General features: G+C 38.2%; 3 protein-coding genes across 6 annotated transcripts; 1 reads left to right on the plus strand and 2 right to left on the minus strand.

The window, feature by feature from the left end:
• Nucleotides 1-48,495: 48,495 nt before the first annotated feature.
• LOC121878501 lies at nt 48,496-55,367 on the plus strand. The gene is made up of 6 exons (XM_042384759.1): nt 48,496-48,603; nt 50,365-50,454; nt 50,798-50,849; nt 51,053-51,138; nt 52,025-52,252; nt 54,186-55,367. Exons 2-6 carry the CDS (start codon nt 50,365-50,367, stop codon nt 54,333-54,335), a joined length of 606 nt encoding a protein of 201 aa, XP_042240693.1. The 5' UTR covers nt 48,496-48,603; the 3' UTR covers nt 54,336-55,367.
• A 2,478-nt stretch (nt 55,368-57,845) lies between these two features.
• LOC121878500 (histidine-rich glycoprotein-like) lies at nt 57,846-68,029 on the minus strand. 3 transcript variants are annotated; one of them, XM_042384757.1, is made up of 3 exons: nt 65,812-68,029; nt 65,574-65,603; nt 57,846-65,397 (listed from the first exon to the last, which is right to left on the minus strand). In XM_042384757.1, the coding sequence occupies exons 1-3, from the start codon at nt 66,275-66,277 to the stop codon at nt 64,982-64,984; spliced, it is 912 nt and encodes a 303-aa protein (XP_042240691.1). In that variant the 5' UTR covers nt 66,278-68,029; the 3' UTR covers nt 57,846-64,981. The 3 variants fall into 3 exon arrangements, 1 of the variants encoding a protein (XP_042240691.1); XR_006091171.1 differs by lacking the exon at nt 65,574-65,603 and having other exon boundaries at nt 65,932-68,029; XR_006091170.1 differs by lacking the exon at nt 65,574-65,603 and having other exon boundaries at nt 65,902-68,029.
• A 1,055-nt stretch (nt 68,030-69,084) lies between these two features.
• On the minus strand, nt 69,085-107,608 carry LOC121878357 (potassium voltage-gated channel protein Shal-like). 2 transcript variants are annotated; one of them, XM_042384544.1, is made up of 5 exons: nt 107,451-107,608; nt 100,647-100,835; nt 91,748-91,903; nt 89,061-89,102; nt 69,085-70,366 (listed from the first exon to the last, which is right to left on the minus strand). In XM_042384544.1, the coding sequence occupies exons 1-5, from the start codon at nt 107,601-107,603 to the stop codon at nt 69,998-70,000; spliced, it is 909 nt and encodes a 302-aa protein (XP_042240478.1). In that variant the 5' UTR covers nt 107,604-107,608; the 3' UTR covers nt 69,085-69,997. The 2 variants fall into 2 exon arrangements, with proteins under 2 accessions (XP_042240478.1, XP_042240479.1); XM_042384545.1 differs by lacking the exon at nt 89,061-89,102.
• Between the last annotated feature and the right edge of the window lie 36,571 nt (nt 107,609-144,179).

Consider the following 144,179-nt stretch of genomic DNA (forward strand, 5'->3'; position numbering starts at 1 on the left):
AAGACAATAGAACAAAAAGCCAACAAGTTCCACAAAGACACTTGATTACTCTCCAGTAAAACTCCCGGCCGGCAACTCCTGAGGCAGCTTCCTCACACCATCAAAAATTCCTGTTTCTCCTCAACTTGGTGGCTCTCGTCCCAGGGGATGCTTGCTGGGCGGTGCTCGGAGGCGAAACTGGATTATGCAGCTGTATAATGTCTTTTAATGTTACCGCTGCATTAAATTATGTACCTCCCTCCAAGAAACTGAGTAAGATGGCAAAATTTTGGAGAAGAAAATTACTGATGACAGAATAACTAATGTCAAACGGACGGTGATTTCCTCGTGTAGCTTCTTTAGAGTGTAAAAGTACGGGAGAGTAATAAAGTACATGAAAATCAAAACAGGATTCCCAAGTAACAGGATCGACAGAACAGGATTTATTAAGTAAGAGAGGCGTATCATACTAAAAAAAAAATTACTTCCTATGATATTGTATGCATTGGATGAGTCCCAAGTGTGTTGATAGCTCGGAGGAGGAAGACAAACACCACGCTTGGGAGACTCTCGGGTACGACAGAGAAGATGCTGTCAGGGGTCGCTGGTGGAGCAGATCCGAGGTACCACGATACATGAGCATTAAACTCTTAAATAAGTAACACTTACATATATCAGGAGGGTTAAGTCGTGCCTAAGAACAACCCACACTATCATGTAAACCAACTTCTATAAGATTATAATAGTAAGTCTTAAAAGAAATGAACACAAATGCAAAAACCTCTCAAGTGAAATATAATGTCTCTCTCTGGTACGCTTTATAATACAAATGTGTGCATGTGGACGTATGCAAACTAGTTGCGGAATTCTACACAAATTTTTAGCATGGGGCAGAATTATTCGAAGTGGGTCTTGCCCGCTTCATCATCGTCTATTGTCACCTCACTGAGATATTCTCGTTGCACTCAGTGAACCACTTGTGTCTCGCAGGGCCGAGGAATGTTTGTCAGCTCACCAGGTGGCGTCCTGTCATCTAGCTTTCTAGCCCCCCAGAGTCTCAGAAGTGAGGCCAGATGGAAAGCGTTGAGACAATCTCCTGCCTCTATGGAATCTCACTTTACTACACACTAATTGAACAGACACAAAGCACGTCCCCACAACAATAACATCACACTATGTACATGCAGACAACATAAAACCAGAACAAAAAACACACACACAAAACGTCCTATAACAACAATACAATGAGGACACACACACACACACACACACACACACACACACACACACACACACACACAGAGCACAATTCATATGGCCTCAGATACAAGCACAAAGTAACAAGAAAACGATGTATAATGGCATAGATGAGATAGTAACATAAACCTGGAGCTAAAACAAAACAATAACTACACCACGAACATAACACAACAATAACACCAGCAACAACATTAACAAGTACAGACATTATAACAACAACAACAACAAATAACATAAACAACAAGAAAGACAAGTCATAACAACAACAAAATTAGTACGCAGATCAACACAAGAGACAGAAGAACGAAAAAAGAAAACAAAAAGGTTGACACAGCAAAATACAACAACAACAACAACAACGATACTAATAAGATAAAGGACTGATGCTAAAAAACAACTACTACTTAAACAAAGAGTAAAACAACAACAACAACAAAAATATATACAAAGCCACAACAAAATCACGAACAAGAAGAAATCAACAAAAACAGCAAGTGCATCAACAAAAAGGAGACACACACAACAACAACATGTACAAGGAGGCAAATAAAAAATAACAACAATTGACCAAGGGAAGGATGTGCTGAGTAGGTGACGGTGGTGACAGAAACACATGGTCGGTGGTGACAGAAACACATGGTCGGTGGTGACAGAAACACATGGTCGGTGGTGACAGAAACACATGGTCAGTGGTGACAGAAACCAAAACACATGGTCGGTGGTGACAGAAACACATGGTCGTCAGTGGTGACAGAAACACATGGTCGGTGGTGACAGAAACACATGGTCGGTGGTGACAGAAACACATGGTCGGTGGTGACAGAAACACATGGTCGGTGGTGACAGAAACGCATGGTCGGTGGTGACAGAAACACATGGTCGGTGGTGACAGAAACACATGGTCGGTGGTGACAGAAACACATGGTCGGTGGTGACAGAAACAAGGTCGGTGGTGAGCAGAAACACATGGTCGGTGGTGACAGAAACACAGAAACACATGGTCGGTGGTGACAGAAACACATGATCGGTGGTGACAGAAACACATGGTCGGTGGTGACAGACACACATGGTCGGTGGTGACAGAAACGCATGGTCGGTGGTGACAGAAACGCATGGTCAGTGGTCAGTCGGTGGTGACAGAAACACATGGTCGGTGGTGACAGAAACACATGGTCGGTGGTGACAGAAACACATAGTCGGTGGTGACAGAAACACATAGTCGGTGGTGACAGAAACACATAGTCGGTGGTGACAGAAACGCATGGTCGGTGGTGGTCGGTGGTGACAGAAACGCATGGTCGGTGGTGACAGAAACACATGGTCGGTGGTGACAGAAACACATGGTCGGTGGTGACAGAAACACATGGTCAGGTCAGAAACACATGGTCGGTGGTGACAGAAACACATGGTCAGTGGTGACAGAAACACATGGTCGGTGGTGACAGAAACACATGGTCGGTGGTGAAAGAAACACATGGTCGGTGGTGACAGAAACACATGGTCAGTGGTGACAGAAACACGGTGGTGACAGAAACACATGGTCGGTGGTGACAGAAACACATGGTCGGTGGTGACACAGTGGTGGTCGGTGGTGACAGAAACACATGGTCGGTGGTGACAGAAACACATGGTCGGTGGTGACAGAAACACATGGTCAGTGGTGACAGAAACACATGGTCGGTGGTGACAGAAACACATGGTCGGTGGTGACAGAAACACATGATCGGTGGTGACAGAAACACATGGTCGGTGGTGACAGAAACACATGGTCAGTGGTCATGGTCGGTGGTGACAAAACATGGTCGGTGGTGACAGAAACACATGGTCGGTGGTGACAGAAACACATGGTCGGTGGTGACAGAAACACATGGTCGGTGGTGACAGAAACACATGGTCGGTGGTGACAGAAACACATGGTCGGTGGTGACAGAAACACATGGTCGGTGGTGACAGAAACACATGGTCGGTGGTGACAGAAACACATGGTCGGTGGTGACAGAAACACATGGTCGGTGGTGACAAACACATGGTCGGTGGTGACAGAAACACATGGTCGGTGGTGACAGAAACACATGGTCGGTGGTGACAGAAACACATGGTCGGTGGTGACAGAAACACATGGTCGGTGGTGACAGAAACACATGGTCGGTGGTGACAGAAACACATGGTCGGTGGTGACAGAAACACATGGTCGGTGGTGACAGAAACACATGGTCGGTGGTGAAAGAAACACATGGTCGGTGGTGACAGAAACACATGATCGGTGGTGACAGAAACACATGGTCGGTGGTGACAGAAACACATGGTCGGTGGTGACAGAAACACATGGTCGGTGGTGACAGAAACACATGGTCGGTGGTGACAGAAACACATGGTCGGTGGTGACAGAAACACATGGTCGGTGGTGACAGAAACACATCGGTGGTGACAGAAACACATGGTCGGTGGTGACAGAAACACATGGTCGGTGGTGACAGAAACACATGGTCGGTGGTGACAGAAACACATGGTCGGTGGTGACAGAAACACATGGTCGGTGGTGACAGAAACACATGGTCGGTGGTGACAAACACATCACAATAAAATGCAGGAACGAGACAAAAACATCAAATTGCTCAAAGATGTATTGGGATATGCGGGTAAAACAGGTCGAGGCAGAGAATGGGTGAACCGTGAAATATCAAAATAAATAATGAATTGTTATTGTAAGGGCAGATAATGTTCAGTGGGTAGGTCTAGTTACAAGAACAAACCAACTATATATCAAAGGAATCCTCGGCTATAGATCACACGACCATAGAGCAGACCCAGGATGCGACCGATCACCAGATAACTAGAACACGTTAGGAAGTCTGGAGAGGCTCAATTTGGCAGGGAAGATTATGACAAAAGCTGTGGATGTATATGGAGAAGTCTTTGAGTGAAGGGGGAAGGTAATGCTACTGATCTATTGAATGCTATAAAGATTTAGCCTATTCGTTAGACAATCGATTATATTATCCATTCATCCTATCGAGCATTAATGCAGTTGAAGTCATCATTACTCATCAGTGTTGGTGATCTTGGCAGTATCAAAGTCTGTGTTGATGAGGCTGACAATATTACAGCTATTGATTTTGTCAGTGCGCTGATGCACCTGATGAAGTCAAGCTATCGTTCACAGTGTTTTGTTGATGTTGACATCAGTCAGAGTACCGTTGATGTTGATTATAGCTATCGTCTCTGTTAAGTGTTACTGTTACTGACAATATTACAGCTATCATCTTTGTCAGCTTGTTTGTGGTGTTAACGATATCCGTGTTATTGTCTGTGTCGAAGAGATGATTATCTGACAATAAATATCCGGCTATCACTACGATCAGTTTGCTGCTGAAATTACTACATCTGGTTCCTCCACCAGGCTGCTCTCATTGCTGATTCGACCACGGCTGCCGTCTCCGTGTTGTATAATTCAAACCATGTGTAAACGGATCGAGTCCCTTTTCTCCAACATCCGCGTGATATAAAGACCACTGTCATCATTGGGTAATACTCCCTCTTTGATTTAGAGCCGCTATAGAGAAGGACGGTAACCAGATCTCGGCAAGGATTATGAAATGACGCGTACAGTTGCCTCCATTTATAACGGGTACAGTGACTGGCGTATTTTAGGTGAGTGCCACACCGCCCATCAGACAACATTTAATAGCTAATGACTTTCTACTTGGTAGTCTACAATATATTAAAACTATAACCAAGCAGAAAACGCGCACATTCACAGATAGAGGGAGGGGGGGGAGGGGGGGGAGGGGGACTGTTTATTTAGCATCCTTGGTCTGGTTACTATAGCAAGGGTAGTTCTGTCAATTCTGCGAGTTTTACTTCGATGTAAGCCACATCTCACAAAACACTCCAGCCACTGTACCCGATATAAATGGAGGCAACTGTATGTTGTTAAGTTTCCTCCTTCCTGGACTCTTGCCGACTTACTACAGCTACCGCGTGACTAAAATTACAATGAAAGTGTAGTATTAGACCACCTCCCGGCAATAAATACAATATATTCTTAAAGATTAGAACATAAAATTTAAGTTAAACAGGAAACATAAACCATATTCCCTTAATTTAATGGAACCACATTGCTGGTATTACTGACACACGAGCTGCTGGCCATAGTGAACATATGGGGGTGTCATGGTCACGTTGACTGCTAGTCTGTTTTAACTCTGTTGATTTTTATTATACTACTCCACGACCGCAAAACATGAGATGAAAACTTACAAGAAATCATATAAAAGGTACAATAACTCCTATGTAACGTTATGTTTATGCTGAAGTTGTGTTTTAGGTGTTCTATACATCACAGTGACGAAGTTATGGGTTTAGGAATTATCCGATATATTACAACTTTACTTTAGTATGCTAAACAGATGAACCTGATGCTGTAAACTATTGGCTGTCTGTGTGTTTATCATCCCGGCTCAGGAAACTAGTTACGCGCTTGAATATACTTTATCAGTGCTCCTCCCACATCCACCCACCTCAGCAAGACCGCAGTCGCACACCCTCAAAGTGGATATCAAGACTTAACCACACACCCTGAACCCGATCTTTGGTTATCACAAGAAACACAGAAAAAAATGAGTCATGTAAAATAATTTAAAATATCTTGCAATAAATGGCATAAAGGAATTCAAAGTTCCGGAAGTTGATTGAATTAATAATATACGCATGTCACTATCTAGAAAATCGCTAGGTAAAGAAAATTTACTGGGTGACTTTATATAATAAATATGATCGTAATCTTCAACACGATAGGTAATGGCGACTTATCAGCTAGCAGAAATGCAAAACTCCTAATCAAGTAGAAAAGTAATAATAACTGGTATATAAAACTGACTTGGACATACCTGATGTGCCATGTGTTACGGTCCCTCGAGGAATTGTTAACTTTCAACTACCTGAAAAAAAAAGATCAGATTAACCTTCCATCCCGCTTTTTATACCATGATTTATACTGGAAGGATGGCAAGGATATGTATGTTTTAAAATATTAATGTGTAGTAAGTGGGAGAGGACTAAATAATGACTATGAAATTGTCTGTCACAATGAGTGGTTTAGACCAACATCCTTCCTTGTGGAGTCTTGATGGCAAGATCATAAAGTTCTGAAGGAAAACTGTATATATTTCACACTCCTTTTTTTGTTTTTTGTTTTTCTGCTATTAGATAAGAATCTATGTATAACAACAAACATATCCACAAAGATTCCGCACCACCCTTAAAAAAAATGATGGCCACCTCTCCTTAACCTTTACTAACAACTGCTCGCTACAACTAAACAATCTCGGGAATTTATAGTTGCAATCAGTGTTTTGACAATTCGACGACATTTTTCTTCAATGGCATTTCTGGTGGAAATTACGAGATATTTAACTTTTTATTAAGTACCTTCATACGTGGTGGTACATACCCAGAACATCGAACGACTGTGGTGCTTCCCCAGTTAGGTTAGGTTCGGTTCAAAACTGTTTCCCGATTGTTTTCAATGACGGTCAAATTCGTTTATAACACAACAAAAACCATAGTGAAAACATAGTTTCGACTTTGATTTCGTATAGTGGCAACAAGTGAAAATTTACCCCTAACCTAACCCAAGATGAATACCTTAATTAGCAGTGGAGGGTCCAGGAACTGGCTCGAGAGGTTGAAGTAAAAAACTTATTGGTTGAAAATGCAACGATACCAGTCTTTTGTGTGTAGGGGAATAAGGTAATGTTATATAGCACTTGGCTGTGTTATGGGTTGAGTCAGCTCTGCCCCACAACAACTACGGCATCACTGCACATCCTCATATTTAACACATTAACCTTCACAAATATAACCCATATTGACCATCACTTACCTCTTATTTTATATTCCTTCACAATCGATGACACTTTATAACACTTCACTGTGGTAGTTCTTAACACGAAAACAGCAGCAACTAAACTCAATGTCGAGGTTCATGACACTTTTTACTATTATCCTCTTCGCCACTGACAGACTTGTTAGCCGCATGGCCGGTCGGTCACCTTTCTGTCACACACTGTTGGCAAGTGCTAGGTGTGTACTAGCTCCAGAATATATCTGTAGCTGCGCCAGTGTTCGTCAAATCTGGTCTTGAAAAAACCCACAGGAGTCACAGTGACCTCACACCCGGTGCCGTCACAACACTCTACTCTCTAACTGATTCACAAAGGATCATAAAGCAGGTGTCGGAGCTTCATGGTACTGAATGACTGTCTCATTACTTTTAGAAGACGTCGATTGTATCTTTTTGAATTTACGAAATACCTGATTCGCTGATCTAAAACCTTTGTAATTACTTTATATTTTTCTACATGAATTATTATTTTTACACGTGATTCCTAATATACATATACATTAAAAACAAACTTGTTGAAATAAGTGTGACGTCGTTACAATGCATATATGCATAGAATAATAATATTTCAGTAATTTCGCGAAATTCTTAAATACTTTAGAAATTTCGTGAAATTCCTAAATACTTTAGTAATTTCGTGAAACAGTAATTACACGGAATTTCACGAAATAACTGGTCTCACAGTCGTACTGTAACATCTAAGTTTAGGATAGATGAACGTTCTTGATCGCTGATTTCGTTACAAAGTATATTATATGAAATAATGAAATGCTATATGTTTTCTAATTAACAATACCTAAGTTCTATCCAGCTCCCAGCCACAATGTGACCTCCAAACATCTGAGGTAAACATCTGAGGTTCCAACAACGAAGCAGCAGAAGGAAGTGCCTTTTTTAATCAACAGATGTCGCACCGGAATATCAGGGAGGCAGAGGGAGAGGGTGAACACTCCGGTTGGGTCAAAAAGGAACTTCCTTCTGCTGCTTCGGTGTTCGAACCTCAGATGATTTCTAAGTCACATTGTGATTGGGAGCAGGACAGAACTTTTGTCCCGACTCTACATATCACACTTTAGACTGCACTGATCAGTGGCGGCTCGTGAAAAATAAAATGGAGGGACTGCAAGCCTCACACAACAGTAGGATACACAAATTTGACCTACCTCAGGTATGAGTTGTAGTTAATGTCAGCTGGGAAAAGTTGATGTTTTGCAAATACTTCACTCGATTTTCCATCGTCAAAGGGTAATTAAAGAAAGCACGATTTAACCACACCGTCCACACGCAAAGTAAACACGTTGTACGAGACTGAGCTGCTTCAAGTGCGGCGGCGGCGGCGCCAATTAATAACAGACATGAATCGTACAGCATTGACAGCAACTATGAAAGTAACTTAAATTTTGGTCTGATTTTAATGAAAATTCACTTAGCAACGTATTGAAAATAATTAAATAACATTTAAAATGATATATTTGTTGGTAGTGTATTATTCAGCTGTCTCTCTAAAGGAATCATACGCCTGGCAGTGAGTGTCTGGGGGGACTGCAGCCCTATGCACGAGCCGACACTGGCACTGATTCATATCCAATTAAACTTGTCGGAGCAAAGCATATGTTTTACAGAGTATTAGCTAAATTGTACAGAAATTATACTATTATTAATGATCATAAAAACATAACAATATTAGACATAATAATACAGGTAGAAATTACTTTAATAATAATTATTATGTTAATAGTAATATGAAGAACAACACTAAAAAAGGAAATATAAGAGTGGTAATAATAATAATGATAAACTTATCCATACTAATAATGATATTGATAATAACAACAATAACAAATCTCTGAAATAAGCCTACATATAATGGTTTTGTTCGATCCCAAGGCACACCAAGCGGGTTCCCGCGACAGCCTCAGTCAAATGGTAACAAATCTAGGTTAGTGTAACTGTAACCCAACACCAAACTGACAGGCAATTGGCAAATTAGACGAGCCCGTCCATCTGACAGGGAGTTGATACACTATGTCAGTTTATTAGTGGCCTCTGGAAACTCCCCTAAAGAGAGAAGCAAGACCCCATCTACTTGCACAGACTCCATATGTGCTACTTATAAGAGTAATGTCTACGTGCTGTCAGGTAAACACACAGCAGGAAAAAAGTTTGTAATTTATACCCTCGGCCAGTTGTGCTGCATTGTCTCTTATTGTGATATTTTGAATTACATTGTGTGATACTTTATTGTAATGCACTGGGTTGTGTTTATATTCTAGTGTTGTGATTCACTGTGTTTTGTGATGCGTTACTGTGGTGTGTTTTCCTTTCGAGTGTTGCATTATATAATATTCTGTTGTGTTGAATATGGCCGTGTTGTGATACCCTTGTGATAATTAACGTATCTAGTGATTTACCCCATGTAGTGGTGACATGGCCTTGTTACTGAGTCACGTCCTGTGGTCGCTTGCAGAGAGACACAAGGAGAACTTTTCTGATGAGGTTTTCAATTCATGTAATGAAAAACAAGCTCTGTAAGAATGGATGGTAGGTAGTAAGTGTACGATTTTCAGCAGGACTTTTCTAGTTCTGGGTTCGAGTTAAGAGGCACTGAACTATGTTCAGTTCAGCCACAATCCCTTTGGTTGGTACAATCAATAAGATTTCAGTTCAATTTCTAGAGGTGTGTGTGTGTTGTGAAGTGAAAGATTATTATTCCTTTAGCTATTTAACTAATATTGTTCCATATACAGTAATTACTCTATGTATTATTGTCTCTGTATACCTGGTCACCTGTCTTAAGTGTTTTGCAGTGTTTTATGTGAGGGCGATGACCGTGTGAGAGAGCATGACCGCCAGCCTCTATTGTTGTGTCAGTAATGGTCGTGTCCTGACCTCGTAACCTGACCTTGGTGTACAAGGTTAGTGTGTTTAAGAGTCTATCTTTCTCATAGTAGCTCTCGTTCTTAAGGTAGCCTCATCCTTACAGTAGCTGTCATCCTTACAGTAGCTGCCATTCTTACAGTAGGCTCCCATCCTTAGAGTAGCTGCCATCCTTAGAGTAGCTGCCATCCTTACAGTAGCTGCCATTCTTACAGTAGGCTCCCATCCTTACAGTAGTTCCCATCCTTAGAGTAGCTGCCATCCTTACAGTAGCTGCCTCCTGACAATAGCGCCCCCTTTACACTAGCTGCCGTCCTTACAGTAGCTGCCATCCTTAGTAGCTCTGGTTTCTGAGTGATTAATTTGTCTTTCCTATAGTAACTTAGAGCTAATCTTACTATTTATGGAAGAGTTTAACATTATTTTCAAGGAATCGTAATTTTTTTTTGAGAACTAAACACCGGATTAACTTAATATTTACCGTGAAAATATAGTTTGTGATTAATTGTAGGTGTTTCATCCAGTTTTTAAGTATTATTAAAATCAGTGACATTAACGTGTGTGATTAGTGGTAAGGTGGTTACAGGAAGCAGTGGTTATGAAACACACAAAAAAAAAACATATATTGTATTCTGCGTTGTTTTCGTTGTGGTAAAACATAAGCAGAGCAATCTGTTAAGTGATTTGATGATTTATTTGATAACCTGTGCAGTTAATTATTAAATTGGAGGATAATTTTATGTCCATTGGGTGGGCTTACCTTGTTTATAGGAATATTCATTGGTTTTATCCTTTTCATGGCGAATTATTAATAGCTTTAGGTGGCACTAGACTCTGTTATGATCAGAAAGGTCATGAATGTTCCAACCGCCCAACATTAACTTTTATATACTTTTTAATGTATTTTCAAAGCACTGATACAAGTGATGAGTTTCTTGTCTCCCTTGAACCAACCATCTCCCCGTGCTGGTTATCTAACACGTCATCTGAACCTTCGAAATGTCAATCTAGCTTCAGTCTACATTGAGTGACTGAAATTTCCTTTGAGATCGACAAGCTGCATGGATCTGGCCACTAGAACTTTAATACAACCGAGTGAGTTTTCGTAGCAGCGGACCGTCACCTTACACCGGTCTGTTATAGGTCCTGTCCTACACCTCAACCCAAGCTATAAGAAACTGGGGAAGCTTCACAGGTTTAGTATTAACTGGCTGATGTTTATGTCCAACCGGTGTTTGATTCCTCCTCTTCATTTAACACCGATGACAACAAAGTTTGATGTTGCAGTGTACAGTACTGTGTTTGTTGCGTTAAGTTAGGATCTGCTGATTATAAAGTAAAGGAATTACTATATTTTAATTAGGCTCCTGTGAGGTTTGTGTGAAGCAGCATCGACCCAAATGAGATAAAACAGCACATCCGTACCAGACGACAATGAAGGTATATGTTCGGAGACTGATTCCCATGATAGAGTTTCACTTCTTCTCACGAACTTTTGATCCTGACCTTATGTAACACTGACAAACTTCTCACAGGTAAAAAAAAAAGAAAAAATGCAAGACTCTGTGTAGATAATGAGACAAGCTGCCCATATAAACGTTAATGGTGGTGTTGCTAACTGAAACGCGGCTTCCTGTAGTGGTGTCGGAATTTTTTCTTCTGAAATTCTCCAGAATGAGGTTAGAGTGAAAAGGATGACGGAGAGGAAAACCAGTCATCCCATCTGCCCCCCACACACCTACATGCCAACCTCCTCGTCTGCTGCCGCTGCCCCCAAAAGACCCCTTGTGTGTGTGTGTGTGTGTGTGTGTGTGTGTGTGTGTGTGGAGACTCACGAATTCCCGCCAGTTCTCCAATAAATCACTCCCATTGGTTCCGGCAACATGGTCCCTGATGATGCAACTTACGTAAAATCAAATGACTGTTAATTAAGGGCTCAATCTAAACACACGGTGCACACGTTCACCTGATATAAACAAATTCAGGGGACACGTTCAAACGACCAGTGGAAAATTCAGAATTAATAAAATGTCTATATTAAATAATGATTAGTTAATTATTTATGGCCTATGGGACCCACTTTAATTTTCATGTATACCCCTGATGATTCATTAAAATATTAGAGGCTGTAAATAATAACGAAAAATAATCAGGTTACATGGATGGAAGAAAATTTCAAAGTATTTTCACAAAACTCAGAATAAACTGGCCGAGAAACTCCATTTTGTAGTTTTGCAAAATTTCACGTCAAGGTTGGCGAAATTTAGCAAATTTAGTGGAAGTGTGTACTGGCGCGTTGTAAACATTATGTGTAAATGTGTCAGTGGCTGGAGTTTATGTAGAAATGGTTACATAGTTGTAGTGTACTGTGTCGTGTTGTCGTGTTGTGTTCCGTGGTATTGTGTTGCAGTATGTTGTGTTTTGTAATATGCTGTGTTGTGTTGTGGAGCGTTATGTTACGTTATGCCGTATTACGTTGTGTTGTAAAACGTTATGCTCTCTTGTGCTACGTAATTTTGTGTTGCGCATTGCTATGTTCTTTTATTTTATGCTGTGCTATGATGACATTATGATATGTTGTGCTGCGTTATGTTGCGTTGTCCTGTGTTATGTTGTGTTGTGCCGTATTATGTTGTGTTGCAATTCGTTACATAGTGTTGCATTTTTGACGCGTTATGTTGCAGTTTGTTATGTTGCTCTGCCATAAAGTGTGTTGTATCATAATTATTGTCTTATGTGTTTTGTATTGATGCATTGTGTGGTTCTATGTATGGTGTTTTTGCATTGAACTGATGAATATTTACTTTCCTTCATGTTGGTATGTTTTATTTTGATATAATGTTTACCGGTGTGTTTTGGTGTTTTAAGATGCACTGGGTTTTATCTTTGGTTGCTGTGTTGTGTTCTCCTGGTTTATCTTACTGTAGTGTGTTGTTTTAGTATTCCTTCGTCTGTGTTGTGTTCTTTGATACTCCTGTTATTGGTGTCTAATTTTTTGCCAATATATTTCTGACAGTGGCATAGTAAAATAGACATCGATCTTTCCATAGTATCTAATATTTTTTTTTAATTGAATATATATCTATAATTCAGTAGATATTATTTTTTCCTTCTTTACAAAAACGCTAACATTTTCTTGGGTATTAGAGTGAACAGGATGGAACCATTTACTGTGAATGGCTGACATCACACCGGCAGTTCTCTAACTGAAACTGTCAGCGGCTTATGGTATATACCCTGACAGAAATATATTAAGGTCTGACAGCTGGGGAGCTAACAGGTAACACTGACGGAAATGCTGGTGAAGAACTCGACTGTCTACCTTCTCTTTATTCAATCTATGGAAAACACGCACGAAATTCTATCACTTTGTTTACTCAGGCAACAAAAACAAACAAACTTTCCAGAGACTTGGGCTTCAAGATAGAGTAATATTTATACAGACTATACCACTGTCAACAACGGTTTATATATCATACTAGAGCTCTCTGAACCCTCTGGTAACTAAGAGTAATATCACCTACCGTCTCCTCCGCTGGGATATTCCTTGCCAAGTGACCAAAGTATGCATGCGAATTCTTTTAAATTTATATGCTAATTTTTTCTCTCTAATGTGGGTAACAGGATGCCATTGAATCTTAATAGTTTCTCAATATACTCCTGCCCAGTATCTGTCTGTCGTTGTTTGTGGACGATATTCATATACATTCTAAATATCACTAGTTAAGAGAAAAAATATATCGTTTGGTTATTTGAGAATGAGTGGCCAGAGTAGCGGTGCCTTGAGTATACCATGTAATATTTTAGATGATAAAAGTGTAATTTCTCGGAGATTTTATGCGGCGGCAAGAGAGAGTAGGTCCAATTTCTCCAGCGATACATCCTGAGCTTTATAGCGGCGGAGAGGCAGATACCGGCAAGCAGGACATGGATCCTTGAAGTTTCGTAAGTCGAGGCACTCTGTTACCAAATTTTACCCCTCTTGGTTTAAAACTGTGGAAATGCATAAGGAACAGACCGCGCGCGCGTGTGTGTGTGTGTGTGTGTGTCCGCGGCGTTAGGTACTGATAACCTCAAAACTCAAATGGTGTTTTTGCCACAAGGGTCTAGTTTTTAGTATAGGTGTAATTTATAGGAAACAGTGTAGCTCACATGTGGTGAAAATTTTATTTATTCATTCAAGGCGCCGTTTGGTATCATTAAAACAACTCAACTTTATTTAAATTTGGTTTGGGTAGGTTAACTTCGGCTTGATACGTAAGTTCTGAAGTTGGTCACGAGTGAGGTTGTGAAATATTTTATTTTCTACAACTGATTTCCAAGTTTCGAGAATAAAAAGGTCAGAAACGTATTAACATTATTACTATAGCACAATTATTGCTAAAATGCATGATGTATGCATGTATATAGAGAGAGAGGAAGAGAAGGGAGAGAATGTGGAAACTCGTTAGCAGAATTTACCTGTGTTAATATTGCGCAGGATTCCAATTTCCTCCTAGTAACGATGTTGCAGTATAATTAACACCAGAGTAGATTGTCCTCCTCATAGCAGCCACGTTTCCTCACCTTCTTTCTCTCTCCTCTTTCCTTTCTCTTGTGTTCTTTCTCTGTTTTCCTTATTCTTTTCTTTTTTCTTTCCCCTTCCATCATCTTTCGCTTTTTCTCTTTGCCTTCCTTTCTTCTCCTTCCTGTCCTTCTCCCTTCTTATACTTTTCTCCTTAGTTTTCAGTTTCTCTTTTCTCTCTCCTTCTCCTCTTTATTTTTCTTTATCTTTCCGTCTTCCTCTATTTTGTGTCTTTCTCCTCCTATTTATTTTTCCTTTTTCTCTCCATCTCCTAAGGCTTCTTTTACAAACATCTTTAAAGGCACTCATAGAAGTAATTCGCTTTTATTTAATTCTTAAATAAAAAAATACCCAGAAAATTGACTCTCTGTAATGTATTGGCGAAAATCAACCTCCAATAACACAATGAATCTCAGAACAGCAAAACGCAGCGGTAAGCAACACAGCAAAACAAATTATAACGCAAGGCATCATAAAACAGCAATACACAGCGGTAAACATTATGGTAAATTAAAACAACACCATACAGAGAACCACACAATGCAACAATACAAAACACACAAGACAATAATTATGATACAACAAACTTTATGGAGGCGCCATGGATATTTGCTACTCTCTTTAGTGGAGTTTCCAGAGGCCATTGTTACGCTGAGATAGTTGTCAATTACCAACCTGCCTCCTCGGTGTACAGTACTTCCTTTTATCGCTCAGTGAATGAATGACAATAAATGAAAGTTGAGTTCGTGTTTGTTCTAAATTTGCTATAAAGGCATGGAAGAAAGAAGTATAAAGCGCTGTTATTATTTGTGTAGAGTGTGTCATGTATCTTCCCCCTGTCAGGTGGACGGGCTCATCTAGTTTGCCACTTGCCTGTCAGTCTGGTGTTGGGTTACACTAACCTAGGTTCGTTACCATTTGATCGAGGCTATCGTGGGAACCCGATTGGTGTGCTTTAGGATCGTTCAAAACCTTTTTTTTCAATATCCTGATCATTATAGGTAGGCCTATTTCATAAATTTGTTATTATTGTTATTATCAAAATCATTATTACTAATTCAGCATTATTATTACCACTAATATTTCCTTCTTTAGTGTTCTTCATATTATCATTATTAGAACAATTTCTACCTGTGTTGTTATATCTAATATTGTTATGTTGTTATTATCATCAATAATATTATAATCTCTGTACAATTTAACTAATACTCAGTAAAACATATGTTTCGCCCCGACAAGTTTAATTGAATATGAATCAGAACAGTCTAAAGTGTGATATACCTGTATATATGATCTCGTTAGGTATTGTTAATTAGAAAACATATCGCGCCCAGGAACGTTCATTTATCCAAATCTAGACCCATTTCCACCTTTAGGTACTACAGTAAGATTGTGAAATCAGTAATTTCGTGATATTCCTGGAAGTTTCAGTAATTTCATGTAATTACTGCTTCACTCATGGACTTCACTAAATTACAAATATATTTAGGAATTTCACGAAATTACTCAAATATTGTCATTATTTTGACGCGATCTTATTGAATGGATTTAAACAATTTGATGAGAGTACCATATCATTCATGCTATGGTTCGTAATACACGTATACAAGAAACTCCAAGTTGTTGAAACAAATGTGAATTGTCGTTACAATAAATTCATTCACATGGGATAATTGTAACAGAATTTTGAATTGTAACAGTTTATTTAGCCAGAAAAATACAGATACAGAGTGGATAATAATAACAATATTAACATGGCTGAGCCAGTTGAAAAAATAAAGGTTTCTTATGTGCACTAATTAATTTTTGTTAAAAGTAAAAAGTATTCCGTAAATTAAAAAGGAGAGATACAATCGACGTCTTCTCACAGTAACGAAACAGGTTCACTCAGTCTTATGAAGCTCCGACACCTGCTTTGAAATGGTTTATAAGAGTCATGAACAGCAACTGTCAGACATTGTTTACTTGCCACGGTTGTCGTGTTGAGAAGTGTTTCAGTGAAGTGTTATAAAGTGTTACAGAAAAGAGTTATAAAGTGTCACAGTGAAGTGTTGTAAAGTGTCAAAATGAAGTGCTTATAAAGTGTCACAGTGAAGTATCATAAAGTGCCACATCAAAGTGTTGTGAAATATCATAGTGAAGTGTTATAAAGTGCCACAGGAAGTGTTATAAAGTGTCATCGATCGTGAGAGAATATATACTCAAGAGGTCAACACGGGTTTTATTTGTTGAGGTTAATATGCTAAATATGTGGATGAAGGAGTTGCTGTGGGCCGGAGCTAACTCAACCCACAACTTAACCAAAGGAAAAGATTCGGAAAAGGTTAACCAGGGAATTCTGTGTTGATTTGTATATAGGGAGGTAAAGCAAAAATTAAAAAAAAATAATTTCAAGTGTTTCCGTCGAAAATTTATATTTTTTCGAGTTTTTCATTTTTCAATTTCAATTAAAAAAGCGTAATTTTGTTTACACAAAGTGGGTAGGGCTTTGAAATACAGGGAATTGCCTTGGGATCTTTTCCGTTTGGGAGCTAGCAGAGGATTTGAATGAAAATTGGTACATTAGCACAGTTTCTTACCTAACCGAACCTAACCAATAACAGAAAACTTTAGAGATCATTATATTTAAGTACAGGTGCCTGGGTTAAGGAGCCGAGTTAGGAAAATTTTCAATATAAGAAAATTCAGTTTATTAAGAACATCCCAAAAATATTGAAGGAAATAAATTTTTGCAATACAGAAAAATCATAAAAAACCTAACTTAATGACTCAGATATCAGTATACATGTCTAACCTAACCTAACCAGAAAGACCAGAACGATCTGACTTAACCTCCTATTCAGGGGGACAGAGCACCCCTAACCTAACCTAACAAGACAAAGAAACCTAAGGAACGAAACCTGAAATAAAAGTAAAAAACTCGAAATATATAAATTTCTGGTGAAAATGCTATAGAAACAAGTATATTTTGTTTGTTTATCTAAGCTCTACTTCGTGTTTCTCCTTCCTTGTGGTTATCAGCATATACCTGGATCACGCGCAACTACAGTGATTTACTTGCATATATATATATATATATATATATATATATATATATATATATATATATATATATATATATATATATATATATATATATATATATATATATATATATATATATATATATATATATATATATATATATATATATATATATATATATATATATATACATATATTTCTGAATCTTAACCTAAATATCTTCCTGAGTTTGTTCTCCATCGCATTTTGAACACTTGCACCTCCTGCCAACTAGTCCATGTCAACAGATGAACTCTTAGAGACAGTTGTCATCCTCTACAAGCACAGATAATTTGTGATAATACAAAGAAAAAACCTACAGGATGGCAATACTACTTAGTTGAAATACAAGATTGCAAGGTTGTAAAACTTAACACAAGATGGGAGATGCCAAGGCTTCTTCTACCACCAGGGCAAGGTGAGCATTACTTCTTCTTCTGTTCTTATTATGATGTGATGGACAAGTATATACATATACAGTATATTTATTTATTTTTTATTTTTTCTGTTGACACTCTTGAACTCTTGAACTAGCTGGTTAATTCAAAGTTAACCAGGCTGGTACATTTATATTATATTTGGCTTTAGTAACGAAAACCAAATTGTAGTTTCTGCTTTTATTAAAAAAAGTATTGTTTATATAATTCCTGAGTGTATATCAACCGTAACTTCCACTATTTATGAGCGTGAAGGAAGAGGACGGCGGCTATGTAAATAGACCGTTTAATCACATCCGTTCAATGTAAGATTGTGAGTGTGACTGCCTGTGGTTGCTGGCTTGCCCGAGCTGATCCATGTGCTGACATATAGTCAACTGGGCCGCACCCTAAGGAGGCTACCAATCACGTGATATGAGCATGACAACTCATAGCTAGTGGAAAATTACAGGGGATGAATTAGTATATAATTCAAATGTAAAGAACCCATTTATATAATACTTCTGTTGATGAGACAGGGGTCTACACTCTTAGCATCGTGGTTTTCCGGATAGTGAAGTGTACAATTGTTGATAAAAATTGAGAGGGTCACCACCTTATTAATATAATTTTTTTTATTTGTGGGGGGGAGGGGGGGGGGCAGAATTTTTTTGTACACTTATATGTAATACATTGATGCTTATCTAATAGGAGGGAAAAAGAAATGTAGGAATGTAAAATATATAGTTTTCCTTCAGAATTTTATGATCTTGTTATCAAAACTCCCTCGGGAAGGTTGAAGGTCTAAGCCACTATTTATTTTAGACAGCACGAACCAAGAAAACCAAACTTAATGATGTTACATATCTAGTGATCTGGTTAGGTTAGTTTGATTTATGTTGTCAATCATCAAAGCCCTACGAACTGTTGTCATTTTATAAGAACACTTCTAAAGGTATTACTGCACTGTAGGTCCATAGACATTATTTAATACTCTCACCTAATAAGCATTTTTACTATAAAACAAGCACAACTTTGAAAGCCTTCAAATATATAACGCTGTATAAGTGGTGACTTTTCCCTTAACATTTGCGAAAATTTGTAGAGTTAATCTGGATGGAAGGATAATCTATTGTCATGTTCTTTTCAGGTAGGTGAAAGTTAACAGCTCCTCGAGGGACCGTAACACACCATAACATGAAACACTTCAGGTACGTCAAAATATTTTTTTTTTTATCGGTTATCATTGTTTTTGTATTTACTCGGGAGTCTTTCATCTCCGCTAACTGAGTAAGTCGTTGTTACCTCCCGCCATTATTATATACAAGATCTTTTAAGTAATTTTCCATTGCATCATAATATATTCTCTTAGAACTGGCATGTTTTCCAGTGTTTCTTGTGATTACCATAGGTTGGGGCTAGGTTCTTGATATCATCCACTCGAGGTTGTGAGGCTGGGGTTCTCGTATCATCCATTTCGGGGTGCGTGGCTGGGATGAGGGAATGTAGGAGGATCACTGATAAAATAAATACGAGAATGCAACTACTTTCCTGAGCGGGGGTGATAAACACACAATAGTTTTAGCACCAGATTCATCTGTTTAGCACACTAAATTAAATTTGCAATATATCGGATAATTCTTCAACCCATAACCTCCACACTGTGATCTATAGGGGTCCAGACTGTCAGAGTTACAGGAGTCCAGACTGTCAGAGCTGCAGAAATCCAGACTACCTTTGTACAGATATAAGGGCCCTCGCATGGAGGGGTTTTACGGTCTTCATATAGGAGAGGCAGAAAGGCTCTTGTATGTGTTTTTACTGGATGGCTAAAAGGTCTTGTCAGTATGGAGGAGTTACAGAGGTAAAAGCCTGCAACAGCTGTAAAAATATACACCTGTTAAGTATTACGGTAAAGGATTATTGTGGGCGTCTAGTGTAAAAGGACAAGATGTGCTCCGTGACGTGATATGTGAGACACTCCGAGAGAGAGAGACCTTTTAACGCGTCGACTTGTACCCGAAATATCTATCTACAGAGGAAGATTCTCGGAGGGGTAAGACTCAGTGTATTCCTCCAGCCTTGCTAATCAATAGTGTATTCACGGCGGTATTGGAGAACTATTGTCTGCGGCCGGAAGAGGTAGTCGTCATATTTTATGGCTGATAATAGTCAATCAAATAAAAACAGAGTACTCTTCTGCATCTACAGTAATATTATCAAAACTACTCATTATGCAATGTAGTTAGTAAATATACTGTACTTCAGCTGAGTCTATTTCTAAGTCTGACAGTCTTAGAGGGAACCGGTACTCGATAAGGCTTCATGCCTAGCTGCCCTAACGAATCTAATAAGAAAAATATATAATTAATCAAAAATAGAGAAGGAACAACGATAGCTTATTTAATTTAAAGTTTATTTATATCTTTTCAACAAAAAACTGTGAAGCTCTAGAAAATAGCATCATTTTGGGAAGATGGTGTGCCAGTCAGCGGGGCATGACTACTCTGCCTCACGCCACCTGAATCTCCAAAACACATCGTGATCCCTGAGCACGACACGGGTATGTGGCAGGCGGGGAAAACTGTTTCTCCTCCTCTCTCACAACGCACTGAAAACACATTCAATTTTCATACCAGGTTCGTTTTTCTTTATGCCTATGTGAGTTGAGCTGAAGGAGGATGATATGAATAATAACGTACAAGGGTATGTTGTAAACTGTATAGAAATTTCTTCCTATACTTTATACTGTATATAAATTGCGCTGAATAAGGATATTTACAACAGCGATATTTTCTACTCATTTTTCTTTTATTTAATCTTCTAACTAGCCATAGGCTATCAGGTACAGTCAGCCACAAAAGTCCTGTCGCCTCTCCTACTGAACCACGAACCCCGAGATTCAGACTTGTGAACCCAAAACATTAGATACTGATGTATTCTGTCCATATATGCAGTGAATTCATGAGTCTGAATCTCGGGGTTCGTGGTTCAGTAGGAGAGGCGGCAGGACTTTTGTGGCTGACTGTACATTCACGAGCCATAATAACGAGGACACCGTGCTTGAACGGGAGGTGAGGTTAGGTGGCCCTTCTGGACACAGCTCACTGCGATGGTTACACACACCAACACAAACGGTTCAACAGACTAACCTATAGTTTGACAAATATTTCCAGGAGTTCCATCTCGGCACAGAGCTAGGGAAGCTAGTAACATTCGATAGGAATATTAGACTGATAATATTAATATTGGCAGTGAATTGCCAATTCAGTATTCCCATTAATGTCTCAAGAAAATTATAAAACGAAGGTAAACTAAGTAAAACGTTTGAAGTAATATCACAATGTAGCGATTCAGTTTCATGGAAAACAAAAGACTTTTCAGCTCACTAAAACATCCTCAGCCTTAGTGTGCGAGTCCCATATAGCATAAACTTCTGACCTGAAAAATAATATCTGTACACTTATGCACTGATAAGCAGTGTGTAAAACACAGACTGGTAGGCAAGTGCACACTAACTGGAGGTGGATTAAAAAGCGAACAGAAAAACAAACAAACATACATACATGCATACATACGTACATACATACATACATACTAATTAATTATGTTCAACAAATATGTGCAGCACTTATGTTGGGAGTAAATTTCTTCGGTCACGTTCTGCACTGCACTAAACTTTTAAAAATTCGCATGCTGTGTGGTCTAGACTGAACAAACAGGTCAGGCGATCAGTGCCGGCTAATGCGGTGTCGTTCATGAAGCCATGAGAATAACTTGTTTCGGTCGCTGCCATCAAGCTTGCTCCTACCCTCCAGCACCTCTACAAACCCGTCCCCTCCTTCTCCCCTTGACATCGTTATTCCTCCGAATGGATGTATAACAATATGGTAGACAAATATATTGCTACAGCAGAAAATATGCCAATCTTAATGCATACAACAATCCGTGACGTGACCTGCATGAACATGAAAATTGCAAACATGAATGTAATACTCCGACCCCCAGCTGATTTTTTTTTTCAGATTCAGATTCAATATCATTATTATTAAAGTCCTGATACCTTCCGTCGACGCAAAACGGACGGGACTATTCTCAACCTCCCAGGATGGGTGAGGGAGGGGTGGGGGGATCGGAGAGGGGATTCAACACCTTTCCCAGTCTTTTTTTTTTTTTTTTTGAGAAAGTAGGGGTGAAAGATGATTAGAGCTGGAGGAAGGAAGTTACAGTTTGGAAGTTGAAGAAATTTATGAGGAGGCAGGAGTATTTGTCTGTCGATACAGGCACTAGACAGCCTACCCTAATCCCATATATGAGCGTTTTGTGGGTCTTATTTCGCATTTCGCCCTAATTGGCAAAAGCGTCAGTTATGTTTTAGAAGTTAATCGACAGTTTCCTTATTTAGCTAAATATATACGATTGTTTGTTTGGTTGTCTGTCTGCGGTTACAGTTTTAAAGATAGAGAGCTGAAATTTGATAAGGAAATACGCATGAGAATTGTAGCTAACTATAAGTACATAAAAAAGAGAACAATTGTTATTATAGATATCACTTTTTTCTCTTAATTATAAATTTGACTTAAAATAATAAGAGAAAAAAAAATAATTAGTTAGACGCGAAGACATAGAGCCAGTACAGGCCCAGCTGTATCCTAATTATTTTCTTGAAGATTAATGTTACATAATTATAAAAAGCAAGACAAGTTCAACCTTTGTTTGTGTCTTTGTCGAGTAGGCTGAGTATTCATTAGTAAAGGCGGTGACTTCTAAAAATGCCCCTTAATGGCTCCTCCTGGGAAACATCAGAGGGAGACACATACCCTACTGTGCCGTATAATAGAATATTCATATATGTAAATTCACCTTTGAGGAAGCGACCATAGTGTCCACCAAGGCTCTCTCTTCATGAAGGCAGCGCTCCCGGGACCCCATACAGACTACCTGCAACCTTAGAGGATCGTACGTTTATTTGTCCAAGTAACTAGAGATGAAAAAAATAAGCTATAAGAATACCAGTGAGAATTTAATGTCATAAGAAAACGCCATCTTTGTGTCATAGTATAAGTGAACTTGTTAGATACATGTTCATACCTCCACGGATGAAATAATTACCGTACAGATGAGATTTTAGGCCTATATTGTTAAGATGTTAAATTCCGCCTTCGAGGAACTCGTTCTGTAGTTAGTCATTGAGTATTATTAGGGATATTTATCATTTTATACCGGAGTAAATACTAGAGCCCCTCTAGAGTACTAAATATTAATATCTCACCTCTAATTTACTCTTCTCCATCACTCTACACTCTATTCTACTCCTCTCCATCACTATACACTCTATTCTAATCTTCTCCATCACTCTACACTCTATTCTACACCTCCCCATCACTCTACACTCTATTCTACACCTCTCCATTACTCGACACTCTATTCTACTCCTCTCCATCTCTCGACACTGCACTCTCTTCTTCAATCGACTTCACTAAACATATTGGACTTCAGACAATTAGTGAGGGAAGAAATTGGTCGATTTCATTCATTACCGATTTATTTTTGTGTTTGTCTTTTATTTCATGATTATTAATATGAAAATACAGGCATCATTTATAATGTTAAATAAATGTATAATGGCGTAATGAGAAAAAAATACTCTATTTGTAAAGGAAAATTGGGTGGTTGTGAACTGACCTTCCTCCCATTAAGTCATGGTATACAAAAAAATGAAAGTATTATATTTTCCTTTGCTTCAGCATCTCGTGGACATTAAAAAGTTTGCATCAGGTGTGTTCAGTAATATACAAATGTAAAGTTTAAGAATGAAGAATCAACATATTTTTTTTGTAAAAGAGGAAGAGAGAGGAGGAAAGAGTGTGTCAACAGTGGAAGACCAGCGGCTGCACTCTCGGCTAACTAACTGGGGTGCCCTGAGTCCCAAAAGTGACATTTACTTTGAGCTTTTGAGTGCTCTGTAGTTTCATCTTTACCTGTGTTGGCGACGTATTAGCCAACAGGACCATTGCTGCGTCTTCAGGTAAATAAGCGTACAGAATTCTTTAGCCTCAGTGTTAGTGATTCACAAAACAAGACAAACAAAAATGTGTTGGTACTGTGTCAACGAAGGATCCCTCGGCCTGCTGTCACATGGCTCTCTCCTGCTGATACTGCTACTTTTTACCTGGCTCCTGCTTCTGCTTCTTACCTTGCTCCTGCTTATGTTGCTTATGCTCCTGCTCTTCTTATTTCTCATCCTTCTCTTCCTCCTCTATTCATCCTCACAAAGCCACGTGTAAGAAGTTTATTTACCTGTGCTGGTATAGAGGAAAAGCTCAGTGGTGTGTGGGGGAGGTAGTGATGTATGTGACAGCTGGTTATTCATGAATCACGTTGCCTTGCTTTTATAATCCAAACCTAACATTGTTTTTTTTTTTTGAGAACAGTAACAGTAACAGAAACAAAATATACAGGTTATTATGGCGTCCCTGTTTCTCTTTTTCATTGGCGTTATTTTTTGTTATTAATATCGTTTTAACCATATGTTATTATTTATTAATACCGATTAGTTGATTTAAGGAAAAAATAAATTTACTGGACAGGCAAAGTAGCGTGAAAATTATATTATAATATAGAAATTGATAAGCCTGAACTATACTGTACACTGCATTATACCCAGTCAGTGTTGTAGAACTTAGCTCTACTCTTACTCTTGATGTTCTGCTGTTGTCTTGAGTAGAAGACGAGTATTGTGAATTTAAAGGTATTTTAACGATAGAACAATTAACCAATGGTAGTGAGAATAACTTAATATATTAAATGGACCTTTGTTCTTGAGTATTTGTACGCTATCTTATCCATAACCAAAGTTCTGGCAACACATTTACCTTGCTCATTAAAGTCAAGACTGTGAGGAGATAGGAAAAAATAACTTCGAAATTACATTGAGAATCTATAGTAAGTGGATGAGTTTTCAGACCGTCAATGATGAGAGGAAAAGAACAGAGCGTCAGGTATTGAGTGAGGCGTCACAGGTGTGTCTGGGGCGGCTTGAGCAGATGATCACCTCACAAACCTTCTTCGTCTTGTGAGCACATTCATTAGTTGATGCTACTGAGCTGGTGATTCATGGGTTTATGTTGCTTTGTTTGGTTTCTTTGTGGCGCTCGCGGTGCCCCCGGACGATCCATCAGGCTCAGGTTAGGTCCCCACCATTAATTATATCTCACGTCTCAACTTGGTCAATGGACGGCACGACTAGATCTTTCCTGGAACCTGAAATTTCGATTTCACCATCAAAGAGTCACAGTTCATTCAACGTAATCCATAAGAAGCAATTTGACAACATTTTCTAATATCACACTTACGTTATGTCAAAGGGATCCTGTTTTTTTTTATTGTGTGGCTAAAACATATAGGTTTTCACCGCCCCCCCCCCGTCTCTCTCTCTCTCTCCCACCTTCAGAGCAATAATTTAGTTAAAAGTGGCCCATATTACCGTTAAGGCATTTTCTGATTTTTTTTAATCACTCCTTTTTGTCGAGATCTTAGTGCTATTTCCAAGATTCGAAAGGTGCTTCCATCTTGTATTCACCATCAATAATAGACAACATAACTTTTCCCTGAGTCTAAAAGGATTCTACCTGGCCTTGGGTCCGAGAGGCTCTACCTGACTCTGGGTCTATGGGGGCTCTACCTACCTCGCACTGATTCCGAGGGGTTCTATCTGGCCTTAGATCCGTGAGTGCTCTATCTGGCCTTAAGGCTTAGATGACTTTACATTGATCTTAAAGTTAAAGGGGGTCTATCGAATGAAGAGTTTCATTTTTTACAATCTTCGTTGAAATGTTGTAACTATGCATTGTAATGACTGTAGAAATATGTTTTGATGAAGGTGAAGTGGTGAGCTGTGGTGATGACGTGATGACGCATTGTACTGTCGCTTTAACTGTGCAAAAACAGCGGAAGTCGTTATGTGTAAGATGGTGAAACTATGATGAATTATTGAGGTGTATGAGTGTCTGTTCTGTCTTGATGATTTGACGCATTGTGGGGTGACATTATTATGAGTTTTGTAGTGATATTGTTACTTGGGTTGTGGTATAATTTTAATTGTAAGCGTGTGTGACGATGTGATGGTAGGTATTTTATGATAACGTTATGATGCTGCGATTTGAGTTGTTGGGATGCTATGCAAAAGTGAGCTGTGATATTGCCCTGGGGGTAGAATTGAGACGCTGAAAAGGTAATTTGTAACGACGAACTATAGTGCGATCGTAACGTTACATTATGTGAGAGCATGTATACATTTTTGTATATATAAAATAAAATACTCACAGACATACACAAAGATACAAATAATCTCTTTCTCACGCTCTTACATGCACACAGAACATGAATACAACATCAACAAGAGATTGCAAGCTGAGTGAACTTGTAAGAATTTTTTACAGGAGCCAAGACAACTTGTGATAAACCATTTAATGACAGTGCGAGAACTTGCTTGGAAGCGGAAGTGAGAAACCTGTCGAACATGATATATGAGTTAGTGAAGGATTACAGCTCCGCTCACCTGTGGGAAAACACCCGACCAACTCACGCGCATGACGCCACCCGCTCCCTGATCCAGCTTATTCCACATTGAAAGTATATAGACGTCCATGTGTTTCATTTATTTTCTGAATAACTGTTAGCAATTTTGAAATTTAGAGTAGTATTATAAACGTGCGAGACCATGGCCAGTAATTGTGAGGTACATGGTTGCTGTTCAAGCTATAAACACAAGGGGGAGTTACTTTTCACAGGTTTCCCAAGAGTAAAGGGATGAAAAGGAGGTCAGTTTACCTCTACAGTAGGCAAGGTTCTATTAACGTTAACAGGGTAGTAACATGTAGCGTGTGTTTTGAACGTAATGCATTTGAGAAAATCACACACACACACACACACACACACAAAAGCTACAACAGAATCACAGCAAACAGCGAGTGGTGGCACAAGACTAAGCAAATAACAAGGATTATTCTTTTATTTGCAGAATTCCAGAGTAAATAAGCGATGCTCTATTTTTGCCCTCCCTTGTTTGGAGGACCCTGCCATTGTGAAGCGAACGCACATACACGCTGTTTTGTTATCCCGACTAAAAGGTTTACCGTTTTTTCCGAAGAATTCTCCTCGCAGTCTCTTTGTGACGACCTTTTTCATATGTTTACTTATTTGTTTATGTTTTGTTGGTGCCGGGATAAAGAGTGTCTCATGTCTTGGGTGTTTACTGCCGGGGGTGGGAGTTTCTTGTGATTGGTTCAGTTCCTATGTATGTGTGTATGTGTGTATATATGTATGTATGTATGTATCTATGTATGTATGTATGTATGTAATCATGAATGGGCTTTGAATTATCATGCCATATTTCCTATTTAAGCTATAAATGTAATTCTGGCGGTTACTATAAAAATCCAATAGAATATTTCCATTCTTATAAGTGACATAGAACCAATTACTTAAAAAAAATTATCATAAAATAAAACACACACACACACACACACACACACACACACACACACACACACATACACACGCGCGCGCGCGCACATACACACACAGATGTATATCTCTTCTGCCGGCTGTATTCTCGCACATGTATATAAGCGTGTATCTTTATACAAGTATAACTTACATATACTACATGTATTATCATAATATATAAATGCTTACTAAAGTAAATGCGTTAATGATTATATATATATATATATATATATATATATATATATATATATATATATATATATATATATATATATATATATATATATATATATATCGAAATAAGTTAAAAATTATCTTTATAACATAAATATATATGATCGTGCAATACTTTCCTGGGAGAGCCCTATTTACATATCAGTTTAATTAAAATTTAAAAGAACTGCATAAAAGTTTAGAATAACTTAAAAGAGTTAAATGAGTCCTGAGATATTTGGTTTAGAGAAATAGTTAACAGTAAAGAAAGAACCCAGGGGATGAGCACAGCCACACTACCCCTGGGACAGTGTTAATACAGCCACACTATCCCGGGGACAGTGTTAATACAGCCACACTACCCCGGGGACAGTGTTAATACAGCCACACTACCCCGGGGACAGTCTTAATACAGCCACACTACCCTGGAGACAGTGTTTATACAGCCGCACTACCCCGGGGACAGTGTAATACAGCCACACTACCCTGGAGACAGTGTTTATACAGCCACACTACCCCAGGGACACAGCTACACCCCTGGGACAGTGTTAATACAGCCACACTACCCCAGGGACAGTGTTAATACAGCCACACTACACTGGGGACAGTGTTTACAGCAGCCACAGACAGTGGACAGTGTTAATACAGCCACAGTGCGGGGACAGTGTTAATACAGCCACACTATCCTGGAGACAGTGTAAATACAGTCACACTATCCCGGGGCAAGTGTTAGTACAGCCATACTCCTTAATACAAAAACATATGTGAGAAAATTAGTTAAAATTTCAATCGCGTCACCTAATGAGCCTCAAGAACTTACATGCCAGATAGCAGTACCAAGTGTCCAGAGATTCTCGTTCACAACTGTACCTCCTGCTTCAAAATATTTTCTATCGGTGTGTTTTTATTGCCTATCAAAGTAACTATTCCATCAAGTTTATCAAGTGATATTTCGTCATTTTGTTTGTAAATATCATTATAATTTTATTTCGTTATAATTTTACAAGACAATATGACAAACAGGTTTTCAAATATAAATTTATGTATTGTACTCTTCTCTCAGTCTCTGGATGAAGTATACAAACGCCATATGCACTTCGGACTTACTGTAATTAATATCATGTTTTCAGTAAACATAAGTGATTTTTAACCAAATAATCTCTTTGGTTACCTTGGCTCTCGGGTATAAAACAACAGCTTTGCATTAACCTCTGAGCCCCTGTTGCAACTAGTGGATGTTGCAATCAGCACGAGCAGTTGGTAAACAGGGATTGCAGTGATAGCTCGTTGATTTTATTAAGTCAATGAAACTCAGTGGAACATTAGTGAGAGTTATAACTAGAAATGGGTTACTGGTCAGGGATATTGATGCGTCTCTCAGATTTACAGTATCTATTTATAAACACCTGTTCAGTAGCTCGAGTATATTTTAGATTTGGCTTTTAATTCGCCTTGAAGTTTTTTAATGTAATGAAAATGAGATTGATGAGAAAGCTAACTAAATGTGGTAATAACTGGGAAAAAGTGTGAATACAGGCTGGGGAAGACAGTATATAGGCTGAGGGAGAGAGTATACAGGCTGAGGGAGACAGTATACAGGCTGAGGGAGACAGTATATAGGCTGAGGGAGACAGTATACAGGCTGAGGGAGACAGTATACAGGCTGAGGGAGACAGTATATAGGCTGAGGGAGAGACAGTATACAGGCTGAGGGAGACAGTATACAGGCTGAGGGAGACAGTATACAGGCTGAGGGAGACAGTATATAGGCTGAGGGAGAGAGGCAGTATACAGGCATAGAAGCATTATACAGGCAGAGAGAGGCAGTATACAGGCATAGAGGCATTATACAGGCAGAGAGAAGCAGTATACAGGCATAGAGGCATTATACAGGGTGATGGAAGTAGCATTCAATTCAGGTTGAATATTGGCCGCCACACCCCCAGGTTTACGTGTATTGGACAGTTTTCCATTTGGTTTTATTGCATTGCTCGACTGCCGTACTAATAGCAAATGCGAAAAAGGGGGTATGATTGTTGCAGCGAAATTAAAGTGAATTTAACCTATTATTGGGCTTAATCGAACTACAGGGATCTCCTCTTCGCAATATCGAGGAAAATTGCAGCTACATTAGGGAATTAGAGTTTGGTTATGGAATTATGTTGTGAGGCGGTGATGTATAGAGGGAACGCTTGGAAACACAGACCAGAGAAAAGAAGAACTTGTTGTGGATTGAATTGTGTCCGAAATGTAATGTACTTCATATTTATATTCCCAGGTTATCTCTCTGTGGTAAAATTTTGCCAAAAATAGCCAACAACAGTCTGTCACACTGTTAGGTTAAGCTGGGTTCAACTCGCAATATTGATAAGGTCATTTAAAGTTGGTGTGAGGTAAAGAAGGTAAGTAGGAGAGACTCAGATAGTCTGTAGTGTTTCCCTATGTACCGATGGCTTAGTATACAGTATGCTGTATCCACACTTGTCTCTAACTGAACCCAATTTCACTTTTATTTTAAGACTGAGAACACACAAGGGATGAGTCCTCCCTCACCGTCACTTTTCTTCATGTAAGAGTCAACACATTTATTTTCCTCCGATAAAGGTTCTCGACATACTGCATACCTCTACGTATTAATGTTCCTCAAAAAAATACTCCCTTTTATTTATTTTACCATAAAACTAAAAAAAAATTCAGGATTTGTGTTTGATGCGGATACGAATAAAATGTGTTTTTGGTGGGTAAATCTTTTTCACATTTTGTATTGTGTCTGTGTGAAGTAAGGCTGAGTCTCCAACAGGATTCATTTAATTGAAAATATTTTGTATTTTATTTTTTCTCCACATGGTATACCTTTTGATGAGATTGATTTAGAGAGAGAGAGAGAGAGAGAGAGAGAGAGAGAGAGAGAGAGAGAGAGGCTACAATCTTATCTAGTTGTGTTCATAAGTTATAGAAAGAGAGTAACAGACAACATGCTGTCTTCACTGGGTTGCGGACGCTATGTTACCAGAAATTATCAGAGATCAACACAGAAAATTTATTATTCCTTCAAATATCAGAATATAAACACGATAGAGTAAATACAAAGGAGCTGTAGTGACTCTTCGCTTGTCCGTACGTCAACGAATCAGCTGCCTTGTTACGTACCGACACCTACAGGCTTCAGTTGTAAATTTCTAGTAAATCGATTATAAGTTTGAATCCTAATATTGATAAAAGATCGACAAATGTTAAAGAGAAAAGGTGTAGACTACGTGCAGTCTCAAATTTCCATGCGTTGTTGTTGGTCGTAAAAAAGGGAAATATTCACACGAGGAACTGGAGTGTTGTCACGGATCTGCTGAGTCACGATGATTGGTAGATTCTTGGGGAAACTGTATGAGGCTGTGCAGGAAAGAATGCTATACTACCGTCTATATTTACTAAGTGATGACAATACAGCTGGGTAGTAGAGTTAAAAAAGAAAGTTTGGTCAAGGGATTTTCCAAGAGTATATTAACGATTTAGGATGATTACATAGGGTGAAATATGCCAATAATGTATATATGTATTTATAATCATCATTGTAATGTGAGAATACGAAAGTATATTACCCGATAAAATGTAATTATATGAGGTAATTGATAGTTTTGTAATATTGGAACTACCATAATGAAAACAGGAATTTCACATGAATCATTAATCCCTTTGAGCCAGCCGTGGAGGCAACACACGGGACACGCTACGTAATTTATGATAAGTGTTCGTAATTTTGTTAGCCTAAAGTGACAACATGTCTAATATAATAAACACAGTTAAGAATATAATGGTTTAATTAATTAGAACCATGAAATAGTATTTTAGGAAATTATTGAACATTATTATATTATGAATCTTGTGGTCGTGCGTCGAGACTTATCGGTACTACAGTATATGTGGTCGACACGTTTATTGATATTTCTGTAATTCGAAAGCATTAGGTTTGGTTAGGTTAGGTTAGGTTACGTTGCGTTACGTTAGGTATCGAGATGTATGGTCCATAGGTGGGAAATATTACCTGTTCCTAATACGGGCTCACACTGTTGGTCAGAGATCAAAATATACACGAGCACCTGTATACAGAGGGAGGCGAGGGTGACCTAGTTGTTGAATTAATTAGTCCAGTAACCTTGACTGAATGTACTTGTATTTGTGGCGGTCTCTCTCTCTCTCTCTCTCTCTCTCTCTCTCTCTCTCTCTCTCTCTGTCTGAGCGTGTTTGTCCGTTTGATTATTTATGGTTGTATTTGTATGAGTGTGTGTGTGTGTGTGTGTGTGTGTGTTCCAGGGTCCACAGGCCGTAATCCCCAACTTGCGTGTCTGGTTGATGGTCATCCTCTCGGCTGTACAACACAATAAAACCAACTTTAAGGGGTTCTTTCTCATGTTTACAAATATCACCTGTATAGTGCAGCTTCCTTTAATTAAGCTTTTTGAATACATAGATAAAACTAGATAAACAAGACTATTTTCAGTGTCACTTCGATGTCCTGTTTATCAAATATATTGACCAAAAATATCCATATTGTCATCTTGGTACTGTGCGAGGAAACAACTTTTAAAAGCTTGTTTGACATTCTATACATATATTATGGATAGTTGGAAAACACAGACAAAGAGAAATACTTATTTAAAACGTGTATAAACCATCTGTCATACACAATGAGTTTCATGTTTGCAAATACCATCATTGATTAGGTTAAAACTCCCGTCTGTACTATGCACGAAACTTGCTGACAGGTAAATGGCACTTTAGGGTGACTGAGTAGAAATTTACTCTTTCATTAACTACTTTCTCTTTACAATTGATGAAAAATTAGTGTAAAAAAGTAAGAGTGAATATATAATGATGCCGTGACACATATTCACAGCACACACACACACACACACACACACACACACACACACACTACGAGTAAACATCAGCTAAGCCACAACACGTTCAGCCTTTTAATTTGGATTTTATTTGTCAGTGGCAGCTTGGTATTAGAGGTTACTGAAGCCTGTTGTGCCTTATCTCTACCCTATCTTACTTAGTTCCACATCCTGTCACAGTCCAATTCCTTTCCATATCTTCCCACAGTTACATTCCGTTCCATACCACACACTAAAACTGTCTTATCACTTTTAGGCTATCAACGTTCATCCCCCCTCCCCCACTGTCTTACCCTGCCTCACAGTCTTACCCTGCCTCACAGTCTTACCCTGCCTCACAATCTTATCCTGCCTCACAGTTTTACCCTGCCTCACAGTCTTACCCTGCCTCACAGTCTTACCCTACCTCATAGCTAAACCCTGCCTCACAGTCTTACCCTACCTCATAGCTAAACCCTGCCCCTCAGTTTTACCCTTACTCTGCCCCACAGTCTTACATCGTCTGCCCTTGCCCCCATCATTTACCTCGCCATACCTTCCCCAGCGACGATACCACCGCTTCTGGCCCTGTCAACGAAGTTAAACAACTCTGGGACGTGTTAGCACTGGGATGGGTAACCGCCTGAAACCCGATATACACAGGTCAACAGCCTCTCTACCATCCCTCCCCTCCACTCCTACACTTTCATCCCTGACACGAATTATTCACTCCAGTAGTGCAGGTGATACTGGAGGTGATACTGAGTCAGAGACTTATTACAGCCTCCATCACCTCCACTCAGAGCCTTCACTACCTTCTCGCCCTCGTCCACAGTGAGGGGGTGAGTGTTGAGCTGGCATCACAGGGTCGATGTCTGGCTAATAAATAAAAAAAAACCCTAGAGCACTTCAAAGTCTACAAAATAATCCTCAATATTATTGGCCGTGAGAGGTATTGAATCCCCGTGGTGTGTTCATTAATTACTCTCCAGAAATTGAGTGTTACAACACATCAAAGAAAGGATTCATGATACGATATAAATATAAAAGGAGAAAAGAACATCAGTATTACAGTGAGACTATACTATACCAGGTCGGCCTCATATCTCTCTCTCTCTCTCTCTCTCTCTCTCTCTCTCTCTCTCTCTCTCTCTCTCTCTCTCTCTCTCACTTCCAGATTCAGAGGAAAATTAACGTTGACAGTCTTTGAGAATTTAAACCGAGGTTCTCTTGAAGTGAAAATACTGCTTTTAATTTCCGTGAATCAAATTAGTCCTTGTTTTAGGGGATTGATCTACTAAATGACACTAGAAGTTCTGTTTTTAATTAGTTGAAACCATGTTAGATCTGGTCTCCTGCTGTTGGCTATTTAAGTTGTAGAATTAAATGCAGTTTATCTTATTAAAAACACGAGTGATGTTATCTTATTTCTTTCTAAGTATTCCTTGGCCAGTAAATAAGGGTTCAACAATCAGTTTCTTGGTGAGGGTGTGGTGGTGTTGGTGGGGTGGTGTGGTGTTAGTGTGGGTACGAGGGTGTAGGTGATGGTGTGATGGTATAAGTGATGACGTGCAGGTGTTGATCTAAGTGTGGTAGTGTTGGTGAAGGTAGTGTAGTGAGTCCTACCATCTTCTGTCAAAATCTATTTCTAAATAAATTGGTAGTATCTTTAACACCAGGTTAAAAAATTTAGTGAAAGATATCTCCCTGAGCACGACTGATGGTTAGGGACAATGCAGTTACAGCACGCAGTATTCTAAGCTTTTAGTCGTAAGAAGGCAGCACGGCCAGTGCAACCTGTCTCCTAGTCGTAAGATAGGCTGGAAGTTACCCAGAATCAAACCAGCGACCCTTAGGACGGTAGATGAGCGCTGTATCCACTCAGCCAATGGACTTCTATGTACATTAGCTTAAATGCAACCAAAAATTAGAAACTCAATTATTGGCACTTGGCAATATGGTCAACCTGATTCAGACTCCTCGCGAACACACACTGCACATACAACGTTGCATTAATATTCTCGACAGCAAATGTGATCAGTAGTAGAGTATTAGCCAGTGACTACAATACCTTAATGGCTTCAATTTACCTGTACACTGATTAGATCATTAAGTGCATCATTTAGCCGTAGATTATATTATGTTCTTTACGTTTGTGATGTCTCCAGTACACAGTTTGGTCAGTAATAACTTACTTCAACGTTGAGATTATCCTGTTAGCTGGATGATTCACTCTCGTTTGGCAGAGAGATAATCCGATAATCCAAAAGGCGGTGTTGACTTTATGTGAGGAGAGTGTTGGTGTAGTGTAGTGGACAGACTGATGGTAGAGTGGAGAGACTGATGGTGTATTAGAGAGAGTGATGATGTAGTGGTTGTGTAGTAGAGTGTATGGTGGTGTAGGAGATATTCTGGTAGGGTAATGATATCTGTGGGGGTGTTTTGGAGGATGTGATGGTGCAGAGGGGCGGTGATGAAGAGTGAGGTGTTAGACAACATGCAGTGTCTGTGTGGCTGTTTGAGATGTAGACCGTGCAACAGAAAAATATGTGTGTGTGTGTGTGTGTGTGTGCGTCGCGTCGTGTCGTGTCGTGTCGTGTCGTGTCGTGTCGTGTCGTCGTGTCTTCTCGTGTCGTTTCGTGTCAAGGGCCAAAAACACAAGTGGTTTTGTACGAGGAATAAAGCAGACTGCAAGTGGGATTTTTAGTGTCTCTGGGAAGTGTGCAGCAGAAACCTATCAATGTTATCTTGAGTTGTGGAGCACAGAGCAAATAGTGTAAATGCCTCTGTATAAAGTGGGGATGAATGTGTCTACGTGGGATGTGTAGCAGATAACATTCATTACATGTGTTTGATGTGGAGCAGAGAGCCAGCAAGATCTATGTTTCAAATATTTTTCCATCTTCAGGTCATCTTATCGACGTGTTTGTTCATAATGTTTGCCTCTGGGTTACCGTCGTGTATTCTGAGCATTACTGGGGACTGACTCGCTGCTTCCTGTATACAAGTTTCTGCTCGTGTGACCAGACCGGTCAACCCCGTGACCCTGTATCAGCGTTGGGGCACTAACATAAAACTCTTCCTAATTGCCATCAATTTTGTGAAAAGCGCTAAGGCCATATGCAATTACTGAGAAATTAAGCAGGCACTAGAGGAAGTAGCAATCTAAATGAATTATCTCCGGCACACTTTATCAATTATAATGAAAGAGAGAGAGTGAGGATAGTGAGGGAGGTAGTGAAAGAGAGAGAGTGAGGATAGTGAGGGAGGTAGTGAAAGAGAGAGAGTGAGGATAGTGAGGGAGGTAGTAAAAGAGGTAGTGAGGGAGGGGGGGGGTCGGGGAGGGAGACCAACAACAATATCAATAAAACTGATAAACTTTCCTGAAAATTTGTAATAGATGGAGTGATGGCGATGGTATGAGTAGCAGGAACAGCGTTATTAAAAGTGGTGGAAATAAGACCTATTGCTTTTTTGAGTTTGGTGATATAAAGTCAGGGGGAAGACAGAGCTACGAGTATTTTCACACCTACACCGACCAGTTCTTGTTGCCTTGTGATCTAGTGTAGGTACTGTAGTCTCTCTCTCTCTCTCTCTCTCTCTCTCTCTCTCGCTCTCTCTCTCTCTCCCCCTACCTGCCTCTTCCTTCCTGCTTACTTCACTTCCTCTCTTCCTCCCCTGTTTCCTCCCTGCTCGTCTCCCTTCTCGGCTAACTCCTTCACTTCCCGTCTCCTTCCCATCTGACCTCCATCCCTTCCTACCTCCCCCTCTCTTCCGCCTAGACCCCCCCCACCTTCCCTCTCTCTCTCTCTTCTGCTTCTCCCCTTCCCTTCTTACCGTCCTTCCCTCCTCTTTCCTTGCCTTTCTCTCAGGTTTCCTACTCTTCTTCCTAAACTCCCTCTCTTCCTCCTTCCTTAGGTGCCTCCTTGCCTGTCCTCCTCATTCCCAGTCTTCAACAATTTTTGGACGTTACAGCGGAAGAAAAATAAAAGAAGTGACACTGAAACTCGGGAAACATGAACTCACTGCAAACACACGAGAAAATAGTCTCGAAAACACACGAAAACAAATGAGACATAGAAACACGCAATGACAAAACAATAGTTGAATAATTTCTATACACTATTAGCTGTTCTCCACTCAAACATTACTAGCTGTTCTCCACACTCATACATTACTAGATGTTCTCCATTCATACACTATTAGCTGTTCTCCACTCATATACAACTAGCTGTTCTCCGCTCATACTACTACTAGCTGTTCTCCACACCCACACACCATAAGGGAGAGTGATAGATACTGCCAACCTGCAATCCCAGCCTGCCCTTCCAAGCTGCCGTGACAGTCTGCTCTGCTAACCTGCCTTGACCGTCTACCTTGCCAATCTATCAGGCTATCTTACCCTCCCAGTAATTTATCATACCAAGACAGTTTGCTAATCAGCCTGCCAGGCCAACCTTTCATGCCAACTAGCCTCGCCTGCCAACCTACCATGCCAATCGGCTTATCATGCTATGTTAGTATACTCTTATTCCTTTGTCAGTTAGTTTGCCCTGTCCAACTGTCCTTTCAGTAGCCTGCCTTGCCACCCTTTCATTACAGACTACTATCATGCCAACCTTGGTAGTCTGCCCTCCCAGTTTGTCCTGTTGGATTGTCCTGCCACCCTTTCTTTCCATGTCAGCCTGTCTTATTGACTTGCCATATCAATCTGCCTTCAAATCAGTCTGGCTTAACACCTAGCTTGTTCTATCTTGTTAACCTGTCCTGTAAGCGAGCCTGTTGTACCATCATCGATCTGCAAGCTAGATAATCTTGCCCTATTAGCCTGCCCTTTCTTCCTAACTTTGTCTGCCTGCCTTGCTCTCACAGTACTCGTATATCATGTCAGCGCTCCCCTTATGCTTGCCCTGCCTACCGTGCCATACCAGCCTGCTATACCATGCTACTCTATTCCGAGAGCCTGTGCTCTTTTAGTTTAACATACAGATTTATCTAGATTTCTGTGCCTGTCTCTGGTTGTCGAAGTGTTTGAAGTTTGTGCTGGGTGAAACGTTACTGTGAAAATGGACTTCTTTTATCTTTTTTGCTATAGAATCAGGAAAGAAAAATATACAGCATTAATTTTTATTTCTACACTATAGATTTTTACGTGTATAGGTGTTACAGCTATATAGTTCTATCCTTTCATCACTGCAGTTTAGGTTTACTCTCGGGGTCTGATGTGAGAAGGTTGTTATTCAGTATTATCCTCCCGAACACTATAAGGTTTTCTCTGGGTATTCTGGTGTCCTACTCTACTAACACTAGACCTATAAAGGACAAAGTCATCAGGAGTAATGGGAGGATTATCGACTTCCTTCCTCCTACAACAAGGAAAATTAACTTAATATCAAAAGATTGTCCTGAACACCAAACAGGAGGATGGTATCAGTTCTTCTCCTCGGAACAAAGAGAAACATTTCATCCTAATACACTGATGAACAACCTCTGTCCTTACAACCTAAATCAAATGATACATTTCATCACACAATACACCTGTCATTACTTACTTCAGACGCACGATGAAACAAATATCTAAAGCAAGATCATACATTCGGCATTACAATAGTTTTTAAAGCCAAGACCATCAATCAGACTATCACCGACACCATTTTGGTATACGAGATGTGTTTGTATAGTTCAGCTATGTGGAGCTCTATCAGTGCTTGGTCGTATATCACCAGCCTGAGTGAGGTAGTTGTCCAGTGCTGGCTACTGTCCTGTCACACCACACCTATTCGGCTTGTAGGGAGGGAGAGACTCAGAGGGAGACAGAGATGGAGGGATAGTCTGGGAGGGAGAGAGGGAGTGAGACTGGAATGGAGGGAGGGAGGAAGAGAGGGAGTGAGGTTGGGAGGAAGGCAAGCGTGGAGGAAGAGAGACTGGAAGGGAGGCAGGGAGGGAGTAGGGAAGGAGCAGGTAAGACTAGCAGGAGGGGAGGCAGCTTGGGAAGGAAGCGGGTGGTGCGGGTAAACTCGAAGGAAGTTCAAAGGGATGGAGGGGTGGAGATGGAAACAGATGCAATGGGACAGAGGACGTGAGGGAGGAAGGCAGTGAAGGGGCAAATACGGAGACAGGTAGGAGGAGGACAGAGGTATAGATGGAGAAGGAAGGGCGACGGGGAAGGGTGGAACCAGGGAGGAAAGTGGTAGGGAGGGACACAGCCTTAGAGGGAGGTGGGGTAGTATGAAGACAGGGAGGCTGTCTTTAAGGAAACCTGGGAGGAAGGTAGGAAGTGAAATAAACAGGAAGTGAAGTAAACAGGAAAGGGAGTAAGCAGGAAGGGAGGTAAGGAGGAAGGAAGTCTAGAAGGAGGAGGCAGCTTAATAACACTGCAGCTGCTGCTGCTGCTCCTCCCATCATCACTACTCTTAATAACACTGCTGCTGCTGCTGCTGCTGCTCCTACCATCATCACTACTCTTAATAACACTGCTGCTGCTGCTGCATCACTACCATCATCACTACTCTTAATAACACTGCTGCTGCTGCTGCTGCTACCATCATCACTACTCTTGCTGCTGCTGCTGCTGCTCTCATCACCACTAGTCAATCTGGTTTTTTTCAGAAGAGTTTATGAACCTTTATTGCAACTGTTGTTCCCCCCTAGCTCTCTCTCTCTCTCTCTCTCTCTCTCTCTCTCTCTCTCTCTCTCCCTTCCATGATAAATTGTGCCAGAGATTATTCATTCAGATTGTTACTGCCTCCGTTTCCTCCCTAATTTCTGAGTAATTGCCTCATTCAGACTAAAGATTTGAATTGACTGTAACCATAATTTATTTTCTACCCCTTTAATAGACATAATACCAATGAAAATAATATCCAAGGTGTCTAAGTCAACTCAACTTCATTAAATATATATTCCACAAGTATTCTGTCAGTCATAATGGAACTTTTTTTTCATTTAACTGAATTATAACTGCAACTGATGGTGAGTGAAAAATTAAAAGTTTATTCTACATCACAGCTGGATATATAACGAAGAATTTTAAAGTGATTTTATTATCTTAATACAGACAGACAGACCAACAGACAGACAGACAGACAGACAGACAGACAGACAGACCAACAGATACACACAGACAGATAGATGCAGACAGACAGACAGACAGAATGACAGATAGAAATAACATAAACACATTTTTTTTAACTCTAACTAATGAATACAAGAATTATTGCCAATTGCGTTGCTTCTCTCCAGATGAGAATTATGAAGTTAAAAAACATCTTTAATTAACACTGGAATAAACTGTGACCTAATCATGTCCGTCAATTTGATGGTATTAAGTAAGGTTTGTGAAAGAGTCCACAAAACGGGAATGTATACAGGTAGACACGAGTGATAAAGCGCGCACACACACACACACACAGATGGGAGGATTTTAAATAACTGAAATGTTTCTGATTGTCTGCTCCACACCACACACAGACGCTGCTGCTGGCTGTCTGTTCCAACGCTTGCTACAGACACTGTTAACAGACAGACTATTTATTCTTTGCTCTGTTCATAAATAACCACATCGTCATCATAACTTTCTCCTCTCTTTCTCTCCTCTTCTTTCTTCCTTCTTTTCCTTCTTCCACCTCGTTATCTTCCTCTCTCTCTTCCTTCTTCCACCTCGTTGTCTTCCCATCTCTCTTCTCTTCATCCTCCAATATTACAAGTCGTGAAGCTGGTATTTGAGAATAGTGTCGAGTGAACCCTTTCTATTACCTCCCCAGAGTAAAACTGCTGAAATTCTTAGTCAATCGCCACACGTTTTACTGCCATTGACAATAAGAGTCTTTCAGAGCTACCGTTTATTCTCTCTCTCTCTCTCTCTCTCTCTCTCTCTCTCTCTCTCTCTCTCTGTCAGCCCCTTCTATTTCTGAGCCTCTCTCTCTTTTTTACTCTCTTTTTCTCTCTACTTATCTTCTCCTTCAAATTTTTCGAGATTATTCTTTGTCCATCTGCTTGTCTGTCAGCTTGTCCTAGCCTCCTAATGATCTCTTGGGAGCCAGAAGAGCCACAGGAGCCACCAGAACCATTACAACCACCATCCATCTTCACCACCACCACCACCACCACCACCACCACCCCTGGTTTTACTTCAGGTCCTCCTTCTTTTCCCCAGCACTATTTTTTACCCACAAGCCATCACCTTTCGTCTTCCTACAGGCGTCGTCCACTTTCCGTGTTTTCGACTTGACCAGAGAGTTGTGTTGTGAGTGTATGAGTGTGTTGTGGTCCAGTGCTGGCCATTCTCAGAAGGTACACTGTATTTTGAGTCTATTTTTCCTGTCAGTAATTTCTTAGTGAATATTTTATCTTAACTCTCTCTCTCTTTCCTATTTCTCGTTGTCTTAACTTTAGCTTATATTTATCATTTCCTTTGAACACTTTTGCTTTACAGTTTTCTTCATTTCTCACCCAGATTTTTCCTACAGTCTTCACTTTTTCACAATCTGGTAATTAATCCACTATATGAACTTCACTATTTTTTTCGTAATGTATTAATTGATATGCATATTCATTTTTTAACGTGTGATGTCTGTGTAAAACCAAATGCAGCTACTCGTCCAGTTAAGCCTTAAAACGCAACTGAGTTTTTGCCAATTAAGAATACCCTTTAGTATTTTATTGTTAATGTATTGCAATTGTTGCTTTGTGCAAGGTGGAATTTCATTATGATAATGGTGCAGTGTCCCAACGGTCGCACAAACTTGATGAAGGTAAACACTTTTACTGTAGTCCATTACTGACACATTCTTCTGCCGGGGACAATAGTACCTCCAGACACCACCACCTGCTGTCTTATTCTTCTTGTACCAGGCTGCGTCTCTCCTTCAGTGTGTGCTCTTAAGCTACAACTCTATCAGACAGTGAGGAACGCTACGGCTTAGTGGATACAGCTCTCGCCTCAGCCAACGGTTGCCATTTCGATTACCACGGTTGGCCAATGAGCGGGGCAACCTCAGTTAACCCAGCTGCTGAATGTGTAGGTACCTAACTTTACTGTTGGGGGAAGAGAGACGTTAGAGTGCAGTGTTGATCCCGTTGTCTCTTTGTGTACAGAAGGCTTAGACTTCAGTGTCCAGCATTAACACTGATCCTCTCGGTCCGTCGAGCCTATAGGACCTCCCCCCTCTTACGTCTCGCATATCTACTGTACTGTATATTGGTGTTTTGTTGGGAGAATTGTTTTGCTCAGTATAATGTATTAGATGGTCCTTAATTTGAGATATTTTTGTTTACATCTGTTATACTCCACCTGATACTACTCCTACGTAAAGCGGAGTATATAATGGTATGGCACTGTCTGTCTGTTCGTCTGTTACTATTTCCACAAACCAATCAACATGACATTACGCAGGTACAATAGAGACAGGAGGGTCTTAGTGACCGAGTTTTGGTACAGATTTAAAGTCTTTGTTGAATTCCTTATAACTTCAGTCTTCATTTACCAATGATCCACTTAGGGAGAGAAAAGTCCTCTCGATTTTGGGGAGTCGTTGCTAGAAATTCTAAACCATTTGTGGTAACATTTTTGCTCCTTTTTGTAATCCTCGAGGAAACATTTAACACCACACATGGATTCTCACTTATCACTACATTTTGTGTGTGTGTATTCTTTGCATTAATAAACGAAATGATACCCTTAGAACTAAATATACTCGTATATATGTATTCCATTAGGTTGGAAGGCTCTCACTGGGGTATTGTTAAGTCCATCTATGATACTCCCTCACTGTGTGGACGGTCAAGCTATATCTGGTACATCTCCCTCTCACTTGCAGTTAGACTCCCATACTGTGTTTATCGGCAAGGATTTATTACTCTGAGTCAAGTGAATTTCAGCGGAGTCGTCGATGTAGATTCAAACACAAAATTCACCTAAGCTTTATTGTCTTTCATCCACGGCATTTTATTATTATTGACGTTACACAAGTTAGAATGACAAAGTCGCTACTCTTTTTCTTAATGGAAAGTCATCAATAAAAAGTACAGATATTTCCCCGTTAGAAAAACTTACCCATAAAAGTCTTGCTTACTTGTTCACAATAGTGCTGTTGTTACGACTTACTTTAGAAACGAGAAAATTTATTATGCCATTACCACCTCTTTGTGAAGCTTAACAAAGGCTTCATTGGTTTAGGAAAGTGGATGACGTTCATGCTACAACGAAGACTTAAATTTCGTGCATGATAACAATGTAGCGACTCTCATTAACGAAATATTTATACCAGGGTTAGTTTCATCTCGTAGAAGGTCTTGAGGTGGCTTTGTCTCCCCGTCCATTCTGGTCTTATATACCATTAAACTTTAGCTTGCTTGTGAAATGGGAGGAGGATATTAATAGATCACGAATACTCTATTGACGATCACTATTACCATCAGTCATTAATAAGGAGAGAAGGAGGTGGTAATAGGAGGGTAGAGGTAGGTGGAGACTTGGCAACGTAGCATAGAGGTGGCGATAAAGACTATGATTTTTTTTACACCACTTTTTTTTTAGTTTAATTATGAGATACGCATCTTACACTCCCTCCCTCCTGATTTTTTTTCCGTCAATAATCATATATGAATCTACAGTTCGTACAAGGACTTGAAAACACATATTCCAAATTTGATCAATAATTATGAATATCAAGTACTATATATGTAAAAAAATATTTTATAACACAATATTACTGTCTCTAGTTTGATTAATGTTACAAGAGACCGTAGTTTACGATATTTTTGGTTGGTCAGGTTTATGTAGTGTGTCAAGACAAGGAGATGAATGATAACTCGCCTTAGTCACGGTAAGAAAATCAGCTCCCCAACTTCTGTAATGATTTAAACAATATTTACTGACGAAGAACTACCTGGAGTCGTGTACAATCTACTGCAGTTGGAGAAGACATCCAAAACTGCCTTAACAACCAGGCCAACACTGTTATCAGCATATATGAAACTCTACCGGGACAAGCTACAGCTGACGTTGCCGGTGACCAGGGATGGAGACAAGCTGTGCGGTCAAAGCAGACAGACTTATTGGATTTGCAATTCCAGACTGGCACTTGCCAGACAAATCTACAATGCTGATTGCAGTGTGCATAAACGTAACTGGGCGAAATTGCAATGTTGAAATTAATCAATTGATGGACCACACAAGTTCTTATGTAAGTTTTGTGAACAATGAAAAACATTAAGTTGGAGGACGACTGCAGTGGAAACAGTTTACGATTTCATGCCGACGTGTTTCAGGTATTATAAAACTGTCGGCTCAATTTATACTTCTGTACATCCCCAACTTCGTCTCCTCTGATACAATTGTCTCTCTATATATATTTCTCACTGTTTACGTTCCCTTAATGACTCTGTGATTCAATCCAGCTTTTATTGAACCATTAGTTAATATGTCACTCTCAGGTAACTAGGACACCTCTGCTTGTATTCCGTCTTAATTCAAATTTATTACACATTTTCATTGTCTTCCTCAACTGTAAATTTCTATCACCTATTCACTGTTACCTCCCACTATTCATTCTCCCAAAGTCATTCAAAAACATGTTCACATTTTCTTCAGAATTATCCACCAAAATAGTAGTTGAGCCATATCCCATTTACAGCCAAATGTAAAAACTGTTTAACTGTCTCTCGCAATTATTATATCAGGATATATATATCCTAGAAACGTCCCATCTTCTCTAGTGTCTATAGGAATTAATAGTACTGTTCAGGAGTCTGCTGTAAAACCCTTATTGCTCTTGATAAAATGCTCAAGTTTTCTACATCACTGGGAAGAGTCAAGACGGTCGCAGAGTTAAGAAAGTAGACTATATTACACCTGTAAATACACGGTACATTACACCCGGGATAAGATTGAATCAGAAGACGTGGAGAGTGGAAACGCTGCATTGGTACCTTCGAATATTGCCAAATCAGGGATTTGTGATGGTTGACAAATGAATAGTCAACCCGGGGACATAGAAGGAATAATAGTAACGGTGAATGTGTCGAGCGTTACGGTGCAATAAGACGAATAATACTAATACTGGCATAACACATGATTACTAAGTTAACAAGTAGGCCTATATAATGAATCAAAACCTGCGGTCTTATTCAATACGCTTCCTTTCTCCTCTCTTAACCCCTCCACCTTCCTCCATGGCAGTAGTATTTATCCTTGGTGTAAGCCCCACTCTTACACTCTTACTGAATACCTAACCTAACCTAACCTAATCTAACCTAACCTAACCTAACCTAACCTTACCTTACCTTTAAACGTCCACCACATATTTGATATTCGTTTCTCCGCCTAAGCATAATAACTCTGGTTCCTGCTCTTCTCTTATCCTCGCCACTCGCTCATTATTTCCTCCCCAAGTGGTGTTTACTGACACTTTTCTTTCACAATATATTCCTCCATACATTATATTCCCTCATTCATTCTTAACTATCATTTACATCTGATTAATACTTCCCACACCTGCTTCTTGTTCTCCATAAAATGTTTTGTCAATCTTATCTCTATTTTTGTTTCACTATTCATCACAATAAAAACAACAACAAAAGCAATACTACTACTACGTCTTCCTCTTGTTGTGCAGCCTCAAGAGACAAATTCGGTGACATGCGGCCAAGGGGTCGAATATCCTGACATCAAAGAAGGTTCACTATCCCCGCGTCCAGAATCCTCGAGAACTGACGTCCACTACTGCTACTACTACTAACTACTACTACTACTATTAATAACAATAATAATAATAACAATAATAATAATAATAATAATAATAATAATAATAATAATAATAATAATAATAATAATAACTGGTAAATTAACAAAAAACCGTATCTTACTTTGGGTGAGAGGTTTCGGTAAAACATTAAAGACCAAGAAGTGTGGGCAGATAAATAAAGGCAGGAGTGTGTGTGTGTGTGTGTGTGTGTGTGTGTGTGCAGAGAATTTTGGCAGAGGGGCGAGTGGCGGCAGCGGCGGCAGTAGAGGGTGTGGCAAGAATCGCGATAACTGTCCTACCGTCCCACATTATCATCCCAACTGATCTTGGTGTGGCCTCGAGGGAAACACTTGCTATCAGCACACAGGGGGAGAGGTCGGCGGTGCATAACCTCTAGAAGAAAATTATTACGGCTTTCACTGCTGGAGGGAAAATGTTGGACTTATATTAAGGAAAATATATCATTTATTCTTCTCTTGGTTTCAACTTTAAGATTTATGGTGATGAAAATGTCCTTATTATCTCGGTTGTAATTTTATGTATTGATTACTGGATATTAATTTTATTGGTTAAAAAGATGGGAACACATTAAAAAAAAATGCTCAAAAAAAAACAAAAAAACAAGAATTGATGTTTTCAAGTACGGGTGGGGGCCTGGTGGCTAGGTGGTAGGAAACAGCTGAGATAAGAGAACAAGTGGGTACTGTGTGTGTACGGTCAAATATATTTTATGTTATCTGGCTCCTGCATGTCAACTGGCCCTGGGTATCTTCCGGCGGTGTGTATAGCCCAGATATAATGCTTTCTGACTCCTACATTCCTCCTGGATTTGGAAAAGCAAGTAGGGTTTTACAGAGGGTGTACGCTCTCTGGTTCAACATTGCAAGAAAAGACGGCAATGTCTATAGTTTGATGATAATAATGATAATAAAAATCCTAGTAGTTATATAATAATAATAATAATAATAATAATAATAATAATAATAATAATAATATAATAATAATAATAATAATAATAATAATAATAATAATAATAATAATAATAATAATAATAATAATAATAATAATAATAATAATAATAATAATAATATATCCAAGCTAGATACTTCTCCCACCTTTAATTAGTTTACTTACAACATCACGCATAGATAAATGGCTGCATAGACACGACTTGGTCACTCTAGGCAGGTGTCTTTTTTCTTACACCGGCTTGTGTCTGGTGTATGATTTTTGTATTTTTTTTATATATGCTCAACATTCTTGTTTGATTCAACCTTTCGGGTATCGCGCCAAGACAGTAGTGTAGGTGTGGCTTGAGATTGGGGGGGGGGGAGGTGTTGAGGCTATTTTTGTTCTTGTTTCAAAGGCAGATATCCTCCCGCCGATGATGAATGGCATATTTTTGGGAACGCGTCCCAGCATACAAATTCGGTTTTAGATTTTATTGATGACTTAAAACCTCAATATAGTCATCGGGTCTCGTGCAGTCTTTCCTTATGGTTGTCTTATTTACAATTTACTTACCATGGGCTCAATTTTTACGACAGAATTATCATTATTTACTCTTTTTTTTTTGTACTTCTATCATCCTTAGTTTCACCGTGATGACACAATTCGACTCTGGCGTGGTCCTGTTTTCACGAGGAACCAATGTCTCATTTTCCTGACAAAATCTAACAATGTTCAACCGCTAATAAAGTAATCCATACGTTTTAATGCTGTCCACGCCTTTTCTCTATCACTTCTATCGTATTGTTCATTTAGTTGCAAATGCCACAAGTAAATGTTTCTTCTCTCCCACACAATTTTCACTTGCGCTTTTTACGTAAATTCTGGACTAACACAATTTCTTCCTTTAATACTCTGCATTTCTTTAATAATACCTTTAATAATAACTCTACCATACCCCATCCCTATTATACTGTTATACTCTAACTTTTATATTCATTCTTGTCCAATTTTCCTTTTGGTAGGGGACCTATACATGCCCACTGCGATTCACTTTTCCCTCTACCATGCATATTTTGTTCACTATTCCAACAGCCTCTATAAAACAGTTCAGCGGTGATTGCTTCTATTGATAGGGTGTGTTACCTGTGTTGAGCTTACTGCCAGTCTCACTTCCTATTCACTTATTAAATTTTCCATTAACAGCACTTTGATATTCCAGCCCAATATTTCGTAAACAGGATGACTTCACCTCTCTCTCACCTGTAATATTAAGCAGGTGATCAAATTATTCACTCCATCTCCCTATTGCCACCAATTTTGCCTGCAGTATAGCCAATTTTTCGTCTTAACTTCATTTTTATTTATCCCCTTGACTGTCTCACTTATTTTAGTTCCAGCCAGAATTTTTTTTTTTTAAATCCAGTAACAAATTTTTTCTCATCAATATTTACTTACAATTAAAGCTCATATCCTCTTCTTTTATCATTAATTATTATTTCGAACATACCATGTCTTTGCACACACTAATCCACTAAACTAAAAGTGTTAATTAATGCCTCAATTTCAGTTCATTCTCGCTATTACGTACTGAAAGTAGATTGTCAAAAGGTCTCATGCCCTCACTGTGACATTCTAAACGACATTAAGAACAGGTTGTTTGCCAGACGTTGTCACTAACAGAGTTTGGTACGTTTATCTCTCATATTACATTGTAAAATTAAACTGTCAAGGTAATTTGTTCAGTTTTATTCTTCAATTTTGTCTTGTAATATAGATTGCTGTTGTGGGTATGCGTCAAGCCAGCTGCACGTGGTGTTGACTGTGTGTGTGTGTGTGTGTGTGTGTGATCAGCTGCATCTGTTGCTGACTGTGCACTGTGCAGGTTGTTTTCCGTCACGGTACCAATTTGACATTGTTAGTGATAAACGTCACAAACCCAAGATGGGTTCCTCGGCGATAAAAGCAGCAGCAGCAGCTGCTTTATGGGTCAAGTATTGCACAGCTGGACGTGTGTTGAGGTAATGACATCAATATTATTTCGTATGGTGTAGCCTTATCACCACAACAATCAGTAATTGCCTCACCAGCGTGTTATCTCTTCCTCGAAAGTTATCAGATAAAAGCCTTGTGAGCAACGACGTTAGCTGTGTTAGGCCAGATCCTCGCTGTTGCCAGATTCATTTGGTAGCAGATCACACCCTCTACAACCTGTTAAGACTACACCCGTTTAACTCGACTCACAACGGTAAGAAAATCTTGTTACAATATGACGGTATGTTCTCCCGTGGCCGCTCTTACTCTCCTGGACAAGATTTTGTTTTTAGAGGATCATAACACTGTATTACCCTTTAACATTTTGGAATTGAGAGAACACCTCTAGTTTCAGTGGTAATTTTACCTCCATTTTTCTGTAGCTAAGGTGAGACAGCCAGAAGTGCTATTAAATCACCAATTAAACGAAAACAAAGTAGAAATTAAGAACTTTGTTGAGAGTCGGGTGCAAGACCTCTAATTAGTAAGCAGTAGTTACAACACACACACACACACACACACACACACACACACACACACACACACACACACACACACACACACTTGTAGACTTGTCACTATAACCACCATCATTCACATCTACTGTACGATCTTCAAATGAATTTTCTCCTCATTCACCTCCTAATGTCTCTTGCACTTTTCCACTCAGGGCTTTAAAATATTGGTTTCCTTAGCTCTTAAATGTCAGCTGGGCTTGTAGAGGTTAAAGGTGAGGGCTATTTAGTCCCACAACACCTGAGCCTTTTCCTACAGTGGTTCATATAGGAAAGTGGTCCAATAGTCCCACGAGGTCACTGCAATAGTAAGATCTAATTAATATTGTAAATAATAGTATATAAAAACTTGCTACAGCTAATAATCTTACTTGGCTTAAATTGTTAACTACAGTGCCCTCACCCCCTCTCATTATAGTGTTGAGTTATTCATTCATCATATTTTCTTTCTTAAGGCCCCCCAAGTTTCTCTTAATTCACTGCTTAACAAAGCAAATTGTATCTTGGATTTCACAAATATGTAATCATGTCGCTTTTTTAACAAGCCAAACAGATTCCTAGGCCACCAGAACATGGGGTTAGACATCAAAATTACTTCTCTAGGATGAATAATGAAGGAGTAACAGACATTTTTAGGATTTGGTGGCTATTCGACGCCATCTTGAAAATTAGACCTTTCTCGTGGTCAGACTGTGGTAGACTTTTGATAGGAATTTTTTTAGGGTAAGGTGGGTTTTTTTCATAAATGCAGCCGCCTATACCTTCTTCCGTTAGGGAGAAGACACTAGTGCTGTCATTTGGTCTCATCTCCCTCAATATTAGCATCGAACCCCACACCAAGTCCCTTAATCTTGATCTTCTACTGCATAAGAATTCAATCCCCCCCCAACCCTCAAAAAAAGACTACCATTGTCCATTGTATCTCAGACACACTAATCCTCTACTCTATGACTTAATAAACACCAAAATTGAAAGCATTCTCTACTTCAACTACCTTGCTGAAATTATTGACCTTAGACACTTTAGTCTACAAAATACTCCGTGACTGCTTAATCTTAAGGTGAAAAGGCTAGGGGATAATATTCGGGTGATCCAAATAAAGTTTTAAAACAAGTACAGAGTGTGACAAGGAGGTACAGGGTGGTACGCAGGGTGGTACACAGGGTGACACGTAGATTACAGAGAGATAAACACTGTGATAATGGAGACACAGCGTGGATTACGGATTAATAAGGGGGGGTAGTGTGAGGTACTGTATATACATAGCATGACACGAGAGTACAATGTGGTACACGAGGTGACACAGCGGTACAGGGTGATACACTGGGTGACACGGAGTTGCTACAATCAGGAAGCAGCAATATATATACTCCATTAGAATTCTAATTACTCCTTGGTCGCTTAAGTGAGTAGAGTGACGTTGTTCACCTAACTGACTTTACTAACTCACCTGTTTCCAGATGATGCAAGCACAGCAGCTGCCAATGGCCTCCTCCTCTTCTGCTGGTTGTCTGAAGAACACCACCATCGCCTTTGGGGCTATCGGCTTTGTGAGTACTTCTCCTTTTCTTCCTTTCTCCTCTCTTAATACCTTAATGAACACCCTCGATACGTTACTATGAAGATCGTGTTAAAATCAATATACTGTATGTTAAGATTTATACTATGAAGAATATATGAGTTGTTTATCTAAAAAAAAATATAGAAACTTATATTAAAACAGTTTAGTATTAATAATGAGGAAAAGTTATCGAGTTAAAAGAAATAAGGTGAGACAGGAAGCACATGGTGTGTGTGTGTGTGTGTGTGTGTGTGTGTGTGTGTGTGTGTGTGTGTGTGCGTGCGTGCGAGTTCTCCTGTAAGACTTAAACATTCCTATTATCTCCTCCATAGTTGATTTGGGGTAACTCCATCGGCTTCTGCTTGGGGTACGCCATAGGTTCAGGTGAGTGGCACTCAAGATACAGTAAAAAATGAGAAAACAAAGAATGCTGAAAACAAAAATAATTGAACTCTTAATCTACATATAATTTTTGCTCCTAAACAATACATTGTCTGATGATTGTAGAGTAAGTTCAGTAACAAACTATACTGACCTCTGCACTATGTTGACCTCTTCACTATGCTGAGCCGTAATGTCTTCCCCAGTGTGGACCTACTATGGCTCTCTGGTGCTGATTCCGATCAATGTTGCCTACATATACCTCACTTCTCGAATTATCTTCAATATATCGGTATGTTGATATAAGGATCACCTGAAGATTTAGACACCCCAGGCTAGTTCTTTGATTATTAAACACCCTAATGCTACCTTGGTGATAAGGTTAAGGTAATTTATAGGATTAGTTAGGTTAGATTGGATTCACGTTAGGGCGATTTAATCAGTATGTGAAATAATCTGGAGTTCCTTAACTTCAAATAATCCGAGAAAAGCACCAAATAATTTTAATTTTTGCAGCATTTTTTTTTTAATTCGAAACCCTGTTTTTATATAAGATTGATATCGTCTAGTATAAATTATCCTATATCACTGATGTAAAGGTTATAAAAATCCTCACCCTCCATGATGACGGTTCTCATTTAGCCACTATTTCAAGTTATCCTCCCATTTATAAACTAAATATTAACTACCTAACAACAGTTCTTATGGAATGTTGTTTCATTTATTGCATTATACATCTCCTATTGTACTCATATCTAAGGAAAGCTTTTGAGAGTCCATGTGACGTTCGTTGTCCATCTGGCACTGCCCTCCTTCACTGCATTTTACCAGTCTTCAACTTTCCACTCTCAGTATATCCACACCACCTTAGCATACTAAAATTGGCTCTCAGATCGATATTCCTTTTCATTTCCATCTCTGGTATCCTTGTCTTTAATTCGTTACAGTTTTATTTCTACCACTACAGCATCCCGTAATGAAATTGTGACGCATGTCGTGTTAGTGATATTTAATGTCCATAAAGATAGATTTCAAACGTATAAAAAGTATGTTTCCTTATATATATATATATATATATATATATATATATATATATATATATATATATATATATATATATATATATATATATATATATATATATATATATTTGTATGCATGTGTGTTACTCCCCACAGGCTAAGTCCTCCCCGACAGCTTCAGGCGTTGTGGACCTGCAACAGAACACGGCGCGCCTTGTCGCTTTCACCATTGCTGGCTTCTCTGTGTGGGTCACAAGCACCGTCTGGTTCATACAAGGCACTGATTACTATCACTCTGAAACCGTCATGGTCTTCTTCTTCTGTAACTTCGGCTTCGTGTTCGCAGCTCTGGTGGCTGGGCTGGCAGGAGGCCTAAATGAAACGGTTAGTCTCAACACTGGTGATTTTTTTTTTCATATTGTACGTGAAAGGTTTAAATTGATTAATGTGGTGACTTATTTTCCTTTTCATATTATCGGATAAATCTTGAGTTTAAGTTTCATTATTCTTGTTAAGCCCCTGACCTGAATACTACCAGACTTAAATAAATTTTCTGACAGTTCCTGAAACCACACATCAGTGGTCTCCTTTAGCTCTTCATGTAGGTGACAGCCTTGGAGATGGGACATTAGGTTTCGAAACAAGCAATAGTTACTTGGCTAGACAGTATTTTCAGTCATTTCTCCAGGATGACATTTGCAAGTTTTGCGCATTAGGAAATCAGTCATCGTTTTTTTTTTTTTAATTATTTTTTGAAAGGTAGTTAACCAACAGAATCCCTTTGGCATTCTAGAAAATCGAGGCCACGATATTACCGGCAGAAAGCTAATACTGATATTAGAGAATTCAGGTGTTTCTTTACAGGGATTCCCCTCTCTTTGACTCACAGTCGCAATGATGAATCAAGGTCTCATTTCCCTTCACTAGGAGGAAAAAGAATCTTGGCTGGATCGATGTCGTACAGTTCAAGTAACTCGAGACTTGAAAGTCATCATCTGCTGTGAAACTCATCTTACAAAACTTTTAGACATCCCCGTGTTCATGGATGATAGCCACAATATTAACATGTGAAAAACTAACTTCAATGCTTGTTTTATCGTTTTGGATACGCTGGTCATCCATAATCAAAATCTGTCCCTACGTTACAGTTACTTCGTCGATAGCAGCTGAAGGACGTCCTTACCGGGGCCATCTTTAAGGCTGTCACAATCACTTTAACACCTTGGCTCACATCGTTACAGTGACATATAGGAGGGGGGGGGGCATCTGTGCTGTTGGGTATTTGATGATACTCCGGTGATCAGTTTTAACAAAAACTTTGAAAAAATTATATTCACGGAAATCAGAGTAATTAAAACAAAGTATTAATAATTGTTACCAAAACATCAGAACTGTGCCATATTACTTTATCCCTGAAGTGCAAGACTTTTTGACTGTCCCTTATAAATTCTTCATCTTCTTCGCCACTGATCGCCCTGTTAACCACTTAGGCGGTCGGTCACGTCTCTGTTACTCACTTTTGGCAAGTACTGGGCATGTACTGGCTCCAGATTGTCCTAAACCTGCGCCAGCGCTAGTTACACTCGGTGCCAACACAACAATATCTGGAAAGTTATACTTCGAGTTCACAACTCTGACGATAAGAAAGTTCGTACTGATAATATTCTGCTTTTGTGGCGTCTGTAACCTGAGAATGTGACCTCCAGGTATGAACACTCAACAGAATAATATCATCTGAGGTACTATTAAACTTCTGTCAAATCACTCCTTGCCCGTCTACAGTATCAGCTATAGGCAATTGCAGGCATTATAACTACTATTGGTGAAGATCGTCCTCATACGCTCTTCCGGAAAGAGGTATTCCCCGCTTGACGTATTGTCATCCCATCTGGTCCTAAACGGCAGAACCCATGTGATGAAAAAGAAATATGTATGATTCTTCGATCTATCAAATCGATAAATTTGCTTCAACTATATGAAAGTTGCTCTTTGTGCTGTTTTGTGCAGCTGTACTTGATATGTTTAGTCGCCTGACGATGTTCAGGCACAATACAAACCTGTTGTGGTTAATTATATTTGGCACAATTACTGCATGCATTCACACATACTCAAAGTCAACTGACCTTGTAATAAACAGTAGCGAGTGTATGAGCGTTAGTGTAAAGATCTCATCTCACTATCCCTCTCACCCCTGCCTCCATCTGCTGAGTCACACTTCACCTTTCCGGCCACCACCCGCCGGCCCCCACCTGCCCTCCCACCTTTGCACACTTCACAGCTGCTACAGACCAGTAATGTTTCCTACTTTTTCCCTCAGTACTCCAAACAACTGTCGATGGTCATGGTGGGTCCACAGATCATTTCACCAGTTGTCCAGCAGATGACTCCTTCAGGGACGCCTTACCATTACCAGGGTCCAGCACCGCCCCGAGCACCTTCATCCCATGGCCACTCCTTCTATCGTTGAGTATCATAGCAAAGTGATCACGGAATTGAATGGTTGGGTGAAATTGTTGCAAAATCTTAAAGTTAAGTTGTTTATCATGATGTAGTCGTCTCTCGTAATATTTTTTTTTTCTTTTCTATATATTAATTCACTGATTGTACTGTCCCCCAAAAATATTTTCGTTAGCCATGGGGTCGATGTGATTTGAGACCTTTGAGCATATATATATTTATATGTGTGTGTGTGTGTGTGTGTGTGTTTTCGAACAACGTAAGTCGTCCGGGGATTCAGATCATATATCACATGATTCGGAGTGAATGTCGTAAACGGACAACAATGCCATGCCAGTCATCACCGGGATCTTGCATAGAATGAAGCGAGGAATTATCGACGCAACATTCCATAATGTGGGCGGTGTTATCATTGCCTTTCACAACGAGGGTATACGTAACACTGAGATAGCACGACGAACTGGGGTGAGCGAACCCACAGTATCACGATGGGTTAGGCTACATGAAACAACTGGTGTCTCCTTATACTTACAACTACAATATCTTGCCCTAGGTGGAAGGGGGTTCATTTGCCTGCAAGTCCCTTGATTTGAAACCTTATTTCGGTGTTACTTAAGCCAATGCAATTTATATATCAGTAACATGGCAGATCCCATGTAGACCGATATATTGTATATTGCTATAGCTGTTTCCTCTAGTATCAAGTACTATTTGCTTAGTCACTCTTCATAAATCAGACATATTGTGAACAACATGAGTAGGCATATTGTGAAACTCCTTATGAATGAAACTCCGTTAGTACAACGACGTAATGGTGAAATGTCCGTTTTGAGGTCTCTTTCGGTCTTAGTTATGAAGATCAGAAACACTTCCATTTAATGTATATTTCAGTAGTGTTGTAATCATCATTCAGTGGCTTGTTTAAACATGCCCTGCTTTTACCCAACCCTATACATACTTAAATACAATTTAATTTAATTTTTTATTGAAATATCGATTACTGTATGACATACAATCTTACAATAAAATTATTGACAAATGTCTTGAGATTTTCCTAATCTGAAGAAATTATGGTATGGTCACTGTATGGTGGTTCATCAAACAACGGGACATAATTCTATTTATTGTCAGTAGATTTCGACTTGGAAACAAAATTAACCCCGTTGTACTGTCACAGACAAAATTTTGCTACGCGTGGTGAAAATGAGACATGAGGAATGAGTGTTCGAACTTTCCCTGACTCTCATGTGGTACAGATGCTTAAGTTTAGCAGGGAGAAAACTTCTGACCCCAGCTGTACATAATAATATATGCATTAAATCAAACCAGAGTGACTGGTAATAGAACTGATACATCTAAGCCACTTGATATAAAAAAATACTTTAGAGATATATATTACAGAACATGAAAAATCCATATAAAGGAAGTTAATGACTCACTTCACTGGCTCCTTTGATGAACCATGATGACATTTTCTTGTCCAATGCCCAACCTGCTGCCTTACAAACTCTGTCAAATTAGATTATTTAAATGCCTGCATATATGTTTTGCAAATAAATCACATATAAAGTTTAATACAAATTAAAAAATGTTGCTTTGTCCTTACTCATAATTATGAACTTTGATTACTCAAATGCTTTTCCATAAGTTTCAAACACCATGTGTAAGATTCTACAGTGAGCTTAGATCAGTACTTTTCACAAATTCCAACTCATAAAATTATATACAATTTTGATTTTTACTTAGATAATCTCGGTTTCGTTTATTAAAATGATAATTATCATTTAGCATTAACAAAATCACTAAGCATGCATTTTAATATGAATTATCAATTGCTAATGAAATGATATAGCCAGCTATCTCCTTTCTTACTGATGGGATTGTGTAAGTTATCGAAGTATCTTACCCACAATACTGTATTACAGCATTAAACTTAGTGGAGTTGAATAACATAAGGCATAGTGTTGTCCAAAAGAATGTTTTTTCCAAACTGTTCAGGTGGAGATAGAAAAGCTATGAAAACTTATTTGAGATGAAAGTGTTACCACAGTCTATGGTAAAGACCAACACTGAAGACCTCAAGCAAAACCTCAATTAATGGCAAGGGAGAAGGAATTCTTATGTAGAAACAAAACTTTATAACAAAAACTTCAAAACAACATTTAAGGAAAACAGCAGAAGCAACAATTTGTAAGTTGCACTACACAATTAGAGATGAATTATAAACCCTAGAAAACAATGACACATTGAATTAATAAAAGTCACTTGATTAAGAAACAATTTAAGAAAACAGGGATGACTTTAGACTGCTTGTGTACCTAATCAAAATAATGAAAAAAAATCATAAAAACAATTGTTTACACACGAGAAATGACTAGGCATAATAAGCTGGCTTGAGACTGTAATTTAATATGACAAATGGTACAAATAACTGTTTAGATACAACATATAATACGCCAGACATGGATTGAGACTTAATTAGGTACAAGATAAGATATGCCAGACTAGAATTGAGATAAGTTATAAACCTACAGTACTGTAGGTACCAACAACAACAATAATAACAAGAGTCTCCTCGTAGACAAGTTAGGACCATAAATAATAAGTTAGATTCACTACAATAATGCCTAATCACTTGCACTCCTCAAAGACATTAGTTAGTTCGATATTTCTGGACAACAGTAGCGAGCTTAACACAGTCTTCATAAAACAAAACGTCTCCTTCAATAGTGTACTTCGCGAACACTTAGTACTCATGACAGATGACACTTAGATTACAGAGAGGAGAGCTTTTAAAGGGGCAGGGAATTCCTATGGAGATCACAGACTGCTTTAGTTCGTGGCTACAGTTTCTCTGCTGTTGCGGGGTATACTGTATATGTATCACACTACAAGTTTAGACCAAATTTTAGCTAACATGTGTGTGTTTGTGTAATATTACGTGTTCGTGTAACATAATGTGTCTGATCACATTGTAACTACGTTTTGTTTTTGTTTTAAAGATTTGTCTCAACATTCCCACATTCTTATGTAAACTCTCCTCACTCTTGTCTCATCTGGGTCCCATACTCGCACACCAATAAGATAGAAGCCCTCTCTTGTCTCCTATCTCTGGGTTGTCCTACCTCTTTCCTCTCTCCACCTGCTCTCTGTGAGTTTCTCCTCCCATGGGTCGGGTCGCTGCCCCTTGATCAGGTAGGATGGGTCCTCCAGTGTTTAGAAGGCTTGTACTTTCATGGCTTCAAGTCCAGTGATATTGCCTCCAGCCCCATGATAAATATAAGGCCGGTCATGGTGATGAATATCGTACCAACTAAAATTTATTTATTTACTTTGGTGACAAAAATATTATACGTTCTGAATAGCACCTAGAATTTATTACTATTGTACCTTATAAACTCCAACTGCTATATTACACATGCTAAGGAATGATGATATTCTTATTTTATGATCATAGTGTGGAGAGGTAGAACATACAGCAAAAGTCGCATAAACTATCAGGACAAAAATAGATATTGTATAAGAGAAATGACTTTATTTATAGAGCAAAATTTACATTTAGACAAAAAGCTGAATGAAGACCGTGAGCGAGGGACAACGTTGAGTGCAGGCGGGCTCAGTGGTGACTTCACACTGCCCCCGCCCTTCTCATGGGAACTTGGGGGCCGGTAATCCCCGCACCCACATACATGCTGGGGACTCACCGGCCCAACGTAGTCCCCACACATCACCCTAGAGTGTCGGCTGGCTCGCCCCTCCAAAAGGAAAAGTCCTCAAGTGCCGTTAAAAGGCATGTTTAGGAGTTACGAAAACAGACGCAGTTCGAGACACACTGGTTTCAGTGGTAGTCACTGTTTGTACACAAGTGCACACGAGGTAGAATGTTCTGCTATTGACAAGTATGCAGCGTATCACTCTCACTATCTGCTGCAGAACACTTCATAGTTACAGTGATGATCAGTTAAACGGCGTCAGTTTCCTCACTACCTAAACGCGCCCAAGTTGTTTAGATCATCTGAATGCCTATGCAACTTTCTAATATTCTACAAACTAGAAGCCATTTGTGCCAAAATAGGCTTAATAATGTGAACCTCAAAATGGATAAAAAATGTTGCATTGATTCATAGATTTTTTTATTATAAGTTTATGGTTCCTGAACGAAATGATGAGCTTGACCGCTTTAATAATACCATGAAATATAGTATTCTGATCTAAACATTGGAGTTACATAATTTACATACAGCATACATTATGTTACAAAGCAGACGAAATGAGTATTGTATTTATCATAACCACTGAGTTATTGCTGGAGGCATTAAAACCTCACCTAGCAAGTGCAGCTTGAGTCTATCCTTCATGAGAGCGGTTTATCCTGACTTCTCATAGGGTCAGGATATGCATACAGATAACTGGCCATACCGGACTAATGTTACAAATATCTGGCCATACCGGACTAATGTTACAAATATCTGGTCATACCGGACTATTGTTACAAATATCTGGTAATTCCGGATTATTGTTACAAATAATATGCGTCATACCGGACTATTGTGCTTTGCATCCTCAAACAGCAGTCAAATGCTCATTCATTCCGAAAAAGGGTGTATCTTTGTGCACTAACTCTGCTGACCAACTTTTACCAACTACAGAGTGAATTTCAGTTCTTTGCCATCCATATGTGACGCTGAGGCCATCCTGGATTCCATATATGTTTGTTTGTTGCTACCATGCTTGCAGTTGTCACAAAATTCAGTTACAGCCCCCGACCACTATCGACTCTATGTAGAACGTGTATGTCACAACACACTTGTATATTATATAACATCAACAATTACGAAGTCTGTGCAGTAGGGATCTACATCCTCAGGACCACTCTCGAGCAGCCCGGATTCTTGTGAAGTATCCACTTGTTATAATGTTGAGTAACACTGAAGTTCACTTACATCATATGATCTTTTAGTATCGTTATACCACCCGTTATTTGGCACTCACTTGCATAAGGGGGGTTAACACGCAACACTGAACTAAACTAAGTAAACACGAGAAGGACTGACCACCCTGCAGACAACGAAAAGAGTATCAGTTGCCGCTGAAAAATAAATATGGCGGATCTTATTTACACGATCATCCGTAAGTAGAGTCAGGCGCGAGAGTTACACTGCCACGTACCAGAACCGTAAGTAATTATTAGATCAGTGCCAGAACCCAATAATCTGCCGCTCAATTGGTGCCAGCTAATTTATTCTGCCCATGATATGCAGCGGAATAGGGAGTGATAGCACCCAGGGAAGTTGGGCCTGCACTTGGTGGCCCTGGAGATGAGACCCTTATGGTGCAACAAGTGTCAGCTGTCGGGATGGTTTGATGTGCGTCATGTACCCTTTGTGGTGAGACCAGGGTGGACTAGTAGATGTTGTCTCCCAGGGAGTGTTCAGTTATCATTGCGCAGCCTGATGTGAGGCTTTGGTCACTCATCATATTCGAGGCCCATGGAGTGAGTTGTTGTGACTTCAGAGATGTGTTGATAGAGTTGTTTTACAGTGATACACATCTTCGGATGGCCATCTCAATGTTCAAGTTCGTTTACATGTGGGGAGGTGGGTACTGTGGCAGCGGTCAGGTGGTCAAAGCTGAAACAGAATCCAGGACTTGTGGCTCTCTATGTCCCGCTACAGTGGTCACGGCAGCTTTGCGACTGGTGGACAGGTCGCTCTTGTACCATAACCTCGCTACACATTCATCCATACCCAATGAAGAGAGAATATGATTAGGCTACTTTATAGAACCTAGAGATAACGTTGTAAATGAATGACACGTATAATCTACCATTAACTTAAAACTGTATGTACAAATTGTACAATTGTTGTTTTGATATGCTGTTGCAATTGCTCTCTTGCTACCAGTTTCAGTCTAGCATTAAACAGCGGTAAGGGTTGATGGCCGCATATGGGAGTCGGGACTGGGAGTAAGCTGACGCGTTCCGCCCGTGAAGTGTGGAGAGATATGGTGGTGATGGTAGGTTCTGGTGATGACGGTGGAAGTGATGGCCGCATTCACAATTAACATCACGGCCACTTAGCAGAATAATAACAAACATGGAACGGCCGTTATGAACTAGATGGAGTTTGGAGAATATCACAAAAACTTTTATCCACCCTTTGGCATAACATAAGAACGGCAAAGTTCAATTTGCCTTTCACAGAAAGGAGTGAACGGTGAAGGTGTCCCTAGCGGCGAAAGTTCTCCAGTACGTCCAGCCGCACCTGGAGATCAGGTCACACAGCGCACGGAAACCAGATCACGTAGAGTCTGGTGACCAGACCAAACAGTACCTGGAGGACAGGTCACGCAGAACCCGGAAACCAGATCACATAGTACCCGGATACTAGGCCACACAGAGCTCGGAAACTAGGCCACACAGCACCTGTCTACCAGAACACAGCGCCCAGAGATCAGGCTTCATGGTGCCAGGAAACCAGATCACATAGTGCCTAGCAACCAGGCCACAGCGCTTGAAGACCAAGACCTTGGCAGCGTAACGCCGGGTCACACCTTCCTGAATATATATATATATATATATATATATATATATATATATATATATATATATATATATATATATATATATATATATATATATATATATATATATATTTGACAGGATTGTTCTGTAACTTGACAGCTGAGCTATTGAACTAGACGAACCGGTAACAATAACTCTTACTGTCAATATGAAGTGAATGCTAGAGCATATCTGAATGCTAAACACTACTTGCCTTTCAAGCTTTGCAAAATAACACTAATAATACTGGTGCTCAGGGAAGGAGTCTCTGGGATGTGACTCCTTTGTGACAAAATATGTACGAGAATCCCAAATGCAGTAATGCACTTCATTATCAAAACAACAAGGAGATGTCTCCTACATCGAACACTATTATAGAATTAAAATTCAATACAAATACTTTCTAACGACAGTGACTTAAAACCGCAACAATATGTAAATATATGGCATGCTTAGAGGGATATCACAGGGTGTGAGTGCATATATTGCTTATAATGATATATAATGATACAACTTAGAACACTCGATGGGACTACAGCACATACATCAAAAAGAATCACTAAGCGCCCGTGTAAGCCATTAATAGGAATGGGAAGTTGAGAACTAATATCATTTATACCATAATGTACCCAGCATGTATACTCAAATATAATAAACCAGTACAAACTCTCACTCACACACTCGAAAATGTTCAGTAATATTATAAACACCAACCTAAAGTTTCAGATACACAACACACGGAAAATACTATACGAGACACCGTATCACCAAGTTCAACTCCACACACTCAGCTTACGCCAATTTTAACTTAATTCTCATATTAAATAGGTTGAAAGTTTTTCTTCTTTTTATGAGACTTACAGAGTTGTATGACTCAGATGGTTACTCCATTAACAGAAGGAACATTCTCAGGTGCACGTATTGTCTCTTGTATTCTGTGCACTTAACCAATAAAGTTTTGTTCAGGTCAATTAGTGTGTGCACTACAGTATGTTTATTCTAGAGACATTACTAGACCACCTACCACCTCCGCTATCATAAAAGCTGTCAAAATACATTGTTAATTATTATAATGTACTTGGAAAGCAGTTGTTGATACATGCAAGCTGTCATATCCCTGCAACAGCTTTCTCACTATCTCTCTAACGTGAAAGAAAAACTACTGAACTATTCATACTGTTTTACCTGCCGAAGAATTTATCAATTAAACTATAGTACAGACATTTTCTACACTTGAAACATAATGACTGCGTAAGATATAATTACTGCATTCACAGCAGTATTAGTACATCCATGTCTACCCTCAAATATCGTCACATAACTCTACAGGTACATTTCCATGCATTACGTGGTCAGTCAAATATAAATATAAATTTTAGATACAAGTTGAAATACAATCATAGGTGCAGTGAACAGTAGGAGTGAGTTCTGTATAAAACCTGCCAGTATTCTATCAGATATACTGATATAGATTTTCAAGTACAAAAGACAGTTGTTAACAATGTTAATGGTGGTCTTAGGATGAACTGATAATACAATATCAGTATATATAGGCATTCAAAGTGGTTTGATGAAGTGTATATCCTAAAAAAACCAACATTAACAGTAAACCAAAACGCATAAATCAACCCTCGTATACGCTGAAAGACACTAGCAGGTGTTCTTACACATACTGGAAAGCACTTGAGAGGTCACACTACTAGTCTTACCAGCAAAAATCTTATTTCTTTATGAAGCACCTGAAGACATGGCAGGTGGTGCACACTGTGTAAGCTGCTGAACAGGTTTACCAGTAAAAGTAAGCTTTGTCATTTCTTTTTAGCATAGACCAGGAAGGTGATGCTCATCAATATGTCATTGCATGACATGATGTAATATTAAAATTACAATTACATTTATATAAAGTGCACTTTGTTATTCAGCGTATACTCTATAAACAATAAATACCAAAATACAACCGCAGATACAGCTTGTGTACGCTAAGAACTACCCATAGATGCACTCAGGTAAGGAAGATTCCACGAATTCCTGGCACTAATTTCACATTCTCACGAGGAAATATTTAATATTCAAAGAAACGCTTAAGTTTCATCATCCTTCACTAATTAAATCATGGAAGTTACTCATAGTCATTAAGGGATCAAGGATAAACATCCACACATGGTAGTAATAGGGTATTATTAATGATACTTACTGCCTTGGATATTGTATCATTACTTGGCACATTCTCATGTTGTGGAAGGACTCAAGAAAAGACACCAGCCAAGTTACACTAGCAAGACATGAATTTTTTTCCATCTATTTTAGTTATATACAATCTTATCTATTTAATTATTGGTTCATTTCACACAGAGAAAACCCCAAGAAACGCCCAAAACCAACGTCACTTATGTTGTAAGGTTCCAAAGTAAACTGAAGACACATGATTCAGCCAAATACAGAAATAGATTCTCCTTAACACAAGGCAGTCGTTACACTCCTCAATACAAGCGTAGATAAGTCATGTATACTTCACTACGCAGGTATACATTAGGTAAAGTCATACATATCTGTATCTGACAAACAGTGCATATACTTCTTTACACTGCTAGGTACAGTTAGTTATTCATACCTTTCGACACAGACGGGTACAGTTATACATACCCTCCTCACAGACAGGTACAGTTATACGTACCCTTCGACACAGACAAGTACAGTTATACGTACCCTTCGACACAGACAGGTACAGTTATACGTACCCTTCGACACAGACAGGTACAGTTATACGTACCCTTCGACACAGACAAGTACAGTTATACGTACCCTTCGACACAGACAGGTACAGTTATACGTACCCTCATCACAGACAGGTACAGCTTTACGTACCCTTCGACACAGAGAAGCACAGTCTTACGTACCCTTCACCTTAGGCAGGCACAGTCACACTTACTCTTCATCACAGTTTATACATACGTCAACACAGACAGTCCTAATTTCCCTCATTCAATGCAGTCAGCTACACCTGTAACACAATACAGGTAGGTAGAGTCATCCAGATTCACAGCATATGATAAAACAGATAAACATTTATCCTAAAACAAGCACATATAATGAGACACTACAGACAGTTTTAATACACATTCATATCACACAGACAAGTATAAAACATGGGTGGGTCACGGCAATTTCTCTTAGTCCTTTGGTTAAGGGTGTAGAAATGTAAATATTTTGTCTATTCATGTTTTTTCTTTTGCTGTATATGTGCCTATATTGTCTATATCATATAACATCATAACCAATATTATGCATGACGGGAAAACAATGCCTCACTGACAGGGAAATGTGTATTACGCATATACACGAACAACACCGGACATACAGTGTTGGCAGGGTGTGGTCTTAAGTTTGTATACGCTTATTTTACAGGTATATTTATGTATATATGCAAGTGTGTGTACATGCAAAGAAGTTCTATGTACACAGGAACAGCTCAAGTGAAATTCGGGTTAACTAATTGGAAAAAAAAAAAAGGTGATGAGCTGTACATTCCACATTTTAAGTTGGACACCTGGGATGTAGCAGTTCCGGTTTGGCAACTTTGGCCTCATTGGGAGACTCACGTTCTATGGTGCCCCAGTTTCGTCCCTCAGACCGTGACTCTGGACATTCCTCGATTCTTCTGGACAAACTTTCATCAGTTCCAGGTGTTACTTTATCTCAGTTCGTGTTTCGTTTAGTTTTTCTTGCATATCTTGGTGTCTCAATCGCGTCCATCACTGCCTGACGCTAGCATGTCCATCTATCTGCCATTCTTGTACGTTACTCATCTTGTGGTAATGTCACGTTCCTTAGTACGTGGTTCCAGTCCCTTTATCATTCTATGACATTAGTCCGTTCCTGAGTCCGTACCAAATGTCCTATCGTTTTGGCCGTGACATTGACCTGCTTCTAAAGTCGTGGCTTTGACTCTTTCCTAAGTCCGTAGCAATGCTAAGTTTTGTAGTCCGTGGTTCTAGTTTATCCGTAAGTCCGTTAACCTACTGTCTCTGGTCCGTTACTATGCCTTTAACACCGATAAATCTTTTTATTCATAAGTCCATAGTTTTTGTCCGTACCTAAATCCATGGTTTGGGCCCGTTGCTTCGTCCGTGGCAATAGTAAAATCCCTCTGTCCGTGATTCTGACCCGTCTCTATAAGTCCATGGTGACGGTACGTTTTGTAGTCTATAGTTTCGGCCCTTCCAGAATCCATGGTTGTGGCCTGTCTCTACAGTAAGTCCATGGTTGTGGCCTGTCTCTACAGTAAGTCCATGGTTGTGGCCTGTCTCTACAGTAAGTCCATGGTTGTGACCTGTCTCTACAGTAAGTCCATGGTTGTGGCCTGTCTCTACAGTAAGTCCATAGTTGTGGCCTGTCTCTACAGTAAGTCCATGGTTGTGGCCTGTCTCTACAGTAAGTCCATGGTTGTGGCCTGTCTCTACAGTAAGTCCATGGTTGTGGCCTGTCTCTACAGTAAGTCCATGGTTGTGGCCTGTCTACAGTAAGTCTCTACAGTAAGTCCATGGTTGTGGCCTGTCTCTAAGTCGATGGTTGTGGCCTGTCTCTACAGTAAGTCCATGGTTGTGGCCTCTCTCTACAGTAAGTCCATGGTTGTGGACTGGTCTACAGTAAGTCCAACTGTCTCTACAGTAAGTCCATGGTTGTGGCCTGTCTCTACAGTAAGTCCATGGTTGTGGCCTGTCTCACATAAGTCCATGGTTGTGGCCTGTCTCTCACAGTAAGTCCATGGTTGTGGCCTGTCTCTCACAGTAAGTCCATGGTCTGTAAGTCCCATGTCTCTCTACAGTAAGTCCATAGTTGTGGCCTGTCTTGTAAGTCCATGGTCCTGGCCGTCTCTACAGTAAGTCCATGGTTCCATTCCCTACAGTAAGTCCATGGTTGTGACCTGTCTCTACAGTAAGTCCATGGTTGTGGCCTGTCTCTACAGTAAGTCCATGGTTGTGGCCTGTCTCTACAGTAAGTCCATGGTTGTGACCTGTCTCTACAGTAAGTCCATGGTTGTGACCTGTCTCTACAGTAAGTCCATAGTTGTGGCCTGTCTCTACAGTAAGTCCATGGTTGTGGCCTGTCTCTACAGTAAGTCCATGGTTGTGGCATGTCTCTACAGTAAGTCCATGGTTGTGGCCTGTCTCTACAGTAAGTCCATGGTTGTGGCATGTCTCTACAGTAAGTCCATGGTTGTGGCATGTCTCTACAGTAAGTCCATAGTTGTGGCCTGTCTCTACAGTAAGTCCATGGTTGTGGCCTGTCTCTACAGTAAGTCCATGGTTGTGGCCTGTCTCTACAGTAAGTCCATGGTTGTGGCCTGTCTCTACAGTAAGTCCATGGTTGTGGCCTGTCTCTAAGTCCATGGTTGTGACCTGTCTCTACAGTAAGTCCATAGTTGTTGCCTGTCTCTACAGTAAGTCCGTGGTTGTGGCCTGTCTCTAAGTCCATGGTTGTGGTCCAATGAATTAGCCATGCAACTCAAACGTTTTGACCTCAAATCTCCCTGGCACCTACGCATTCCTCTGTACTCAGACCCCGACACATGGCTGACTCTTTCTTCAGCTAGTAAACTGTTCCTTCCTTAATCCACCAACCAAAGCTCTTCCCCACAGTACGTGAATGGTTCGCCTCAATTCCCTGTTCCTGTTATTCATTCACTCAGGCAGCCTATCTCTTATGTCTTGAGTATCTCGTTCCAATGTCCTTGTCTTTCTTGTTCCTGAGTGTGTGAGATTGATGCCCAGATCCTCCAGATGGTGACACATACATCCTTTAACGTGATGATGATATTCATATTTGACGTGATGGTGATACATGGATCCTTAACGTGATGGTGATACATATGTCCTCTTCTTTATGATGACACATTTATCCTCACGTAGTAGTAGTGACACATGTATCATCTACGTGGTGGTGATATCATGTATCCTTGATGATGACACATATCCTCCAAACTACAACAAAGATTTGAGAGACAAGTATAAGCGTTATGAACCTTACATATAACCACAGCCCTGTAACATTCGTCACTAATGATAGCCACTATACCGTCAGAGGACTTAGGGAGTAGATCACCTGCATACTTGTGTCATTAGCACTTAAATGTTCATCTTTACTGTAAGGTTAGAGAGACACATTTATCTGTACACGAAGAACCACCTACTGTTTACTTGTTCAGTTCTATAATGAAGGGACTCCAATGAACGTGTTGGTTGACCGTGATGAAATCGGGAGCACTAAGGAAATAGTTCTTAATTTTATTAGATTAGTTCTATATTACATGGCACGTGCTTAGATTGTATTATAATAAACGAACTTCCAGAGAGCATATCTTAAAAATAACCTCTACATAACAGCGGTGTTTGATTCAGTAATAAAGACAAAGCAGTGATGATCATGAATGGTAGTGACATCAGAGAATGAAGACAGAATTTCATTTTGATCAACAGAACCAAAAAAAATAAAAAAAATATATATATATCTCCTGAAACAATATTCGTTTCAAAGAATCAGGAGATAATTGTCAGCTTAAACAAAAGAACCATTTCTTGAATCGTTTAGCTTGAGGCCAGATTTTCTTATGATATGTTAGACTATTATGAGTAGACTCTTTCTTCCAAACTACCAGGTACGGGGGTCAACAAGGATTGTACACGTCAACATCAGAGCATCTCCTTACTATCATCTCTCACCTGCAGGAAATCACGTATCTCTTACAACCACATATATATATTCTTACATACACACTTACACTCTTACATACACACTTGCACTCTTACATTCACACTTACACTCTTATAATTCACACTTGCACTCTTACAGTCACACTTACACTCTTATAATTCACACTTGCACTCTTACAGTCACACTTACACTCTTACATACACACTTGCACTCTTACATACACACTTACACTCTTACATACACACTTGCACTATTACATACACACTTGCACTCTTACATACACACTTGCATTCTTACATACACACTTGCACTCTTACGTACACACTCGCACTATTACACCCGCACAACCATTTTATTACGTACACACACTCTTACATCCACACATACATTCAATGCACACACGCTTTACTACCACACTTACATTTAATTCTGCACACTTTACATCACACATACATTCAATGTACACACACTCTTACATCCACACATACATTCCTTTTATTCATAAACGCTCTTGTTCATATTCATAAACAGACGCCACACATTCATATGATTTATTCTTTAATTGACGTACACGTGTTTATATATATATATATATATATATATATATATATATATATATATATATATATATATATATATATATATATATATATATATATATATATATATATATATATATATATATATATATATATATATATATACAGTATGTGTGTGTGTGTGTGTGTAAATATATCACTGTATGTGCGCGTGATCCATGTATATACTAATAACTATATAGGAAACAAGAAAACACGAAATTCCTAAGCGCTTTCGTGTAATTCACATCTTCAGAGGTGCATTTACAAGGTTCCTTGCAAGGAATGTAATATGTTCTATTTAGGCCAGACGGGAAAAGATCTTATAATTAGACTTAAACAACATAAATATAGTGTTGGGACAGGCCAGGAATCTAATGATTTGTTCATTCGTGAGAGATAATAAGCATTGCATTGACTGGGATAGTGCCTCCTCAACATTATCTTGTAATTCAATTGTCAATAGGAACATTATATAATCTAGTCTCAGTAAACATGCCGAATCTGTCAACATGAATTTGAGTAATGGTATGTACAAATTGGACGATTTTGTGATTAACAAGATTTGTAACCTGAATATGGTGGACACCTGCTGTAACCTAGGGACTTGATCTCACTCTCCTTTACTGTATATATTCGCCTTGTCGATAATTACTCCTTAGTCTGTACTCACCCCTGAAGACGTGAATTACACGAAAGCGCTTGAGAACTTTGTGGTTACTTGTTTCCTATGTGGTTACCAACATATACATGGAACACGCGTACCTACAGTGATATATTTACACACACACACACACACACAAATATATATATATATATATATATATATATATATATATATATATATATATATATATATATATATATATATATATATATATATATATATATATATATATATGTATATATATACATATTTATGAAATATACTACAATATCTTAACAAATAAGACTTTGATAGTGTCTCTCCAATAAGTAATGTATATAGACTTTATATATCATTGAACAAATATGTCAGAAATAACCTCTCATCATCTTGCTCTCACTCTTTGGAAATAACTCCTCCTAGACCCAAGACTATAACAAGAGGACAAGATTGATTATCATAATTATTATGATGATAAGTCCAGTTATAAAATATAGTGCAAAAATACACAAAAACCCGATGAATGCACAAATATTCTGTAATAATTTTTAATTGATTAAATCTATACTTTCGCCTATACTTCCCTCCCTAACTTGGCTGCTTGGCGATGCTACGACACCGGCCACGCTTGGACAGGTTGAAGGCCAGATAATAAAGAGACAAAACTCGTAACAACAAACATAGCAGAGGAGGTCCAAGGGCGGTAGGCCGGGGCGAATTAAGGAGCAGTAAGCGCGTCTCTCGCTCAAGCTGACGAACACCAGCCAAGCGGCATGGCCCACAACCAAGAACATTACCTCGGGATCCCAGATAACTGAGGGCGCCTCTTACTAAACTTGGAGTTCTAAAATTAATAGCTAAAATTCTTAAAGCATTACAATTTCCCGAAATTATTTGGGACGTAAATTTCAAATTATATGAAAATCGCCCATTGTCTGTAGAATGGATGTAATAGTTATTATAATGGATTAAGCAGCTGCAATCATACTTAATAACTTCAAATTCTTATGTTCCTCTAGACTAGTCAAGAGAGAGTGTCTGTTAAGTGATAATGTAATAGTGGACTAGGGCCACAGGCAGCGATGAGTTCCTCTAGCCCATGTAAAACACTTCACCACACCAGTTCATGATCCTTTGGTGCTAAGGCTTACTATCTCACGTAAAAAATACATAACTTAGAGAGATGATATTCTTAGCACACCCTGATTAGCCGGGGACGCGGACCCCAGGGAGGGCGTGGGGAAATCGCTGTCCCCATTAGGTGATGGTGTGGGGAGGTTAACAATGGCGGTGGTGACGGTGGTGGTGGAGTTGGGTTTGCTCACTGCCACCACACTGGGAGCAGCGCCGGGACTGCTGGAGGTGCTGGTGACGGTGTTGGTGTTGGTGGTGGTGATGGTTGTCGGGTGGGGAGGACTCTGCTGATTCAATAGTCCCCACCCACTTCTGTCTGTTGTGGTGTTGAGAAGGGTCTTATCGCGGACGTGGATTTCGTTTAGTTCCTCGTCATATCCGCCGCGTTCTCCGCCGGTGCCGCCTTTACGCTGTAAGACAAATGTTGGTGAGTGTGGTGGGAGGCTACAGCGAGGACGCCTGCTGACGCCCAAAGCACATGCACGCCTCACAAAGGGGCCTAACCATCACTACTCATCATTCAAGGTTAAGTTCTTAATTCTCAGAATGACTTTACATTACTAATTTCCATGCTAATTTACTTCTTAATGCTTAAATATAAGAGCACACAGTAGAAACTAGATATGTAGGAGTAAGTTCATGCACAAGCAATAGCATTTTAAATATAAAGTTATAAAAGCCTCCTGTTTTGAAATCAAAACTTTACTTATTAGATAGATGATATAACAATTGTATCATGCTTCACAGAGTATACAAGTTTCTTATATCAGTGACAATTATAAGAGATATTTTGATAAAGATACTGTATATGAGGCAACTGAAGACCATGATATTGTCTATGTTTCTACAGCCGCTGAACTTCTACTGTTCTGAGAGAATCATTCAACACGGCCAAGACTAACTTAAGTTAAATTTGCAATATTGACCTACTCGTGCCTAGAGAAGTACTCTGAAGCTAGTGAGAGGGCTAGCAAAGCCTACCCAGAGGAAAAGATTAAAGCAAGACCCCAAATAGGAAATAAAAACAAACAGAAGTGTGAAAACAATTAAAGGAAGACAAACTAATCTGGCAAAACGTAAAATATTCAGAGATAAAAGACGGAGTGTACTGGTAGCAAGCAAACTGGATACATGGAGGAAAGTAGACAAAACTTTAGTAAGGACAAGAGAAGTAGAGGGGCAGCGTATGTAGAAAGACTCCTGTATAATCTCTCGCACATCTTCTCACCAATGGTACTAAGTGTTCAACCCAGACACTTGCCTCATGCATCGTTCAGCTATTTAAATAGGAATACATTTATGTTAAGAGGAGAGAAAAAGAAGGATCATAAGACAAAAATAGAATGTCTTTAAACGGTTATGAGATCTGTTTTTATTTTTTTTTACTATTGAAAAAATATAATTGGAACAAGCATTATGAAAAGAACAATAAAATACGTTTTCCATACCTCACAACCTATGTCTATATTTAGTTAAAAAAAAAAAAAACACATGTCAGTCATATTGAATACCTTTAAAAGAGTTAATATCAACACTCACTTTTAAAATTACACACTGTAAAAAAATTGTCTTATCTAAACAAAAGCCCACATTAGAAAATATCCGAAGTCTTGGTATTAACAAAAGAGCTAATATATATATATATATATATATATATATATATATATATATATATATATATATATATATATATATATATATATATATATATATATATATATATATATATATATATATATATATATATATATACTCATGAAATTTAATTGGCATAATAATAGAATAAAAATTAAAATAAAAGTGGTATCCTCATATTCATGCTAATTATACAATTCCTTAAGCTATTATAGACATTTAAAGTTATTATATCACATTCATCAACCACATACACATATAATTTGTTCGAAATATTTCCTAAAAAGACGGTAAATTAACAAATAAAATACCACAGACACCACCGTATATACTGTCAAACATAGGTTCACACACACACACACACACACACACACACACACACACACACACACACACACACACACACACACGCGCGCACACACACACACACACACACACACACACACACACACACACACACACACATATATTCAAATTTCCACGTAAGCTGAGACGACCATATATGACTAGACACAACATAATTGAAAAGAATTTCTTGATTAAGTTTCTTCAACATCAAGCAGTTTACGTATTGAATTCATTTTAATTAAACTGAAACATAAAATAAGGCAAATTTATCATGATAATCTAAGTGTAAAGTAGTAGATGATTATGACTAAACAGTAGAATATTCTATGATAAATCCTGAGTACAAAATAAAATTGCATTATGTCATGTTCACCTCATATCACCGTGTTTACATTTTGCATTGCTTTTACTTTACATATCTGATAACATAACCAAACCTGAGAGGGTGAAGAGGGATGACATTGTATTTATGACAATATTATCAATAGAGACTAAATTTATTTATATTTTTTTCCAATTTCATTTGCTTTTTTAATTCACCAAATCTGATTATATCCCCCTGACTGTGTGTGGTATCTGATTGACAGTGTATTATGTTACTGTGCCTAATAATAATCACCTATTATGCAATATTCAGTTCTACTCAGATTCCTTGAATGCTAATCACTTAAATATTTACTTTACATGTGAAATTCAAGCAAGATTGATGACATCAGTAGACACCAATAATTTTCAACCACAGTTTACATTAAAGTAGCATAAACAGATTATATCACAAAGTTTGATCATCCAGCAATGAGGAAAATGTGGGAATTATTTTGATGGTGTCATTTTTAATTGGTAAGCACTGAAGTGGCTCGGGAGGACAAGGCTGAACCGGGTGAATTGTCCGCAGATGTTATGTATGTAGGGGCTGGCGGGGTGGAGGTATAGTCTCTTTCTAACGTTAACTTGTATATTTCCGGCAAAGACCACCATTAGTGTTATCATTATTTAAGTGGTTGTAGAGTAATTGCTCTGGCAGTCTACTGTCATCTAGGCGGGTGACATGTCCAGTCCATCGTGTTTGCTCCTCGACTGTGTCTGCTTCCATGCTCCTACAGTTAGTATCAGCGAGGTACAGTACTTCACTTCACGAAAATATGTACTCTAAGACAAGGTTACATTTCCCCAAAGCCAATGTATCCTTCACTTGGGGAATACGAACAGAAGCAGTCACACTGTATAAATTTTCAACATTCTAAAAACAAAAACTATGATTTTAGGGGTGTGTGTATATTGAAAACCTATAAATCACCTCAAGTGAATAAAAAATTAAAAAAAAAAACTGAAATGAGGTCAACAGGGATGAAATTTAGTTACGAAATGTGCAATTGTTTTCCTTTATTCTTTGTTACCCATTGCACTTTTCTTTGTTCTTCTCTAGTTTAGAAGTTGAGTTAGTAAGTCCATCCCTCTGTTTCATCTTTCATGTCTTACTGAAGTTTGGTGCAGTAAATATACAGGAAACGTTTGATATTCAAGGAAATGAACAAGGACATTCTTTCTTATTACCTTAGAGTTCTTTATAGTGACATGAGGTTATCGATGTAACATTGAAAACGAAATGGCTGCTGGAATCTGCCGCATGGTTAAAAGTGTAGTTAACTATTGGAATTGAGCAAATTATTATGAAGTTTATTATACAATAAAAAAAAATCTCAGTGAAATCGACAGGATATACTTATATAATATTCACTTGAGGGAAACAGTACTGGATGGATCTTCTGTGAATGATTAGTACCCTCTTTCAAAGACTGTTAGAAGAGTGTCTGTACGGGATGATGAAGAACAGGTTTGGTCATTGCCTCTTGCTGTCAACCCCGGCAAAAACATTCAGCGTGATAGCGGGGTTCTCAACCAAAATACCTTAAATTTCTATTCCCATCCACTGATTAACTTTTTTACTTCATACCATCATTAAAAAGATGTTAATGTTAAATCTAAAACACACTGATCTAATGAAATATATCTTGTCGTGTTCCTATATGTTATGCCTAATGCGATTTTGTCCTTAGTTATTTTCTTATATATTTTAAGTCCCCCGTAAAAATAATCTTTGCATTGTTCATTCTAATCAATTATCAGCCATCTGCTACACTATTCTCCTCCTACCACACTTATTTTTCATGTTCCTGAACCTAAAACAGATCCTATAATATCCTCTACTTAAGCTTTCGACACAAAAGCACATTGAATATACTATATACTGCGCCATGTCCTTAGCTGCTTCAGGCAACACTCGCAGTGGTATAAAGGAATATTTTGTGTGTGTGTATATTTCTCTAACAGTAGTACTCAATCTATGCTGAGATCACAGGTAACTGGGGAAGCGTACGTGAAGGATTTTGTGCACTGTCTGTCTTTTGTGTACTGTCTGTCCTTTGTGTACTGTCTGTCTTTAGTGTACTGTCTGTCTTTTGTGTACTGTCTGTCTTTTGTGTACTGTCTGTCCTTTGTGTAATGTCATTGTCTTCTGTGTACTGTCTGACTGTCTTTTGTGTACTGTCTGTCTGTCTGTCTGTCTGTCTGTCTTTTGTGCACTGTCTGTCGTTTGATGAGACAGAATATTCCCCAAATACATAAGATTTTTCTTCTTCAGTTTGACGATACCCTCACGGAGTAGGTCGCTATCTCTCAACTTTCAAAGATTTCGACATCCAGTTGATTTGGTCTCAGCGGTTAGAATGTATCCCGGGAGACGCCTCTAATACCCATCCCGGTAAAGTGGTAGTGGTGTTCCTGGAAGCATAGGGTTTGATTTCATTATTTCCTCCTCAGGACTTAAAAAGATGATCCAACAAATATAGGTATAACTCGTGCTGAATTAAGTAAGCATACAGTAATACAGTGAAGTCTCCATATAACGTACTTCGATTTAACGGACTAACCTCTCACGTATAGCCCGTTAAATAGAGGTTTTTAACTTGGTGATCTTACCAGCCAGTCGAAAAGATGTGATTGTTTGGGAGACTCTTCATTTACGAACGACTGCTAGTTCCATGTTGGCGAGGTGTGTTTTCATTTGTGGCGTTTTATCTGGTTTATTGTTACAACTTCCTATAATCGCGTACATTTGGGTTGGTGAAAGAGGCAAAATACGTTATTGTTTTGATGAAACAAACGTCTAATGATTTTATCCTTCACAGGAGTGAGACAGTAAGATCAACGTTGGTGGAGTCTTCAGCGGTCAGGTCTTCAGGGACTTAGTTCATCGTGAATTTAATAGGTGAAAGTGGTCGTGCAGTTTTGAGAGTGTTCGGTTGTCTGATGGAACTAAGTTTGTTGAGATGTTGTGTTCCTCTGCTTAACGAGACTGTCGTTTTATTTTCTTCAGGGGGTAACCTCAAGTCTGGACACCTACCATATTTACGAACTTCTTTTTTCCTATCGAGTAATGTTACTTTCACCGATCACTTTATAACCGCAAGTGGTTCTTTTATTTAGGTAATGGGGACAATGGATGAGTTAAGTGGTGTGGGAAAGTCTCTGCATAACCTTGGGAAATGTTTCTTTAGTTTCGTTGCAGCAAGTAAGTGGGGTAGAAGTGAGGCAGAAACTGAGAGGGTTCGTTGGGACTATGCCAATAACACCCAGGTCTTGTAACACTGTAGGAGTTAATCATTTTACAAAAACACATGTAACACAGAACTCCCCCGCGTGTCTTCAATCTGGTTAGGCTAAACTTCTAAAGTGATACTTTAGAGTGATATTTGCTGTACACTCCTGCCTGGTTTTTGTATTGGGCCAGGCGGTCCCTCCGTCATCCCCTCACCCTACTACCTCCCAGCGGTAATATCACTGTAAACATAGGCTAAAAGGAGGATCCTGGACACACACACACACACACACACACACCTTTGGCACAACCATTGACGCCCACAAAGATTTTCCATTATTACATAAGTCTCGATCACAGGACTGCTTTCATATTTCACCTAAGAATGTTTCCTGGCTTATTTGATGTCATCTATCCATAATATACAGCATACAATCATTATACTGATGCCTGTGAAATGGAACAAAAAATCCTAATTTGACGAATTTTCATAATCAAGATTTTTTTACTCCATTGCACTCTATAGTCACTTAGGAGCTGACAACTGTAAACTTAGAGTATCCAACATTCCCATACACGTGATATTGTTAATACTTAATTCTCCCTCTGATGTGTCGAATTAATGTAGTTACTAGAATTAAAAGCTAATTTCCTATTACCAAAGGATATAAAGTGGGAATTGGACAAAACTGTACTGATGATACAGTTTCGTCTGTGTTCAAACGGCTTTTAATTAGGTTTCCACACGTTATATTTTTTACTTGGAGTAATAATATATATTCCTTTGTGCTACTGATCACAAGGTTAATTATTGACCAACTTTCTTATTTATCAAATTTGGATGAAATAAATGTGTTTTTTTTAACTATATTCAGTTTTAGTGACAGGTAAAATGTTGAATTTATTTAAAATTATTAAAGAACAACTCCAGAGAAATCGACTTTTCTTAAGGACACCCAAAGAGTTCAGCCTCGGTAGTAATAAAGTACTTTTACGAGAAAAAATCACGAAACACTTAACCACTTTTTAAATGTTAAATTTCCAAATATATACCTTCAAAAAATAGCTTATTTTTTTTACGAAAGGCAGTCGTGACCTTACCTGCGGATCATACGACTGACTTAAAACTCCATCGATCACATCAATTCATAATATTTTTTCGAACAAGAACTTTTAGAGATATTCGCATTACAGTTACCTAAATAGGGAATAATGTTAATGAATCATAGTTAAGTCAATATCAATTTTATGTATCGAGTTCAGTATATCTTACCAAATGCCCGGTTATTGGAGTCCTGTTAATTGATCCTGAAGGTGGACACGAGGAAAAACCGAACAGTATAGATGAACTACTTCGCCGCATTATGGATGGTGGAGAACACAATACAGAACGACTCTGATGTTCTTGGTAGCGTTATTCATTCAATGTTACGGCTGTAGATAGAATGTGTATCCAAGCTGAAGACGGCCACTTTTAAGATTTGTTAGAGACTGAACTATAAATTGGTAGCGCTTATTCAATAAAATATTTTGATTGTGTGTATAGCAATTCGTTAACTTAAATTACTCATAAATCTGTTACCGTTGAGAATCAGACCCGAGTGCATAGAGCCTCTTTGAGAGATGATGACTCCCTGTGCTCATATATATACAGATTTCGGTCTCTTGGTCCTTAACATTCATCTGGCAATGCCCTCCTCCCTCCCCCTCCTTAACAGCATGCTCACCAGGGGTTATTCCTCCATTGGCCAACACACCCGCCAGTGTACTCATTTGATCTTAACTATACAGTGGTTAGTGAACAAAGAGTTATCCCAATTCTCCACCCCTGTCGGGAATCGAACCCATAACCATTCGCCTGCGAGTCGAACGCTCTCAATTTATCCTTAATCAATAACATAGTATTTATTTTTGTAGAACTTGTTAAGTTTTCTTTTTTTTCTGTTTCATCTTATTAAGCTATTCAATCATTACTAAGGCTATCCTTACGATCGTACGGAGTCAAGCCTAAACCCAAACTGAAATAGTTAATGTGTAATTCAGGCTTACTACAATAAATTACTAATGGTGTACTACTGATGTTGTACATATTACGTAAAACTACGAGATCGTTGTTACGTAGTGTTCGGAATTTACGTAAAGTTAAATTTTCTAGAAACTTTTATTATACATTACCTTCACTGATTCTAATTTGATCTAACCTGCAGTACGCAATATTGGTTCATATCTAACTGTTAATACACAAGACTAGTGAACTACTAAAAAAAAAACGAAAGTAAATATTCTCCCTTTCCCGATAACATTTTCCTTAATCAGTAGGCGTAGGTGATCGACATATATAGACACGCACAACCACATGCACACAAAACTCATTCAAACGCACACACTAATGCATATACCCACACAGATTATTCGTACAGTACATATAGTTAATTTCACTTTCAGTAATATTAATATTCATTGTGTATATGTATATATGGGAATTTGGTTGTTTAAATTATTCCTCTTAAATACCTATTATTCACTATGATATTCTTATTGGTATTATGCACCTAGGCAGGTAAACGTACCTTTGTCCTCATGAAAGTGTCCTTGAATCTACGAGCTGACATGCAGGGACACCTAAACTATTTCATCTCACACATTATTGTTTAAAGTTAAAATCAAGATATGTGAAGCACAGCGCAGTGAGTGTAGTACGTCTGCACAATGTCAACTAATGATAACCTTATGTGATAAAGGCTCCGTATACAAACCAACGGCTGCAATAAAGGCATCAGTGAACCGACCTGACATGCAAACTGGTCATTCACATTCTTCCTTCCTTCCTCTCATTTTCACATCCTCTTATGCCACACATCCTTACCTGGGTCACCTGTATATTTACCTTGGCTCACTTGTGTCCACATTTCTGTTGATTTTTCATAAAGCAGCATAGCCATTAATAATTGAAATGCGCATATATTATTAAAAAATGCTTCATATAATTGTTTTTTTCTATTAGAGTGAACATAGAAGGCATTGTTCAGTTATGGTATTTTGCAGATTGACTTTACAATATAAACATCAGATTACTGTTACCTCTAATATATATATTAATGGTGAGTCTGACAGAGTACCCATCATGAACGCCGCCAAAAATACAATAAAAATTTTCGAGTGAAAATGAGAAAATGAGGATAACTAAGAGAGTATATATCAACAGTACATAGCCTACAAGATTCAATAAAAATTACCTCCAAGACGACTGGACTCTGAACTACTACTGCTGCTGAATCTAAACTAAAGTTCCAAGTCACTAGCATATGATGGGTGGCTTACGAGCGTGGTGCCAGAAGCACAGACACAGGCATGCAGCAACGAGCCAGGACAACTGAGACGAGAGTTACCATGTGTGCGACGCCTAGCACGCCGTCTTGTGAGGGCTTAAGGGGACTGAACCAACTTAGGGTCTACAGCCTACAATGGAAATAAGAAGAGTTGAAAATAGTGACAGTTAAAGTGTGGAGAAAAAAAACACTCATTATGTGTAGCTACAACTAAGTAACTGAGTGACCGATATTATTCTTGATCTGACAAAGAGCTAATACTTGTAGCCTTAGAATTAGGGAAAAATCGGTCAGTCAGTTTTCTTCTTGGCAAGGTGTGTGAGTAGCTTAAATAGAATATTGGGAAAGAAACACACACAAATCAGACAAATTATCTCAAGCAGAATAATAGAGCACACGTGATTCAAAGTGGAGCCATGAGGGGGTGGGGAAGTTGTTAAGTTGATCTGATGTAGCATTCTCGTAGACAGGGTTTCGTCAAAAGTTTTTTGTTAAACCAATAACTCTCATATACAATGCACAACCCCACTTACCATCAGTGTTTGCTCTAAGATTAAGTTTTAAGTGATTTGCCTTTAGGTGTAACTAAGAAAACTGTCAAGAGGGCGACAGAGAGAGGGAAAGTGGAGCTTAACCTCAACATTGATTTATTCCCAAAAAAAAAAAGATCTCTAATTACTCTTATAAGCAAAGGGAATCAAGGGATGACTTTCTTCTTGATCACTGACATAATTCATGAATATTACGTTCACGCCTAATCCTGGTTTTAGGCACGTACTGCGCATGAACTTATTTTTTTTTTTTTTACTTTCCCAAATTGATTTTAAATTTCTGTGCAGTGTTTGTGGCTGCTGTATGTATCATCGCCAAGTTGTAGCTTAAAACAACTGTCACTAAACTACGATTTGATTCTCATGTAAACTTTATGAAGAGAGTTAACATAATCTTGAACTAGGGGTGACGAAATGAAACATATTATTATATATATGAAACTTAGAAGTGCTTTTATTTTCAGCATTTAGGAAGATCTAACTGTGAGAAATAACATTACTGTATTCTGTAGCCTGATGTTTTGTTCAGACTACAGAGACTTTTATTATCAAGATCTACCTTTAATTAATTGAATTATTTTTTATTCTATGGCACAATTAAGTATGTTTTATTTTTGTGTTATCGATGTTAACTCTCTTTCATAATATTTACCCTGATTGGTTCTCTTTCTTTAATTAATATCCTTATCACTACAACATAAACTGGATATAATAACTCCATTGCTTTAGAATCTTCACTTGCCAGACCATGATGTCATTTATTTTTATGCAAGACATTATATCCTTAGGAGCTATATTATATTATCTAGTTATAGTCATGCTATTGTGTAAAGTCTATGACAGATACCTGTATATAGTTACAACTGACTCACATTATCACAATATCACCTTCAAATTGGGTAATAGAATTATTGACCCATTTATTTATATACACCTGGAAATTCCTGCTAGATAGTACTTTTGACAATGATTATTTACTCAAAGTATAAACAAAAGTATTAAAAGTTCGCGTTTCATGAAAATTTAAGGGTCAGTACTAGAAATGATTCTTATTTTATAATAGGATTTGGTCCCTGAACGGTGTATACTCTACGTATGTTATTCTGAAATATTAACATCTTGTTAGGAAAATAAACAGAACATTATATACACACTAAAATCAATGGTCTGATAAGTGAGTACAGTTTCAATAAGCTGAAAAGAAAACGATTTATTTCTCACAGGTCTGCACTTAATGTATTTAGATTGACCAAATGCACACTGATTAATAGTTAGGAGACTGTATGGTCCCAGAATGAAGCCTTTGTTACTTAAAATAAAACGCACACTGACAATATAGCCATCAGGATTCCTTTGTTGATACTAACAAGGGGGAGGGAGGGAGGGAGGGAGGGAGGGGGCGATAATGGTTACCCCTAGTTCTGAATAGTCTAGTGAAGGTAACATGAGTACTTATTTGTTAACATTCCCAGAGAGGAGGGAGCAAGCGAAGATCTCACTAAATGCGAGACTTGAGGGCTAAAGAGTGAAGTAGTGGGTGAAAAAACGCGTTAGGTGGTGATTGAAAAGGCCAATAGTGATAATAATATAATATTGGTGACGTGACAACTGCGGGCGCGTGACAAAAAAAAAAGTAAGTGTGAAGTTAGCACATTTATATCTCCTTCGATGCTCTCATATGATCACTACCAACAACATTATCACTAACCTGTAATTAATGTTTTTGTTAACGATAATAATCATACGGGAAGGTTGTGGAACATGTTAAGACTTGGGACCAGAGGGGGATTAACGTTGATCACACTATTATAGTGAGCATGTACGAAGGAGCTTGTCAGAGAAACATTCTAGCCATGCAGTTGCAGAAGAAACACAAACTCTTGGATTGAATTTTGATCAAAAACAACTTCAGTGTGCAAATGGCATGAGTGAAGAGCCTGACTGGTGGGAGTGGGGCGGGCCGGTGCCTGGTGAGGACAGCTGGTGGCAGCGCTGGCACCACCTCCGGGCTCCACAAGTCATCTGCACTGCCTCCCACATCTCCTGCCCTCTATCTACACCATCCAAGTTACTCTAACACAAAGATGTCACCTATGCAGTTATCCATACATATGGAATGTTTGAATACATACAATAAAGGTGTCGTCAGTCGCTTGCAATTGTGTGGGTATATTTTGTAGATGGTAGGAAGTATGTCATTTGGCAATAAGAACTAAGTTGATCAGACTAACACAATCATTCGATTCTCGTGCATAATTAATGTAAGATTAGGACGCTCATAACGGACGAATGCTACAGACAACCACGGACACATTATATTATCTTAATAATCTTAATATTATTTACTTCATATGAACGATAACAATATATGGTGATGAATAATGTAATTACTTACAGCTACAGCACCTGCGTCCATGCAGTTGAGTATCTATTAGGCATATGGATATTGTACTGTGTGTTGACATTATTAACGAGTTAGTTCTGGCAGTGATTTTTGTAATAAATTTTGCATGAATAAAATATCGTTACCCGTAGTTAAATAACACTTATATTAAATAAAATTTCAATCCTGAAATGTACGTCTATAAACATTATACTAAAGGTCTTTCAGGTTTAAAATAATTAAGAAAAAATACAAAAACACATTCCAGCATTTGTTGTATAGCATCAAGAGACAAAAACCATATTAAATACTTACAAACCTTCTTCTTCGTTTTGTTTTAATTACTAATAAAGCCTTACAGTATTTAGGTGCGCACTAGTTTTGTTAAAATCGTTCCCTCGTGAGCCTGAAGGCCCGATAAGGCCAATGGGGATACAGCACACTGAAAACTAAACCTCAGTATACATGGAAGCAGAATGGACGCCACTGCTCTCAATCGCCTTGAATTTGCACAACTGTAAGTCCAGGAACTCAATTCCAGCTGGGTCGACTGGAGGCGCCCCACTCAGTGGCCGGATGGAGGGTGAGAACAGACGACTCTACGGTCAAGGGGCCACCGTGTACCATTAGTGCTATGTAAAATAGAATTAGAGTTTAAAAGGTTTGGAACAAAAGGTGCGGCTGAAAGCCAAAGTAGGAATAAACATGAGAAGTTATATAGCGACTATAAAAGATGAGTTATAAAAAAAGGTGATGTGAGACTCTAGACCAAAGGATGTAGAAATGTTTCAGGGCTCGAAACTCGGCACCAAGAGGTAAAAATGGAAAAGATAAAAGAGAAAGAAGGACGAGGATTTGTTAAAAGAGAAAGAAGGACGTGTTTGTTAAGAAGGAAGATGGTGATGGAAGGTGATATCAAAATAAATAAAAAGAGTAATTATTTTACAGGTCCAATCGTAAAGAGATCAGGAAATAATTGATAACTGAATAAGGAAGAATAGACGATAAAAAAAGAGAAAATAAAGCAGAACGTATAGAGGGAGGCGTTAAGTTACGTGGTTAAAGATGAGAGGGAAAGTATTGATTGAATATAAGTAGTCGATGTTTAGCCTTGCTTGGAAACTTTGGTGAGTACTATAGGACGGTGGATTTTGTTCCTATGTTATGAGATTGTGTGTAAGATGTAGGAAGAAGGTGTATGTTCAGTAAGTCTTTGGAAAGATGTTTGACGAGAGAGCTTTAAGATACGGAGTCCATAGCAGTTGAGAGGTTGGTTAGAAAATAATTATGATAACAAAGGTGAAAGCATAATAGAAACTGGTATACCTAAAAGGCAATAGATGGTGTATATGGATAAATTAGTGAGGTTTGGAAGTGTCGTGATGAACTACACCAGAATAATAATAGTGAATTTATTTCGTATGTGATAGTGTGACATGAATGAACCTGACGATTGAACTTAGTATGCACAGTGAGCAGTTACGAAGCATTGTGAATCAGTGTCGATGCAAATAGGTTCACTTTACAGTATATGCTGCATGCTTTGTTGAGGGTATAAGTAAACACTTTCCCTGTTATTAATCCTATTCGCTGTTGCTGCTATACCCCTTTAATCCATCCCAGGGAGGCTTTCTTACACTTAGAAAATTATGTTTCTAAGTACAGTATTACCTTACAAAAGACGTACGTTTTAGAAGTAGAAATTTAAAGAGTATAATAGACTTGTGAACTCTTCCTGAAATTCCCCATAACAATGAGCCGCCAATACTGCTCTTGATTGAATCAGAGAACACCATTTGTGCCATTCTGGGGCAGATCACCATCACTAAACAATATATCTGGAGTTTCCTTTAAGTACAGTGGGCGGCCGAGTGCCCAACACCAGCCGGGAGGGGGGGAATCCTGCTCCCCAGGAGTCTTAAAATTGAGCATCGAGCACCCAAACAAAATATATTGAATATTAGCGCCTGGTTGATTTTTTGTAGATTTCAAAATCTTAGTAATTCATATGTGCGTATTATTGATCACATCCATGTACTGTTATCAGCACTAAATTTCGCATGGTATTACCTAAATATAAGAACGAAGTCCTATACCTTCATTATTGTCTATGTTTATGGAGACATTCTCTCTTTCTCAAGACTATTGCTAACTGTAGACAGAAGTTAGAGGTAAGTACTGTACATTGTTTGAATTCTTTTCTCTGTTTTTATTTACAGTAGATATCTTTGGGGTATACCCAGGCGTGGGATATTAGACCATCCAATAAACAGTTTTAAATAGTTTCAGCAAACGGAGTACGTGGTTTCTGGAAGGTTGAAAATGTGAGATGTCTACAGGCGAACGATGTAGAACGATAGTCTCTATAAAATAACTTGTCTCTTAATCTTCAAGACGATAAATATAATGTTGATAGAATTATTCATTTCGTCTTTATTATACTTTTAAAATTCCCGAGTCACTTCAGGCATCATTATTAAGTGTACCCATATTAGTTTTGTATCATGTATCATTAAATAGTTAAATATAGACTCACTGTGACCTAACAACTCTGTCTATGTAAAAAAAATAAGATGTTAGGGGTTTTAAATAATAAGGTAGAAATCCGTATATATTAAAACAAATACTTATTTGAGAAATTCCGATATTCCCCAACGTATAATATACAAATATATATCTGTACAGAATATTACTGAGCTCATGAATTCCAAAACTAAAATAAAGTAGCAAGTCGTGCAAGTAGTAAGTGATATAATGAAAATAAATTGATGTATTAGTTGTACAGAAGAGGTTATTAAGGTTTACCTGGACTATACAACACACCTGGTCATGTCTCCTCATACAGTCGATCAACAAGTAATGAGGGGAGGGGGGTCCTTATACACCACAAGAGCCCTTTCCGTTTATATAATAAAAAAAAAGTTACTACGGACTTTCTAGATACACAACCTATGGTCAAAATGCAATGGTATCAGATAATTGGGAATTTCAAAAATGCTGAAGTCGGTTACGTAGGACCTAAGGGTGCGTACTTCAGATACTGTGTTATTCCTAAGATACTGAAATTACTCAACATTGTGATGAACTGAGATAAAGGAAAATACTGGTGTTTTTTGTTTATGTTTTGTTTATTGTAATGGTATACTTCTCATCAAGTGTCATAAAACCCACGTTTGAGAATTTGTGAAGCAGTTTGGGTCGATAATGATCTGAACACTTCCCATTCTTAATTGGAGCAAACCATATGAGCTGTCGTCGCTTCAATGTTAATACAATGTGTTGTCCTGTGCCACCCAGGCATTGTTGGATACTTTATGATGCCATTCTCTTATTAGGTTTTGATAAGATCATTTTTTTTTTTTTTTTTTTTGGCTTTTCAAAAATTTTCGCCATAATATGGAATTTGAAATCTGTGGGCGTCGGTAAGAGAAGTATATTCCTCTGGAGTTTTACATGAACATGGTATAAGGACTTTTCACCCCTGAAGCCAGGATATATCACTCCCTACACTTAGTTAGCTCCAAAGTCATAGTATCTAAACACAAAGAGTATTGCTACTATAATTGGCAGTTATATACAACCTCTACATTGAGGAAATCTATAACATAAATTTCCTCACTTTTCTTGAACGAATATTTCATTGATCAAGCTAAAGCAAGTTTTCTAATTGTCACCCTAGTTAATCCCTAAACGGTAGCGTAAATAATATCTTGTGTTTAACATGTTTCCAAGAGTTGTTTTACTCAACATTAATACAAATGATCGGATGGCAAAACAATATAGTTCACCATGAACAATATATCGTAGATGCAAAGGTAAAAATTATATAATGCCATTTAGAGAGATGAAACTAGTTATTGCTACAAATTATTCGCAAATACAGAGAAATTAATCATCATTTAAGCGGCATTAATTACTGACTCTTTACACCTGATTTGTTTTTGAGATTGGCGATCATTTTTTATCTAAACCAGGATAATGTAATAGTTGTGTGATGACGTCAGACTTATAACAGAAGTACCTTCCATCTATTACGTAAGCAGATGACGTCAGACTTATAACAGGAGTGCCTTCCATCTATTACGTAAGCAAGTATGAGGTAATGGTACATACACACAATATACACAGTAGAAGGTGAAACACAGAAGGAAATGAGCGCTGTATATTTCGTCCTTAAGTCACACTAAATAGGGATACTGTCCAATTAAACTTTAAAGAACAACTGACGCTTTTGCCAAACAGGAATGGCCAAACAGGAATGGAAATTAAATCGTGTATGGATATATATATATATATATATATATATATATATATATATATATATATATATATATATATATATATATATATATATATATATATATATATATACGGTATATGAATATTTTTATAGAAAACCTAACCTAACCTAAGCTAGATTAATTTAACCTAACCAAACTCATCCTTCGCTAACCTACTTTAGGTATAATTTGCCTGTATCTTGAGGGTAAACAACGTTTTAATTAAAATTTCACCACGTATGAAGACGTAGGAATATAAACTAATAAATACTGTAGCTCAGTTTGGCAAAAACGCCCGTTACTCTTTACAGCTGAATCAGCGATTATCCCTATTTATAAATACAAGATATTTATATATATATATATATATATATATATATATATATATATATAAATAATGACGGATACTGATTATAACAAAGATCATCAAAATAGGAAGCACCTGTACGTTTCAATTAAAAATAAAACACGTTTAGTATAGTTATATAAGTTATTATATATTGCAACAATAAAGAAAATATGACATTTCATCAAGATAATTACGGAAGCAAGTTATTGTGGAAAGGTTTTTCGAAAAACTTTTAATCACAGATCGGTGGCGTGTGTAACCTTAATCAATATGTGGTAATGTGTGGCCGCACAGGATGCAGATATTGTTTCCTGGGCAGGACATCCCAGTGAGCCTCAGAGAATGGTTATTCCTTAAGCAACCACGAAAGTATACTTGTTAAATAACTACGTTAGAATAAAACTTTTTTCCTTCTCTTATTGTGCTGTATTGAATGTTGTTGTTAGCATTTCTTAAACAAAGACTTCCAACATTAGCAAGACCTCTTTTACAACACTTACTAATGTGTATTAATGCAGACAGTAAAATCGGTAAAATACACGCACAAAAATTCAATATACCCATGCACAGACATACAAACAAACACATACACACATGACTTCACTAAAACTAAAGATTAAATAAACTGAAACCTAAATTTGGCCAAAAGAGAAATACTTAAAAAAAGAAAGTCAAGAACATTTTATACAAGTGTGATAATTATGTACCATTAAATTTCGATCTCAGTATGACTCGCGTCAATTGAAGGACATTATGATCTAGGGTCAATAAAGTCCCCTCCAAGAGGCCAGTGTCTATTAGGACCTCATGACCTAATAAAACATGAAGACTATAGCTCAAGTTCCCATTACATCTGCAGCCCAATGGACATCTATGTCGCCATAAAACCGAATTTGGACAATAATTGCAACTTGGCCCTCACGAATTAAACCGAATAAAGGGAAAGTTTACTCTTTTTCGTATCAAAAGGAAAACACCCGAAAATCAGTAAATTCCTAGGATCCGAGTCCTCTTTCGATATATATATACCAAAACTACCCATATGTTAAAATAATCGACATGTTCTCTTCGCAACCGAGTGTCTGGATTCGATCCCCCCCGGGTAGGTTGAAAGTAAAGAAATTTATTTTGCTTCGAGATCTTGTTGTTAATCGAGTAATGAGTTGGTCTCTGGGGTAACCTTTTAGCTAGTGTGGTTGTCAAGTTGTCCTTGGCACCAGGTCACATATTGCCGACTCATATATTTTTCTTGTGGTGATGACGGCTTCTAAACCTTAAATTCTTTACTACATACAGATCGATCCATTAATACATAACAACAGGAAGTAAAAGACGAATTTACACATATTTACAGTATACGTTTATAAAGTACACTCATTCGTCATTATTGTCAGTGTATTTTCGTTATCTGGTCATCCATCGACACTGTAGCCCATCTGTACTAACTCCAGAACAAGAAACAGTAATGCCGTTTTCAGGTTTGTTCTCAAAATATAACAGATACTATCGTGTCAATTGATAACTCTTCATTTATATTGTTCCTTATGGTTCCACTTATATTCTATCTATGTTATGCTAAATATTCATCATTGTCGAATTAGTTTTAAAATGAAACAGATTATTACTACAATTTAATAGAAGTCAATTCGCATACGGTTAAGATTTACTTTGATTCATATTTAAAACGTCTTTTACCATCATAAGAGAGACAAATTAGACCCAAAGTAGATTAGGTAGCGTTAAGTTAGGTTAGGTTAGGTTAGGTAAGGTTAGGGTAAGATAGATTAGGTTAGATTAAGTTGTGTAAGGATAGGTTAGGGTATGTATGAAACTATTCATTTATATGATTATGACTGTCCGTATATGATCGTCTATATACAGGTAGCCTATATATATACATAGTTAGTGTGTGTGTGTGTGTGTGTGTGTGTGTAGAGTGCTTTTCTGATATCGTATATATGACTGTGTTGTTTCCTCTTCAGTTCTGAGAAGGATTATGTTAGGTACACACCAGAGTATTCACTGAGACGAGAGATGGATATAGAGGAAGGGAGGTGAGTGATTGTCGAGTGAGAGTGAGAGGATGATGTGTGTAGTGAGACTGAAAGGAAGGTTAGGTTAGGTTTGGCTTTCTTTGGAGAGCAGCCTTAGGAAAACGCTATTTAAAAAAGAAAGTGAGAAGACAGTCTGATTTAAACGGGATGAAAGGAGAATATTGGGGAAATAGTTAATGGCGTTTGTAGAGTAATCTTTTTTTGTGCTGTTTGTTATTCGTGGATATGTGAATTTATATGTGTGTGTATGTGTGTGTGTGTGTGTGTGTGTGTGTGTGTGTGTGTGTGTGTACATGCTTGATTTTTTGTAATGCCATCGAACATACTGTCTGTATTCAAAAAAAAATTACAGTTCATTTACTCAACTACTTCTCATAATAACAGTCTACAAATGCGTTAAAACAATAGTGCAAAACTTACATTGAGCCACGTGTACTTGTCAACGACGACAAATTAAAAACTAAACAAACAGCGGAGAGAAGTAGTGATAAAACTGCAGCAAAGTGTGAGTGTTTGTGGTGGTGTGTGACGCTACACTGTCAACATACTGCGTGGCTACGTCAACCAGCCCACTTACCCAAGGGAAGGTAACTTTAAAGGGCACCAGATAGCAGCCGCCCTGGGAATAAAGAATGAACAATATCCACAGTTTAACCATACACTAGTAATGAACAGCTTCAATGTTCAGTATAACATTAGAGGACAAGTCAGTAATAAATTATTGTGCAATAATACGCAAAATTTAATGTTCATTCAGTGTTAATGTTTCTTAGATTATGAATATAACATAGAACATGAGACAGTACTGTATGTATATCATAACGAATGTGAATTTTCTATTTCTGAATTTCTAGGAAAAATTATTGTCTCTACTTAAGTCACAGAATAATGAATAGTGAAATATGTGTGTACATACAGTGAAGCTGTTATGCTATAACATGAAATAGAAAATTCTTAAATAATCTCTTGTATATAAGTGTCACGAATATCGTGTATGTGTCAGGTATATTGTTAGAGAAAGTGGCCCCCTGGCCTGAGGGTCGGTTAGGGGTAATGTGGATATAGCACACTGTAGGGTAAGCCTTTTTCGGTACACAAGAAAGCAGTATGGCCAGTACTCGACCGCATTCATTTTCACAGGTGTAAAGTTAGGCACCCGTTAGCAGCTGGGGTGGAGCCCCTCTAGGACAGGAGGCGATCCCTGTATCCTACCGGCCTCAGTGTCAGAATGCCATTTCCTCTAAAGACTCTAAGTAATAAGTAATGACATTTTAGTGGTTTAATAAAAGAAACAACTCCATCATGTTAGGTGAAAATATAATGGGCACAGATGGAGAACACTATGTCCGTGTTAGTGTGGATGAGGCAGGTATAGTTGGCCGTCGCTAGCTGCCAGCCATCCCTGGGGGAATGCATATTTCATGTTCTCTGCAGTGTGCTGAGTTCTAAAGTGTACAGGCCGAGTTAAGAAACTGTATAAAATTAACATTAGGCCTGTAATTATTTTTTATTAAAAAAAAGTTGCTCTCGTCAGGCTCCTGGTGCTGTTACACATATTTACTTTGCGTGATGCCAACGACAGTCAGCTGAAATACGTGAAAGTTTTATAATTTTGACTCAGATTAACCACATTGATTATAGGTAAAATCTGATTATATTATCCTGTATGTATATATATATATATATATATATATATATATATATATATATATATATATATATATATATATATATATATATATATATATATATATATATATATATATATATATATATATATATATATATATATATATATATATATATATATATATATATATATATATATATAATGTGTGTGTGTACGTTACGTAAATGCTCTCACAGTTAAAGGGGCAATATTTGCCTGCCCTTGCGTGGTCATAATATTTAGTGTTTTCCCAATTTGCTTTTACAAATTTACAAAACATGTTTTTATTGCAGGGACGGGAAACTGAGTTGAAAAATAGAAACAAAATATTGGACTTACTGATGATAGCGTGTTATGTGTCTATACGGAGAAAGACATCCAGATTGTTGACAAATGGCGACAGTGTGTGTGTGTGTGTGTGTGTGTGTGTGAGTCCACGACATTAAACCACTTACGAGAGCTAATGGGAACCACACTGATCTAACCTAATTAAGTTAGCCTAACCTAACTATACTATTACCTAAGATCTTAACTGAAATATTCCGGTTAGGTTAGTTTGGTTTTTATCAATTTCCATAATGGTTTAATGAGTCTCACCCTCACAATTACCATATGTCAACATGTTGGTTGCTTCTCGTCGTGTAGAAACGTAACACAAATCTCATTTTTTTTTAGTGTCCAACTTCTGTCTCTGCAGTAACTAATAATATTTATAAATTACGTAGATAGAAAAAAACCGAGTCGTAAATAATTCATTGTTATGTATCTCGCCTATTTTGATGGGAGTAGCATAAACATATAATTATCTGTCTGTCTTCTAACTGGATCATTTATTACTTAAAATGATCAAAATAATATTACTAAGTTAAATACAACATGTGTGGATATAGTTGTCAATTTTGTATTGTATGTGTGTCTTTCTTACCCGGTAGGTAAAGCAGCTTTACAAAGGCTGTCTAGCCTGCCACTACAAAGTATTCAATATTGTAAGTTAAAAACATAGGAATCAGTATTTCATTAGTTCAACAAGTCCCGATGTACGTGAAAGCTTGTTCACGACTAAATGTTGAGTTGCTCCAAGCTATCATGCAACTGTAAGAGCGTATATATTTTACACACACACACACACACATGTCTGTGTGTGTGTATATATATATATATATATATATATATATATATATATATATATATATATATATATATATATATATATATATATTACAGTAATTCTTTGCGTCGTGGGTGCTCAGTGCGGCAACCCATGAGGTTGGTGAATATTACAACTACTACGAAAATTGCCATTAGACCAAACTTCCTACCATATACCAGCAGTGTATAGGATATTTTTGTGATAATTAAAGTGTCTATGGTAGTTATATACTTTATAATAAAACATTTTAATGTGTTTACTATGATATAATTTGACAATTGTGCTCTGATTTTATGGAGAACATGTGGGATGATATTATTGACTGTTAAATCCACTGGTTCTTTATTAACGGATTGGACTGATCGACTGACGAACTGAGTGTCAAATAAAACGTCATTATATGACTGCTAGAAAAGACAGGTCTGCCTCATGCCTCTTTGCCCACCTGGTATGATTTTCCCCCAAACCTTCGGCCGCAGCAGGTGACAGTGAAGTTAGCGTGGCTGGAGAGTGAGGGGCTCCGACTCTGGGGCGGGGAGGCGCTCCCGGGCCTGTTGGGCTGGCCGTTGTAAGGAACCTCCAGCTCCACAAACTCTCGGTCCTGCGGAAAGGAGTCGAGTTAATGTTCTCGCCACGGCTACACACTGCTCGACCCCTGAGACGAGTGACACAGAAATGACATTGTAGATCACCTAAAAATATGAATCGTGTATATGTGTAGTACAGTATATATATATATATATATATATATATATATATATATATATATATATATATATATATATATATATATATATATATATATATAACCATCTACACGTCTTGGATAAAGACGAAAGCTAAGGTGCTCCAGTGTTTCCATTTTCCTGTGTGGTTTTATCGAGATTTATCTTGTCCTCGTTTCCATTGTGGATCTACATGAAATTATATATATATATATATATATATATATATATATATATATATATATATATATATATATATATATATATATATATATATATATATATATATATATAGAGAGAGAGAGAGAGAGAGAGAGAGAGAGAGAGAGAGAGACGGTGTATAACATAAGGAGTAGGAGCATGATAACCGGATATATCGTATTGATGCTGTTATTTTTTTTACCTAACATAAATTATCGGATAATATTGTTCATAATCAGAATCTTTTGAGACAAGTAATGCTTAGTAAAAGTTTGCAAAATATCAAGTTTACATTGAGCTGTTGATAATGTATCTTAAGCAATATTTATAGAAGTACATAGTTAATAACGATTTATCACGAGCAATATGAATAACAATAAAAAAGTTATAGTCACTAATTTGTCTATATAGTTTCACAAGATATTAAGTATTTACAAAAGGCTAAATAGACCAAAAAATGTAATAACAACTCTTAAGATTATTTTGCTTCAAAACTCACAGTACAGTGCAAGAGGCGAAGGCGAGATCATTCAGAAGACTGAAAAGTAAAATTACAGACAAAGTTCATCTGTAACAATGTTTCACTATATCGACTTGGGCTTCAGAGCGGCAGGCCCCTATGTGAACAAATACTGCAATACTAGTATTATGTATTTTGGACATAAGTTACATTCACTTTTAATTATTAATATGCTGAAATCGTGTTACTTAGGGTTACAGCAACCATGGTGACAAAATAAGGAACCTGATATGTATTAAATAATTCCCAGGTAGAAGAACAACGCCAATTTTGGTTACCGACTTACAAATTATAGACACAGCGAGAAATAGTGACCTTTTGTTGTAGGTATTTGTCTGGGTCCTGCCTTAAAGAGTCCGAGGCGGATTTTCATTCATTATATATATATATATATATATATATATATATATATATATATATATATATATATATATATATATATATATATATATATATATATATATATATATATATATATATATATATATATATATATGTTTTAACAAAATGAGTTAAGAATCCTGAAGTCAGCGATTGTTTATGACGTCATTTCAGTTTCAAAAGGAAAGTCATCTATATTCTATAAATGAAAGCAGGTGCACGTGGTCCTCGTGTTATCGGCGTGCATGACATCAACTGGTGAAGGTACTACTTATTTATAGCCGTGTTTTTGCAATCAAATGACTCTTTAATTTTCTCGACATAAAATATGTTGGACAAGTCTAAAGAATTCTGGAAATAATTTGTACAAACACGACTAAAATGTTAATGATTCGTTATCCCCTTAATCTATAAAACAGAGAAGCAGAAACTGAAAAAGGTTGAGGGCTATCATCTAGTTGTCTAGTTATATTAAGACAAGCTCAGCATGAAGACTTTATGAACCTGTTGTCTTACATACTGTAGTAGTATAATGACTGATAACGGAAGGGCACGAGAAAACGTGATGTATACTCGCATGTGTGTGTGTGTGTGTGTGTGTGTGTGTGTGTGTGTGTTGTTTGAGCCTTATTAGAAACATACGTATATTATACCACTGTACCCTGTACTTAATTATAAAGAAGATTACTGTTGGTTGAGACTGTTCGATAAAGTAATTACAGATAATTAGTAACAGTAGACAAAAGTGGTGGTGAAGGAGAGAGTGAGTAACGAAGGGGGGGGGGGGGGGGGCAGCTGCGTCAGGCAACACTATACTACTAGACTTGCTCACCCGGTCGATACTGTTGTAGCCAGGCTCACCCACACCATCTCACGCCACCAAGCACTAACATCACAAGTTGGTTCATCAGTGTGTGTCAAGTGAAAGTGGTGAGGGGGTACTACAACTACTTTACCAGGATAGTGTTATTATCAACAGGCCAAGGATAGGATATAGCGATATAAGCGTGTGTAAGTGTAATCAATTGCATATCTGGTCTTATCATGCTGCAGCCTTTTCCGGATTTTCACGAAATTTATTAGAAAAAAAAGTGTTTATGAAAGGTTGATGGACGTGTAAAGTACCAAGATGATTCTGGTCACATAAGTCTGAACGTCGAAACGGATACAACATCTTCAGACTTCTTTAATTAGTTCTCCCGGCAACTAAAAAGGAGGTCCAACTGGTTTTCCTTGTAAGCCATTTTGTATAATCAACTTTTTCCATATTTTTCTTCAGGCTGGCTATTTGGCTTAGATGTAAATGTGGGAATTCGTTAGTGAAATGTTCAACAAAATTGCCGATCTGTGAATTTTGTTTATCACGGAGCATAAATGTCGTCTCAACACAGATTCTTTAGTTTGGTTATTACATTGGAAAAAAAAAAATTATACTTACCGTCTTGAACTTACCTCCATCATCACCACCCTGTCAAAATGGGAGCTATCTCAACGAAAATTGGTAATAGGGTAAAATTGACCAAGTCCAATTTTAAAGAGTTAGACCCAATATTAAGCTCAACAAGAAAAGATTTGCAATATATCGAGAGACAATATAAAAAGGCGACAGATGAGATGTGTCTAGGAAGTGTATATATGGTTACATGCGAGAGATTCCTATAGGCCTGGCTTCTTATGTCCTTATATCTAATACCTGTCGTAGACCAACCAATGAAAGTCACTGCAGATAATTTTCTTCAACATGTTTGTTATCCGTGTCGGTCGGGCGGTATAAATCATCTGTATCTCCTACATGTCGCAATAGCTGACTAAATGGGTGAAAAGGGGTGTGGGGGGGGGGAGGGGGGGTAGGTAAGAGTTAGGGAAACGCTATGACTTATCCCTGGTGAAAAAAAAAATATAGTGAAGGTCTTAAACTTTAGTCTGTATAAACCTATCAACCGCCACTGATAGACAGCTAATTACCACGAGGTTCTTATTTCTTACCTTAGATGTGACCACTAATAGCCACCGTTGGTATAGTTATTTATTTATGAAATCAATAAATTACAAATTTATGGATTTTCCTTTGTCTTATTGAGAAGAAAACCAGCTGTAAGGAGGACAATGTAGTTGACCTTTACACCATAGTAAAAATAATGAAATATAATGATTTACAAAATTTTCCTTTAATTTGTTGACCCCTTCACTAAGGGGACGCCCCTTTTAATATTTTATTTGACTAACACCAGACGATTTTATTCAGGTCAGATAGGACCTCGTACACAAGGGGTTAGTAGACTTTCATATCCGCAAAGTTAATTGTTTTTAAATGTTAGCAGCATTAGTATCCTCGATAGATGTCAGGCAGACAACGTGACCCACCATCTAGGTTGAGCCCCCTACATCAAGTCAGGGTGATGTCTTTACGATAATATCGGAAATGTAGGTCGGTGAGTCTGGTCGGCTGCTGCTGACTCACTCACTAGGTCACTGCCGCACCGCTACCACCCACAAGACTCCCTAACCTTCCATTACAAAAGAGACAAGGAGAGTGACACCATGGATTACTTTATATAGGATAAAGACTGCCAAACTGCTACCTTCATGTGTGTGTGTGTGTGTGTGTGTGTGAGTGTGAGTGGAGTGTGAGGGATGTGGTGTTTTTATAGACACGCCACTGACCACATTGGTTAATCAACCACCCTCTTAACTAACCAGCCTTCCAGGTCGGCATTCACCTGCTCTTTGGCTCACTAGACGTCGAGGAGTCAATTAATTAACCTGAGAGGCAAATAAGCCAAACTGATAGATACTTTTTAGTTAACCAGTCAAACAGTTATCTTTTCATAGTATCTCTCAAGACAACATAGACAGCTTCTTCTTTCTGCCCCACCAGGCACCCAGGCCCTGAGATAGCCATACAACCTACCACCGTACAGATGTGAAAAGCGACCCCACTATAGTCAACAAGGTTTGAAGATGTGGTCTATTCACTGGTGATGGGGGACAAGGTGGTGGTACACGGGCACACAAGGTAAGGCTCCCGTTAGTGGTGGGCGGAAGTACGGCCGCCCCTGCCTCTGTACACACACACCGCGTACACCAGCCATCAATAATGAAACCAGCCCTCCTGTCTTGACCTCGCGCTCGTTTACCCTATGTATTTTATTTTTTTCTAATAATATTTAAAGAGATCTGAGACTTGTACGCTATTTTCAACTTATATATATATATATACCAAAATTCATATAATGATATTAATGATTTATTATTTTGTAAGTAAACATAAAAAAATAAACTGACTTGTTTCTGTTAACTAAAGGATTATTTCTATAGGGGTAAGATAATATTTGCGAACGCTTTTCCTTCTGTTGGCCAAAGTCAATTATGGGATGTGAGAGTTTGGTGTGACGGAGGGAAGGACAATGAGCACAACACACCGAGGACAGTAATGCCAGTGTTGACCAGGTGAACACTCCTTCATGAGACACACACACACACACCACACACTACCTCATCTGTCAGGGACTTGTGGTAGTGAAATATATACATATAAAGATCCTACACTATGGATTGTCCTCAGATTTTTTTTGTTTTTAATGAATATATCAGCTAACAACCTGACCCAGTTCAATTCGACAATCTTTAAAGATCCTTCTCCCTTTATTTCATGATTCACTGAGTTGGCTTCAGCATATAAACAGACACCACTATACCCTTTATAAACAGCATAGGTAGCATCCCCCTTCCACCTTCTCCCTCTTCCTAAGTGATCGACACAAGGAACACAATACCAGGAGGTCTGCATGGTGCGTGGTCGACGAAGCTCCTCCATTACACAGCGAACAAAACATTGTACTCCTTTGCCATACTAGAAGGTTGACAAGGGTCTTCCATAATACAGAAAATATAATACTGCACACCTTTTGTCCTGCTGAGAGGTCGACAATGTTCTCCCACCTGGATACAATAAAAGCTAAATCTTCCTGGTATTGTCTCTACATATCCACCTCCTTACCTTCTGTATTCAAGCGCACCTGAAGACATGATAATATATTCATATCTTCGCATCGGAATTAAAACTTTATAGATTGACATAGAAACTTTCTTATCTGTGACGACAAAACAATATGATTCTAACTTTCTGATTAAAGGTAAATCTTATAAATTTATTTCTAATATAAATTTCCTCTCAACACGTAAGAGAAATGTGTACGTAAATAATAAGAAACTTAATCTGAATAAAAGTTAAATGATATATTACGTTACGTGTGTGTTCCATTTATTGTATGACAAGTGTTAGCCAATGAGGGGTGAGAGATGGTTAGTGAGGGGTGAGAGATGGTCAATGAGGGGTGAAAGATGGTTAGTGAGGGGTGAGAGATGGTTAATGAGGGGTGAGAGATGGTCAATGAGGGGTGAGAGATGGTTAGTGAGGGGTGAGAGATGGTCAATGAGGGGTGAGAGATGGTCAATGAGGGGTGAGAGATGGTTAACGAGGGGTGAAGATGGTCAATGAGGGGTGAGAGGTGGTTAACGAGGGGTGAGATGGTTAATGAGGGTGAGAGATGGTTAGTGAGGGTGAGATGGTCAATGAGGGGTGAGAGATGGTTAGTGAGGGGTGAGAGATGGTTAGTGAGGGGTGAGAGATGGTCAATGAGGGGTGAGAGATGGCATGACTTAGTTATGATATTTTTATAACATAATTTATGGTCTCTTTTTTTTTTTTTACATTTTACTCATTAATAAATGTACGAAATTTGCTTAGATCAAATAAAACTAATTTACAGAGCATATTATGAGGTATTTAAACTACCTGTCTGAGGGTCATCAACATTATATGGAGAGTGTGCACACCTCTCGTTATGGAGAGTGTGCACACCTCTCGTTATGGAGTGTGCACACCTCTCGTTATGGAGAGTGTGCACACCTCTCGGTATGGAGAGTGTGCACACATCTCGTTATGGAGTGTGTGCACACCTCTCGTTATGGAGTGTGCACACCTCTCGTTCACATTGCAGAGTCTATGTTGCAAAATATAAATTAGAGGCAGATTTATGTTTCTGTATTAATGGTTTAGCTCATAAATAAAAAGTATTGTTCACCATTGACGGGGTTTTTATATCCCGCGTGAAGTATTATAGTAGGAGCCAAGGCCGCCCCTAGGGGGGTGCGGGGCCCGGGGCAACTCAGCCACTGCGGGGCCCCACCAACCCCCATGGGACTGTCGCTATGGATGGTAAGGTCACGGTTGCGATGGCGTAAGCCGTCAGGTCAGATTAACCAGTCAACAGGTAATGTGTCTGAGGTCACTGGGTCAAGTGTTGGGCCCCGCGGGGCCCCCACACGCGCGGGGCCCCGGGCGGTCGCCCCCGTTCGCCCCCCCTAAAGGACGGGCCTGGTAGGAGCAGCAGAAGCACTTAGAAGCAACTTAGCAATGTTGAAAGTTACTGCCTGACTGCGGAACTCTAATGTGTGGTGAAGCACAAGGAGGTGTGAGTGATGGAGAACCAATGTTACCTGCTCGTCTGGCGACTCGTCGTCGTTCCTCTCGTACTATAAGTAATTATAAAAAAAACTGTCATTCAACCTCAGATTACACATTCATCATTTAAACTATACATACACAATATATGTACTATTAAACTATGCATACAAAGTCTATATGTATGTATTTATTGAACTACACATACACAGTATTTACGTAGATCTTCAACTATACATATAAAGTATGTATGTACATCATAAAGACACAGTCAAAGTTTCGTTCGTATTACAAGATAGCTTCAGGATGATTTGACATATGGAGACAAAAGCTTGACTCAGTTTGTCTGTTTTACGTAAGTCTTCTCAAAATTGACATTCAAGTGTGTGTGTGTGTGTGTGTGTGTGTGTGTGTGTGTGTGTGTGTGTGTGTGTGTGTGTGTGTGTGTGTGTGTACGGATGTGTGTGTGTGTGTGTTTGTGTGTGAAGTTATGTTTTTACTGCAACTCATCTTTATCACATGTACACGAGCCAATTTAGCCTCAGCGCTACTTAACATAACCTGTCCCCAAGGAGTGCTCATTACCCTTTGGCTAACGATGATGGCACTACTACAAATGACGCAGAAAGGTCGGATGGCAACATAACCAATGGTGACGAGTTCAAAATCAATAGTATATACTGCCTATGCAATCCACACACACACACACACACACACACACACACACACACACACACACACACTTATTTACTGTATTTGTATGTATATATAAAATTTATCGAGTTTAATTAAAAATAGCTTCAGTAAGGACCCGAAAATCGAAAAATCACAATACAAAAGTTGATGAGAAAATCACTTCCACACTCAAAACACTGAGGGTTTTTCTTTCCCATTTATCTTTATATAAGTTATTATTGAACCCCAGCTTTCCACTCTGCCGGGTAAACGATTATCCGGGTGTTTCAATAATAGCCATACGTTTTATTTTTGTAAGAAGTATACAGTCTATCACAGAATACGAGTTTTATATATTTACTTTTATATGACAAATTACTACAGTCATCTCGCATAAGGACAGTGAAATTGTCTATCAAATGAGTGTGTACTGAGGAAGAAAGTTTGTCGTCAGATAAAAGCTAAGTCTTGCCTGTTTACTGCAACAAATTATCTCTTGTTTACATTAAACGAAAAAATTTAAAAATTCAATTTCTCTCCATAAAACACCAAAGGTAAGGTTGTGTCAGGTAAGATGCCCTCTAACCCCCGACCTTTTCAACAGCATTAAGAAAACAAAAAAAATAATCTAGCCTGGGACAACTACCAGGAGCTACTAATTAATATGGGAGACAAGTAGGGTTACAGAGTTCTTCAGAGCGTGTCGTGGAGGAGATATAAAAGGTTCGTTGCTGGAGGCGGAGCTAGAGTGCCACCACCACCACCTTCTTTGCTTGTCACATCAAAACACACAACATTTTCGTTAAATATTTGGTTACAGTTCCACGAAGACAAATTATGTCTTCCTAACTATCGGGATATCATAAAGTAGGCGATTTTTTGCATACTAAACTGAAAAGGAAATGTACAAAATTTTCTAAGATTTCCATTTTTCCTTGTGCCCAAATATATTTACTGTCATTTACATCTTCTGTAAATGAAGGGAATTTTATACCCACGGTCTTAATCTGTTTCATCGTTAATAGATGTGACCCTCAACAGTAAGTCTTTTATAGTAAAGTATAATTGTAAATTATATTTAGGTTGTTCAACTTCAGCAACTCACTTTATTGCCATATTATCCATAGAAACTAAGTGAATTGCACCTGACACACTCACATATTGGAAAATTATCTTGCCAATAAGTTTCCACAAACAGTTCATGCATGATAGATGCAGAATTAGATGATTGTATAACATTCTCACTTCTCTTACAACCAAGTCTGTACCAGGTGTAGCAGCACTCACTTTCCGATACTTTAATACCCCCCCCCCCAAAAAAAAATAATAATGCAATAAACGTATCGGTGTGGATTCCTTTCTATAACTGACTGACCGTGGTCTTCTCGAGGCAGCGGAGTAGATGATGATGCTGCATCTCGAAGATGTCTTCCTCCTTGGTAAATTCGTCCATCTCCAGACCGCTCTCCTGTGCCGCGAGTCGCGCCTCCGCCGCCTTCTTCTTAGTGACAAAGGCCGCTCCTGAAGACGCCTTAGCGATCCGGATCCTTGCTAAGCGCGCTTTCTGTTTCGGGAAGCAGGTAAAATGGGATGTTAGATAACGAATTAATGTTGTATAGTGCTGTTTAAATACTTTATAAATAACAATAAATGAGCACCATGGCATGACAGTCCTAAAACTCAGCGTGGCTGCGATCCTGTCACGGGAAGGCTTTATTGTTTTCAAGTAAGCTACAGAGTTGCTGAAGTAATAGTATGGCAGGCGAAGTGTGTGCTGGAAAGCTATGATGTCTGCAGCTGCAGCAGTATGCCGCGAGCTGCAGGGCTCAAGAACAAAGATCAGTCAACATATACGCATTATGTCTAGCAGCTCTTGTACACATTCTCATTCAAATGAAGCAAGCTAGGCCTAAAATATGAGTAGCGGCGAGTGAGGGCTAGGTAGAGATGCAGCGTGTCACAATTGTGTGTGGTAGGCTTCCGTAGCAACCTGTGTGTGCCCCTTCTCTTTCTACTCCTTCTCCTCCTCCCCTGCCACTACTTCTCTTATATCCCTTCTACTCTTCCTACTCCTCCTACTCTTCCTCCTTTAGATGTCAAACTCGCCTGTTGCTCCTCACGTTTCAGCAGTGCGCGCTGGGAAAGAAAGGTTGAGTGTTGTCAGTGTGGTGAGTGCACTGGGTTATGGCCAGGGGGTGGGGAACGGGCGGCTGAACACCAGTACACTGTGTTATTATAGTACTTGGATTATTCTTTCACAAAATGGGGTGATATGTCCTGTAAATAGATGACGATAGCTATCACTTAAAGCGTATCTGAGACATCTGTGTTGGTGTTGGGGTTACTGGTAGACATATACAACTCACCATCATAACTATCAGCAATAGAAATATGGTGCCTAAGCACTAATATACTGATCTGAAAGAAAAATTCCATTTCATAACCATAATAGAAATAAAATTAAGATTTGGGAACTCCCCTTTTCTCCAAAAAATTGTATAAAGAATGTAAACACTTATACACTCAGAATTTGTCATGGCTTATAGTTAACTAAAAAAATTAACTCACTGGAAAAAAAAATCCTAGTGGCATAAATTCTAGGCTAAGACATAATGTATAATCTACATCTACTAGTTATACTATGTACATTAATTACTTGCATTTTTATTATATGATGTCCATTAGGAGGAGGAGGACGCCGAGACACGTCAGATCCTCACCAGCCCCTCCTATATACAGAGTTCCATGCCAGTACCTAACATACACACCACCGGAGCCATCAACACCAAGTTAGAGAAAGGCCACACGAGAGGGATGACGACCTATACAAGCCGCTGGAGGACCAAGTCACCAACAGTGAGACATGGACTACATTGGTACAAGAACCTAAGGCAACATAGCATCTTGGAGATAGTCGCTGGTGTTAGAGTTGAGAGCGTGAGTCATCCTGAACTAGAGAAACCTAATGATAGATGGAAAATATTTCTGATCGTCTTTCAATAGTCACCAAATATCGTGTCTGAGTGCATGCTTGAATAGATGTTGATTATAATGAGATAGTTTATGCATTATTGCTGATGTTATAAAGTTATTACTGCGCCTCAACAACTTAGGTTTTTAAGCGCGTAACAAAGTTAACAATAACACTTGTCCAACAACAATTGAAAATTATGAGAGATAGAACTCCCTTTATATACGTTATTCAAAGTAAGGTGATTAAAAACTAAAGCATAGAATAAATAAATAATTTACCATATAACAACATAGTCGGTTATATTTGTTTAACCCGAAGTCAACATATTTTCACATATGATAACTTAGCTACGTCTTTAGTCACAGATACACTGAAACATACAAACACTAATATTACTATTAAAAGATTAGGCTGAATACACAAACTGATCATACCAAAATATATCTTTTCTCTCGCACACAAACATTCTTATTAAGACATGTATGACAACTGTTGTAACACGTACAAAACAGGGATGGAATATTGGAATGAACGACGCCTTATAAGCGTGATAGTTACACGCACATACTGTATACAATATATATAGAACTCTCGCTCACGTCCTTCGTTCACATCACAAGGACAAGAGCATATATATATATTCTCATGCGTTTTACAACTTCTTTAAAAATAGGCTTAAGCTTCTGTTTAAAAAATGACGAACTCTTGTCAAATGATCAGCAAATATTTACAGTTGTGATGAATTATAACATATAGTAGTTATTACCTGTTAAGTGATTCTTGTGGAAGTCTTTAATCATATGACACTTTTTATACTGTATGCTCAAAACACAGCCACGCCTGCCTGGGTGATGTGAGGTGCATAATGAAGCAGCGTTGGAAGTGAGAGTGTGAGACAGCAAGTAAGAGTGCGAGGCAGCAGGCGAGAGTGTGAAGTAGCAGGTGAGAGTGTGAGGCAGCAAGTAAGAGTGCGAGGCAGCAGGTGACAGTGTGAAGTAGCAGGTGACAGTGTGAATCAGCAGGTGACAGTGTGAGGCACAAGTGACAATGCGAGGCAGCAGATGTGGGTGTGAGGCAGCAAATGTGGAACCGAGATCGTTCCCTCTCCTCCCCCCATTGGATTGTTAGTCTTTGCATACAGGTGGCATTAAGGGACTTAAGATAATAGATAATGTCATTCACTTTACCTTCGACAACCTTTACAATCATTCATTCAAAGTTTTATATTCAGTAATAAGTATTATTCTATCATTCTTCCATATCATCTATGTTAGCAAGTCTAATGACGTGCGTCTCCCCCAGTGTGGCCAAGTCTCAGCTCCCATAGTGTGGCTGTCAGAGTGTGAGCAAGACATACCTCTCACAGTGTGGCCATAGCACGGTTCTCATAGTGTGGGCAAGACATACAGAACTTCTCACAGTGTGGCCATAACACGATTCTCATAGTGTGGGCAAGACATACTTCTCACAGTGCGGCAATAACACGCTTCTCATAGTGTGGGCAAGACATACCTCTCACAGTTTGACCATAATATGGCCTTCATAGTGTGGGCAAGACATACCTCTCGCACGTGGCCAATACACGGTTTTCATAGTGTGGGCAAGACATACCTCTCACAGTTTGACCATAATATGGCCCTCATAGTGTGGGCAAGACATACCTCTCATAGTATGGCCATAACACGGTTCATAGACTATGGAAAAATCCGCCTCACTCGTAACTAAATGACATCACGAGATATTTGGCAGATGGGACTTTTTCCTTATTTTAAATTAATATTAATCAACATTTCAAGACAAGACATACTCACCTGCTCCTTACGTAACTATAATCCAAGGTAACTGTTGGAGACAATCAATCTTTATCTCCAAGAGCTTTGTGGAGAACTTAAATTACTCTATGAGGTCCTATTTAACGACGACTCTTACAACATTCTACTGTACCAACATTACTATCAGTGAAGAATTCTATTATCTGTTTAGGATCCAGGATACAGTACTGATTTTTATGTATTTCGATTAGCATAGAAAAATATTCATCAATTTTACTTTATCTACTAAAATATCTGAAGTGTACCAATGAACTCAGAAACACTCACATACGATTTTCCAACTACACGTTTTAATCAAATAGAGTGATTGAGAATATATTTGTTGCTATTTAAATGTTACTCTTATGCTTACACCTTAAAAGTAGGTTTTTGTTTACTTTTGGTTATAAGATGTGCCCATTAGTACCGAGGAGTGCCCCTATTAGTACCGAGGCGTGTTCCTATTATTACCGAGGTGTGTCCATGTTAGTAATGAGGTGTGCCCCTATTAACACTGAAGTGTACATAGTGTACAACACCCAGTTCTACAGAGTATACCTGAATTTCTCTTAACATAAGCTTTAGGCACACATTCCAAAAACGAATCTTTACGAAGGGGTCCAATGAATTTCAAAATGAACCCTTCGACTCCTGTTGTCTCGGTAGGGTTGTCAAAATCCTTCGTTCGTTGTGTCATATTGCCTCACACATTATCGTAAAGATCCTTTTTGGAGTGTGTTTACATTATACCGTATGTAAATGTCATATCTATATTTCTTACAATAATAAACACATTATAAATTATGTCCTGTTGACGTAATTACGACTTAGAATTAATACAACACAACCGATTATTGTTGAAATAATCCCCATTTTGGTGACTGACCAAAGTCTGAAAACAAAAATCTTCTGATATTTATGACCAAACTTTTAGTCCTATTACCTTCCTCATGACCAAATTTATTAACCTTCCTCAAGACAAACCTGGAGAGCCTTAACCTTCCTCAAGATAAACCTGGAGAGCCTTAACCTTCCTCAAGACAAACCTGGAGAGCCTTTAACCTTCCTCTTGACCAAACTGTGAAACCTTAAACTTTTCCTTATCTGAGACCTTTAGCAACTCCTCTAAGACTTAACATAAAACCTATATTGGAAAAAAAAATACGAGACAGCCATCCTTCATTATTCCCACATATCTGATCCCAAAATGGTAATAGACTAAAACAACATAATTTAATTGCCCTATTTTTAGGTGGATTTACTGATAATTTGGTTTTGTGCATAATGAGTATTTAGTTATGGAAATACAAATTTAGCCAACCTTCAACTCTAATTGTTCATGATAGTGTCTTAAACAACTGAATCAGTAATTGTTCATGGTGGTGTCTTTATTCTTACATGTGGTCTTCTTCTTCCCACCTTCTCTTTCTTATCTTTTCCTCCCTGCTTTCTCCCTCTGTTTTCCTCAATTTTTTCTCCTTCCTCCATCCCCCTATCCAAATTCACCCTCTCACCCTCTTCTTTCTTCCTCATCATCTTCACTCACCCCGTCGAAGTACCAATAATCCTTTCCGAACTCTGGTTTTAACTTTTTGATCTGGTGCCTAACTATTCGAATTTTTAACGTATCAGTTCATAATTGCAACACACAAGAATGGCAATTAACAGATAATCTAACAGACACACATATAAACAGACAAGAAAAGACGCGAACCGAGCACTAGATAAGGTGAAGGACAAGACCCAACACAAGTGACAGTGATTCAAGGAAGCGTCGTCACCAAAAAAAGTCGTCTTGTCAACATACCGATGATGTCCTGTCACAAGACCAAAGAAATTATTAGTTTTGCTTGAGAGTAAATGAGCGTGTTTGAGACATATAATGATTTAGTAATGTGAACTGATCCTTGAATATTTTTGTTATTGTTTTTTTAAGAATAACGAGGAATAAAACAAGAAAGGAAAGTATGTCTGTGAGAGTTAGACTGATATTGGAGACATAGTCAGGTTCAGAGAGGTTAATGTATCAATGTCTAACCAGAGGAAGAACTGAGGAAAGATTTGGAATTTTATGGTTGAGGTTGGTTGTGACGAGATAATGGTGGTAATATGTAAAGCTGTGGACAAAAATAATTCTGCAGGGAGACAGTGTAAATTACACCTGACTCATAATTGAACTTTAAAAAAAAAAAATGTGGCGTTGAAAAAAAATACCACAGTTTTAATCGCCACCTCAGTGTTACGTTGCCAAGTCACCACCTACCTTCCTCCCTTCCTGCCGAATTATTTTTATTTTTATCCACAACTGTGCATTATTGACCTAAATCCACTCTTAGTTGTCTTTAACCAGTTGATATAATTAATAACAACCACACACGGTAGTTGAACAAGGGACACGTTGGTGCAAATCCCTGGTGGTAGGAATTCACACTAAGGTCTTCCTCCGTCTGAATTTACCACTTCTTAGTCAGTTGTACCTTAAGTCTCACACAGAGAACTCTTCCAGTCGCGGTGTTCAGCTCGCTAGGCAGGTAAGTGGCTTATACATTGGGTCAAATTCATATTAGTTTATTTTTTACATCTCAAGTGTGTGTGTGTGTTTCTTGAATTATTTGAAATAGGGTTGTGTTATTTATTTTTTAGCACTATTCATTTGCGTTTGATTAACTTCTTTTCAATTTACTTTTGTTAATATAAATTTTAGACAAGACTTCAAAGAATTATCCTGGTTTGACTTAGACAATAAAACTGAGGAATTAATTAAACCTCTCAAACAAAATAAGTGAAGAGAATGAGTGCTGGAAGAACATTTAGGAGAGTAATGGATACAGACTGAGGCCGAAAGTGAGGTTAGGTTAGAGTACGTTATGTTAGGTTAGGTTAGATTAGGTTAAGTTTAGTTTAGATTAGATTAGGTTAAGTTTAGTTTAGATTAGATTAGGTTAAGTTTAGTTTAGATTAGATTAGGTTAAGTTTAGTTTAGATTAGATTAGGTTAAGTTTAGTTTAGATTAGATTAGGTTAAATTTAGTTTAGATTAGATTAGGTTAAGTTTAGTTTAGATTAGATTAGGTTAAATTTAGTTTAGATTAGATTAGGTTAGATGGGAGAATGACAAACTATAACCAACAACGACCCTGAACAAAAATATACGCCTCTGGTTCATCACCTGTGTACGAAGACCACAAGAAACTCATCCACAGACGGGTCGAAAATAGGATCAAGCTAATTACCTCACAACTTGAAAACAAACTCATTATCCACACATAACGAGTTAATTAGGTAATCTGAAAAGGTAACAAGGTGGTTAGAATTGTAGTTGTAGATGACCGGTGAGGAGCAACCATCAGTGCTCAAAGGTTCAGCATATTACCCACCAGACTTGGAGATCTTACCTTCTGAGCTTTCCTCTTGTCCGCTCGCTGGTTCTGATGATAGATTCTGGAGAAGTTCGACACGATGACAGGTACGGGCAGCGCGATCACCAATACGCCTGAGAGTGAACATACGCCGCCCACTATCTTCCCCGTGGGCGTGTGGGGAACCATATCACCATACCTGTAAAGAAATTAATATTATTAGGCGTGTGTTACCGTGTTCGTTAGAGACTGAGCAAATAAGCGAAGGGTAAGTCGCAAAGCCAATAGGGGGGAAGAGTAGAGACGTGAGGATTGAGCTGAAGGTTATATGCCTAGGTTGAAGGAGAAGGAGAGAGGAAGAAGGGATCGTATTAAAACATCCTACCGTTGAGAAGACAAGTGCAAAATCCTGTCGTCGTCGGCTTCTCTTTGAGTAGAAGCGAAGCAAGGGAGTGGGTGTTGGTGTCCCAGTGAAGGAATTATTTTTTTTAGCAGGAGGCAGAAGCCACTATACATGATGATAAGAGTGGGGTGACATATTATAATTTTACATGTTGTAGTTCTGTTCAGAATACGAAAACACATACACGGATATGATATTAGCTTCCCTTCACAAAACTTTTCGTAATTAATCAGCCTCGGTTACAGTATACTAAGCTGGGTCACCTCTGCAGTCTTCTTTACCCTGACTTGGTGTAAATTGTTTGAGTAATGTAGGTACAGTACTTGGGTTTAGGAAGATTATCAAACTAAATCTTGTTAACTTTCAATGCAGGACTTTAAGAGAATGTTCAACAGTTCAGTAGTATATTAAACCAAATCTCTTTCTCAATATAGGTCAACAGTGTGTGAGGAAAGAGCAATGTTTTTCAGTGTATCCTGAAATTAACGTGTGTCATTACGTTAATTACAGGTATATACTGTGTTGGAACATGCAAGGTTGTATAAAGTAGTACAAGGTGACGGGGACTGTCCTTTAATTACTCAAGTGTTTCTGACTTCTATGTTAATTAGTAATCGACATATTGACAGGTGTTTGAGGTTAATATTATGTTATTGTGTGAGTGGCTGCAACATTCCCCCCCCCCCCTCATTTATTTATCTCATCTTAAACCAATCCCCTGGCCCCTAATACCACTCGAGTACTCCTAATCCCTGACCTCCCAGCCACACAAGCACTAGTTTCTGACACGAAGTTATCATACACCTTTAATCAAATTAGTGACAGTGATTCGTGTTAGTGGTGCACACTTTGGTGTAGGAGTCATCAAATACGTAACAGTGACTCATAATATGGTCTGCTGCCCTGCTTAATATTATAGAGGGTGATTGATTAGTTGGGTCTTAGCCCTGGTAAGCCTCAACCTTGCCAGAGTTTTAGTGTTGTGGTTCTGGTCCTCATGAGCTCTCGTCCAAAGAACCCCAATCATAATAGTTTATTCTGTATGTTAGAAACTAGTTAAGACTGAAACACATATGACCTGCATGTGAGTCGCTAGGAGAAATGCTTTCGGCCTGGTTACTTCAAAACGAAGTACTCTCTCTCTCTCTCTCTCTCTCTCTCTCTCTCTCTGTTGATTGTCACTTGGAAGTGTACATTTGTAACTTGATTAAGAACATTGTTTGACTTAATGTAATTAATCACCTCCAATATTCAATGTTAAAATGTGTGTGTGTGTGTGTGTGTGTGTGTGTGTGTGTGTGTGTGTGTGTGTGTGTGTGTGTGTGTGTGTGTGTGTGTGTGTGTGTTAGGGTACGTTTGATTTATCCCTTATTTAATTTGTAAATTGAAGGTTTCTTTGTGTTTAATGTAGTTATAAAATGTTAACTATTTATTTTTTGTTCGTCATTAATTTGGATTACTCATAATTTAACTTATTGTTGTTACAAATATCTTGACCTGGAAAACAGGGAAAGGATAATGGGAGTGAACTGAGAGTTATCACTAGTTGTGAGTAAACACTTGGGTCGTAACAACACTTTATTGTAAGACCATGAGATTCCCAGTTTCCCAGGATGGCGAGGCCGCTTGAGGAGAGGGAGGCCAGGGGAAGCTGTTAGGTGTGAACTTGGGTCGATCGGTAGAGAAAGATCTAGCAGGGAGCTGGGCAGGCAGGACTGTAGAAAGTGAGATACAGATGCACCACAGATCTTCTGGGTCCCTGTCTCATGACCTAACTTACAGGCGGGACAGACAGTGTTAGAAAAGGATAATTATTTTATATTATGACAGATTTAAGATGAAGACGCAGTTCCAAGATGAGCTGTAGATGATTCTGAAGTACGTAGACCAATAAGTGGAGTACACTAGATGAAGTTTTCTGATGGCCAGCGTTGGTTATCACACTGACATAATCTTCGACTGGTGTAGTACGTGCCAAGCTGGAGTGTGTGAGATGATGCCAGAAAGCTGCTTGGCAAGGAGCTGCAGAATGGTCCAGCTACCATGGACTCTCGCCGGCTGTGAGGATCGAGAGAGGAGATTGAGGAAGTGCTTGTCATAGAGTCGGGGCTGGTTGCCTGAAGCTCGGAAACTGTCCCAGGCCTTGGTGAGTTAGAGAAATGGTTACTCGTGAGCCAGTTGGGGAGGGTGTCGGAGGGTTACCCACATGAGCTCAACGAGGACAAAAGCCTAATTGGAGCGGTTCCTGTGCTGGGATGCTCTGAACTTGGGCACCAGTGTAGGAAAGACAGAGATAGGACGAGAGCACTATTTATGAAGTGATTCTCTGATTGGGTTAAATGACAGTGAAGTCAGTCGTGAAGGTTTCATGATGTGGAACACACGGTCCAGATGTGTTGTTGGTAATGAGTCAAGTGAGGCGCTACCAGATGAAGGCTTCCAGTGTATATTTCCACACTCTCTTGCCTTAATGCTTTTCTTCTTATTAGGCTCCTCCTAATCTTATAATTCCATTGATCCACCACATAGCATCACGGGGCTCACTGTGGCTCTGGGTACTTCGTGATAAACGAGATATTAATGTAAGTATTACTTTATCTTCGGCAAGTGAAGCCAGTTTATTTCGGCACCTGTTTTATTTCAAGGTGTTGCTTCCCAAATGAAAGTTACAAATTTCAGCATAATTCTCTTGAGATTCAGTCTCCTTTCCTCTTTGAAAACCGATTGTGGAAGTAGTGGAAGTAAACCTCTTATAAAAAACGGCAATAATGTCAGTTTCCAGGTTTCTCAAGTCATTATACCCATCACAGTTCAGAGATGGTCCAGAGTATCGCAGGTAACACTTCCGCTTGTCGAGTTTTGTCTCTGTCTCTCTCAGGTAAAGTAACTCTCATGTTTAAGCGAGAACCTAATTTTAATCTTCATCTACCAAACATGAATGTCTCCAGAGGAACTTGTATTAGCATTTAATCTTCTTGGGACAGAGAGGCCATCTAGAGAGGTGAAAAGAAATACAGAAAGATGAATCAGACCCTCGACCTAGGTGAACGTGCTGGGGCCGTGGGTGTCATTGTGCTCGCGACATGAAAGGCATTGGAACGATATCAAAAAAGAGGTCCCATTTCTGTCCTACTGTAATATATTTCTGGAAACTCTGAAGATATCAGTCGTGTGAGTTCAGAGCTGTTTATGCACACCAACCAGGCAGACACCTCGGGCCTGCATGACAGAGACTCGTAGACGAAGAAAGAAGTTTTAAAATCTATAAGTTTCTATTTCACCAGAAGGTTAATACATAAGATAATAAGTAAACTATTGAACTAACATATCTGGAGTTTACCCCCAAAATATAAGTAACACACCCTCTACATTTTAATACTGTGTTGAATTAAATTTTCGATGTTCATTTTCTTTAGTTAATGTCTAAATGTATTTAATCCCATATTGTACATTTATATTTATGTTTACTGACAATTAATTGAAATCTAATTATATCGGGTTGCAATTAAATCAAGTTAAAGACGGGTCGTTGTTTTCGAATAATTTATCAGGTATGTAAAAAAAGGTTCAGATGCCGTAAAGTGAATCAAAGCCGAAGATAATTTTGTTTACTAAAATGTATACGCGTATGTATAGTTACTTTATTTACTTATCCCCTGGGACAAATTATGTAAAGCTCTACCCCTGGGGACAAATTATGTAAAGCTCTAACCCTGGGGACAAATTATGTAAAGCTCTACCCCTGGGGACAAATTATGTAAAGCTCTAACCCTGGGGACAAATTATGTAAAGCTCTAACCCTGGGGACAAATCATGTAAAGCTCTACCGCTGGGGACAAAGTAATATAGAGCTCTACCTCTGGGGACAAAGAATTATAGAGCTCTACACTGTCAACCCAAGAGACACAGTATATAAACCCTGGGAAAATTATCTCTTAAAACTCCCTTTATTTTCACTATTTAATCAAGCTCAAATGTCTAATGTCACGCATCTCATTTCCCTAATGTTTGGGATTAAAGCGAATTGTAAGAACTGAATAATGAGTAACACAGATATGAACCTCACATCTGTGTTTCCTGACAATAATAATCATTTATTTAATCGTCTATATCGTTAATAATCTTAGTTCATAAAGCTTCTGATCGCAACATAACTCCCCCCGTGCTTCCCCCTCCCTCCCCTCTCCGTGCCAGCATACCCATACCACAACCCCACCCCCCGGTGCCACTCCCACAACCCCCCAGGTGCCACTCCCCCGTACCACAACCCCACTCCTAAGGTGCCACTCTCCCCTGACCACAACCCCACCCCCGGTGCCACCCTCCCCCCATCGTGTTTTTCTTCTTTTTAAGTACAACATAAAAGCTTACCAGTTCTCGGATACTGTACCTGAAGTAGTACAGTAATCATATATACGGTACAGTGTATATTCCTCTTGACTGAGTAATATAGACAGTATCATGTTGGAAGTTACAAAATATGTGATGGGAACATGAGGTATGACCGTTCTTATTTCTCCCATTAGGCTAATTGTGACGACTTCCAGAATCCTCTAAACTTACAAAAGACAAAGTTGATGAAAGAATAATGGAACAGTTTGCAAGGTTTCCACAGACTGTCACCTGCCAGTCAAAAACAACACCAAATCGTTTCATCTGATCCTGTGATAGTTTATGAGACAGTGAATAATCTTGAAAAAATATGATTTTTTTTTTCATTTTCGAATAAAAGAAGAGAATGCAGCAGCAAGTCCCTTCATAATTCACTATCATAACCCTGACACAAAGGGTGGAAGGAAGTCTTTGTTGCTTTTGTACTCCTGGACGAGGGTACGACGAGCGAACCTGCAGCGACTGTCTTTTAATAAGAAATAATAGATACCACCTGTGGCCAGCCCTACCAGGATGAGCGGGTAATTCAAGTAAGTTCCCGCCATGGTCCTGTCATGGCCCAAGGGTGTGATGGCCTGTGATAGTTTCAACCAACGTCAGTCTGGCTGGAACAATAATTTTATCAAACTCATATTTTGTTTTGCCCTTGACAAGAATCGCCGTTTGGGAGCTCACACATTGGGTTGGGTTGTACAGTACTGAGACATCCAGTACTCCTCGTGGCAACACTGACGATACCTCATACACTTCAGAACCTCAGTAGTGATTAATTACCGAGAGTCAGTTATCGTGAAGCACGTTCACCTCTTGTCTCTTCACCTACTGGCAGCATCTCTTAAGATCTAAAGTCATCTCAACAAAGATTTCGGATATCATCTTCCAAGTTAGTCTGTCACCTCTTACTTTACCTGACTTCTTTATTGAGATTCCAATAAGCAACGTCAAAATGCTATGAGCTATAAGACTGTCTGTTGTGTGAACCTCTATCTTCCTCTGGAGAACCTCAAGTTTGTGTCTCTGTGTCAAGGACAAAGCCTTCAGTCACCTTCTGTAGAACCTTTGATAGGTATGTAGGTGCATAACATTTGCCAGTGATTTATTATCAACTCGTGCCAGTGATAAGTTTGGAGTAATTGGGTATTTTTTTTTTTTACGCTACAGAAAAATTTGATACGTTTTAAATTTCTGTAATGGTAGAGAGTGTGAGTAGTTAATAGCTTGTCACTACTTGAGTAATGTATATAGCTTAATTTGTAATACATGTCAGAGTTGCATATCCGTATACAGGGTGATTCACAAAGATGTACATTAAATTACAGGGTGTATTACTGGGTCAATTCTAAGCCACAATATTGATATGGCAAAATGTCGGAATCCGCATAGTTTCGTAGCTACAGCACTTGAAAGAGGTTGAGGTAATGATAGTGAAATTGGAGTTAAACATCCGTAGATTTATTTAACATTATCCACATAGATCTACAAAATGTGATACAGTTGCGTTATTGATTACAGTAAATGTTTAAAAATCCCAGTGAAACTGTCTCCACCTATATGCATCCTATTGTTTATAACTATCTGCATTTTGGTTTTATGGTGTTTATTGTAAGTCTAAATTTGTTTGTCATTTAATTGTTAATGTGTCAATATGTTATTATTGAAAAATAACACTAACAGAAGTGTACACCATTTGTGTTGTATCTTGGGTCACTTACTTACACACTTTAAGAGAAGATAAATTTAATTACAACATCAATTTTATGTTGCAATTAAATTTATCTCTTTTACACCTCACAACACTATTTTTATACACGTTTTGCCAAAAGCCAGGGAGCAGTACCTGGCCATGTTGTTGTCTTTCACTCAACTGACAACCTTTGTGTTCGGACACGTTCAGTGGGATTACGTGATGGTTTTAGCTCTGAGCTGCAAAACCTACACGTCACATTAACCGAACTCAGAATTTCATCATTTAAGGAATAGGTATTCTTAAACAGAAACTCAGAATAGCTACAAGATATCAGTAGATGGAAAATGTAAGTCAAACAAAATAGATAAGCCCTATTGACATACGCTTAGTGTAAAAAAAATAATTTAAGCTGTGATCCTCCATTACATCATTGTCGTAAAAAACCTAAACGACTTGTGGTGTTAACACATGAAAAGTTTGACAGGAAAGACTATAATTTAAATTGTTATCAGTTTGTATATCATAATATTTAAAGCTATTTCACAAATGGTTCAGCCTTTCATGAAATTTTTTAGACTACCATTACGTGTGGTGATGGTTGGTGATAAAAACAAAGAGGGGAGGTCGAAGCCCAAACGGGTTGTATATCTGAATTCCTTCTTATAAGTATAAATCAGACTTTCCTTGACTTTCCTAGACAATGTTATTTGACCTTATTACAAAAGTGAAAGGTAAATCAGTACAGTATAGAGTTAATGCTTTTCTTAGTGTTGTCACTGTTCTAGTGTTCTAAACACATTAAAAAATATTCGTGAAAAAGTTGTGCCCACACACCTTTTGTTTTTAACGGCAGCTTCAGAGTTGGCAGCAAAAGTACAGGCGACTATAAATAGTGTCAGGAAGTGTGGACGCTATACCAGTCATAATATGTAGTGGCTGTTTCCTCCAACGATAGTTCCTGTTGCATCATATACTGACCATCTTCTAATGGAAATGAAATCACAATTCCTCTTCGGTCATGTACCTCATGCTCGGGATATTTTCAGTGAGAATTTTATATTTTTATTTTTTTCCTGAAACATTATCTATATGTTATCAACAGTGACTGATAAAAACTAATGAACGAGTGGAAGAGGTGATAAGGATAGTGCAGCTAAAGGAACAACATACCGTTAACAACAGAATAAAACCATACCATTATTTATCTCACAGCAAACAGTTTAATATTACTTTTACTGTTTAACTTTATTTAGGCAACACTGACAAAATCTTAATGTGGCACTGTTGTTATGTCATGTTACTAGATATTTTACCTTTCAAAATAATAATAAGTAGCAGAGTATTAAAATGAACTCATAATATGTACTGAAACCTTTAGCTGTCAATTTGTCTTTAATACATTACTTCTCATACTACATAATTGTCTTTTAGATCATCGTCATACCATTGGGTAATATTGTATGATTTTAACTGGTTAATAATTACCATGACTATTTAATGTCAAATAAAAAAGGACAAAAATGTGCTTGACTCTGTCCTCCCAGCGACCTTACATCAGTCTGGTGCGATACATCATCAGCTATCCATCCACACGTTATATAAAAAGCATTGTACGAACTTCACTATCACTCAGCACAACCTCACTATACGTCTTACCCTATGGTCATATATAATTTTGTTTAGATACTGAATTATAAGTGAAAACTCGGATACTATGGGGTGGTGGTGACGGCTGACGAAAAAGAATGATATATTTTTAGTCCTCCTCACACCTTGTTTCTTCATTTACCTGCCATTGATTCTTGTTATCTCAGTGCTGGGGCGACGACCTCTGTGTTTTCCAAGGTACAATTGTCCGTCGTGGCGACCAGAGATAAAATTCTCGTCTCTGTGTTTTGCAATCATGTAAAGTGACAAAGAATGTAGAAACAAACTTTGTGCGGTATCAGAGAGTTTTCCCCTGGAGTAAGTATACCATAAAATGATGTTGTGAACCATAAATGTGTTAAGTTATATATGCCAGAGCTGAGAGGAGAGTCACTGTGTTCTGATTTATTATGGTCAAAACTGGCGTCGTCGAAGCCATAACGTCCTGTGGGGATATAGCTCACTGTAGAGTTATCGTTTTCGGCATAAAAGAAGGCAATCTGGCCGGCACTGCATTAGACTTTCATAACTTTTCTCAGCTGTAAAATTAGGTATCCATTCACAGTTGGGTGAATTAGGGTGCTATAGATGAGTGCCAATGGCCCTGAGGACTAAGGCCAAATCATTTATCCACTCGGCTGCAATACCCAGAATATTATAGCAATATGTGTATTTGATCCAAAAAGTATCTTTTCGATTTGTGTGAGACAATATGACACAACGGACGAAGGACTTTGACAACCCTACCGAGACAACAGGAGTCACAGTGTTCATTTTGAAATTCATCAGACCCATTCAGAACGATACTTTTTTTTAAGGTAGTGGTACAAGAGTCTTTAGGTAAACTACTCTGTATATTGCGATGACAAACATCTTCATCATTGATTTGAGTTCTCATTCACCCGAGTCATTTCGATTGCTAGGTTTCAAATAATGCAAAAACATACGTGACCTCCTAGACTCTGAATGTTTCTCGTATCTATGGATGTAAGGATGTAATATAAAGCCATATATTTAGGACAGCCATCACGTTTCACTTTAAACTAGATGATGGCTAAGTTAATGTGGTATCGTGACTGTATATACTTGGGACGAGCAGAGATACAAAGGGAGTACAGAGATGCGGTGGAGTTACTGTATAGTGCCAATAAACTTCTAAGTACGAGAGAGATATCAAGTTACTGTTATCGATAAAGTTGTGGTCGAAATATATTCAGGATTCGTTATCAAGCAGACAATGTTTTTGATGTAACGTAATTTTGTACAGTAAAAAAATAAATCATCAGACGCCTTCTTATCCCAGGTCTCCACTCGTTCTCAAGATTACCACAGGACCTTAAAGTCCCTATAAGTTCCCCAAATCTCCATAAATTTCCCAGGTCTTCACAATTCTCCTGGTCTTCACAAGTTTCCCTATTTCTCCAGTTCAATCCTTTTTCCCAAGTCCTTCCACAGTTTCCCAGGACCTCAAGAATCCCTCAAGTCTATAAAAGTTCTATAGGTTTTCTTAAGTTCTATCTAAGTTACACAAATTTCCCAAGTCTGTAACAAGTTGCTCGGATCTTTTCATGCTCCACCACAGCTTTTTTCCCCAATTGTCTTTAATATTTTCTTTCATTTCCCAAGTCAATCCAAGATCTCGAGTTCTCCACGAGTTTTTCTAAGATCCGCCATCATAGTTCTTCATGTTTGCTGTCCTCCTGTTTCTTGAGATTATCATTTTAATTCTATTTTTCTGCGTCTCTCCTAAAGGCTATGACTCACTTAGTTCAATTTGTCTTTACTTTACAACACATCTGCCGATGGTAACATGTCTCTGCACTTAACAAAGGATTATCTTAATTTCACTTTCTCTCCAGATTGCGACATATTATACAAATTTTCTCTCGCTACATAAAAACAGTTCTGAATTCATTTTGTTAATAACTAGCAACAGATATCCGTAAATTTAGTTTGTTTTCATATAACATTTACGTTCACTTGATATTGCATTTTTGGATTATCCGGGTGTCTCTTACACTACTGAGCCTACCTCTTCAGAATAATGTATAAATTGTTGTCTTCTTAAGAATTTGCATAAAAAAATTAATCCAAATCTTGACAACAATGACACACACATATCACGGATCCTCTAGAGGCCGTAGTGGATCTTCATTGTTTGCCTGGAGTGTGTGTTACGTGTTCATGGGCGTGGCTGCACAGCTGATGTCATTTAAATCTTTTTGTTACTGCACTGAAATTTATCACTCTGCTACGGAAACGTTTAAGAACACACTATAGTTTACAGGTGTAGACTAGAGAACTGGGTTTGTTTACTCACTGTGTTGGTAATATAAGGCATTAATCCACGACCATATTTAGCGTGATGAATGTGTACTACACGGCATAAACCCTTAAAGGGGACGCTCACAGGCCAGCGACACTACTGTATGAGCAACACAGTGGAGTTCGCCTGACCGCAGTGCTTGCTGCACCAGCTTTGTTTGTTAATACTCTCAGTATTAACAAAAGCATTAACATCGACGAGGCTAATTATAAAAGCTTTTAAAACATATGTGCATCTATTACTGTTATCACTATTTACATATCACTGTAGTTCAAAAATAAACTTATCACATACCATTGTTCAGTTAACGTAGTCAGACCTAAAGCAGGACAAAATATTGTAAATGCCGAGAGCATTTGTGCTCAGTAACTAAAATGTTGACCTTACCTTCTATTAGCCCTGATGATAACAGTGTAACCGGCACTCCACTCAACTAATGGCACTTCCCAGTTATATAGTTCCGGATCCATTCTCAGCTGGATTGACTGAGCACAAACCATTGACCATTAGGATAGGAGGCGAATGCTATATCCAGCCATTGTACCTACAGTATATAAAATTCTTGTAACGTAGCAACATGAAGGGTTAACCCATTACCATACAGCTCTCAGAGATGACTAAGTTTATCAGTAGCTTTCGTGCCCCGCTGGCGTGCTCAAGGGGCATTATGGGTTTATCTTGTTGGCGTGGAAGGGAAGCGTGGGCATCACACTGACGGTGTCTGACTAACGCCTAGAAAAGTATTGGATAACTTTATTCGTATTGCAAGAAACAGATCAGATTTAGATACCCATTGACAAAATCAGTGTACGTCTTTGTATTACAGGTATTCTTATTAATTCTAGACACGAAATAGGCGAACGACTCATATATATATATATATATATATATATATATATATATATATATATATATATATATATATATATATTTATATATATTATATATATATATATATATATATATATATATATATAATATATATATATATATATATATATATATATATATATATATATATATATATATATATATATATATATATATATATATATATATATATATATATATATATATATATATATATATATATATATATATATATATATATATATATATATATATATATATATATATATATATATATATATATATATATATATATATATATATATATATATATATATATATATATATATATATATATATATATATATATATATATTAATAATGTTATATCTGTCTTCAAGAATGGTCTAAATATTTAGACCATGGTTGAACCTCCACTGTCCCTAGCCAGTAATCATGCCTGTGGGACCAACTTTCACTGCTCTGAAGATTCAAACTACAGAAGAAATGATAAATATTCCAAATATTTTGATCAATAATGTATTTAGGACAACGAAAAATTACAACGACTTTATATAACGTTTTGGAATAATTTGTGGACAGTTTTCACGTGACTGTCCCATGTTCATTCTCCCGTGTATATGCTAAATTTCCAGTGAACTCCTCTGTAACGTTCATCATGCAAAACGTTTTATACTACAAAAAATACTGGGTGAGAAGTTAGCCTACTACTGTCATGCAGAACATGCACACACACACACACACACGGTCGAAATACTTAATCGAGATATATATATATATATATATATATATATATATATATATATATATATATATATATATATATATATATATATATATATATATATATATATATAGTATATATATATATATATATATATATAGACGTATGGACACACACAAATGAGTTGTAAGATCATTCTCAAGATGTCACAGAGAGAGAGAGAGAGAGAGAGAGAGAGAGAGAGAGAGAGAATTATAAGCCAAAACCTGCAGGCTGTAAAGAAATATTGAATGACTCGAGAAGGACACCTGAGGACCTCATCTGTCGAAGACATAAGAGGACTCGTACATCAAACATCAGGAACCTCAACATGGACGAAAAAATTAAAACCAATATATACAACATCGCAAAGGTTCATATTTCTAATTTTCTAGTTATCTGTTAACTTATTTCCTCACTGAACTTGACTATTACGTGCCAAACGATTATGGAATTCTTAAACACAGCCAAGAAAAAACAAAACTACGACAATGACTTAACTAATACACCGTCATTTTTCACGCGATGTAAAAAAAAATCATTAAAAAGAGATGAAATGAAGAAGTTCGACCATTTGTACCTTAGCTTTTAACACACTCAGAAGATTATGGTTGAGTTCTTATGATCTGACGAAGAGAGAGACAAGATTAGCTCCAAGTCTCCCTCACCACCTGTTCTTTTTACTCAATTAGATCATGTATTTTTATATTCTTCCTCTTCCACGTTGTATTAAAGAATCCTAATTCAAATACAGGTACTTTTTGTTATATTCGCGTTCAAAGTATACAGTCATGTGTACGTTTCTTAGAGCACACACACACACACACACACACATTAAACAGAGTTAACTTTTTGGGCTTGTTACTTGTATTAATCTCATGTTGAAACCTCATACCGTCATACCAAAGTAGATCACTGAGGGCGAGGAACGTCTATCAAGAATCTAGAATCTCAAAAATCTCCACAATAACTTTCTTAGAGTATTTTTCCTTCACGTGTACTTTATGATTGAGGGGTAATATAGTTCACTGAGTTATGTCATCAAGGTGAAAGGATCTTGTTCTTTTTCAACACGTATGCCTACTATTAAAATATTTATCCTCTCATGATAAATTAATTCAGATGATTTTGATGATCTTAAGAAGCTCTTCGGTGAATATATTATGACACTAACTGTATTTCTTAGTCCTTGGAAGAGTTATATCATCCAATAGTCATGGTGGTCACTTACTACCAGGACCCACAAGTCTATGATGTAACCCACGTTGTCTTGAGAGCCGGGTCTGGCAAAAGTGAATATGAATAAAATAACAACTCTCTCCCTTCTCTACCATTCTCAATATTGGGAAATAAGTTATATTATTATAAATTCATGATTTGTGTATTTATTATTTAATGGTAAAATTTTAGACAATTATCTTTTGTAAGTATTATCATAATTTAGTCATCGTGTTGTTATGTAATGTTTTCTACTGTATGTGGACTGTGAGGTTGTATATTAATCCTTATATACACAGTTGGCTTCTCCTAATGACCAGAGGTGGTTTTTTATCGAATAAAAGAAGACACATAAAGGTTGATGTAAATCTGACCTACTCTTCCTTTGATAAATATAACTGACATTCCCCCATACTCTCTCTCTCTCTCTCTTACACACACACACACACACACACACACACACATAACGTCTATATAACATGTCCTCTCTGATAGTAGTAACTTCTTTTATTCACACTAAGACATAATCACAGGCTCTAGGATTGAGTTTTAAAGTTTGTATCTCTTATGACGTATTAATGTTTGCCAAGTAATCGACAATTGGCTAAACATAAAATTCACCAAGTCATTGTTTGTTTTTCATCCACAAACGAGACTGGTGAATGTTTGATGATATATAAGACAACACAATAGGAGTGAAAACAAAACTTCATCTCTGCTTTATAACACCGTCGGTAGTATTTTTTGGGTTAATTGGACGATTATCCTTATTTAGTGACACACACACACACACTATACAAACACACACACACACACACACACACTATACACACACACACACACACAAACACACACACACACATACACACTATACAAACACACACACACACACACACACACTATACACACACACACACACACACACACACAATTATGTAACTGTATATTTTCAACCTTCCGGCTGCCATGCGCTTTCAAAACACCGTTATTATTATTATTATTATTATTATTACTATTATTATTATTATTATTATTATTATTATTATTATTATTATTATTATTATTATTATTATTATTATTATTATTATTATTATTATTATTATTATTATTATTTGCACACACACACACACACACATTCACGAGTGCACGCGCTCTCGCGGTAAAAGTGAAACAACAATTTTGGGAACATAGTTTAATCTCAATACACAGGTGGTTATAGACTGATCCTCTTAAGAAAATTAACTTACCTGGGACGAGTTGACCACACCCTGTCACTCGCAGTGTTGGGTCAGGTGTGTTGGTAAACTCCTCCATAGTTGACTGAACAGTGACTTTATATTATTTTTCTCCCAGGGTAATATAAAAAAAGTTCAGTACTGTATTCAGGAACGAAGATTCTCTAAGACTGGCACTCAGTTGTATCATCAAATTTATAGAGTAAAATTAGATTTTCTATACAATTTCGGGGTGGTTCCAAATAGAATAATATGGATTAATAATTTAAATATTTCTTACACCTGTATGATAGTAAAATATATCTTCCACGCCTTTCTCAGTCTCCTTAAAAAAACACTTATGGGAATTCTTTACATCCAGATAAAATTTTTACCTCAACACTGGAAACTTGTATTAATAAGAAAATTACATTAAAGGTTTTATTCTCTTATCCATCAGTGCTCAGCTCTTTGACTCTTTCATTACAATGTCGATATAGAGGATGATGTGGTGATGAGATATTTTACCAAGACATCAGCCATTGAGAGTAACTGTGACCTGGACACCTCACAATTGATTTAATAGACAGTGAAGGACATTTACCCAGTAAGTTGTTTTGGTTAATATATACATGAAAGGAAAGGGTTAATTCAGAGTAATGAATCTTGTAGGTTATGACTACACATGTTTCACCCTCATCTAAAATTCAATTACTTCATTTTCACATTCTACCACATCCACACATCCATGATTATGCTATGACTAGTTTTGTCTGCTTTCGTCACACACATATACGTTGTTATTGTCCATTTAGTTATGTAGCTTATCTTGAAAATCTCTGAGGCATGTTGGTAAAATCGGAGGGGTTCTCATTACACATAGAATCGATTAAAAATTATCCTGGAAATACATAAAATCTTGGTTCATTAGTTTCGTGGGTTTAATTAGTGACAATAAATCTTCCACATTAATCGTGTTGGAGGAGGCGGTGGTTGCAAATGAAAGTCGTTAAGGGAAGAGTAATTTCTCATCATTACTTAACTCATACAAGGATATATCTGACACATTTGTTTTCCGGATTTGTTGAGTGTTTCCATAAACTCGTGTTGAATAATCTGTTAAACTCCCTTTTCATTCGCCGTTCATTAGTACTATAGACACGTCATATATGCTACTCAGTGTTTCTTATACGTACAACCATGTCGAAGCATTATGACTTGTTGTATTAGTCTTCGCCAAGTGCTTCTCATATGGTTGAAGACGCCATAGCTCTCCCACTCAACTTGGTGACTGTTTTCCTTCAGTCTTATTTTGTGTATTTTCCTTAAGGAGACGTTCTTGATTTTATTTTTTATTTTTTTACAAAGAATGTAGTAAAATGATTTGGGGTACAATTTTTTCATGTGGGTAGGTCTTCACAAAACAGTGTTGGAGTCTCGCTCGTGTGTGTGTGTGTGTGTGTGTGTGTGTGTGTGTGTGTGTGTGGTGTGTGCAAGCAAGACTAAGGTATTTTTTTGTGCTCGTAGCAAATAATATAGCCTGAGTGTTGACGGAATATACCAATTAGTCGTTCCATTATTCTTATATTCGGTACCTAAACCACACCCATGCGGTATACGATCAAAATAGTGAAACCTAATTCATCAAAATCTAGTTAGTCTGTGTGTGCTAGGAACAGGAGACCACTCACCCTTGTCAATGTGTGATAGTAAGATTGTGAAACCAGTATTTTCGTAAAATTCCTGGAAATTTCAGTTATTTCATGCAATTACTGTTTAACTCAGGGACTTCACGAAATTACTAAAATATTGTCATAATTCTACACGATCTTACTGAATGGCTTTAAACAATATGTTGAGTCTACCATATCAGTTATGCCGGGCTTCCTAATACACGTACAGTATACTGTACATGAAACACCAAGTTGTTGAAGTAAGTAAGTGTGACTTGTCGTCTCCTCCTAGTGAGTTTACCTACAGTCTGTATAACACATTAGTACAACACTGAAGTGAATAACAGTAGTATAAGGATAATGTTATATAGTTTGTTTATTATGTTGTTTTGTGGTGATTTGTGTTGGTAGTCCTGCCTGGTGGACGTATTCGGAAGCATTGGTTTGAAAAAAAAATTTTCTTTATCACTTCTTAACGATATATGACGATTTAAATATACTGTAGTTGTGTTTTATTTAAGTTTTATACAATTAATGTACCGAATTAAACAAAATAAGAACAAATATCTCAAAGTTTCTTCACAGTTGACTACTCTGTGAGACACTGATGAAGACAGAGTTTGGAAGTGTTTCAGAGGTTCTTGACTCGCGGTGTTCGTTACAATCAACTCATTCATTTGGGATGATAGTCTTTATAATTGGAAGAGTCAAGGTTTCTTATGTGCATATAATAATTTATGTTGAACAATAAAAAGTAATTAAATGGGTTTTAGTTCAGCAAATCAGGTATTTCGTAAATTCAAACAGAAAGATACAATCAAAGTCTTCTCACAGTAATGAGACAGTTTCATTCAGTCCCATGAAGCTCCGACACCCGTTTGAGCTGTGACGATCAGTTTAGCTGCCGCGGTTGTTGTGTTAACAGTGACGTGTTAGTGTCATCGTTGTTGGTGGAATACAACATCAAGAGGTAAGTGGAGGTCAACACGGGTTGTATTTGTTGAGGTTAATGTGTAAAATATGAGGATGTACAGTGAGGCAGGAGCGACTTAACTCATTACACAACATTTCGCAAAGACTTTTGGCAGAATATAGACATATTGTTATAGTTAAAAGGAATTTCAACAATTTGCTGCCGGTGTTCCTACAATATGGCGTCTTCGTCCACCCGCTGGCAGATATTTCCTTACAAATGGTGAAATTGTTTTAAATGCGATTCAAACATTATATCATATGGGAATGATACATCAAGTGAGTATTTGAATCATTTTAACTTTTGTGAAACTGTAATCCCTCACTTCCTTCTTATGTTTGCAGTATATTGTCAGCTGGCGGAGTGAGAGAAGAAATATTGTAAACTGGAATTTAAAAACAATTGTCCTAAAGATGTAAGCTATTTAATACATGTGAATAGTTTCGAAGGGCACCTTGTATATTTTTTTTTATCATCAAACCAAGGACACCTAACTATCTAACCAAATTAATTGGCTTTGCTATAAATTTTAGCTCGGTGGACCAGGTCAGGTTTGGTTGATTCGTTGGTAGTTATTAACGGCTTAATCAGTTATGACCACAAACCAGACATCTTTTTCGCCCTTCCTATAAAAAAAAAATTAGCGAACTGCTGAAAATATCTGGGTCACTAAATTAACGGAAAATTAATTATTTCTAAAGGTACAGTCTCGTTCAAGATTATTCGAACACTGCTGGAGATACCTGGCAATTCAAGGCCGTTTGTTTACTATAGTACGTAGTATAATATAATCCGAAACAACAAAGCCCAATCAATAATCAAGCAACAGGGAACTAAGTAACCAGTCACCGATAACCTTTTGCATTCATTTATAATTTTTACTATGTGCTATAGTAAACAAACGGCCTTGAGTTGCCAGGTATCTCCAGCAGTGTTCGAAGAATCTTGAACGAGACTGTACTACTATAAAGTTCATAGTCACTATTTAAACTCCTCCCACCTAATAAAAAATTTCACTTCAAAACAACTCATCCTTGAGGTCCTGCCAATATATAATGCGGTATAAGTGGCGACTTTCTCCTTAACCTTTACAAAAAAATTAAATTAGAAACATAAGAAACATAAGAAAATAAGGAGTCTGCAATAGGCCGGTTGGCCTGTGCATGGCAGCTCCTGTCGAGAGTTACTACCACTCTCTATCATCCATGAATCTATCTAGCCTCCTTTTGAAACTTTCCAGAGTTCCCGCACTTACTACAAAGTTGCTAAGCTTGTTCCACTCGTCCACCACCCTATTTGTGAACCAATTTCTTCCTATCTCCCTCCTAAACCTATAGGAGTAAAGCGGGGTGGAAGGTTAATCCGAATTTTTTTTTTTCATCAGGTAGGTGAAGGTTAACAGTTCCTCGAGGGACCGTAACACACCATAACACATCGCACTTCAGGTATGTTTTTGTACTTGCTTGGGAGTCTTGCGTCTCTGCCGTTACCTCCCGTGTTGAAGATCAGGAGCAAGTTTGGTATATAAAGTCACTCGGAACTTTGAATTCCTTTACGCTATTATTACTTGGCTTTGTAAATAATTTTCCATGACAGTTTCATATATATATATATATGTATATATATATATATATATATATATATATATATATATATATATATATATATATATATATATATATATATATATATATATATATATATATATATATATATATATATATATATATATATATATATATATATATATATATATATCATTTTAGAACTGGCATGTTGTCCAGTGTTTCTTGTGATTACCAATGATCGGGTTCAGACTGAATCATAATATGTAAACGTCATTTTTCATTAAACTTTTTGCAATACAGGATTGAATCTGGATCCAATCAGATCTTGGTGATCTTTCCCGGAACGAGGAGAGCGTCTCTTAGTTATAACGTCATCAAAGAGGCTTAGACATGTAGGTTTTTCTACAAATTGGTGACTTTACGAGTCCTCTTTTACAGAAAGGCAACAAATATCACTTACCGGTCGTTGTAAGCTCATAGCTGTAGGGACTGATGCGGTTTGACAGGTGAAATGGCGTTGATAATGACACTGCCGCTAGAACTTACGGTGGAGTGGTATGTATTGTGGAGCTGTGAGGGTCGTTATGAATACGCTCAAAGTATTTCACACATTTTATTTTCTCTATTTTATATATTTCAAAATATTATAATGAACCAATGCATTTTAAATCAAATTATACTCCCCAATCCTTCAGTGACGTTCTAGCGAAGCAGCGTAATGGAGGACTTACTGCTTCATAATGTATTAGACTTTCTTACTTTTGTATATATTTTATCTCTAATAAGCTGTACAAAACCTATCCTATTATGTTTTTTTCTCGGAAATTTTCGATGATTTCGGTTAACAGCTTAAAATGCGTAGTTATATTCAGTGGCTTTCTGTGTGAACCACTAAACCTGACACAACTCCCAGCCAGCCACATCATGGATAAGTGGATACGTTTTTTTTTTTATATATATACTTCAATGAGCGAGTATACAACATTGTCCTCAGAGCTTGATGTAAACATTTAGATGAATTATTTGGTAAAAGAAATGATGGATTTATTTTTAGGAATGGCTTATAGCCTAAGGGATAGACCATTTTTATTTGCAAAGTTAGAGTAAGCTTCTTTTGTCACCGATTTACTGCATGCACGATCACATTTTACATAATCCGAAAACAAAAAAAAATTGTCAAAGGAACAATCAACAGCGTAGAATATGGGAGGCATGCCAAACTTTTGAGAATAATATGCATTTATTTGCCTGACTGCCTGCCTGCCTGCCTGCCTGCGTTTAGGCATTGTACGACTCTACCGACTCACCAGTGAGCTGTGAAGAAAAATTAATCAATGTATTTCAATATATGGTGTATTTTGCTAGGAAATTTACAAATCTCCTGCCTGATGGACACCGCCTACTGAACTAAGTGTCGGGTGGATATTTTACCAGACAACCCCAAGGTGAGGCTTTATTCTTATTAATATTTTGTGTGGTGCAATAATTTTCACCGTCATTTCACCATCTATGCTTCATTTCCTCCATCTACACACATCTAACCTTTTCTTGAAATAGCAAAAGGAGCCACACAGGATCTTAAACGAATAAAAAATCCACTATAAATATCGATAAGAAGGTATAGTGTGGGCATAGTTTAAAGTATACATAATTCTTCTCTAAACTACAAGAAAAACATATTGTAGAGGTAGTAAATCAGGAACAACAAATAAAATATATATTGCTAAATATTTTTACTCTATGTGACACAAAAATTACAATGACTATATTTATGGTCTGATAACCTCAAGCAGTAAGACAAGACACGGAGAGAGATTGTCAATTTTGTCCATTTTGAACTTTTTATTAAACAAGAGAGAATCATAATCAAGAGAGTAGCTAATTATAATAACTATTGAATATCGTAGAAATATGCCTTCACCCAAAACTGGTCAAAGTCCTCACAAATGCTCACGCCTAGTTTATTCTCCATGATCCAAGACTTGACTCATATCTGGCTTGTCTTCACTGGACAGCTGAGTCATGTTTCATCTGGGTCGTCCTCAATGGCCAGACGAGTGGTTCATCACCTCTCGTCCTCACTGGCCAGACGAGTGGTTCATCACCTCTCGTCCTCACTAGCCAGCCGAGTGGTTCATCAACCCTCGTCCTCACTGGCTAGACGACTGGTTCATCAGCTCTTTTTCGGGATGATTTTTAGTTTAATTCTCAATCTATTTATTCAATTCGTCATATATATTTTTTTTATAGAATTCTTAAGTATTTATGGTACTGGAATATTCTCTCTGAAAATACATTTTAACGTATGATTCAGAGTCAGGTTAATGACTAGATAAACAACAGGTGGTTAGTTATCGAGGCATAATGTACAGCTTCTACTAACACGCCCTACACCACCACCACCACCACCTCCTCCTCCGGTACTACTACCTCCTCTCTTCACTTACTGTTCCCGTTCTCTTTCTCTTTCAGTCGTTTCTCTTGTGTGACTTTTTCATTCCGTCTGACTGTATGCCTTTGTCTTGATTTTTCTCCTTTATTTATCCTCAAAGTAAACATTTTGTCGACCATTACTGCGGTCTGTCGAATATATAAATAAAATTAATGCACCTCGACCCAAAATAGACGATAAAACTACGTCACAAGCTCAGCGTAACCTTTGACATTCAGCTAACGCGGTGGTAGTCCCAGCCCATGGCGGCACAGCGCTCTGGGACTCGCTCGCCTTCACACTTAACCTTCACATATACCCTCTATACGCATCATAAATAAACAAAAGGAAAAAGAAAACAGCAAATTTATCACCAATATGCATAGACAACGAACATGGGAACTGAATTAAAGACTTCAAGATATTTATTGAATATCCACACGAGATAAGATGGGTGGCGGTTGACTCGGTGTGCTGGGCGGCCGGGTGGCGGGTGTTGCTCTACTTGTTAGATGGATGGTCCACTAGTTGGCTCCCCGCTTGATTGTCAGGGAGCTTCTGGATTATATGTATATTTGACATGGTGTTTTGTTGGGTGACAGGGTAAATGGCTAGCTAATTGGATTAATGGTCAATCAGATAATAGACCGGTGGGTGAGCTGTTACGAGAGTGGTTAATAGGGTCGGGGTACAGGTGTAGAACTTGTTTACCTGACTGGCTGAATAAACCATATGCGATAAATTATCAGAGGTTAGAATCAAGTAGCAGGAGTAACCAGATGTGTTAACTCCTGTCCTGGGTTGACAGGTTTGCTCCATAATTGATTGATCGACTGTCAAATGTGGCAAAATGATTGTTTACTAAGTACCTGATGAAAGACTTTCGTTCTACTGTATTTAAAGATTTCTAATTTGTCGTTTGGTGATTTATCTGACGTAATCGTTGACATATATTCAAGGTTCTGTCGTCTACTAACATGACATTTTAACTCGTCTATTGTCTTTTACAGTCTACTCCATCTCTTCTTTAAGGTCATGTCATTTTGAGACATAAACTGCCCGTTTAAATATTCTGTAAGTCTACGATGCTTTGGGAGAAGTTGTTTGTGCCGCCTCTGTCTGTGTGTGTGTGTGGGGGGAGGGTTATACCTTGATGTTTTTAACCCCATATATGCTGTATAAAATCGTATGACGTTAACCAAATAAGATTGTTAAGTGGCGTTCCCATAATGAAGGATTAAGTTTATTTGCGGAATGATGAATTGGTCTTGTTTCCTTCCAACCCAAACTTTTATTTTCTGCTTTATTTCCACAACTTTTAGTTTATTTCATTCCTCCAGAGTTGTTTTTTTGTTGATATTCACTTTTTTTTTTTTTGACAATTTCAAGAATTTATTAGGGATTTGACTTTGAGAATTTAAGTTTAACATCTTCGAATCTTTCTAGATGTTCCTTGCCAACTTCTTTATTGTTACATTACCTCCTGTATTCTCCCTGTATTCTCTATACCTTTCTCGATTTTTCTTTGTCATTATATATCTGTTCCTCCCTCATGAACTAAAATATCTCTATCAAGTGAGGTATCGGTTCTCTTTCTAATTCTGACCTAAATTACTATTCTGTGCAGCTACGTTTTGTGGTAATAATGGTCTACTGTGTTTCAACATTCATATAGACACTCACCTGGCTGGCCTGTACAATCTATATTAAGCTCAATCATGGTTCAGTAGAAGTAGCTATAGCCTTTGTAGTGGTCTTTTGGATATCATGTTATATTTATTCAATTTTCATAATAAGGTCGTTATTTTGGAGGCGATGAAACCATGGTTGGGTTGCGTTGGGTTGGGTTGGGTTGGATTGGATTGGTTGGGTTGGGTTGGGTTGGGTTGGGTTTGGTTAGGTTGGGTTGAGTTTTTACTGAACCGGTGACGAAGTGCCCTAGAACCCTGTCATGGTAAATATAACAACCCCTCATCCTGTATTAATTGTTATGTTCGTTGTATGAACCGTCTCCAGTATACCGAGTTCATCTACGACTTGTATTCCCGAGTTGCGTGGCCGTAATACCTGTCAGTTTGGGTAAAATATCTGACCATAGAATATTTGGGGAGAGACAGTAGAGAGAGTGGATGGAGAAGACAGTCGAGAGAGTGGGTGGTGGGGACAGTAGAGAGAGTGGGTGGGGGAGACAGTAGAGAGAGTGGGTGGAGGGGACAGTAGAGAGAGTGGGTGGGGGAGACAGTAGAGAGAGTGGGTGGGGGATACAGTAGAGAGAGTGGATGGAGAAGACAGTAGAGAGAGTGGGGAAAGCTAGACAGTAGAAAGATAGTGGGAGGAGGAGGAGGAGACAGTCTTGGAGGTTAAGGAGAAGGTCGGCTCTGGAGGGTAGGAAGGACGTGACCCTCCAGGTGCTCTCCGCCCTTAGCCATGAATACATAAATGATAAAGATCAAGTCAACAAGCTCGTGTTCCCCATTGAAAAAATAATTGCCTACTTTATCTACTTTACCTACTTTACTTACTTTGTTCCATATTTAAAGTACAGTGAGACACCCGTTTGTTAGAAGGGTTAAAGTAGCTACCGTATCAAAAAGTTTCGAAAGTTTTTATCACTTCTCTACTTCAAGGTACTCGGTGTTGTTGTTCAAGTTACATCCGGGTTTCCTGTTTAAGGGTTTTTGTTTGGATATCATTCGTCAGGTAACGTTACATATTATATGTTCATACTAGGTGATGGTTTCTTATGTAGGTTTGGTCAGTTCAGGATGTTGTGAATATTTTAGATACTTTTAAGATGGATTAATAACACGCTCGAACGCTCACTCACTCACTCATTCACTCACTTACGTCAACAACTTTCCTTAATACCATTGGAAAGTAAATTGAAAAAAAAAATAAAGATTCTATCCAGACATAAGAATAGACAGCTGTAGCATGAGGTATGAGGGAATAAAGCTACGTGTGGGGAATAAGCCACAGGCAGTGTTTCTTCCCGAGCCCCGTGTGTAGGGTTATGGCTGGTGTAACTTCACATTTGGACCCCGTGGGAAGACTCTCGTTACCCACCACGCCTCGCCTCTTTGGTGTAAAATTCCTTTACGATTTAATTCTTTGACCATCACAGCTGGTTGTTACTCTCGCGCTGTTCTTCTGTTCCCCGACAAGAAAAGGAGAATTTTCTAATTAATTACCTAAATTATACTTTATTCATGGTGTTATTAATATAATCTTAATCTAGTTTTATCTTCAGTTAACAGAGAACCTTTACGTATTTCTAAAACAACCACGTGTTAACCCCAGACAATGAATCTAGTTTCTATTTTTAATTCCTAACTAAATATTCATCACTTCATTATCCCTTAAGGAGGAATCATTTGATCTTTTATCGGGCTTGAACTTCGATGCTCCCATCAAGCTGATCTTAAAATCATCCAACTTTCCCAAAACCTATTTCAATCTACTCCCTAATCATGCAAATTCCTATTCACATTGAGTTCTTTACTTCGGGGCATTTCTTCCACCAACCACTGTGCTGAAATAGTCATCGTTGGTGATTTTAAACTGCACAACATACCCTGAGTCACGTAGTCTTCTCAGGTAAGTACAAATGGACGTGACACAGAAATATTTAATAATAATAATGACTTCCCCAAGTTTATCACAAACCCAACCTGAATTTCTGAATATTATGGCAACAATAAACAAGCAATATAGCGCATGACCTCCATATAACGGACTTATTTCTCCATACAATCAGTGACATGGGGAGAGAAAGGTCACATTTAACGGGCCCTTGATATAACAACTTTCATCTCTAATATAGTTTGTTAGATGGAGGTTTTACATCTAATGAATTCTCGATATAACGGATTTTCCTCTCCCTTGTAATCCGTTAAATGAAACTTTTACCAGATTATTTCCTCCCTATAAGGCCAATCTATTGAAATATCGCTATCATCTCCACCAAGGTTCTTTCATTTACTTCTCTTTCAAATTCCCCTCGCTAGAACTAGAGCTTCGGGTGGAGGAGTTGGTGTGCCGGATATATATACTCCCCTCTCCCCGGAACACTGTCGTCATTAGTAAGTTTATTTTAAGTTATCGAACAATCTAACATACTGTGCTCATTCTCATCTGGACTTCATCTTACAACAACAGTTCATGGTAAAGCCTTTCTTGTGGTCTTCATGTTTGCTCTGACATTAACCCTTGATCTTGGTAACACTGGCCTACATGAGGGTTCTTCGACCTCTACAGCTACAAAACTTTATAATCATCTAATCATCTCGTCTTCTCTTCTCTCTACAGTTCATACCTTAACGTCTACAATATATTCATCCGATCACCATAATGCTCTGCCTCCCCCCCTCCACACTCTCTTTCTATACCGAGTCTTATTCCCTTTGCAAATCAGTTAAACCATAAACTTTGTCTAGAATTCCCTCACCTTATAACTTGATTCTTCGTGAAAATCTGTCCCGTTCTGAATCTCTCTCGCTCATCTCTTAAGCTTTCGCATATCATGGGCTTGGTTTATGTTCAATGTGATACTCATAAGCACTTTACCTTTGCACTTACAGTAAACTTATTCCACAATAATATCCGCCCGATGTCTTACTTATGGAAGTTTTGTAGATAAATATTACTTTCTTACAAACCTACGCCACTACAGTAGTTGTTCAGGTCTCGTACTTTCCTTATATCCGATGCTTACTTCACAAAGACCTCATGTTGCGCCCATTTCCTCTTCCCTTGTGTTGCTTTCTTGTAACTCCTCCCTCTCCTCCTCCACCTCCTCCTCCACCTCCTCCTCCACCTCCTCTTCCTCCTCCTCCTCCTCCCCGTCCTTCAGTCAGACGGTCTAAACATTTCTCATCTTTAGTGGTTACATCATCAAGCAGCGTCTCGAAATATTTCATATTTTTTCTCTATTTTATTTCTTGCGACAGTATATATTTGCCTTTTAATTGCTTGTAGCTTGCTGATTTGTTTTTTAAATCTCAAAACGTAAACATACCCCAGGTTTTTTTGGTCTCCCAGCTGCCTCTTCCACCTCTGATCCTGTTCCAACTGTCTGCATGATTTTTATTGTTGTTCTTTTGCGCTTGGTGAGGGAGAGCCCGGGGTGAAACAGTTTTGGTGATGATGGATCAAACTTGGTGATAATGGATCAGGCTTGGTGACGTGAAACAATCTAGGTGAAGTGGCTCAGGCTTAGTGAAGATGGGTACGAAGTAAAGTATGCTTGGTGAGGTGGAGGAGGCTTGGTGAGGTGGAGGAGGCTTGGTGAGGTGGAGGAGGCTTCGTGTGGTGAGGGAAGGCGTACTTAGGTGAGGTCAGGAAAGTGGATCCCCCCCAAAAATACATAGTGTGGTAGGGCAGGGAGGGTAGTAGTAGGTGTGTTAGAGAAGGCGGGAGGTGGTGCCCTAGGTGTGGTTGGGTTGGCAGGTGTGGTAAGGTGAAGCGAGAGGTGTGCCAGTAAGGAGGGGAAGTGGTCAAAATATGGGTCAGTGTAGGGAGGTGTGTGAGGTGGTGCAGGTGTGGTGATGAAGTGGAGCAGGTGTGGTGATAAGGTGAAGTAGGTTTGGTGATGAGGTGAGGCAGGTGTGGTGAGAATGGTGTAGTCATGATGATGAAGTGGGGCAAATATAGTGAGGTTAGGCAGACGTAATGAGGAGGAACAAGAAACAGGAAGTGAGTGCATCAAGTAACTTCGACTGAGCATTATGGGCACAATACCTAAGTCTAATAAATCAATGAGGCTTCAAAGCGTGGCACTGAACATTAATTATCTGAATATTCTTTTTTTGCATGAAGGAAAAAAGAAATTAGTGTCCATGGTGTTTTGTAGCTCTATAAATATAACTCTGATTGTTTCAGGAAGAATAAATTATGACTCGGAATGAAAGGCAGCGTTGATTGTGCCAGAAATAATATGCTCAATGTTTATCCTATTATGACACTACACTGGCGCTCTAAAATAAACATGCGCTGGAAATAACTTTGACGATTATCATAATCCTTACACACAAGACATGAACTGTATATATTACTATTGATATTACAGTAGATTATTATCGACTAAATAAACGCCGATTAAGCTTTAATACTAACTTTTTTTTTTTTGGTGATTATTATTTTCAAGGCACCTGTGAATATAACTTTTAGTGTTTCATATACCTTTGATATTGTTGAAATGTGTTGAAATTGGGAAAGGGTTAAAAGGGGTTGGACTTTTTGCTGGTAAATACGAACTGAGAAACGACAAGCTGATGACTTTGCAGAGAATAGGAAAAAACTCTGGTGAGTCTTATCAGTGTTTAAATTATTCAGCAGGTTTTCGCAATTCTTCTTCTTTATACTACAATGTGTTGATACTTCTTCGCCTCTAAACATCTATAATACACGAAGACTTTTGCTTATGTTAAAAAGTATAGAAAAAAATTACGTATTTCAAACAGTAAAATAAACAACATAAATACAGTCACCTACAGAAGTCCTGTCGCCTCTCCTCCTGAACCCCGAGATTCAGACTCGTAAAACCGAAGCAATAGACACTGATGCATTATTCCGTCCATAAATGTTTCGAATTCACGAGTTTGAACCTCGGGGTTCGTGGTTCAGGAGGAGAAGCGACAGGACTTGTGGGGGTGACTGAACATATATTGCATTGAATTTTTAAAGCCTTTCCATTTAGCATACCAAACCAAGGATATCTTACCTAGTTTCCCCTCCATTTTTTTTTATTCTATGAGAAATCAAGTTGTGTAAGAAGAATGTATGAGGGTCCAGAAACATTTAATGCTGAGTGGATGAGAACAGATGAAATACATAGCAGGTGAAACATTGGTTAAAAAGCTTATTACTAAACAATTCAAGCAAGACACAAGAGGGAGGTGTAAAGGATGGACATGGGCGAATTAACATAGTAATATTACAGGGCGCTACACTGGATAATAATCTTAGCGTTGATCTTGTACCATGAATTTATTTTGTACAGTCGCCTGCACTAATACCTGGTACAGTGGCTGGTGCATTTTGCGAGATGTGGCAACTCTGTGTTTGTTTACATCGTATTAAAACATTCAGAATGGCCCCAATAAACCTCACAATAGTAGCCAGACTAACGATACTAGATAAGCATTGCACAGAGTTGTCACATCTCCCAAAATGCACCAGCCACTGTACTTGGTATAAGTGCAGGCGACTGTACATGATAATGTCAACATGAATGAACCTGATAGCAATCTTTATGTCACAGTAAATTATTATGAAATATCATAAATTAGTGTATAGTTTATAATGAACAATGTCTATATAAGCTGTGGCGTGTTTCTTCTCAATGTGTCGAGCTTTACCTGTCGCTTCCTACACTTCTCTTATACCAATGAATTAGGATATTTCCCCTAACTTGAGGTTTATATATCCCTCGATCCATCCCACGTAAAAGTAGGAGCCCAGTAAAGATAACAAAAAGATAAGAAAACCAATCTATTCTTGGAGCGGAGGGAGTCCCTTGCTCAAATTCACTCCCTGAGAATAGGAAAATTTATCACCGATTCAGTATAAACCTAACCTAACCTTACCTAACCTAACCTAACCTAACCTAACCTTACCTAACCTAACCTAACCTAACCTAACCTAACTATGGCTTCGTCGCCACCGAAATAAATACATTATCATCAAAATTTATTAAATATAATTCGGTATTCTATAAACCAAACCAGGATTTGGGATAAAGACTTATAATTCGTCAATAATTATTTCTCACTCTCGTAAGTATTTCCCAAAGTTGAAATCCTTGTTTCGTAAGTGTCTTTAGTGTGTCTAACATCAGGACTCAGATACCAGTCTCATTTACTATACAGTTGTCAACAAAAAAATTATCTCCCCGTATTAAAACCGAGTCATGGGAAAGAGTGCCTGAACTTACGTACTTACCCTGACTGTTGCCTGGTGTGGTTGTACTGTTTTATCTCGTTTGGGGTCGGTACAGCTTCATTTTAGGAGGGAGAAAACTTTTGACACCGTCTTGTAAGTCACTCAAAAAACTATATGTACTTGGAGGGGTCCGATGAATTTCAGAATGAACACTGCGACTCCTCTTGTCTCGGTAGGGTTGTCAATTGTCATATTTTTCCACACAAATTCGTATAGATAATTTTTTTTAGCAACTGTACCTCATTTAATGTACTCAAGAATTATCAGGGAAGTTTGCCTTTTCGTCTCCAACGGTTATTCCTGTATTACTTGACTGATAGGGAACATTATAGAGTACTTTATATCAGTTATCTTTACTCTCAATATAACTTTTCAGTAGATTATGATCTTCAGGTGTTGCTCTCAGGGTTGTATTCGTACATTACCAGTAGTTCCAGTAAACACTATAATTGTCGATCCTGTCATATAAGCTAGAGTGCCCCCCCCCCTCCCCTACCTCCAACTACCCAGTGCCATGACTTACATTTTACCTCGCTTCTACCCAAGGGCACGTTTCTCATATAACCCGCACTTCCAGTCAACCCCAATGATACGATCATTACTCTATTTCACCTTCAACAACTCCTAGAGACATGCGCCTCTAGCTGGTATATATTTAACTTCACTTAATGGTATTCTTGTAAAGCTCTTCCCACTCCATTTACTTTCATGGTTGTGAGTTATGCTCCTCGTGTTCACTAAACTGCGAATCATTTTACATTTTTGGTTCTTGATTCATCCGACGCAACATCCAGAAATGAGTGTAAAAAGAATACTCGTACATGATGGCGTGGGTAAACGTGAGTGAAAAAGGCCGAAAATAGAGACTCAGGTGGGCCACAACATCCAGGTACTACTCTAATTAATCCTGTGTGTGTGGATGTGGGTGTGTTTATGCACATAATAATCATAACATACACAGCATGAAACATAATTACTCATAGACATTATGTTACACTGACTATACATATACATTAAACCTTGTACCTCCTCACCACACATCTCCATTCGACTACACATTCAGCAATAGTTATGTCTCCTTACTACACATTCCTACAACACCTACACATTCTCACCTCACATTCGCACAAGTCTTACACATTCTCACAAGACCTATACACATCCTCACCTCATATTCACCCAAGACCTACACATGCTCACCTTACATTCTCACAAGACTTACACATTCACTCAAAACCTACAAATCCTCATCTGATATTCACTTAAGACCTACTATACACATCCTCACTAAACATTCTCTCAACCATTCACATTCGTACCATGATCTCGTGATATGATTCCCCCAAACTACATATTACCACCACATTCTCGCCAGACCTACACATTACTAGAGAACATATCCATCAAAAGTACACATTCCCTTTAACCATTTATTTTCAGATTAACACACACACACACACACACACACACACACACACACACACACACACACACACACACACATTCTTTCAGCTACTAATGGTGGTCACGATATCCCAGACAACGCTCGTTTGCCGCTGGGGTCATCAACACGCATATTCGTCATCACTCGCGCCGACACACGCACACCTCCACGACCCCATAACCTTGTGCGTGGCTATAATGTTCTTGTTGGTTAATGCCCATCAGCAGTATAAAATAAAATTGTTCCTTCTATAAAATTATCACAATATATTAATACTGTATTTTCTGTTTATGTTTAATTTGAATTGTACTATAAGCTTGGCTATGTTTGTAGTAAAAGGAAACAAAAAAACATTATATAGATTTTTTTTTTCGTATTAGAGTTATAAGTTGAAAGTGAAGGATTTCGATTCGTTGTGGTTCATGATTCTTGAAAACAATATTTTTTTTTAAGTTACTGTTGTATTGACGAGTAAAATTATTAGTTGGTTGTGCAGCAGAGATGTGATTTTTACTTCTAAACTGGGACAACACATGTGATGACGTTTGGTTTACTTTTTGTTTTTTATACGGGGATTAGCCCACCCGGCCACAGGTCACCGACCCACATCGGGGCCTGGAGGCGAAAATGTAATAATAATGATACTACTACTAATACTACTACTACTACTACTACTACTACTAATAATAATAATAATAATAATAATACAAAAATGAAAAAGAGATCAAGAGTGAGAAACAATATATGTATGATGTGTTGTCAATGTTAAGAGAAACAATTGAGACTTATCTAGTCATAGTGATTAATTGAGACATACAAAAAATAATTCGGTATGTTCCTTTTATATTTATAAATACAATAAATAAAATATTGTTACTTTGAAGACAACAATTGTTAAGCAGTGTTATTGCATTCAAGTAAAATTTCACACAACTGATAGTGAAATATGTTAGAATAATAACAATCAGTACGAGTGGTGTATATAATTGTTTATAAATCACATCATTAAGTGGCCCTAACACAGTCACTATTTATTGACATTATTCTGATGACCTTATTTATTGACCCAAGTTTCATTATATACAAAAGTCACCTCACATGTTCATTATTTCGGAGAAGCTTGTTTATCAGTCACCAAATGAATATTTATTGACAATTTCAGGAATATTTTGAAACTCATTAATCCAGGTACCATCATTATTTTGTATTGTCAATAACATCAATATTAACCTCTCAATGTCAATATTGTCAATATTTTAATATTGTCAATAAATTCTGAAGGTGTCAGGACGCATTACATATCGTACTTCAATAAAATCCATTACTGATAATCTTAATGACAATAATGAAGAGGCATTATGCTCTTGTATACACAAGGATCCAGCATGGCCGGCACTGCACTTGATCGCCTTGACTTCACCAACTGTAAAGTTAGGTACTCATTTACAGCTGTGTGGGGTGAGGGTGCTCGGGGTGCGAACCAGAGACTATTAGGACAGGAGAAGAGCACTGTACCCACTTGGCTACCGCTCTCCGTTGTACAGTTTGTATTGTTCTATTAACAAAGACCATTTAATTTTTTCTTGGAAGTAATTCCAACAAAATTCCACACTGAAGAACTGTTCTCAGCCTTAGAATTATGCGGGTCCTCGAATTCACAATAATATTGTCCTGTCAAGTTGAATGATTTCATTAATTGTAGTGGCGACCTCTGGCGGTGACAGATAATATGATGATTACACTGTGTTGGGTCAGGAAATAATGAGAGAGTAATTTTCGTAATCTATTTAAATTTCAGGCAAACATTATATAATAGATAACTTAATGGAATATAAATGAAATAAAGAAAAAAAACATCATTACACTATCGGATGGAATAAATTGATTCAAAATTGAATTGTGGCACAGTATTTCGATGCAAGTTGTCGACCCAAGATTGAAATGGTTGGTGACAGATATGTATGTTCTAGTGGAGTTGTACAGGAGACGTTTGGCTATTAATTAATACAGAAACGAGAACAATAATACACGGAAGATTCAAGGCGAAGAAAATACAAGGAAGTTAGAGACATGTTACAGTTAATCGACAAACTGTTGAAAAAGATTGTGGATGTGAGTTAGAAAATCGATTAACTTCAGATGGTCGATGGTAAAAAGAGATGAAGTGGAAGGGACTGTGTGTGTAGTTTTAGAAAGTACAGCTGAAGTGGGTAGAGACAAAGAGAATATAAGTAGAAAATAATAGGATGAGATGCTGGCAGTGATAATTAAGAAGAGGAGAAGGGCATTTGAGTGTCACCTGCAAGTAAGGAGTGATGAGAGACGGCAAGAATACATGGATGTTAGAAAGGAAGTGAAAAATATGATGAAAGGAGGCAAAGGATGAGTAGATGAAACAAACAAACGAAAATTCTCATAAAATTTCACACACACACACACACACTCTCTCTCTCTCTCTCTCTCTCTCTCTCTCTCTCTCTCTCTCTCTCTCTCTCTCTCTCTCTCTCTCTCTCTCTCTCACCTCAGACAAACACAAAACACAACCACAAAAGAGGAACATTTTTGATTCAAGGTTATGCCCGCCAGCAACAGTGTGTGGTAGACAGAGAGAGAGAGAGAGAGAGTACCGAGTATACATTCTTGGGGCTGGACAGAAAGGTGGTCCTGGAGGCGATGGAGGACAAGAGCCACCAGAGACAATAGCCTGAAGAATGTGGTGGCTACTGACAGTGGTGTGGGACTGGTGCTACTGTGAGTGAGACGAGATGGCTGGTATTTAACTTGTCTGATTGTCCGAGAGCCAGTGAGGGTGGTAGATAAATAGAACAATAGAGAGACAAAGAGAAGAACAAACACAAGACAGATAAGAGAAATAGACAGACAAAGACAGAGATACAAACATACAGATAATAAAAGAGAAATTGTATGCGAGACAACAGGTAGAAAAAAGAAAGGGGGAGAGAAAGATATAATAAGCATTTAAAGACCAATAATATGACAAGCACATGATGTAGTAACAATATTTCAACTAATATTGAAAATTATAGAGACTTTATAACATGGCAGTCTTAACCCCTGCCATTGAAATTCATCGCAGCATTGAAGAAACTTAATATATGAAGGGACTGGTGGGGGAGGTAGAGACGTGACCAATACAGGCAACATGTTTCGCGGTGTAATAAGAGGCCTGGCTTATCCCCACCCCCCCCCCTCCACACGCCCACTGGTAGTTCCATGCAATAAATCGCTTTGCACTTCATCCATTTCCCGGTGGTTTATTGGGCGAGCAGCGTCGCGTGTTGGCCGCCACTGCACAGTATGCAAGGGGAGGATCTTACGTTCACTTCCTTCTTTTACGTCTTCAATAACTATTATTTTACTAACATCCAGATTATGGGAAATTTGGGTAGTGTATCGGTCGGTCAAGGAGTGAATAATGTTGGAAAGTGGAGTACTGGTGAAGGCATTTAACCCTCTGAGCGCCTTGAACGACCTTTTAAGAATTGTATTTTGACTAACGCCAGATGATTTTATTTAGTTGAATAGTGAGAGGGTTAACGGTGGCCAGATGGTATTTAAGGAAGGTCAGGGACATTCCAATAAGCCCAGGTGGCGTTCTATTAAAGTCAGAAGCGAGAGAGAGAGAGACAGAGAAAAAGAGAGAGAGGGGGAGGACGACTAAATATATTTGCTTATTAAAAACCTCAAACTTTACACTTGCCGCCTCAGCCAGTCATCGACCACCAAGTTGCCACCATCATCTTTGCACAACACTCACCTGCAATGGAACAGAAAAACGATTATTAATATGATAAAATTATATATAACAAAATTCTCTCCTTCATATGATAGCTCTTCATTTCGGTCACCAAAACTCAAATCCCCTCTAACACCGACTCAGTGTATTCAGTAGTGACGTCGTGTCTGTTTTAATGAAGTTGTTGTGTTTTAACGACTCTATTAACATATCTAAATCGACCCTTTTGGATATAATGGCCCCGCTTGATATTCGTGTGTTACTGCTTTTGTTGACAAGTAATAATATATTTAAACAAAAATATTCCATACAAGATTAAAACAGTTCACCTGTCAGTTTAATTGCTACTAACAGTAACTTATGATACGTTAACACATCTTTATAACCTGAAACTTTAAGTGTAGGGTGTTAGATAAGTCCCTATGCCCTTACGGTACATATTGGAAATGATCACAGTAAATGTTGGAACTGGATGCCATTCCCAATATTTACTGGAAGTAGAACAAAGTATATAACAATGTAGGTATAACAAGGAACAGCTATAGTGTTAATTATTGCAGGTGCACGAGGAATTTTCGATCACCTTATATATTTTTTTCTTTTTTACCTCAAGTTCTTTTATCGTTGAAGTATCTGTTCCTCATAAATGGTCCTTCTAGTCTGCTTGGCATTATCAATTATCCTGATTGAGTAATTTAGAAGGAGTTATTAGCGATGGAATATAGCGTGGTGGTGTATAAGCTCGTAGGGAAATGAAAACTAAGAGATAAATAGCCACAAACAACAATTATAGAGAGGTTAAACAAAGACTCATTATCCTTTATCAGAAGTCTTCGATTCGTCAAACCTCCATAACCACAGCTTATAACGTCACGTGGTCCCATCCAGGGTATAAGAACGAAGAAATAATGCAACTCCTAATACTTTCTCCTGGTGGGATAATTCAACTTCAGGGGAGTACACGAGGAAATGTCACAGGGTAGTCGAAAAAATATGAGGTACAGGTTTATGGAAGGGTGGCACAGGGAAAGAGAATAAAAAAGAGCAAAAGTGGTGAAGTGAGTTGGGGCCGTCGGTGCAAGACAAGTTTTATAGACAAAAGATATCAAGAGGTAAAACGATGAGCAGAGTGGTGTAAAGAGAGTGAGGAGGGCGAAAGAAAGGCTGCCTCTCAACTGCCTCCGGATCATTAACTGTTTAGACCTTCACTTGTGGCATTTCTCCTTTAAGCCTGGAATGCTAGTTTTATGTGGCTGCTTAACAGTTACGATCCTGCTAAGTGCCTCAAGGTGTTCATTCTGCTCATGACTCAAGTGGACTGGCTACCTCAGTTAAGGTAAATGTGTACTCGACATTTTGCTGTCTATAATGTGGAAAATATCTCCGTGGTAGAAAATGGATACTCCTAATGATCTCGTTTCTCTAATATATAGTTTTTGTATTATATATGAATGTTGAATTTAATTAATATAAATCTTATTTGTGTGTTCCGACCATTAAGGCTACATAGTGCATTCATTCCCTGTCACCACAATTCCTTCACACAAAATTTCGTATGAGAAAAATGTCATTCAAGCATTTACAGTATCAAAAGTATGTTAATTTCCTGATCCTTGGAATATATCCGTTCATCAGGAAAAACTGACCTACTGTACTCCCAAACTCGGACAGAGCCTTTGGCAGCTGTCTATCGTAAAGCAGATGTGCTGTTGTCGGCAGATTTATACATGTAAGCCTACACTTTTTTCTTTCTTGGAGTTTATTCCCACCAACCTAACTCCAAAAATCTCTAATTTCATAATTTTCTCATAGATTGTTTATACGAATCAGAGTCGTATTTACTCTTCCGGCGTTTACTTGATATGGCTGTCCACCTGCAATATTTCCTAATTATCGTAATTTTGTTTCATTTTTCCATCGGTCCATTCCCCGAACGTCCGTCTATTTAAGCCAAATATTTCACCTAGCTGGATTCATAGTATCCATCAACTTTACCTACAGTAAACTCACTTTCTTTAATGGATACATCGCCTCTTTTAATCTAACGGCACGTAGCAATGTTTTTTTTTTCTCAGAACTATTTCTTTTATCTCGGCCTTCACTCAACCACCCTTTTAGAAGAAGCATTACAAACAATAATACTTCAACCAGTTTCTCCACCATCTTTCATGAACACAGCCAAATTCTTTTCTCATAATCCACATTAAACCTGACTACATTTTACCTGTCAGCTGGATTTCTTCGCTAATGTGATAGATAACTGTGTAGATATTGTTGCCTCCACTCCGTCATTCATACCTAAAAAAACATCTTTGTGACCACAAATGCCAGTGAAGATTTTCATTGGCAAGCCGTAACCTCTCTGACTACTCCCTATTATATATAACTCAAACACTCGTGGTATGTATCACAGCACATCCTTGTCATACGTCAAGTGTAGCCTTGTATCTGTCATTCA

This window comes from Homarus americanus, unplaced genomic scaffold, assembly GCF_018991925.1.
Source record: "Homarus americanus isolate GMGI-L3 unplaced genomic scaffold, GMGI_Hamer_2.0 scaffold41027, whole genome shotgun sequence".
NCBI lineage: Eukaryota > Metazoa > Arthropoda > Malacostraca > Decapoda > Nephropidae > Homarus > Homarus americanus.

Coding starts and splice junctions, on each gene's coding strand:
- LOC121878501 (XM_042384759.1), top strand. CDS start 50,365: ATGATGCAAGCACAGCAGCTGCCAATGGCCTCCTCCTCTTCTGCTGGT. Junction 50,455..50,797: donor CCTTTGGGGCTATCGGCTTT/GTGAGTACTTCT, acceptor TCTCCTCCATAG/TTGATTTGGGGTAACTCCAT. Junction 52,253..54,185: donor CAGGAGGCCTAAATGAAACG/GTTAGTCTCAAC, acceptor TTTTTCCCTCAG/TACTCCAAACAACTGTCGAT.
- LOC121878500 (XM_042384757.1), bottom strand. CDS start 66,277: ATGGACTTAGAGACAGGCCACAACCATGGACTTACTGTAGAGACAGGC. Junction 65,604..65,811: donor TGGACTTACTGTAGAGACAG/GTCACAACCATG, acceptor TATGTGAGACAG/GCCACAACCATGGACTTACT. Junction 65,398..65,573: donor TGGACTTACTGTAGAGACAG/GCCACAACCATG, acceptor TACTGTAGACAG/GCCACAACCATGGACTTACT.
- LOC121878357 (XM_042384544.1), bottom strand. CDS start 107,603: ATGGTTCCCCACACGCCCACGGGGAAGATAGTGGGCGGCGTATGTTCA. Junction 100,836..107,450: donor ACAAGAGGAAAGCTCAGAAG/GTAAGATCTCCA, acceptor TTCCCGAAACAG/AAAGCGCGCTTAGCAAGGAT. Junction 70,367..89,060: donor TTAAAGTTACCTTCCCTTGG/GTAAGTGGGCTG, acceptor TTTGTCTTACAG/CGTAAAGGCGGCACCGGCGG.